Source organism: Chenopodium quinoa, unplaced genomic scaffold, assembly GCF_001683475.1.
Source record: "Chenopodium quinoa cultivar QQ74 unplaced genomic scaffold, ASM168347v1, whole genome shotgun sequence".
Taxonomy (NCBI): Eukaryota; Viridiplantae; Streptophyta; class Magnoliopsida; order Caryophyllales; family Amaranthaceae; genus Chenopodium; species Chenopodium quinoa.
This window is the reverse complement of record NW_018743919.1, coordinates 303,218-447,396: the sequence shown is the minus strand read 5'-3', so window position 1 is coordinate 447,396 and position 144,179 is coordinate 303,218. Positions and strand designations below refer to the sequence as shown.

General features: G+C 37.2%; 12 protein-coding genes and 2 pseudogenes across 16 annotated transcripts; 9 read left to right on the top strand and 5 right to left on the bottom strand.

The window, feature by feature from the left end:
* Positions 1-3,440: 3,440 nt before the first annotated feature.
* On the top strand, positions 3,441-4,973 carry LOC110687226 (phosphopantothenoylcysteine decarboxylase subunit VHS3-like). 2 transcript variants are annotated; one of them, XM_021863844.1, is made up of 2 exons: positions 3,441-3,528; positions 4,470-4,973. In XM_021863844.1, exons 1-2 carry the CDS (start codon positions 3,524-3,526, stop codon positions 4,825-4,827), a joined length of 363 nt encoding a protein of 120 aa, XP_021719536.1. In that variant the 5' UTR covers positions 3,441-3,523; the 3' UTR covers positions 4,828-4,973. The 2 variants fall into 2 exon arrangements, with proteins under 2 accessions (XP_021719536.1, XP_021719537.1); XM_021863845.1 differs by lacking the exon at positions 3,441-3,528 and adding an exon at positions 4,066-4,354.
* A 5,035-nt stretch (positions 4,974-10,008) lies between these two features.
* LOC110687224 (nitric oxide synthase-interacting protein-like) lies at positions 10,009-14,366 on the top strand. Its single transcript, XM_021863841.1, has 2 exons — positions 10,009-10,880; positions 13,429-14,366. The coding sequence occupies exons 1-2, from the start codon at positions 10,642-10,644 to the stop codon at positions 14,102-14,104; spliced, it is 915 nt and encodes a 304-aa protein (XP_021719533.1). The 5' UTR covers positions 10,009-10,641; the 3' UTR covers positions 14,105-14,366.
* Positions 14,367-43,310: 28,944 nt separating this feature from the next.
* Positions 43,311-48,603, top strand: LOC110687219 (cell number regulator 13-like). The gene is made up of 5 exons (XM_021863835.1): positions 43,311-44,345; positions 44,537-44,600; positions 46,348-46,512; positions 47,439-47,504; positions 47,826-48,603. The coding sequence occupies exons 1-5, from the start codon at positions 44,086-44,088 to the stop codon at positions 48,018-48,020; spliced, it is 750 nt and encodes a 249-aa protein (XP_021719527.1). The 5' UTR covers positions 43,311-44,085; the 3' UTR covers positions 48,021-48,603.
* Positions 48,604-50,198: 1,595 nt separating this feature from the next.
* LOC110687120 (23 kDa jasmonate-induced protein-like) lies at positions 50,199-50,570 on the top strand. The gene has a single exon (XM_021863738.1). It carries the CDS (start codon positions 50,199-50,201, stop codon positions 50,568-50,570), a length of 372 nt encoding a protein of 123 aa, XP_021719430.1.
* A 20,207-nt stretch (positions 50,571-70,777) lies between these two features.
* LOC110687218 lies at positions 70,778-72,719 on the bottom strand. Its single transcript, XM_021863834.1, has one exon. It carries the CDS (start codon positions 72,459-72,461, stop codon positions 71,178-71,180), a length of 1,284 nt encoding a protein of 427 aa, XP_021719526.1. The 5' UTR covers positions 72,462-72,719; the 3' UTR covers positions 70,778-71,177.
* Positions 72,720-79,749: 7,030 nt separating this feature from the next.
* Positions 79,750-82,914, top strand: LOC110687217 (equilibrative nucleotide transporter 3-like). Its single transcript, XM_021863833.1, has 10 exons — positions 79,750-79,966; positions 80,273-80,330; positions 80,454-80,558; positions 80,769-80,924; positions 81,043-81,186; positions 81,295-81,400; positions 81,652-81,812; positions 81,908-82,068; positions 82,158-82,416; positions 82,528-82,914. The coding sequence occupies exons 2-10, from the start codon at positions 80,286-80,288 to the stop codon at positions 82,636-82,638; spliced, it is 1,248 nt and encodes a 415-aa protein (XP_021719525.1). The 5' UTR covers positions 79,750-79,966; positions 80,273-80,285; the 3' UTR covers positions 82,639-82,914.
* A 1,153-nt stretch (positions 82,915-84,067) lies between these two features.
* On the top strand, positions 84,068-87,507 carry LOC110687119 (annotated as a pseudogene).
* A 2,001-nt stretch (positions 87,508-89,508) lies between these two features.
* Positions 89,509-91,064, bottom strand: LOC110687118 (putative FBD-associated F-box protein At5g56410). The gene is made up of 2 exons (XM_021863737.1): positions 90,265-91,064; positions 89,509-90,173 (listed from the first exon to the last, which is right to left on the bottom strand). The coding sequence occupies exons 1-2, from the start codon at positions 91,062-91,064 to the stop codon at positions 90,053-90,055; spliced, it is 921 nt and encodes a 306-aa protein (XP_021719429.1). The 3' UTR covers positions 89,509-90,052.
* Positions 91,065-100,486: 9,422 nt separating this feature from the next.
* Positions 100,487-103,007, top strand: LOC110687070 (equilibrative nucleotide transporter 3-like). Of its 2 annotated transcripts, none has more exons than XM_021863698.1 (8): positions 100,487-100,870; positions 101,053-101,208; positions 101,312-101,455; positions 101,581-101,686; positions 101,985-102,145; positions 102,252-102,406; positions 102,493-102,751; positions 102,857-103,007. In XM_021863698.1, the coding sequence occupies exons 1-8, from the start codon at positions 100,730-100,732 to the stop codon at positions 102,965-102,967; spliced, it is 1,233 nt and encodes a 410-aa protein (XP_021719390.1). In that variant the 5' UTR covers positions 100,487-100,729; the 3' UTR covers positions 102,968-103,007. The 2 variants fall into 2 exon arrangements, with proteins under 2 accessions (XP_021719390.1, XP_021719389.1); XM_021863697.1 differs by having other exon boundaries at positions 102,246-102,406.
* An 839-nt stretch (positions 103,008-103,846) lies between these two features.
* Positions 103,847-107,797, bottom strand: LOC110687117. Its single transcript, XM_021863736.1, has 5 exons — positions 107,746-107,797; positions 104,937-106,144; positions 104,412-104,520; positions 103,985-104,325; positions 103,847-103,894 (listed from the first exon to the last, which is right to left on the bottom strand). The coding sequence occupies exons 1-5, from the start codon at positions 107,795-107,797 to the stop codon at positions 103,847-103,849; spliced, it is 1,758 nt and encodes a 585-aa protein (XP_021719428.1).
* Positions 107,798-111,728: 3,931 nt separating this feature from the next.
* Positions 111,729-114,431, top strand: LOC110687216 (annotated as a pseudogene).
* An 11-nt stretch (positions 114,432-114,442) lies between these two features.
* On the top strand, positions 114,443-117,678 carry LOC110687215 (UDP-glycosyltransferase 86A1-like). The gene is made up of 2 exons (XM_021863832.1): positions 114,443-115,473; positions 116,592-117,678. The coding sequence occupies exons 1-2, from the start codon at positions 114,924-114,926 to the stop codon at positions 117,506-117,508; spliced, it is 1,467 nt and encodes a 488-aa protein (XP_021719524.1). The 5' UTR covers positions 114,443-114,923; the 3' UTR covers positions 117,509-117,678.
* Positions 117,679-122,420: 4,742 nt separating this feature from the next.
* LOC110687213 lies at positions 122,421-132,592 on the bottom strand. Of its 3 annotated transcripts, XR_002504394.1 has the most exons (4): positions 125,485-125,943; positions 123,513-124,580; positions 122,908-123,098; positions 122,421-122,798 (listed from the first exon to the last, which is right to left on the bottom strand). XR_002504394.1 is itself a non-coding variant. In XM_021863830.1 (3 exons), exons 2-3 carry the CDS (start codon positions 125,890-125,892, stop codon positions 123,681-123,683), a joined length of 1,308 nt encoding a protein of 435 aa, XP_021719522.1. In that variant the 5' UTR covers positions 125,893-125,918; positions 132,565-132,592; the 3' UTR covers positions 123,222-123,680. The 3 variants fall into 3 exon arrangements, 2 of the variants coding, with proteins under 2 accessions (XP_021719522.1, XP_021719521.1); XM_021863830.1 differs by lacking the exons at positions 122,421-122,798; positions 122,908-123,098 and adding an exon at positions 132,565-132,592 and having other exon boundaries at positions 123,222-124,580; positions 125,485-125,918; XM_021863829.1 differs by lacking the exons at positions 122,421-122,798; positions 122,908-123,098 and having other exon boundaries at positions 123,222-124,580.
* On the bottom strand, positions 126,970-128,266 carry LOC110687214. The gene is made up of 3 exons (XM_021863831.1): positions 128,044-128,266; positions 127,777-127,949; positions 126,970-127,506 (listed from the first exon to the last, which is right to left on the bottom strand). The coding sequence occupies exons 1-3, from the start codon at positions 128,092-128,094 to the stop codon at positions 127,335-127,337; spliced, it is 396 nt and encodes a 131-aa protein (XP_021719523.1). The 5' UTR covers positions 128,095-128,266; the 3' UTR covers positions 126,970-127,334.
* Positions 132,593-144,179: the final 11,587 nt, after the last annotated feature.

The following is a 144,179-nucleotide window of genomic DNA, read 5'->3' as shown; positions in this document are numbered from 1 at the left end:
GTTGAAAATAATATGTATGTTGTTGGTTGAATAAAAATATATGGTGAGTTTGTGTATATATATATATATATATATAGGTAGTGTATGTAGGAAACAAAAAAATAGTGGAAATTACATAAGGAATTGGACGAAATAGATTATGCCAACGAAGTTACAGATTGGCAGTTGGAATAAGTAAAGTTAAAAGAGATGTTTTTTGGAGTTTGGTGTTATTTTGTTAAGGTTGCTTTCCTCGAAGTTGCACTTTAGTGTGTTTCTTATATAGAAAGTATTTTTATAGGCATTAATATTGCAGTTTCCTTTTGAGCCTGCGTATTTATGTTCTTTGGATGGGAACGTAGGAAATTGCAATGTAGCCTACTTCTTCGGCATTTCTTTTTCATCATTGCTTCTTAGGGATGGATGGGCATTTAAAGAAAGACTTGATCATCGATATGTGTTTAATTTTTAGAAAAGTTTGACCGTATTCGACAACTTAGGCGCTTTTCTGGAATTATAACACGTGATACCTTTCACAATATGATAATAACATGGTGTTTTGTTCTTCCTACGATATAAGTGATTGAAACATTTAAACGACCGTGAGCCTAATATTTCTTTGGTTTTATGTTGATGCTTTTATTAGGAATTGGTGGATAAACCAATGCAACCCCCATGTGCAACATATGTTTATTTGCTAGAATCTTATCCGGTCATTATCTTTCTATTATAGCCTTATGAAAAGTAATTTCAAATACAACTCTTTCTCCTAAAAACGGTTGGTTTTGGTCCTATGAGTGGTGCGTCTTGATAGAGATGACAAACAAGTTGGGTTAAAAAAGGGCAGGAACACAACTAGTATTTTTATTTATTTATTTATTTATTTATTTGAAACACAATTAGTATTTGATTTAACTTATTAAACAATATTTTTACATCAAATAAAATAAATGTGCCAATTTAGATTTGAACTCACAACTTTTCACTTTAAAAGCAAGCAATTATCAACTAATTTATGCAACTTTATTGTTTATTTATCAAATAACATTTGAAGAAATCTATGGATATACACACTTAGCTTGACACTACTAATTACTTTTCATTACATGCATTACGTTGTCAAAAAGAAGCTACATTGTCTCCAATTATATTCAACTATGTGTTTAATGTTTTGCTATTGTCAAAAACAAACAAACACACACACAAAAAAAAAAAAAAAAAAAAAAAAAGAAGAAGAAGAAAAAAAGTACATCAACTGTATAATATACTATGACAATCGACACATGATATCACCTAGTAGTTCAATAGATCTATATATACAGTATACTACGTATTAAAAGATGTTGAGTTAACACCTAAGAGCCTTAGACCTAATGCATTGAATTTAATTTTGTCTTTTAACATTTCTTTTATATTAGTAACTTTGTCTCTTAATACGGATTAATACAAAATACCATACATGAAGTACACTCTCTTTGTCCCACTAAAATGATTTCACAACCCTTATTTTGCCTATTCATTTGAAAACATGTGGAGTTTTATTTTATTTTATTTTATTTTCTTTTGTGCATGCATATGAAATGTTAAGAGATAAAAATATGCAAATAAAGAAACTTTACTTGTAAGTAGTAACTCAATAAGACGTCCATTGGTAATATTGGGCAATCTATACCTAGGAGTCTATTTACTTCATCTTATTTTAACTTTTTATTTTATTTCAAAAATATATACATTGCAAACAAAACAAGTTCATAATAATTAAGCTCAATAAAATAAGTATAAAAAATTGAGTCAATTATATCTTACCATCACAAAGTTCTACTAATGTTCTATAAATCTAGATAAAATAATACTAGTTCAAACAAAATAAAATAAGTAGATTTAGATATTTTAGTCAAAATAAGATAAACGTACGAAATACGAAGTAGAGCCTAACATTCCCGGCAAAAACATTGGTTCATCACTATAAGTGGACATGACCCAACGTAAGCCAGAGTAAAAGACTAAGGGCTTGTTTTACTCACCATATATTCAATTATTTTATTAAAATATATTTAGTTAAAATAAGACCATGAAAAATAAGTTGTGATAAGGGTTGACAAGAGGCGAAGGGCTACTCAAATCTAATTACAATTAAAGCTTTAATAAAATCTAATAAGTTCATATTGAAACTCAAATTAATATAACACATCCTAGCGGATACATTATTCTGGGCTTGCCCAAAAAAAAATTAATGGACATATTCTATTACACTTGTAGAAGCCATATGTTAATTGATCCAACTCCTTTCCTTGGGCTAGTCCGTTTAATAATTTCGCCAAATAAATTGGACAAATGGTATATAGAGCCCTGGCAAATTGGAATTCTTTTTTTTTTTTTTTTTTTTTTTTTTTTTTTTTTTTTTTTGAAATAAGGCAAATTGGCATTCTACATGTTCACAAGCTTAATAGTTTATGAAATCTTTTCAATCTATCCATTACTTTTTCCTTTTTCTTGTGTTTACATTCTCGCTTAAAAACAAAGACCATTAAAGTGGAAAAAGATGATTGAGATAGCTTAAGGGTGATGAGTGGACATTCTAATTTCAATACATAATCAATACTTCAATACTAGAATGATTGTAGAGAGTAAGCATGCACCTTAACTTAATCGGGCAAAATAGAATTAAATAAAATTGAACTGAAAACAACACGGCTTCATTTCATACCAATATACCATCAAACATTTTGTATCAACCTTTTGAGTTACAAACCACTTCTAGCTTAATCATATTTTTTAATACGTAATATATTTCTATTTTATATAGCAAAAACTTTATGTTATATATGGATGAAAACATTTTGAATAAGAAAGATTCACGATCATAAATATGCACAACTTTTGTTTATGAGCTGTAAGTTGTAACAACTAACAAGAAAGGAATGTATTATAATAATCTTGAAAATTTCGTTTATTAGTTGTAAGGAATACATCGGCAAAACTAAACAAGCAAACATAGTTTAAACTTCATCAGATAATATCCTAATACTTGATTCCATGGAAGGTTAAAATTCGATTAGCTTGCAATTAATCATTATTATATATTTTTAGTAAAGTTGTTTTTTTTTTTTTTTTTTCAAATATGTATTGAAGTAATGAAGACTACGTAACGAAATCTTGAGTTATAAGCTCATCTCTCATTAGTCATTTCCAAATAATAGATCGATTGGAGTTTAGTGCAAGGCATGAAAAGGACCCATAGTCCTATTATATGCATAATTCATTAACTTATGTATTTTACATTTATGGATATTTACATAAGGTGGTTTGTCCTTATTGATAGATAAAACAATTAATTAGACTTCTAATCAAACTTTAATTTGTACTTTTAGTATAATTAGTTCCACATGTAGAAGTTCCAACATCCTACCCATTCAAGAAAGTAGAGCAATAATATATGTTCACCCTCCATAATAAACTAATACTTCCTCTGTGGCTTCTATTCCTTGACAATTGTCCCATCTCCATACAACATTTCGTTAAGAGTTGGTTTATTTAAAAGGATATGAGGTTATTTATTATTTTTATTTTATTTTTTGTTTTTACGTAATTGCACATGAATTAAAAATTTACACTCTCTCCGTTTTTAAATACTTGTTCCATTTTATATTTTCAGTCCCTTTTAAATACTTGTTTCATTTCCTTATTTGGAAAGCTTTTACAATACTTAATTCATTTTTCTCAACTAGTGGACCCAACATAAATTATAATTCATTAATTTCATACTCTCTCTCCTCCAATTCTCTCAAATACTTTTGCTTTTTATAATTTTTTATTCTTCCACCTACCCCACTACCTTCATATTTTATTATTGTCTCCAAACTCCTAAAACTCCGCACATGGAGAAATGGAGCAAGTATTTAAAAATGGGGGGAGTATAATTAAGACAATGATGCGAACTTAATCGTATAGTTATTTTTGATATATAGGGCAATTTTAGTGAAACAGACGAAGTATTAATTAATCAAATGAGAGAAATATAGTGGAATAAGTACTAAAATAATTCCATGGGATACCCTTTGAATCCACCTGAAGAATCATATCATATGGTTTATATTTATTTACATTAAAAGGAAATGACAATAGCCACAACTTCTCCTAGTTGTCACTAGAATAAGCAATAGTAGAAATAATATATAAAAATATCTTACATCAAATCTTCAAAATCCCACCACGAACTTAGCCAGGCAATTTATTTACATAAACAAACTTCAACTTGCCAAAACCATACTTTTTCCACCTTAAAAAAGCCTTCTATAAATACAGAGAAATCATTGCTATTCCTTGTTTGGAGAAATTAAATTGTTAAAAAAAAAAATGAGGGTGAAGAGAAAATGTGAGTTATGTAGCAATATTGCTACAATATTTTGTGAGTCAGATCAAGCAAATTTATGCTATGAATGTGATTCCAAAGTTCACAGTGCTAATTTTCTTGTTTCTAAACATTGTAGGACTCTTCTTTGCCATATTTGTCAATCTCCTACACTATGGTCGGGGTCCGGCCCCAAGTTTGGACCTACTATCTCCGTTTGTCCAACATGTCTCGGTGCGAAAAATGATGCACGGCACCATAATAATAATGCTAGAGATATAAACATGGGTGACGGCCGTGTAGTGGCCGATGAGGATCTTGATGAGGACGATAATGATGATGATGAAGAGGAGGACGACAACGATGATGATGACGACGACGATGGGGATGACGGGTTTGAAGATGGTGATCATAGTGATAACGATGGTGATGAACATGAAGATGATGAAGAAAATCAAGTTGTTCCATGGTCATATTCAGTGTCACATCCGCGGTAAAATGAAAAATAAAAGTGTATAGAGTTGAGTTAGGTGAGAATTATATATGTAATGTGTTATTTTCTTGTCTACAATAATCTACTTACTTTCACTATTGGTCAATATAGTTGAATATCCCTCTTTTGTAATGTTCTTGTTTTAATTTCCCCTGTTTCTTTCTTTTTTTTTTTTTTTTTTTTTTTTTGAATGGTTCTTTATTTTGATGAACTTGATCAATTATCAGCTATTTTTTATTACAATCGATTAAATTAAAATTATTTGTTAACTATCAACTAAACCACATAAATTAATTAATTAAAATAAACTAATAATTGAAGATGGATTATTTTGTCTAAGACCCATCCCTCCAAGAAAAGGGACGTGTGGTGGGTCTTTCATTACAAAGAGAAGATTAAAACTTGAGGGCCTAATAATTATTCGGATTTATATGTAGTACTAATGGTCAGATACTTATGATCATTGATTTGGTAATGACGCTAGCTATATCATTCTATTCTGCTGTGTTGTTTGATTGTTCATCAAGCGTGTTAATTTATTACCAGTATTTTAAAGGTTTTCTCTTGATTGGAATAGCAAAAGGTCTTTTAAGACACATACAGTATTTAAAAGATGGAATTCTCCATAAAATTTAAATAACACGACAAAAATATTGAAAATCCAAAGGTGCTTTGAACTTAAATTAACTAGCTAATCTAGTGGTCCAAACCCAATATAATCATATCATTTTGTATATTACATTATATATACTTACAAGTATATGCTTAAGTATAGTCGTCATCTTAAAAGTGAATGATTGTCGGTAAGAAATTATAATATTACTACTTGATTTTGGAGTTCAATTCTTTAGTTAATCTTACGTAATGTATAATGAATTATGGTGAACTAAATCAATTTTTCTCCACTTGAGTTTATGTGTATGCTTTTTGTTAACAATTTCACGTTCTTTTTAATAAGCCAGGAATTTAGTTTCAACTACTTAAATTTGATTTACGTGGGATAAAAAAGTCCACATTCCAATATATGGCTAAGGAAAATTCAATGTACTTGCTTCATGTTGCTGATCAATCAGTGTACGAAAGCAGCAACTTTCACTTTGCCAGTCCCATAAATCACTTAATAAGGAACTAAGTTATTATTTAAACGACGCGTCATGCAAGAAATCGGATATTAGGCTCTATATTTTATTTGACACGTCCAGTGACATTTAGGTTATGTTTGGTTCGATAACATCACTATTAATATTTAGGTTACTCTTTTATCTTTATCCGCTAAATAATACTACTCCAATAATAGCCTAGATAAATAAAAATCTTATGATTTAAGGTCCAACTATATTATTTGAAATTTTCTAATAAACCCCAATTAATCCTTGACAGATAAAGCCTAATCCTTCTAGTTTATGTTATAAACGAAACTTACGGGAACAAAAATGATAAGAACAGTGTTATTGAGAATACCCGACCCAACCCAGCCCAACCCAACCCAGCCCAACCCAACTTGATGCACGTGTTAGGTTGGCTTGATAGGTAAGTCTCCCCTCTCCATAAAACATGAGTAGCCCTTGGGCCACACCCAAGTATACTACACACTTCTATATAAAGAGAGCAAGACTCTCATTTTCCATCAATGTGGGACTTTGTGATTTTTCACAAAATTCACACCTAAAACACACTTTGTTTCAACAGTTTACTTTACTTTGAAGCCATGTTAAAGTAATAAGTTTCGCAAAAAACGAGTAAAATGATGAATTAGCTCCGACAAGTTTTGATTCAAAATGATAATCTTTATTAAAATATCGAACGTTTCGGCGACATTAACACTAGATTTTATGTGTTTTTTGTTTGCGAAACGTATTAAGAGCAAGAAATCAAAGACAAATACAGTATAAAATTTAGAGTAAGATATACGATTATTAATGAAATGAAAGATTGGCATAAAAATAATTGGTTGTCCTATGAAATTATGAGCATGGGATTGTTATAAAAACTTGGGTTCCCAACATATTCACATGCCGACCATGTACTTTCAGTTTACCAAAGTAGTGCAACTTGATTTATGGGTGTTTTGCTAGCTTCTCAAGATGCTTTTATTAGGGTGATTTATATCTTTTTGTTGGAATAATTAATTTAGTTACTCCATAGTTTTAATTTTATTCAATTCATGTTAGTCCGTTTGTAAATTAAAGTTTGTCTTGGAACATTATTGTTTGTAGAGGAAGGTATTGCCGTATTGGATTGCTCATTGATTGTTTACGTCCATATTGTTTATTAATTGGTAGAACCGTAGAAGAGTATGGGTCGATGATTCTCCTTCTTGCACAAGTTGTTAATGTTAGATTCAGATGGAGAATATACATGTTAAAAGTAAGAAACTGTAAATTATATAGGGTTGTTATTAGATCTTTTCAATGTCTGAAACCCTAACTTATATGTATTGAACAATAAGATAAATGAATTGCAAACTTGACTTATGCTTTTATTGAATCCGAGATGGGATAGAAGTGTGAAGAATTGAATCTACTACTAGCTTATGATAGCTATGGAACGGATGAAAGTCACACAATCATATGTACGAACTAATGTAGAAAGGCAAAATGAGAACTTTAATCACAAACACATAAAACTCCAACCACACCTTACAAGTATGTACCTTTCGTTCTATAGGCATAAAACTTGGGGCTACATACATAAACACTCATCTACAACGAAAATCTTGAGTAAGACCTCCAAAATCATTAAAGCAAAAGGGCCCATATTTTGACATTAATGGAGATGGTATGTATTTCCAACCATGAGAGGGATATATGATACGACTAATATTGATGTAACATTATGCAATATTATCCATTGCATCTTGCATGTCATCAAATATCAAGGCATAGGACAATTTGGACGATTCAAATGACGTCAATTTCATGGTGGCTTCAAACTTGGAACACACTTAGTGTTTTGTTGTTGTTGTTTTTTTTTGGGGGGGGGGGGGGATTACTAGTAGCATGGTCCACAAGGTATGGTATACTTGATTTTTCATAAAGTGGATTGTTTTATGTCGTAGCTATATGGGCATGTTCGACATTAGTTTTTAGTGATTTGACTGGGTCAAATTATTATTTAATAGAAAATTTTGAGTGTTTGCCAATATAGTGGCGGGAGTAGTGTTTGGTGGTTGAAGTAGATTTTGTGAAAAATTAATATTATTAGTGGTTTTGAAGATTGAAGGTAGGTGTTGGATATATATATATTTATAGGCAACAACTAGTCAATAAATATTTTATCAAACACTCATACATAATTTATTATCTATTTTTATAGCTAACATATTGTTCACATCTATTCGTAATAGCTACAAGTATGTATTTATGTATCAATAAAATGACAATATAGAGATGATATTGTAGATTTGTAGCTATCAATTATGTGTTGGAAGCTTATTTCTAATGGAACCCATCAAGTGGCCTAAGCCCAAATGGCATTCAACCAACTTTTTGTCAAAACATTGGGCTAAATTGGGAAATTAAATCCTTCATTTTATGAAAGTTTGTTAAACGGGTTTATCCCACATGAATAAAACGGGTCTTGAATATTTCCCTGATTATAAAAACGGATAATTCTTCTGTTACATGATTATTTACACAAAATTTTATGCATGTGAAAACATAGTGCAAGAAAAATGGTGCAAGTAATTTTGGACACCTCAAATAGTAGAAAAGTAGTGTAAGTAAATTAGGACATCCCAAAATTGACATGTAAAGTAAATTGAAATAGATATAATTACACAAAATATAATCTGGTTTCCAAAATCTTCACTTTAAAATTATGTCAAACAATTGTGGGCTTGGTTATTATTTTTATACCAAAGCCAACACTTTTTTTTTTGGTCCGTCCTAAGTTAAGGATTATTTTCAAACACATCTATTACAAATATTTTAAAATATATTAAGTTGTAGGATAACATTAGATCAAATTTGCAACTCCTTTCATATACACACGAGTGTGGTATTTTTTTGCTCATTTAATATATTTTTTTAAAAGATAAGTTTTAAAGGCTAAGATGTTGGCAAGACCGCAAGAGTGTTTTTAAGATTGGAAACGAATTTCATTAAGCTATTTAACCGGGTCTTAAGGAATTGGAACCACCTGGTATCAGTTCCGGATACCCAGTTATTTTGGATCTATTTTTTATAGTGTTTAATACTTTTATGTATATATGCATTAAGCTATTTTATTTATGTATACTTTTATTTATGTTAGATATTAATAATAATTTTTAAAATATATTTAGTTTAATATATGTTGGGTAATTGATATCCATTTGATTTCGAATCTAAAAAAATTAATAATTAAAATTAAAACCAGTTGCTTAATTTATTACCCGAAATAAAAACACTGGATATGATTCTGATTTAAGACCCACCAATTCCTAAACGATTCCGATTTCAGTTCGTATTCCGATTGCTTGGAATTTTTTCTCACCCGCAGTATTATATTTTCAAAACACCTCTATTTTAGTGAAACGCTAAATGTCGCTCCTATTTTACATACTAACGCCCACATTGACTTAAACATACCATTTTGGCCATCTCCTTTTCACTCTCATCCATTGAAGCACCTTCATTTGAAACAAAATATGGATTCTCAAACACAGCCTAAGTGTACTATTGATAATCACAATACATTGCAAATCCTAAAATCGATCACACAATCGGTCCAATACATGTGATTGATATGTGCTAAAAAATAAATTGCTGATTTTTTCATATACTATGCAAAAATGTAATTCTACAGAAATCTTTAATTAACAAAAAGTAAAAAAATAATTTAATTAGGATTAAAATTACCTATTCTTCACAGAGATCTTTAATGGGGTAGCAGGAAACGGCGAGTTCGGAGTTAAACAAATCGGCGACAAGGAAGCATAGAGAAAGAAGGTGGTCGGAAAACACCTCAAAATGTCGTACCTCGCAGGTGGAAACGCCTGAATTTTTCGTTCCCAACTGAAGGTTACGAAATTTGTAAGCGTTTTGTTGGAAACGCCTAATGATTTCATAACCTGTAGATGGGAACGAAATATTCAGGCGTTTCCACCTACTGGTTACAATATATTTGGGCGTTCCTCTATTTTTTTTTTTTTAAAAAAAAAAAAAAAAAAACTAAACTCTTAAAGCCATTAATGGGAGTGGTGGGCGTGGCGGGTGGTGGTGTTTGTGGTGGTGGCTGGTGAAGAGATGGTGATGGCGGTGGGGTTAGCGGTTGGGGGGAGATATAATCATTGAATTACAATAATTGAAGGTTTTATTGGATATTAATGTCAAAGAAAATCTGTTAGATTTCTTGACTTTGGTGTCTACTTCCTCTAATTTCTCCTGTTTTTATCGATACCCAGTTTATGAATCATGGAGCATGTGGAGAATTTTTTATATAATTATGGTGATGATGAATGTTGTTTTGTCTGGTTAGTAGAATTTCTGAAAAAAAATTCCGCAAAAAACTGATATGGGTATTGAAAAAAATGTTACTCGTACAATTTGAGATTGAAAAGGGAAGAGCATAGTGGTCCATTCAAGACAAATTGTGGCCATTAGTATGTAAAATAAGGGCGACATTTAACACTCCCCTTTTTTTTTTTATGACGGTGAAAAACAGGACGAAGATTTCCCTCATTCTCATCACACACACTCTCTCTCATCTTTACAAGTTCTAGGGTTCCAAATCCGATTTCCCCAAATCCAATTCCCTCCTTCTTTCGATCTCTCTCCAATCAAACCTTGCAATTCTAAGCAATAATTAGGGTTTTCTCCGAAATCGAAGCTGAAAGATGCCTCAAAGACACTCGAAGAACAACAACGATCTCGCGTTTTTCACCTACGATGAGAAGCGTAAGCTAGGGTATGGTACCCAGAAAGAGAGATTAGGGAAAGACTCCATTAAACCTTTCGACGCTTGTTGTCTCTGCTTGAAGCTTGTTATTGAACCTTTGTGCTGCCCTAAAGGTCATGTATTTTGCAAAGAGTGTATCCTCGAATGCTTGCTTTCCCAGAAGAAGGATATTCAAAGGTAATTTCTGAATTTTCCTTTTTTTTTTTTTTTCTCGTTTTAATTGATTGTTATTTTGTAATTTCTGTGCTAATTTGTGGTTTTGTACAGTATAATGATGTAATTTTTAAGTTTGATATAGTTTAGTAGTGTATTGTTGATTTGAGTATCTGGATTGAGTGTTGCAAAGGTGGAGTTTATTGTGTTATACATTAGAATGTTTAACTTGATGAAATTAGGGCTTACTTTGTTGGCGGATAGTGGCGTGGCGTTTGTGGCTGAGGGTACTAATGCTGTACTTGTCCTCCATTGGTGATTATGGTATTTGTAACTCGGTGTAGTTAATCTGGATTGTAATTTTGGAAATTCTACATTCGACTATTGACTCTCACAGTACATTCTACTCCTAGATGGGATGGACTTGATTAAAGTTGTGTTGATATATTGATCATTCAGTTATGTGGGATGCAGTTAGTTTCTATAGACTGCATTTTTTGTTCCGTAAGTTTTGGATTTGAGACTGTGATATTCAGTTTTAGGGTCTAGGCAAGGCTGAAGTTTAAAATTTTCGATGTATTTCCTCTATTAGATATTAATTGCCTCATATTGATTATGTGGTGAAAGTATGTGATTTTTGACCAAATTTGCTCATCAATACATAAGAAAAAGCATAGTCATGTGAACTTTTGTTAGATTCATCTCCATGTGTATTTGCAAGATATCAATTTTCATTATTATTACTGATACATAGTCAAATATATCAATGATCATACCAGCTAATTGAAAATCCTGAAAGTTAATTATAGAATGAAGGAATTATGAGATGATGAGGTGTGTTATGAAAATTCTCTTTTTCTTCTTTGCCATTGCCGTATTCCCATAGAGATGGGGTCAACTATATGAACCTTCATGTTTATGGATGTGATATATTATTTTATTTTTACACCGGTGCCATATTTTAACTCATCCATCATGGAAGCTTTTGGCACCTATGTGAAGACCATTCTTGATTGAGGATGGTTTGTGATTGCCACATTAGTCTGCTCGCTCTAGTATCATCGCTGAGTGATTCTGCTATAAATGATAACTATTATAGCGGAATTACTCTGATTATGAAAAAAGGGTGATAGTTAGAAAAACTTGGATTAAGAAAAAAGGTGAAAGAGAAGATCACTCTGATCAAGGGGAAAGGGTAAAAGTTAGAAGGATTACTTTTCAATTGACAAAATACTCTTTAAGGGAGAGGATTTATCTATATAAATAATATATATATTTATATATTATTGAAAGTAAACTATGTGAACACTTTAAGTGGTATTTTTTTGATTAATTTATGCCCCTGGGTTGGGGTAACTTTGCATTTAAGATAGCGTAGTGATGGGTAGACTGATGTTTGAGATGCGCCAAATGCATCATTCTAAGTCGGTGTGATTAGAAGCAAGCCTTGATCATTTCAATCCTTAGTGCTCTCTACAGTCTAATGTCAAAAAAAAATAAAATGTTTGAAATTTCTCTTATCTGTGGGCATTTGTTTGGCTCCCAATATGTTACTATTCATTCCCACTGGGTAGTTAAACTGGTCATCACAATGTTGGTTGGCCCTTAAAGAGTTGAATTCTTGGTGGTTGTAAGAAAGTTTGTGATAGAGGCATTTAAAGCCCAACAATTATAATGTTGTTATTACAGTGAGAGGCGAAAGCTAGACTACTGCACTTAGAATGGTGTTTGATAAGAACTCCTATCAAAGACCTGCACTGCTGTGCTTAAAATATGACTCCTTTATTTAACTATAGACATTGAAAATTGTGGTTAGTACATTCAGCTGAAATAGGCAATTAAAATAGTGTTTAGGACATACACCACAGCTTCTATTAGCTTGTCTGTTATTTTTCATCTTGCTAGTTAGAATTTGTTCTATTGGATTCACAGATGCTTCCCTTACTTTATTGAATCAGAGCATGAGCCTCTTGTTTCTCTTGTAAAGAAGGTGGAAACAGGATGTGATTATGTCCTGAATGCTAGGGTATTTTTTCAAGGTAGCTATATTTCTTGTGAAAGATATGGAAATAATACTCATTTGGTCAAACATGTCATTGATTTTACAAGCTTGAGCTCCATTTTGACTTTTACATTTGATTTTACAGTATCCCCCTTGGATCCAGGTTGATCTTTTAAGCTCATCACTTTGTTTCTATTTTCAGTCAGCCATAATCATACGGACATGAACCTTGTTTCTTGCACTTCTTATATTTCCTTGACATGCTCTGATTATGTATCTCCTTGACATCAGTCACTTGATCATATATATCCCTGGCAGATAGACTATCAACTTTATCTCTTGTATGCGCAATTGCTAGGAGATGTTGTAGGTGGTTCTTTTATGCTTTTTGCTAAGGTTTAGCCCTCTTTTCTATGGATAATGAATTTCAGCTATTGAGTATTGACCTTATATTTTGAATGTTCTGAAGGAACTTCTAGTTTCATAAGAACGGTTCTTGAACACATCCGTCTTTTTTCTCTCTATCAACTACAATATTAAATATGTTGATTTCATCAACTAACATCGCAGAAAGTTAGCTGCACATGCTGCGCAGAAGAAGCAAGAGGTAGGAGAGCAAGAGGAGAAATTGATGCTTCAAAAGGCCCGGGAACTTGAGGCATTTGATCAGCAAAATCACGGGGCAGTGCCCCATCACAGTGATAAAAATTATTCTCGTGATAAGAATGGTTTCCATGGTGCAAATAGTGTAAAGGCTACTTCTTTTGAAGAGGAAGCCTTGAGAACCATGAAAGCTTTCTGGCTTCCTTCTGCTACTCCAGAAGCAGCTGCTAAAGTAGAGGCTCCTTCCACTAGCACAACTTGTCCAGAGGGAAACGAGAAGCTAAAGCTGAAATCCCTTTTCCCCGTATATTTCACAGAAGAAAAGGGTGAGGACTACAAATCAACAGCTTATGACAAAAAACATATTTGTCCAAGCTGCAAGGTTACAATGACCAATGCAATGTCACTTGTGGCTCTTAGCTCTTGCGGTCATGTATTCTGCAAGAAATGCGCAGATAAGTTTATGGTTGTTGACAAGGTTTGTCTAGTTTGCAATAAGCCATGTAAAGAGAAGAATCTAGTAAATTTGAAGAAGGGAGGTACGGGATTTTCTGGTCATGATGAGAATTTGGAAGCAAAAGATTTCAAACATTTGGGAAGCGGTTCAGGTTTAGGGCTAGTAAGGCCTGCCCAGAAGGTTTAAGTTCGGATTTTACATGTATGTAGTTGCAGGAAACAATGCCTTTCAACTGCAGTTTCTGAATGGCCGTATAGCGATGTTTTTTTTTCTGAGCTTTTGTAATTGTATTAAGATCTTATTGTTTTTCTTGTAATCTTTTAATGTTATGTGGCAAGTCATATACGGAGTATGTATTGTTTTCATATATACTTTGAAGGCAAGAAATTCTGGAAAGAATTTTTTTTTCTCCCACCGTAGTTTCCTTGCACAGGATGACAGGGAGCATTGTGTAATTGTGTTTTTAGTGTATTACGTACGAAGTTATGAAACTCTCGATAATTCGGGGGTATAGTCGTTAATCGTTATGCCAGGGGTGAAGCATTATAGAGACCCAACTCCCCCAGTGCCCCACATTATAAGATAAGAATCAAGTCTAGCTTTGCCCCTGCAGCCTTGCCCCCTTGTGTTGCACAATGAAACTTAGGCAACAGAAAACAAATTTAACCTTCAACATCAACACAAAGATAACGCTGAATAGATTAGCTTTTGAGTTATAGTCAAATTTGGGAAGCAGAATGCCTGTAATGATCAGATTGATCACTACCTTTGAATTTTAAATTTCTTCCTAGTTACCTCAAATAGAAGTATTAATTACAGCAAGTGCTAATTTCTGTTTCGTTTTCTTTTCTTTTCCCCAACGATTGTAAGCTGTGCTAACTTAAAACTAAGCCAAAATATGTGTTAGTTGCTAAGTTGTATTTCCGTTGCGTAGTATGTAATTTACATGAACTAACTCAAGCTATAAGAACAATTTATATGAGGATCATGGAGTGAAGGGTTTTTTTGATTTCACTCAAACAACTAATCATCAGTGGATCTCAAGCCGAATTAGTGCTAACTCACACATTGTATTGCTTCGGATGAAGTTTTTTATTAAGGCGATCGTTGATCGAATCTGCGATGTATCTAGTTCTAAGGTGATTTGCACTTGTGTTAGAATTCTAATTTTCATAGGAATTGTTTGTAAGTGACGTTTGACTATCTTTCATTAATGAAAACTTTTTTCTTCTTGTCAAAATTTTATCAATAAAACATAGATTTTTTTTTTTTTAATAGAAACATACGTAGACACGTAGTGGATAATTTTTTTATTTTTTTTGAAAGAAGTTCCCAACCCAGGACTTAGATACTTATATTAATATCAGAGTGAACCAGATTACATATAGAAGAGGGAAAGTGGTTATGCCATACTTTCCTACCAAGCACCCAAGGAGGAGCATGAGCAAGCTCATGAGCCACCTTATTGCCACCCCTTCTAATCCAAGACCAAGACAAAGAAGAAAAACTACCAACCACTATAGAAATATCTTCAAGAGTCAAGTGAAACGGGCTGTTGCCTTTTTCACTTCGATTGAGTGCATTAATCACCACCTCACCCCAAGACCCGCTGCACCTAAAAGCCCCGCATCCACATTTAATTTAATTCGATTACCAGTAGGAGGAGACCAGCATGCTTGACTCCTATCATTGCTTCTCGGATTTGCCTCCATCTTCGCCGAATCAAGCTCCCTCATAATCTTCTGCACATAATTCCATACATCCCTCGGTTCATCCCAATCCTCTTCGAACAATCCCTTATTTCTAGCACCCCAAATAGCCCAGCAAAGAACCATAACCCACCTTCGATTTTTATCATCTAAATCTTTGAAGACAAGCTGAACCCAGTCCAAGAAGCACCGCCATTTTCCATCCACCACCCACGCATAACCACTCACTTCCTAAATGCTTCTAGCCCTTGAACATTCAAGTACAGCATGAGTCACGCTCTCCTCTTCCTCCCCACAAAGGTTGCAAACTTTCTCCACGCCGTTCTCACGCACATTCAAGCCCTTGTTAGTTAGCAAAGCCTCATGGCACGACCTCCAAAAGAATACTTTGGTTCGAGGCAACACATTTACGCCCCACACCATATTCCATATCTTGCGCATTTCCTGATTACTTGAGCTATTAGCAGTACCAAAATTCTCCCCAAAAATCAGCTTATAAGCTGATCTAACAGAGTAGTTTCCATCCGTTTCAAGGTCCCAAAACACACAATCATCACGAAGCCGAGAGCTCAAGGGTATAGAGAGAATTCTATCACACTCAAAGGGAAGAAACAACTCTTTAATTCGGTCCACCTTCCAGCCACTACCATCATCCGCAATCAAATCACTCACCCTAAGATCATCACACCCTTACGGACACGATGAAATGACCCTATGAGTTTGGGTCCCAGGAATCCACTTATCCTTCCACACACTCACTCGTCTACCATTTCCAATTCGCTAGCACATTCCCTTCTCCGCAATCTACCGCGCTTCCCAAATCCCACGCCATGCATAGCTAGGATTTGATCCCAATCTAGCCTCAAGAAACGCACAATCTGGAAAATAACGAGCCTTTAAGACTCTAAAGACGAGAGAACCCGAGTTATTAATCAACCATCACGTTTGCTTCCCTAAGAGTGCCCAATTAAACATTTTCATATCACGAAAACCAAGCCCACCTTCCACCTTGGGGCGACAGATTTTTCTCCAAGCTAACTAATGGATTTTCTTCTCTCCTTGCTTTTGCCCCCACCAAAAGTGCGAAATAAGGGATCGAACCTCATCACAAAAAGAAGAAGGGAGTCTTAAAACGCTCATCACGTAGGTAGGAATAGATTGGGCCACTGCCTTTATCAAAGTTTCCCTACCCGCTTTAGAAAGACTCATGCCCTTCCACCCTTGTAATTTTTTCCATAATTTCTCCTTCACACTATAGAGAATTAAGCAGAATTGTGTTTGCAATTTTCTGTGTGTTTATTGCTGGTGATAGTACAAATATTTATACACAGAAGTATCCTGTAAATTAGGCAACTACTACCAAGGTTACAGCAACTACTACAAAAAATACAGCCTAAATATTTGCAGAATAAATTGGTCAATATTTAGTCCCTTTAATTAAGGAACTAATTATGGTTATTTCTACACTCCCCCTCAAGTTGGGCATTTGGTGCTCCAATGCCTAACTTGCGTAATGTCTCATCGAATGCTTCACTGTTGACAGCTTTTGTCAGGATATCAGCTAACTGATCTCTTGATCTCACAAATGGAAGTTTAATTATCTTATCTTCCAGTTTGTCTTTTATGAAGTGTCTGTCTATCTCAACATGCTTCGTTCTGTCGTGTTGAACTGGATTTTCTGAGATACTTATTGCTGCTTTGTTATCACAAAAGAGTTTGCATGCTGTTTTTTGTGGAAAACCAATTTCACTCATAAGTTTCCGGATCCATAAGATTTCAGTTATCCCTTTTGCAATACCTCTGAATTCTGCCTCTGCACTTGACAAAGCCACTACTTTCTGCTTCTTACTTCTCCAGGTGACCAAATTACCTCCTACTAGGGTGAAGTATCCAGAGGTGGATTTTCTACCATCACGATCTCCTGCCCAATCTGCGTCCGTGTACGCAATTAGATCTAGGTGATCATTCTTGTCAAAGTAAATCCCAGTACTACTTGTACCCTTTAGGTACCTCAAAATCCTCATTACTGCTGTCATGTGTTGTACTTGTGGAAGATGCATGAATCTGCTCACTACCCCTACTGCATAGGCTATGTCTGGTCTTGTGTGAGCTAAGTAAATAAGTTTCCCCACAATCTTTTGATACTCCTCCTTATTAGTCAATTTTGCACCTTCAAGAATTTGAAGGCCATGATTTGCCACAATCGGTGTTTCAGCTGGTTTGCAACCAAGCATTCCTGTTTCTGCCAGAAGGTCAAGAATATATTTCCTCTGGTGAATGAAGATCCCTTGCTTTGATCTCAAGACCTCTATGCCAAGAAAGTATTTGAGATTGCCCAAATCTTTCATCTCAAATTCCTGAAATAATTTTCCCTTTAAGTCTGCAATCTCCTCCTCATCATTTCCTGTAATAATCATGTCATCTACATAGATGATTAAACAGGTGATTTTCTCTTTTTCTTTCTTCAGGAATAAAGTATGATCGGAATTACTTTGCCTATATCCAAACTTCTTCATAGCTTTTGTGAATCTTCCGAACCACGCCTTAGGAGACTGTTTTAGTCCGTAGAGAGCCTTCCTCAATCTGCATCCTTCCCCATCTCTAAAATCATGAGAATATCCAGGAGGTACTTCCATATACACCTCCTCGTCAATGCTTCCATGAAGGAAGGCATTTTTTACATCAAACTGGTACAAAGGCCATTCCTTGTTTGCAGCTACAGAAACCAGAACTCGTATCGTGTCAATTTTGGCCACAGGAGAGAAAGTTTCTAAGTAGTCTATTCCATATGTCTGAGTGTATCCCTTAGCAACCAGCCGTGCTTTGTATCTCTCAATAGTTCCATCTGCTCTGTATTTGATGGAGAATACCCATCTACATCCCACCTTCTTCTTCCCCTTTGGTAAGATGCATTTCTCCCAAGTCTTGTTTTTCTGTAGGGCCTGATACTCTTCTTCCATAGCCTGCTTCCATTTTTCATTCTTGACAGCTTCCTCCACATTCTTTGGAATGTCTGCGGAGTATAAAGAGGCATTGAAAGCTATGGCTGTGCTGGATAGATTTTCAGTGCTGATTCTTTCGATTGGGTATCTCGACCGTTGGTCCTCATATTCAGGATCATATCTCCTTGGTGGAACTCCTCTCGTACTTCTAGGAGGTAACTCATACCTGTTTTGTTCACTTTCATTGGAGACAGGATTAATTTCAGGCATATTATAGGAAACAGGAGAGCTTTCAGATGGTACCTCTTCAGATGGATGCTCATTTGGCGGATTTGGTGGAGATCGAAGAGGAAGTGAGACTACTGCTTCTGGGGTAGCATCGGTGGTATTGCCTACTTGTGTTGTAGGATCTGGGTCCACCATTTCTGGATATGTCAGCCAGCTAAGGTCATCACTCAAATTCTCCCCCTGAGGACTTAGCGGGGTGTAATAGTAAGTTTGTTCAAAGAACTCACAGTCTAAGGTGGTGTAGACCCTTTTTTAAATTGGATCGTAACAACGGTACCCTTTTTGATGAACCCCATACCCAATAAAGACACATTTAACTGCCCTAGGTTCGAGCTTATTTCGAGCCCGTTTTGGTAAATGAACATAGACAACGCACCCAAAGACTCGTGGAGGTAAAGAATGGACTGATGGGATGGTGACATGAGAGGATAAGGTGTCGAGAGGTGTTTTGTAGTCAAGTGGTTTACTGGGAAGTCGGTTTGTGAGATAGGTGGATGTAGCAATGGCTTCTGGCCAAAAATAGACCGGGACATGGGATTCTAACATGATAGCTCTGGTTATTTCAAGAAGGGTTCGATTTTTCCGTTCAGCAATCCCATTTTGTTGGGGAGTGTCTGGACACGTGGTTTGGTGAATCAGACCATGGTCAATAATGAATTGTTCCATATCTAAGGTTATATATTCCCCCCCATTGTCCGATCGTAAAATTTGTGGGTGAGCATGAAACTGAGTGCATATCATATGATAAAATTTAACAAAGACATCAAACACTTCAGATTTATGTTTTAAGAAATAAACCCAACTCATACGAGTACAATCATCCACAAATAAAACAAAATAAGAATAGTTATGGAACGCAAATTCAGGCGCTGGGCCCCATACATCGGAATGAATCAAAGCAAAAGGTTCAGAGGCATGACTTAAACTAGGATGATAAGTATGTTTATGACTCTTAGCTAAAACACATGCTTCACAGGTCAATGCTACATCAATATTTTTAAATGAGGGAAATAAACGTTTAAGGTAACCAAGAGAGGGGTGACCTAGCCGACGATGCCACATCCAAAGTTGGTTTTCCGGTGATCCATGAGCAAGCAAAGCGTTACCCTGTTGAGCCACCTCATCCACATAGTACAAACCCCCTCGTTCAGTACCACGCCCAATGATCCGTCCTGTTAGAGCATCCTGCACAATACAACCAGAATCCATTATTAAGACTGTACAATTAAGCTCTTTAGTCATCTGACTCACAGATAAAAGCTTATGAGTGAGACTGGGAATTAAAAGACAATTATTTAAATGAATGTCCGAGGTAACATCAACAGTCCCAGCCTGGGAAACAGGAATATATTCCCCGTTTGCTGTTTGAATTTGGTTACGATGGGTGGTTTGAGTGGCTTTAATATCTAATGGGTCACACGTCATAGTGTCAGTAGCTCCACAATCAAAAATCCACGGGATAGGTCTATGACAAACGAGGCCAAAAGATTTTTGGTTTAAGCTAGGGGGCTGAGTATTTTCAACTTGGGCTCCTATTTTTTGTTTTATTGGGCTAAATTTATTTAGTGGGCTTGGGGTTTTAAGAGAGACGGTTAGAGGGTGAGAGGGGGTGGGTTTTTTGTGGGTTAGGTCTTCTACCGTCCTTGCCTCATCCTTCCCATTTTCAATCCCTCTTTCCATTTTCTGCTCTCTACCTTCCTGACCACCATAATTCTCGGTGGTACTTTCTGCTTCCTCCATGCTTGCGATCTTCTCTGCGCAACCTTCCTTGCCTGAGTTTTTTCCGCCACCATCATTGTCAGATCTACTGGGGTTTGGGCTCGATTTCACGGCAAGATGTGCCCTGCCGCCGGTCTGGTTCACGCCGACCTTGGTGGCGGCCTTCTTCTTTGTGTATTCCTCCCACCATTCCGGATACCCGATAATTTCGAAGCACCCCTTTTTGGTGTGTTTCGTTCCTCCACAATGGGTACACTTTAGGTGGGATTTGTCTTCTCGCCGGAATGAAGATTCCGACCGGCGATTAGCAACGAGCCCACTTCCAATTTCTGAAGGATTTTGTCCCGGTGATGAAACGCCGGTCATTATCCCGCGACGGGCAATTTCCCGTCTAATGAATGCGTATGCTACGTCAATTGATGGAAGAGGGTCCTGATTCAGTAAGTCCCTCTTCTCTTTGTCCAGTGAGTCGTTAACACCAGCCAAAAATTGGTATAATCTCTGCCTCTGTATAAATGAATTAAAGAGGGTAATATCTTCTGAGCACTTCATTGGGTTTGGCATTCTCCTATCAATTTCTTTCCAGAGGGTATTCAGTTTACTGAAATACACCTCTAGGTTTTCGCTTCCCTGCTTCAAAGATGCAGCCTTTGTGTTCAGATCAAAGGTCTGTAATTCGTCCCTCCCACTACTGAGTAGGGTTTCAATGCCCTTCCACAGATCTCGAGCATGTTTATAATCTAGGAATTGGTTCACTAGATCTCCATCGATGTTTTCGATGATCCAGGACAGAACCAATGAGTCCCTTTGTGCCCACTGTGCGTACTCCGGATCATCTGGTGGTACGGGGTTGGCAGTGATGTGATTGAGCCTTCCCCGGCCACTAATTGCAATTTGCATCAATTTACACCATTTGGTGTAATTCGTAAAATTCAATTTTTCAGCAACACGCACAGTTTGTGATGTCCCTGATTCAGTGTTTATTGGGTTTTTGTTTAATTTCTGGAACATTTGGAACATTTGTTCCATCTGTTCCATAGAAATCAGTTGGTTGTTGTTGTTGTTTTCCGGTGGTTCCCCCATTTCAAGGTAAGTCTCCGGTATATGATGAGGCTAATTTAGGTTTCGGTTTCCCGAAGATCCGAACCTTACGGCTCTGATACCATATAGAGAATTAAGCAGAATTGTGTTTGCAATTTTCTGTGTGTTTATTGCTGGTGATAGTACAAATATTTATACACAGAAGTATCCTGTAAATTAGGCAACTACTACCAAGGTTACAGCAACTACTACCAAAAATACAGCCTAAATATTTGCAGAATAAATTGGTCAATATTTAGTCCCTTTAATTAAGGAACTAATTATGGTTATTTCTACACACACCCCTAGTCAACACTCTCTTCGATCTCCCCACCGCCGTTGGAATCCCTAAATAACGATCATGGACATCCACCTCCCTAACACCCAAAGCCGTACTCACCTCAAAGCTCCTACTAGCAATCACCCCCTTACTAAAGGAGACCGTGGTCTTATCAAAATTCACTAATCGACCAGAAGCTCGTTCATAAATATGCAATAGATTTTTGATAGCATTAGCCTCTTCACCGAAGCCCTTGCAAAGATCACACAGTCATTGGAAAATAAAAGATGCGTAATAGAAGGAGTAGCACTACACACTCGGATGCCATGAATTACCTCATTTTCCATCGCTCTCCTTAACAGCCCCGAAAACGATTCTGCCACAAGAATGAATAGGTACGGGGAGATTGGATCCCCCCGCCTCAAGCCACGGGTAGGAGAAAATTCCATGTTTGGGTCCCATTGATAAGCACCGAGAAACTTACGGACCTAACACATTCCATCACCCTATCGCTCCAACCATCATGAAAATTCATACGCCTCAAAATTGCTTCAAGAAAATCCCACTTAACCCTATCATAAGCCTTCCCCATGTCTAACTTCACAGCCAAATTCCCCTTACGGGCTTGCGAAGACTTCATATGATGGAACATCTCAAAAGCAACCAACACATTGTCCATAATAAATCGACCGGGAGTAAAAGCACTTTGATTAATCGAAATCACCTCATCAAGAAACAATTTTAATCTATTAGCAAGGACTTTCGATACAAGCTTATTGACCACATTGCATAAACTAATGGAACGAAAATCTATCATTCTCTCCGCATTTTTTTTCTTGGGAATAAGAACAATGAAAGTTTTATTCATGCTAGCCGGAAACTGACCACCCCGCAAAATACTCAACACTAAATTACAAATAGCGGGACCCACAATATGCCAATAAGTTTGGAAAAAAGTGGGCACATACGATCGGGTCTCGGGGCTTTAATTGGACGCATTTGGCTTAGCGCGACTCAAACTTCCTCTCCTTTATACTCTGCCCCAAGAATAGCATTCATAGCAGGAGTAACCCGACTTTCCACCCCACAAAGAGCATCCTCTAGCCTATCCACACCACCAGACGTGAACAGCCCCGCGAAGTACTCCATTGTAACCTTGCCAACATTCTCACTCCCCACACATTTCTGCCCCGAATCATCAATAAGGTGTCTAATAGAATTCTTGCTCCTTCTCCCTGACGCACGACCATGGAAAAAAGACGTGTTCCGATCCCCCGCCTCAAGCCATAAAATTGTTAGGTTTTCAGTGAATTCAAACTAGAAAACACTTAAATTCGTGTGGAAACAAAACCTAAAATAAATTATTACAAAATAATTGTAAATATCAAATACAAACCAATGTATTTCAATCAAGTATTAATAACTAAGAAATTACAGAAAATTTCTAAGTAAACACTAATGTGAAAATAATCTAACTTGCCTTAACTCCAAGCCGTATAAACAATGCATGAACATGAGAATTCCGATGTCCCTTGAGACTACAACCTTGATACACTGTCAAAGGCGTATGAATACTTTCCTAAAGAGATTAATTTCCCCCACACGGGCTTGGGTTATTCCGGAAATTCTCTTTGAGATACAATTGACAGCCCTTTCGAACTTAGCACAAAGAATCGAAATAAAGATGAATAATTCACAAAGAAGGCTAAAAATCAAGAGTATTTCTCACAATAGTTTGCAAGAAAATTGAGAGAAATTATGGAGAATTCTTGGGGTAAGTTAGAGAGAATAATATTCTGTATATTTTCTGTTCGGAAAACAAGTCTTATAATCATAGACTCAATCGACGCAAAAACCGCTAAAACGGAAAGAAGCGCGGGCGCGAGCGAGGAGGTGCAGGGCGGGCGTGCCACCCTCTGGCGCGGGCGCTCCACCAAGGGGCGCGGGCGCGCCACCCCTGATCTTCCCAAACTTTTGATTTTCCAGAAACTTGGCGCGATTTTGTCGCGACTTAGACGCGTGCCGCTCCTAATAGTGGCGCGAGCGCGCCACCAGGAGGAGCGGGCGCTCCTCCAAAGTTTTGCCAGATTTCCAGAAACTCAACGCGGTTTTGGCGCGGTTAAATCGCGGTTCGCGCCTCGCTAGCGCGAGCGCGAGAAATCAGTAGAGCGGGCACTCCACTTCAACACTCTAAATTATCAACAAAAATTCGAGACCGTTGGCGCCAAAAAACCTCTTCCTGCCTAACCAGACCCTCAATCTCTCGAACAAGGCGACGCCTTCTGTCGAGCTGGGCAGCAGAGAGACCCCCACGGTTAAGCTTCTTAAGTTTTTCGCGCTTCTTCCGAAGCTCCTTGAAGAGCTTCCCAATATTTTGCTCCCCCCATGATTTGAGACTCTCCCCACAAGCTTGAATTTTTTGCACAACATTTTCCCCTAAGCACCAAGCATCAAGAATAACATCTTCACATTCTTCATGCCCCACCCATAACTGCTCAAAACGAAATAATTTCTCCTTGCGCTCCAGCGCACTCGAATTACCCTCCAACACTAATTTAATGGGACTATGATTCGACCACTCTCGGTCTATATGAATGAGCTTAGCATTAGGATAGCTTGTCATCCAATCATCAATGGCAAGGGCTCGGTCCAGCCTACATTGCACATTCTCAATCCCCCCCTCCCATTATCATATGTAAAGTCATATCCCTCAAAAGGAATATCACGAAAACCACATAAATCAACAGCTTCTCGGAAGTTTGTCATCTGCCACATAGCTCTATCCACCCCTCCATTTTTATCAGCATCACTCAATATTTTATTAAAATCCCCCAAACACACCCATGCACCTTGAGATTGAGTCGATAACTCAACAAACAAACTCCAAGAATGATGTCTATTTTGCACCTCCGGCCAACCATAAAATCCCGTAACACGCCAAGAATTAGAGCTTGGCCCCTCTTCAACCCAAAAATCCATGTGGTGGATAGAGAGAGCTTCCAATCCTTACGCCAAATAAAAGCCAAGCCACCTAACCGCCCCACACTATCAACCGCCAATCCATTAAAATCACCCAAACTCCCTTGAATACGACTAAACTCCATACTACTCAACTTCGTCTTTGATAAAAATATCATAGACGGGGCCTTTCTCCGTATGAGATCATGGGGTAACTTTTATGTATATTGGGATGACTTTTATATTATTCTGGTTAATTTTAATCATTTAAGGATACTTTATTAGATGTACAATATTTATAGTAAGATTTGTAATTATATACTACCTCCATTTTTATTTAGTTGACACCATTCTATTTTCACGATTAATATATCTAATTCTTGACATTGTAAAATTATAAAAAGTGGATATTAATGAAACATACATTGAGACAATTCAAATAAGATCCCACTTGACTATGTTTTATCGTAGTTATAAATCACAAAAGCTAATCAAAGTGTAGTTTGTAAATAGTGTAAAAGTCAAACGGTGTCAACTAAAAAAAACGAAGGAAGTATATTTTTTTTATGAATAATGAGCATTACAAACATCTCATAAAATTTCCATATAAATTGTCAATTATTCAAAGTATTTTTGAAGAAGATTGTATGATAATTATGCTAGCGTCTTGATTAGGGGATTTTGCTCCCACCAATCGGAATGCGCCACGTGGACCAATCAGGTCCTGCCAAGTGTCCCCCAGTTGGAACAGCCAGGGCTTCCCACGTGGCACGCGCTTATTCGTCCACCTTGGACCTGTTATGTCAAGACATGTGGCATACTCCATGCCTAATGGAGAAACCGGCCACCCAGACCCAACTTCCGAGGGAAGCCCAATCGGCCCTAGGTTTACCTAAACCTAGGATGGGCACGTTTCCCAAGGTTATAAATACCTCCCTTAATCCTCATTAAGGGGGATTACAAAAAAAGAGAACAGAAACATTACGGAAAAAACACATTAATTACACACCGTAATAACCGGCTGATCTCGCTAACAAAGCAGATTACCTACATTAAACACTCTCACCTAGAGAGACCAAATCACTTTAATTTCCGCATTAATTACTCCTTAATCAGGTACTAACTTGACCGTTGGAGGCGGAGCTCACAGGAGTCTCCGTTATTTTGCAGGTACAGGCGTCCGGTTCCAGTCTCGGAATTGTAACTCTCCCGCAGGACATCAGAAAACCCCGAAACATTTGGCGCCGTCTGTGGGGAGAGTACTTCTGAGATGGCATCCAAGTCTGTACCGACTCCTGAAGAGAGGCGTCCCCTAGACGACCCTCAAGTTCAGTCGGACCATGATACCGAAAGTGAATTCGAAGCTGAAGCTCATACAGCTTCAGACGGGACCCTAAGGGCCCGACGTACCCGTCATACCGAAAGGAGGGAACGGGAGCATCTTCAAATAGGAAGCGAGCCAGCAGGCGCACCGCCTGTTCGACAACAGCCGACTGATGGGTCTGCTCCCATCACAAGGAACGAACTCATGACCTTCATGAGGGACTTCAAGGGAGAGATTCAAGAGTTGATCAACAAGAAGCCGCCTGCTCCAGTCAAGGAGCAGTCGGCCAAGAAACCCTCCACTTCACTGAAGAGGAAGCCAGTTCAAGGGCGAGAGACGACTCCTCATCCTAAATCTAGGAAGCGGGAGCCACCTGCCCTTGATTTCACAAAATTCCGTTATCCTACAGGAAATAGGAAACCTGTTCGTCATATTCAGGCGGACGGGTCGAAGCAAACATTCACAGATGCTCGGCTACTGCTAGAGCAGAAGAAGAGTGACCGATTGTCAGAGTCGGCCTCTACTTCAAACTTTCAAGACAGTTTGTGAAAAGCCTCGATGAGGCATACTCAGTCGTACCATGAGAGTCAGTCAGGCGGCACCTCCCGTCAGTCCGACTTTCATAGTGACCAGGCGGTACCAAACTTACCATTTGTGCCGCAACAACAGTATTTTTTGCAGCCACCTCCGTTTGGTGGACCTGCAGCAAAAAACGTCCAACCTATGGACTGGCAGCTACGGTTGCTTAGACTTGGTGAACAGCCGTCGGCCTTCTCCAAGGAAATTACTGAAGCCGCTCAGCCGGCCAAAGTGAAAAATGTACTAGTAGGCGCCTATGACGGCACTACTAACCCAAAAGACCATCTGATGGCATTCACCAACCTGATGTACCTTCAAGGGTTGGATGATCCCACTTGGTGCAAGTGTTTCCCAGCGACTCTCAAAGGAATCGCACAGCAATGGTTCGGCAACCTGCCGACTGGTTGTGTAAATAGCTTCAGGACGCTTGCTTACTTATTTGCCTCCAACTTCGCCATGAACATCCCTGCGAAGAAAACGACCCTTGATTTGGGAACAATTCAGCAGGGCGAGAAGGAGGGGCTTCGTTCTTACATCAGGTGATTTAACCTGATGAGAATACAGATTCAAGGGTTACCGGATGAGGTAGCTTATACTGACTTTTTCAGAGGTCTCAAAGACAGGTCTACCTTCAAATTTGATTTGGTTCGAAAAAGGGTGGCGACTCTTCAAGAGGCCTTGATTGAAGCAGAAGCCTATATACAGGCGACTGATCTTTGTACGATAAAACAGTCGGATGGGAAAAGGTTCGACAAAAGAGAAGGACGACAGAAACAGTCGTCTAACAAAGATGAGAAAAGAAAAGAGGTCTGGGCGGCTGATTCCTCTAAACAGCCGGCCCAGAAAAAGAAAAAAGAATTCAAACCATACTCCCCAAAGTATGCGTTTAACAAGGATAACCAGTTTATCCTAAAAGAAATCAAGGGACGGATCTCAATTGAGAAGCCGGTCCCCATGAAGGGTTCTGAAACAACCGGAACCAAGATAAATTCTGTGCTTATCATGATGATGTTGGTCATCACACCAATGACTGCATCAGTCTCATGCGGTACCTAGACCGCCTGGCTGAGCAAGGTTATCTTGACACTTATGTCAAGAAATCTACGAGGAACACTTCCTCAAAAAAGCAGTCGGCCAAAAAGAATCAGCAGGCCGACAACTCTGATATAGATGATGCAGTCGTCTACACCATTGCAGGCGGCTTCTCAGGAGGCGGCCCCACTATTAGGGGCAACAAAGACAATATCAGGCGGTTAGATATAAATTTCGTTCACCAAGAACGGTCGTCCAAATATTCATTTCCTGAGATTGTCATCACTGAAGAAGATCTAGGAGGGGTAAGGGGGCCGCATGACGACCCTCTCGTTATTGAATGTAAAGTGGCCAACCAGAGAGTTGGCCGAATCCTCATAGATACCGGAAGCTCCTCAGATCTCATCAGTAGCAAATGTCTGTCGAAACTAAAATATCAGACTGATTGCATACATCCGGCCTCCCACCCTTTAGTAGGGTTTGGAGGAGGAGTCGTCCACCCACTGGGACGAGTAGATTTACCCATCCGCCTGGGCGAAAAAGGGGAAGGACGACACATGGTAGTCCGGTTCCTGGTAGTAGAGGAACTCTCGGCCTACAACATGATTCTGGGTCGACCTACCCTGAATAATTCCAAGGCTGTTATAATCCCATCTCTTATGTTGCTCAAGTTTGAGAGGGATAATGGAACAGTCGGCTCCCTAAGGGGAGATCAGAGGATGGCCCGAGAGTGCTATCTCTCGGATGTCAAGCCCACCGTTATGGCTACTGGGTCAAGCGGTGAAAAAACAGACCTTGACAAGGAGAGTGCGCCTGTTCAAGAAGCAGGCGGCAAAAAGAGAAAGGCATCCCAGACAGGGGCCGCAAGAAAAGCAAGAAAATAGCAATCATTGGCAGAGGAGCGGCCGGATGAGTTCCGCCCTCAGCCGGCTGGTGAGCATGCGGACCTGATCTTAGACGACTCACGTCCTGACCGAACAGTCAAAGTTGGGACGACTGCTCTGAGAAACCTTGGTGACAACTTTCACAAACTATTGAAAGAATACAAGGACATCTTTGCATTCGAAGTCCATGAAATGCCAGGCATTAGTCCTGATCTGGCGGTACATAAACTGGTCGTGGATCCGAAAAAGAAGCCGGTACGGCAAAAGAAGCGGAACCATGGCGAAGAAAGAAGTCAGGCGGCAGCCGCCGAAGTTAAAAAATTACTTGATGCAGGGTTCATTCGGCAATGTTACTTCCCAGACTGGGTTGCAAATGTGGTGCTTGTTAAAAAGCCGAATGGCACCTGGCGAATGTGTGTAGACTACACAGACTTAAACAAGGCGTGCCCCAAAGACAGTTACCCTCTGCCTAAAATTGATAACCTGGTCGACTCAACAGCCGGCCATGCCTTGATGAGTTTTATGGACGCCTATTCTGGTTTCCATCAAATTCCTTTATGGAAGAAAGATCAGGAGAAGACGGCCTTCGTCACTGATCAGGGGTTATACTGTTACACGGTCATGCCGTTTGGTCTTAAGAATGCCCCGGCTACCTTCCAGCGAATGATAAACACTGTGTTCTTTGATCAGATTGGGAGAAACGTCGAGGCATACATTGATGATATGATTGTCAAGACTAAACTTCAGAAAGATCATCTGTCGGACCTCCGAGAAACTTTCGCCACACTCAGGCGGCACCATGTCATGCTCAATCCCAACAAATGTGTCTTTGGAGTTGAGTCTGGGAAATTTCTCGGATTCCTTATCAATCAGAGAGGAATAGAGGCGAACCCTGAGAAGGTGCAGGCGGTCATTGACATGCAGTCGCCTCGTACCATCCGAGAGGTTCAGAAGTTAACAGGTTGTCTGGCGGCCTTGGGGAGATTTCTAAGCCGATCAGGCGACAAGTGCCTATACTTTTTCCAGGCAATTAAGAAAAAGGCAAGGTTTGAATGGGGGTCGGATGCTGAGGCCGCCTTCCAGAAATTAAAAGTTCACTTGCATTCCTTGCCGAGGCTGGTCAGCCCTTTGCCCAAAGAGGTTCTCTACATGTACCTGGCCGTCTCTGGTCATGCGTTAAGCGCCGTTCTCCTTGCTGAAAGGGACGGCTGTCAGCTCCCGGTCTACTTTGTCAGTCACGTACTGAAAAATGCCGAGTTAAGGTATCCCCTAGTCGAGAAATTTGGTCTTGCACTCTTCATGGCTGTTAAAAAATTGAAGCCCTACTTTTTGGCACATGCAGTCGTCGTGTATACAGACCAACCTATCAAGCGGCCACTTACCATCATGGAGTCTTCAGGCCGCATGATCAAATGGGCCATAGAAATACAGAGCCTCGAAGTTACATTTGAGCCTAGAAAAGCAGTGAAGGGGCAAGCCTTTGCTGATTTTATTGTAGAGATGACTCGTCCTCCTGACTCTCAAGTTCCAGACCAAGTATGGAAGGTATATGTGGACGGAAGCTCTACTTCAAATGGTTGTGGAGCAGGCGTCATATGTCAGTCGCCAGAGGGCGACAGGTACGAGTATGCTCTACGCTTCAGTTTTCAGGCTTCAAACAATGAGGCAGAATATGAAGCTTTACTAGCCGGGATCCGCATGTGCAAGGCGGCAGGGGAAAGAAAAATAGACGCCTGTTCCGATTCACAATTGATAGTGAGTCAGTACAATGGCGAATACGAAGCAACCCATCCGGCCATGATCAAGTATTTACAGGCGGTCCGACAAGCAGTCGGCTCCCTTGAGGATTTCCATCTGATCCAAGTGCCGAGATCAGAAAACAACCAGGCGGATGCACTGTCAAAATTAGCATCATCCGCCTCCTCTGATACTCCTCGAACTGTTTTTTGGGAAGTAATGGAGAAGAGAAGCATCGAGGAAAACCCTATTGGAATCCTAGACAGAAGCTCAACCTGGATGGACTCAATCAGGGCATATCTGACAAACGGTACACTGCCGGATGATACTCAACAGGCGGCAGCACTGAAAAAACAAGCCACCTGTTTTGAAATGATAAAGGGAGAACTTCACAAAAAGGGGTACCTTCAACCCTTCTTAAAGTGTGTTAATCCAGAAAAGGGACGAGAGATACTAGACGATCTTCACTCTGGTTACTATGCTTCTCATATAGGTGGTAGGATGCTTGCTCAAAGGGTAAGGCGGCAGGGCTACTTTTGGCCTACTTTGGAAGCAGATGCAATGGAGATGGTGAAAAAATGTGACAAGTGCCAAAGGTTTGGCAAACTAATTCACCGTCCGGCTACTGACCTCACTACCATTCACAACCCACTACCGTTTGCTAAGTGGGGGATGGACATTCTGGGTCCATATACGCCTGCTACAGGCGGAAGGAGGTACATACTTGTTGCCGTCGACTACTTCACTAAATGGGTAGAGGCGGAGGCTGTAAAGGGAATCAAGACGAAAGATGTAATTTCATTCATTTGGAAAAATGTCATCACTCGGTTCGGGTTCCCATGTCTATGGTTTTTGATAATGGTCCCCAATTTGAGACGCCTGTTCTCAAAAGCTGGTTGGGTGATCAAGGAATTGCAAACTACTTTGCATCTGTCGGCCGTCCACAAGCAAACGGCCAGGTAGAAGCCTTTAATAAAATCATCTCAGACGGTCTCAAGAAAAAGATTGAACGAGCAGGCGGCCTATGGGCGGATGAACTACCACATGTTCTCTGGGCCATTAGGACGACTTAAAAAGGGGCAACTGGAGAAACTCCATTCCTCCTAACTTACGGTGCGGAAGCTGTTCTTCCAATAGAACACTACGAGCCGACTCTTCGAGTAATGCTATATGACGAAGAGGCAAACTGGGAAGCCATGCGCCTAGCATTAGACTCACTTCCTGAAAAGAGGGGCAATGCTGTCTTGCGCCATGAGATCTATCGCCTGAGAATGACTAGATCATACAACAAAAAAGTACACAGGCGTCCACTCAAAGTAGGGGACTTTGTACTTAGAAAAATGGAAGCAGTTGGTAGGGCTAATGAGTGTGGCAAACTAACTCCCAACTGGGAAGGACCCTACCGAATCTATGAGGAAGTCAGGGACGGTACCTACCGTCTGGAAACACCAGACGGACAACCGTTGCCTCGAACTTGGAATGTAGATAATCTTAAGAAATATTTCTTTTGAATGATGTAAAGTAAAGAGCTACTTAATAAAAGTTTGCACTTACTATTCAATTTTGTACTACGAGGGGCATGCCGTCTGTACCTTTACAGTCGGCTACTCTCCATTGAGTTTTTCACTCTATCTTCAGAGGGGCATGCCGTCTGTACCTTTACAGTCGGCTACTCTCCATTGAGTATTTCACTCACAATAGGGGCATGTCGTCTGGGCATATAGTCGGCTACTCTCCATAAGAAGATGGCCGACTGGTTCCAAACACATAGCCACCCCCTAATACTTAGCTAAAAAGATTAGGGCCTGGCCGACCCTGTGCCTAACAGGCGGCTACCCTCCTTTTACTTAGCACCTACGTTCACCAAGAACTTACCAAGGCCACAGGCCGAATGATCAGACCAGGCGCCAAGCCAACTGATCAAATCTACAAAACTAATACGACCTGTCCCAACATCATAGCAGGCGTCCGACGGCATCCCTCCGGATGAAATTCGTCGCAGAGAGCAGCTCCCTTTTGGGTGGAACATTGTTCTATAAACTAATTACACGGCACCTATACGGCTGTCCCCAAGGGCAACCACGTAGCCGTTTTTGAGACAAGGATAACTCTAACCAAACCAGTGGTAGCAGTTGACATCTGAGTCAGATGACCGCCTGTATTACTTGGGATAAATGCAGGGGGTACCTATTGAGTTAATAGCCAACAAACATTGGCGAATCAAGGGGTCTAGCCGGCCTACGCCGCCTGGTACCTCTACTTCTCAAGCAAAAGTGACGGCGACTGAGTAACTCCAACGTTAACTCATAGTCACTCCCTCAAATTTGGTATGGAACCTAAAAGGTTTGAGTAGACCACCTGTTTTTTGGCTAACAGGGGCACTCAAACCCCTATTCCTACTAGGTAACCTATTGATTTAATAGCCCACAAACATTGGCAAAACAAGGGGATCAGCCGGCATCCGCCGCCTGGTACCTCTACTACTCAATCTAGATTGTGACGAAGACTAAGTAACTCCTATGTTAACTTAATAGTCACTCAACTTAGTTAAGGCCTAAAAGGTATTAGTCGTCCGCCTGTTTTTAACAAACAGGGGCTCTCAACCACTACTCTTGCTAGGTTAACAAATTATGAGTTAAAAGCCAACAAACATTGGCAATAAAGGGAAACAACCGGTACCCGCCGCTTGTTATCTCTACTACTCAGTTCCTTGGCGACTAGGTAATACTCTATTTACTTGGTCAGACCACTTTCCTACTTGGTTAAATTTACAAATGACAGGACCGCCTGCCTAAAAAGGATCCAGACAAAATAGTTCGAATACTGATTGGATAAATGGCCGACTGATCGTCTATCCTGGAAACAGACAACCAGTCGTCCAGGGGCATAGGCGGCGTACTAACTCTCCGTACCTGTCTGCAACGTTCGGCCATGTAAAACAGTCGGTCTAGTGAACAATTGGATATTAGATATGGAATACTTAGACAAATTTGAAGCAAAACAAAAATTCATTAAAAATAAGCCGGTCATTAAAGACCAGCAAAATATTCAAAGCCCCGGCCCCCTGGCCGGGTAAATACAAAGCAAACGGCACGCAGGCCGTGGAAAGAATACAAAAAGCTTAAGAAGGGGGCAGTTCAGTATTAGCAGCTGCCGCCTGGTCAGCACTCTTCTTGCTGGACTCGGCTTCAGCTGCATCCTTTTTTGATGTCTTACCCCAAGCGGCACAAGCGCCACTACCGGCTCCTCCTCCTCCAACGCTTCCCCCAACGCCTCTTCTTCAGCAGCCGCCAGGATCTCTTGATTATATGTATCCGAACACTGGCGGTACGTTCTTTCCCAAGAGGCAAAGTCGGCACTGGGGAAGAGGCGGCCCCAGGTCATGCGCTGGATTTGAGCGGAGTCTTCCATCATCTCCCGGACCAGCTCTTTCTTCTCTTGCTCGGCCTTTTCCGAGAGCTCTTGGGTAAAAGTCTTCTCCTGGGTCACCAGGCGTTCCTTTACGCTGGCCAAGGATTTCTCCATGGCTTCGTAAGAGTACATTTTCAGGCGAAGAGGTTTCAGCTCAGCCTTGAGATTTGTGATGGTCGCCTCCAGCTCGTCATTCTTCTTCTGGGCCGCCTCTAACTGAGCCCGAACAGCGGCGGTAGCCTGCGCCTGATAATAAAGAATATCAATGGTCAGTACTTCATTTTGGGCAATTTGAAACATTGCCTTATCACAGTCAGAGGCGGCCATAGCTTTTGCAGCCTTTACCTCTTTGTTCTTCCGATCAAGCGGCTTGCGAAGGCCGTTAACTCGGAGCAGGGCCTAAGTACAAAAAAAAAACAGGCGTCAGTTTCCAAACAAAAAGGAAAACAGGCGTCCAGAAATTCAAATACTCAAAAATATGCTAAGTATACCTCAGCAAGGACCCCTGCAATCCCGTCAAGGTCAAGGGTGCCGACACCCCTGACCGCCTCCCTTTCAGCTGGAGGAACTGCCCTGATCATAGACTTCGCCATCTCTACCAAGTCAGGCTCCTGGGGGCCGGCTGCATCAAGCATAAACAAACGGATTAGACTTAGTAACAAAGGGAGCAAGTCTAAAATTTACAAGTACAACTTCATACCTCTAGGCGGCCCAGTTGGAGTTTTAGAAGAAGTGGCCGGCTGTTTCTCAGCCGCCACCTGTTTCCTGGCAGAACCAGGAGAGCTCCCAACAGTCGTCTTCCGGGCCTTGGGGTCCGGCTGTTGGGAAGATGAAGCTCTTGGAGCACCCGTCTAAAAAAGAAGAAAAAAGTCAGTATATGCATAAACACTCCAAAAAGAGGGTGAAAGGTTCGGAGCTCACCAAGGGTTCCCCCTTCTTGGGGGAGTCGGTTGAAGCTTGTTGCATAATAGAGGCCCGCAACATGGCCGCCGCAGTCTTGGAGGCGGTGATTTTGCTCATGGCGTCAGTTGCAAAAACAAACAACAAAGTTAATAAAAGATAAACAACAAATGTATGGAACAACAGATTATTCGACAGGCCGACTACCTCTTGAGCACCGACTGCTGAGGCCGCAGGCGGCCAAAAAGTACTCGTCATAGAGCCACTTGAAGCTCGGGACGCAGTGCAGGGGTACTTGCTCTCGTACCCCTGAAGTAGAGTCGACCCTCGACTCTACTTTAAAGAGTCCTTTATCAAGGATCTCTTTCTTAGCCTTGGGGGGAACAGGCAGCATGCTACGGCCGCCTGCAAGAAGGGCGGATTCCTGTTCCACCTATTGAAGCGCTTGTTCAGCTCAGTGTCTGAACTCTCAATGATGAGGAAGGTGCTCCGCCAGTCCTTCCACTTGTTTGCTTTACCTCTTGTCATGAGGTAGCCCCTGTGGCTTGTCAATTGATACCAGCCGGTACCGCCTGCCTTAGGGGTCCGGCTGAGATAGTTCATATGGGCGAAAGCCTCGAAGCTCGGCTCCACCCCGTGCAGTTCGCACCCGGCCACATAGCCGAGTACGTTGACCCAGGAGTTTGGGGCTAACTTCCATAACCCCAACTCATACCCATCCAAAATCCGCTGAACAGCCGGATGTAATGGGAAGCGAAGCCCTGCCTTGATGGCCGCCTCGTAGCAGCCAAAGCAGGCGCTTTCATAATTGGAACCAGCCGGCCAGACGACTGTGTCTTCTGGATCCGGCACAAACACTAGAAAGTCGGGGCCCATGGTGTGGTTTGCAATAAAGCTCTCCACTTTCTCTTGCATGGCTGTGATTTGGCCCCGAGGTACCGTGCAGTAGTAGGGGGTATTTAGCTCTCGGTAAGAGGCGGATGGTTCCGCCCAATTGTCCCCCTTCTCAACTGCGTGAGAAAGTCTCGCCTCTTGCAGGCGGCTGTTTTTCTCTTCTGTACCCAAAGAAGCATGACCAGAAGAGCTTGACTCGGAATCGTCCTCCGACGAGTCTGAAGAGGACGACTCCTCCCCTCTCCCGGAGGGGCCCGCCTCCTCTCTTTGAAAAGGAGAAGATTTGTTAACTGTTAAATGGGAAGGGGTCACTATGACTCCCCCCACAGAATTGCCGGCATCCAGGCCGCCTTGTTTCACTTCCACATCTGGCGCCTGGTCAGATGTTTCACTAAGCGGCACCCTGTGGGAGGAGCCGTCTAAATTTGAGATCCTAGCTGTCTTTTTCGTTCTGGCCATCCTGCTCTGCATAGACACAGATACAGTCGGACTTTGTATAAAGGGCAAAGATGGGTCCGAAAAAGGGCATGCGGCACTCCTAGTCCTAGATTCAGCCGTCCCCGGTGACCGGCTGATCACTAACCTAGGTCGTGTCGTGTGCTTCCGTGGTGCCATTTCAGAAAATAAAAAGAAAATTAAGAGTAAGAGAACTGAGTTACCTGAACGAGTGACGGTTGATGAAGTTCTGGAAATCCGGTGCAGTCGGCTTGTCAGAACAGGCGGTAGGCAGAAAAGGTCCAAAATGTCAGAGCAAGTTCAGGGGTCCGAATGTTCTCAAAAAGTTCTCAAAGTGTGAAAATGACTTAAGACAACTCTCCCTTATATAGGCGAAGTGAGAAGGCAAAGGGTCACTTTCAGAATTCAAAATTTGGGCGGGAAAATCTCTCGTCCTTTCGCCAACTGACACCTGTAGCAGGCCGTCGCCTGTTACAGTGCGACACCTGTCACAGGTAACACGTGACCAATCACGTCCCTTATATCATTTAAGGCTACTTTATTAGATGTACAATATTTATAGTAAGATTTGTAATTATATACTACCTCCAATTTTATTTAGTTGACACCATTCTATTTTCACGATTAATATATCTAATTCTTGACATTGTAAAATTATAAAAAGTGGATATTAATGAAACATACATTGAGACAATTCAAATAAGATCCCACTTGACTATGTTTTATCGTAGTTATAAATCACAAAAGCTAATCAAAGTGTAGTTTGTAAATAGTGTAAAAGTCAAACGGTGTCAACTAAAAAAAACGAAGGAAGTATATTTTTTTTATGAATAATGAGCATTACAAACATCTCATAAAATTTCCATATAAATTGTCAATTATTCAAAGTATTTTTGAAGAAGATTGTATGATAATTATGCTAGCGTCTTGATTAGGGGATTTTGCTCCCACCAATCGGAATGCGCCACGTGGACCAATCAGGTCCTGCCAAGTGTCCCCCAGTTGGAACAGCCAGGGCTTCCCACGTGGCACGCGCTTATTCGTCCACCTTGGACCTGTTATGTCAAGACATGTGGCATACTCCATGCCTAATGGAGAAACCGGCCACCCAGGCCCAACTTCCGAGGGAAGCCCAATCGGCCCTAGGTTTACCTAAACCTAGGATGGGCACGTTTCCCAAGGTTATAAATACCTCCCTTAATCCTCATTAAGGGGGATTACAAAAAAAGAGAACAAAAACATTACGGAAAAAACACATTAATTACACACCGTAATAACCGGCTGATCTCGCTAACAAAGCAGATTACCTACATTAAACACTCTCACCTAGAGAGACCAAATCACTTTAATTTCCGCATTAATTACTCGTTAATCAGGTACTAACTTGACCGTTGGAGGCGGAGCTCACAGGAGTCTCCGTTATTTTGCAGGTACAGGCGTCCGGTTCCAGTCTCGGAATTGTAACTCTCCCGCAGGACATCAGAAAACCCCGAAACACGTCTGATTCATTTACTTAATTAAAGTTGTCCCTATAAATTATAAAAGGAAGACAAAAAAAATTCTTGTATAGATCCTTTTACATGAATTGGTCTTTATCAAAAAAGGACGGTGGAATGGAGTATAATTGACCTAAAGAGAATCTCCTTTGGACACTAAATTAATCTTTAAATAGCATTTAAGCCACAAATCGATTATATTATTGTATGATTATTATTGTATAATAATTATGTTAGGTAACCAAGTTGTCATCTAGGTTAGGGCAGCCTTAAGGGTGAACAAAAAAATAGTTCACAATGAGTGAACAAGTGAATGGGTGGCTTAATGGTGATCTCTATAATTGTTCATAGTGAATGGTTGTGGGATCGATTGCTGCTGCAAGCATTGGACGAATTTATGGATTGTGGGCCCCACCCATTTTTATTTTTTTTTCAGGAAAAAAAAATAGAAAGCAGCGGCTGGGAGCGCGCCACTTGGCCCGTGCTCCCAGCCGCTGCTTGACACGTGTCACTGTTTTAAATAAATCCGTTGTAATTTTGCAACGGATATATTTTAAAAAACACAAATCAAAAAAAAAAAAAAAATTACCAACGGCTCTATTTTTTTCCCCTCTATAAATAGACACCCATATTGCTATACTTTCTTCAACTTTGAAAATCCATTTCTTTCTACTATATTTTTCTCTTCAAAAATCCCCTCTATAATTACCAATATTATTATTAATATTATTATTATTATTATTATTATCATCGTTATTATTATCATTTTTATTATTATTATCGTTATTATTATTATTTCCTTTATTATTATTATCGTTATTATTATTATTTTTATTATTATTGTCGTTATTATTATTATTATTAAATTTTTATTTTTTCCAAATATAAATTATAATTATGGATGCTAATACCAACCGCAAAACAAATAGAAAGAAGAAAAAAAATTTGGGTCAAAATATGATCCTTCAAGCTCGTTTTGCCATTATTAAAAAGCCGTCTTTGGCGTGGGATACCGACATACTCCACAATATCATGCTCGCCTGCATCATAATACATAATATGATCGTTGAAGATGAACGAGAGACGTATCAAAATAACGTTAATACCAATGAGTTTATGAATGCTGGAGGCAACGCTAATGAGGACACTACCGAATACCGTATTGATCGTATTGTGGATATCGGCTTATACTTGTCTCGTAGAACAGAGATTGAGGATCAACAGACTCATTTGCAGCTAAAAAACGACTTGGTCGAACATATATGGAATAAATTTGGTAACAACGAAAACTTAGGCAACTAGGTTTACAACAAATGGTTATCCCTAAGGACATCTTACAAAACGATGTGTAGTTGTTTTTTTTTTAAAATAAAATGTACTAGATTATAGTTGTAGAACTGTAATCACGATTTGTACCTCTTTTGTTTTTTTTGTTAATTAAAATTAGTTGCGTTGTTGTTTAAAAAATATTAATCACAAGAATTAGTTTTTTAAAAAGCTGATAAAAAAATGCGATAATTTCTTAATTAGTAATCACGATTAAAATATTAAATACGTCAATTAATTACATTGACATCGGGTTAATAAATTATAATTATGAAACAAAAAAGATTATATTTACAAAAATAAAATAAGGTGGGGTAGGGAGTATTGATGATGAACCATTGTTTAGTGTTCATTGTTAAGAGTGAATATTGTAAAAGGTTTGTTGGGTTGATGTGGATGAGAGAGAAATGGTGATAGTGACCCATGAACCATTTATTTGGGTTCACCAATAAAGATGCTCTTAGGGGTGGGACTTTTCAAACCGAACCGTGAAACCGTCCGTTACCGAACCGAACCATCACGGACCGAACCGTTTATAACCCGCTAATTTTAAACCGAAAACCGAACTGAACCGTATAATGTCAAACCGAAACCGAACCGAACCAATTAATGTTAACCCGTTACGAACCGTAAACCAATAACAAACCAAACCGTTTATAAACCGAAACCGTTTGAACCGATTAATGTTAACCCGCTAACTGTTTAAACCGAATCGTTTATAAACCGAAACCGTTTAAACCGTAGGAAAAAACCGTTTAAATCGAACCATTTACAACCCGCTAACCGTTTAAACCGAACTGTTATAACCCATTAAACCGTTTAAACCGAACTATTTTCAAACCGCAACCCGTTTAAACCGATCCGATTACACACTATTTAAACCGAACCGTTTACAACCCGTTCCATTCAAATTGAAATATTTACAGCCTTTAACAATTTGTTAGAATTCCACGAAATATATTTGATGTTTAATGCAATTTAACAGTACAATTTTTTTTACATATAATTATTGATTTAAATTTGTAATTTTTTTTGCTATTATAAAATTAAAATTATATTCTTGTATAACTAAATTAGGAGTTATAAATTAAATAAAAAAATGAAAAAAATTGGCCACCCACCCAATCCAACCACCCTCCACCCACCCACCACCGTAACCCACCATAACACCACCCCCGCCGTCACCCCAGATCCACCCTAACACTACCCCCCTCCCACCACCGTTACCGTAACCCACCCCCACCCCACCAACGTCAACCCAGACCCACCCTAACACCACCCCCGCACCCACCATAATTACCGTAACCCACCCCACCCCACCACCCACCGTAAATAAAAAAACCCAGACCCGAACCTTACCCCACCCCATCCACCACCGTCACCGTAAATAATAAAAACCCAGACCCATACCCCACCCCACCTACCACCATCACCGTAACGTACCCCACCCCACCCCCTTAACAAACCCCACCCCACCCCACCCACCACCGTCACTGAAGAAAAAAAAAAAATCAGACCCAACCCCAACCACACCCACCACCGTCACCGTAACACACCCCACCCCACCCCATACAAAAAAATCGAAAAAAAACCCAAACCCACCGTAACCCCACCCCACCCACCCCCACGAAACCTAACATCCTCGAAACCCCCCAACTCACTCTAATTGCTCACCCACCATGAAACTCCCTCCTTCCCTCGAAAAATCCTCCCTCCCCACCCACCCGAACCCAGTCTAACCGCCGCCGCACCCACCCTAACTCGGCCCCCTCCGTTGCCCACAACTTGAAAAAAAATTAAAAAGAAAAACAGAAAATAAAAAAAGGAAGAACGAAAACACCTTATATATTAATCCTGAATTTGGCCTCGAATTTGGTTTTAAAAGGCCAAATTCGATCATGAAACAACTAGATCTAGAGTTTCGTGGTCGAATTTGACCATAAAAACCGTCGTGCGTGGTGCCGGTGGACGGAGACGGAGAAACGAGATGGAAGAAAGGAGAACATAGACGGAAGAAGGGAGAAGAAGGAAGAAAAAGAAAGGAAGAGGAGATGAGAGAGAAAACGAGAGAGCAATGAGCATATTAGCAGCCATGGCTTCAAAAAATTGATAATATTTCAGAAGAGGATTAAGAAAACGAGAGAGAAATCAAAAAGAGTACTAAAGAGACGATGGTAAGAGTGATCTGATTGGTGGAAAAGAAAACACACGGATCGTGAATTGGAATGTGTGCGATGATAGGCCGTTAGATGACATGCAAATCAATGGCTGATATTTAATATAAGACGGTGACACGGATCATGGGATAATGGATTTGGATAGTATATTTTTTTTTTATTCATAGCTACGTACTGATAAAAACACTACTGTACTCTTAACTTTATGTAACTTATAAATTGTAAGAAACACAAATGTTTGGAAATTGGAATTGATTCAATATGACATATTTAATGTATATTATTTATATGTATATCAGTATATGTAATAAATAATAATGTATGGTACGATTGGTATCATACTATCATTGGTATGTATAGATAATCGATAAATGTATCTGATTATTAAAACTTAAAACAGTTGATGATCGATCTAATTGAATACTTCTACTTCCCCACCCGTTTTCTTTAACTTGCAAGTTGCAACATATATATGTTGCAGCCTTGTAGGCACGTAATCTTAAAAGGTGATTAGAGAGGGTAAGACAACAAAGTAATTCAGCAATATAACTTTAACACCAAAATTATTGAATAGTTACAAACAATTGTCAATTATTACTTTATTAGACTAATGGGAAATTAAATAATCGTGATTTTAATTAAACATCCAAATATAGTTCCGTAACATTAAATTATTAGTTTATTACAATATCAATTATCGATTTATCGTATTCAAAGTACCAATTCATCAAATCATGGTTATGACGCGATCTTTAAAACAATTAAAACAAGAAGCTGATAGCCTGATAATATTTGATAATGAAACAATAATACATTAATACCTTATAAATTTGTAATAGACTAATATTTAATAAACAACAACAAGACTATAACCAAATTTGAAACATAACACATTAACATGATATAGAATGAATGAGAATTTCTGATTCTATATAATCTGATATCTGAATCAATTTATCGTATTCAAAGTAGCAACTCATCAAAATATGGTCATGACACGATATCTAAAACAATCCAACAAGAAGCTGATAACCTAATAATATATATTTAATAATGAAACAATAATACATTAATACATTATAAATTTGTAATAGACTAATATGATAATATCGAATAAACAACAACAAGAGTATAACCAAACTTGAAACATAACATATTAACATGATATAGAATAATTGAATAAATGAAGATTTGTGTAATTGTATATAATCCGATGTCTGAAAATAAAGTGACGAAGTCCCAACTTTATATAAAACGAAAATAGCTAACCGGTCAAAAATCTCTTAAAACCCAATTTCTACTCGATCCATTATTTTTTTCACCAACCTATGCCGACCCGCTAATGAAATGGAAATACTAGTCCCAACTTGATATAAAACAAAACGCGCTAACTGGTCAAAACCACTTTTTAGAACTCGATTTCAACCCGATCCAATTTAACCGATTACCAAACTAACCCGAACGATTTTAGCACCAAACCGAGTATAAACTGAACCGATATGAATCGAACTAGCATTAACCCGGGTAAACCCGCCCCTGAACCGACCCATTTCAAAATAATCCGTTCATGATCCGAACCGATATGAACCCGGACCGACGTTGACCCAGTAAAACCGCCCCTGAACCGATCCGTTTCAAACCGGTCAGATCATGACCCGAACCGTTTATAAACCGAACGGGCATTGACCCGGGTAAACCAGCCCCTGAACCGACCTGTTTCAAACCGACCCGATTATTAACCGAACCGTTTAAAAACCGAACCGGCATTGACCCGAGTAAATTTGCCCTGAAGCGACCCGTTTCTAACCGATCTGATTATGACCCGAACTGTTTATAAACCGAACCGTTTATGACCCGAACCGAATTTAAATCGTACAAAAATAAACCGAAACCGAACCGACCTGTGACTAATCAAAACCGAACTGAACCGACCCGCCGTCTAAATGAAACCGTTTTAACCCGAACCGTTTCAAACCGAAACCGTTTCAAATTGAGATCACACCGAACTGCCAGACTGAAATCCCACCCTTAGCTCTTATGTTTATCTTCAAATTCCCACCCAAAAAAGTAGACCAAGTAATATTATGCGTATCATCACATCTTGCCGAAGCCAAAGCAAGCAAAGCAGCAGCCACCAAACTAATTGACCCCACATAAAATCCCCCCATAATTACTCAAACTAACCACCCTGAAATTATTTCCTAACCGAAAAAATTTAAAGGAAAAAAAAAAACAAGCCCCCAAATAAATTGTTTAATGACAGCTCAAAAACAACTAGCAATTGTTGCAATTTGGTTATCCACTTCAATTATCCACAAAATTCATTGAATTTATATACTGTATATTATTCATCATCCTTTCTCTGGGTGCCTCAAAAAGTTTTCAACTTGCGTTGAATTTGTTCAAAGTTGCAAGATTTTTTGTCTGTAAGCTTTAAATGGGGTGATTTTGGTTGCTAAACTAGTTGGGTTTTTGTTGGGCATAAACCTTTTTTTTCTGGGTATCTGATAAAGTTTGCAACTTTGCATTCAAATTTTGTACCAAGGGGTGCAAAATTTGTGTGTAATTGAAGAAAGTTCTGGTGAAATTGGTTGTTGAAACAGTTGGGTTTTTATTGGGCATAATCCTCTTTAAGTTTGCATTCAAATTTGCAAATTTGTGTAATTTTTGAAGAAATCTCTGGTGATTTAGTTGCTGATATAGTAATATTTTTTTGGGCATAACCTAAAATTTTCTGGGTGCCTGGAAAAGTTGTAATTTTGCATTTGAATTTAGAATTAAAGGGTGCAAAATTTGCGTTCATTTGAAGAAATTTCTGGTAATTTTGGTTCTGAAATAGTTGAGTATTTGTTGGGCATAATCCAAATATTTCTGGGTACCTGAAAAAGTCCGAAACTTGCATTCAAACTTTGCCCAAAGGTGCAAAATTGTTTGTTTTTTGCTGAAATAGTTGCGTGCCTATTCTGGGTCCATCAATGGCAGATTTGGGGAAAGAAGAGAAGTTGGGAGGTGGGTGTGAGAAGGAGGAAGAAGAGAGGTTAATTGAAGGGGTTGCAGTGTTGGATTTTGATATGTTGTGTTCAACGGTTGCTATGCAAAGCCAAGGGAAATGGAGGTTATTTGAAAATGAAGAAGAAGGTGAAGATGTTGGAGGAGGTGGTGGGGTTTTGAGGATGTGGGAAGGTGAAGTTCTTGATTGTTTCGACGATCATCGAATTGCCATTGAAACTCTCTGGTAATTCAGTGTTTTCTGGTGTTTGATTAGTTGAATGGTTCAATTTCTTATGTACAGATTTTAAGAAATAAAAAAAATATATTGAAATTAGCTTTAGTCAAAATTTGGATTAATTATGGGTTTAAGAGGGTTTATGTCTGTTAAATACTTATGTTTACTTAGTTGATAATTTCTGTTTTTTGTTTGTGTAGTTGTCCATGCTACAGATTTGGGAAGAACATGAGGCGTGCTGGTCTAGGCCCTTGTTTCCTTCAGGTGATTGTTTTCATAATTATGTGATGTTTGCTTCTTATTCTAAGCTTTTGATTACTGTAAACTTAAGTCTGATTATGATAGTCATGCTTTAGAATGAAGTATGCCTTTCTGGATCGTTGAAGTATGCCTTTCGGGATTGTTGAATGCTCCAAAAACAGGGGGTAGTGTTGGATGACAAACATGGCATCTTTTTAGTGAGAGTGTGAGACTAGTCATAGATTTTTCTGGATTGTTTATATGGAATATATGAAGTGACACCTGTGCTATTTGCAAAGGAATGCAAGTTAAGGGATTCTTCTTGCTTCGAATCAATGATGTCGTTTTGGCGAAACATTAAAAGCTATGCCACATTTGTTAGGGCATTCTTCAGTTAGATTAGGTTCTGCTGCTGTGCTTTTTTGCAATTAGTTATATTTATCTCATCTATTTATATAATTATAATTAAAGGGTTCTTTGGATGATGTTCTTTTTTTCATTAGGGGTAGGGTGCGTATATCATGTCCTTCTGTTTCCTACATTTTAGCTGAATTGTCATCAAATGGGACTTATGTTATCTAGGATTAAGGTTTTTCAACCATTGAAGAGTATCAGATGAGATTGAAAGAGAGCCTTGTTAATTATGGAACTGTGACGCCTGATGTAGTTAAGGCTGTTACTGATCAAAGTATTTTATGAACTTAAAAAGGGAATTCCTTGATTTGGAGCGATCTCTAACTTCCTAGTAGGTCTTACCTTATTTGCTAGAATGTGGAACTGTTTGTCAAAGTTAGATCTAGGTTAATTTAGAATCTGAATAAGGCCTGATGACTCATTATAGACTTCCATAGAGGAAGGTCATAAATTATCTTCCACAAAATTGTCCCGTACATTTGGTCTGACGAAGAGGTTTGAACACTGAAGTCTAGCCTAACAAGGCACAACATGAAGAATATATCTCTAGTAAAATGTAAACCTCATGAGCCATGATGGTCTGCACAGCAAAACTACGTATATCACCTTTTATTCCTAGAGGCTATAAGCCAGTAGGGTTGGAATAGATGCGTTTTAGGAGTCAGACTATGCTCTCGATAACTAAAATGAGTTGCCAAGAAGAAATTCTTAAGACCTGGAGAAAAAACAACTTTGTTTATGTCTAATTATGTACTTTTGAACTGGTGGTCTTTAAACCCAATGCTTATCAAGAGTAGATAAAATCCCTGATCTTTTGAAATGTAATCTTAGTGTTCTGTTAATGGCAACTATGAATAGGCTTTCTGTATTGTGCTTCTATTTAATGCATCATTACAAAGTATTTTGACCGGACACCGAACATTCTGCATAATTGGAATTTGGTTGTCTAGAATGTCTACCCCTTTCATAACAGCCATTTTATTAGTTAACTATTAGGATCAAATCCAGATGAGGTTGGGTTTTTCCCTTTGATGCTTTTTGCTGGTCTCTAGGTAGATTGCTGAGTGTGTTTATAGAACATAGCAATTTGCTAAGAACTTGGATGAATAAGGCGTTACTCTATATACACTTCATTGTTTGTAGAAATCTTTAATCCAAATTTGAGGTTGTTTTAACCTAATCATAATGTGATCAGGGGATTGTTGTATGATAAATTCTGAGTTTAAAAGTGGTTACCATGCCTTTGTAAAGAATGCTTTTATCTTCCAATAAGGCAATAAATCTTATAAACTTCGCTGTTCCTTTTTTTGTGCATTGTAAGTTTGTTCTGAAGTAGGAAATTGTTGTGGTACTGCAGGGAGGTCTCTGTTTCATTCTAGCCATGTCAGTAGTTCTCAGCTGTTTTGCCTTCATAGTAACCAGGAGACGCTGTTTCCTTTATTTGACTATCGCATTTACCATGTCCGTGGGAACATACTTGGGCTTCTTCCGCACGCAGATAAGAAAGAAGTTTAATATTAGGGTGAGTATCTCTTTATTTGTTTTGTTTGCAATAATGGTTTTTACCTTGGCCTTACCATGCTTCCCTTAGGGAAGGTTCTTTCCATCAATCCCTTAAATGTCTTTTATCATGTTATTTACTTGGTGAAGCTTGTTCCACTGTCCCAATTTTTCCCAATTTTTGAATTTTTTTTGAATTTTTTTTTGCCTTATAAGTTTCTTTATTCATTGTTCTTGTTGTCAGTTTCTGATGATGTTCTTGATGCATAAGTGGAATTTTTTAAAACCAATTATTTTCATTAGCTTTTATTGTGTGCTATGTTCGCTTGAAACATATGCTTGGATCTTGTCTCATTGTCAGTTTGCCATTACTGGAGTAAAAGGATTCACAAGCTAAATCGACTATATATCCCTTTTACCTTTGTCTAATCTTCCCAGTTCATGGGAGGCATGGAGATTTATCTTATTCAGTTTGGCTCTGAGTTTTTGACCACCCGACATCAATCACAAATTGTTTGACATGAAACAATAGTGGAAACTTGAGTGCTTACTAAGTTATAACCTTCAGCTAAAACCTAGTTGTAGCAAGTAAATATCCAGGTGAGAGGTTTGCGGAACATTACATACAGAAACAAATCTTTTGCCTGCCTCACATAGCCTGTAACATCCATAACGTATATGGATTCTATTTACAATTAGGGGGGATTGCTTCTCTGAATCGACGTCTTGTCCTTTTGTGGTTTTGTCATAAATGTGATGCAGCTACAAATCTTCTCATAGCTAAATTTGATTTCTGATTTTGGTTTTGGGTGTGAATATTAAACTTACGTCATAAATGAATGTATCAAATATCCCTTGATCAATTCTCATTCTTAATTTTATATCTGTGCCTGTATTATTTTTGTCAGCAGAGCTATACTGATTCTTTAAAATTGCTTTTAACTGTAGGGTAGCGACAATTCAGTGGATGATTGTGTTTACCATCTGATTTGCCCTTGCTGCACCTTATGTCAGGTATGCCTCTGCATGTTTTGGTTGTCAAATTCTATGTTTACAACTTTACACTAGAATAGAGAAGTAAAAGAAAATGCAATTGATTCAAAAAAGTTGTGTAAAGCCTTAGTGCTATCATTACTCATTTCTCTGGACCCCAACTAGTATTTTTAATTTGGCTCAACTAGTCTATACATCTTACTGACTTGAAATTATAATATCGTGTAAGAAACAATATGTCGAAACTTGGAAGATACTCTTTTGGACCCCTGAAAAAATAAAAAAAAATCTGGATCCCCATTCCCAATTGGGTTTGACAGCTTTTCATGAATTCTAATGCAGGAATCTAGGACATTGGAGATGAACAATGTTCAAGGAGGCACTTGGCATGGGCGGGGCGACACAATATGTATAGGAACTGTCGGTGAAGGTAGAAAAGCATTTGTTGAGCTACGTCCCCCACCAATAGTTTCAGCAGAGTTTCACGAAACCAATGCATCACCAAGGGGGGAAGAAGATTTGCACAATCAATGTTGAGCTGAAAATTCTGGCACAAACCATTTGTAATGCCTTACTTACAAGAAGGCTTGATCTGTGGATTCTCATCTGCTATTTGGAGAAAAATCCCTGAAATTTAACTTGGGATTTGGGAGATGTGTTTTGGATTGCAGCGTGCACAAGAACAAGATCATAGTGGAGCTACCTTGTCCTTGTCCGAGGAGAGTGAATCTGCAGATTGAAGAAACGTAAACGTGATCCAGAAGTCTTGGATCAGGTAGAAAAGGATGGCTTACGGTAGTTTGTTCCTAGCCTCAATTGAAAAATGCTGCTTCATCAGGTTAGCATTTAACCAAAAAAAAAACAAAAAAAATTCTCAGGTTGTGTGCTTTGGTTGCATTTGTTAAGTTAGCCGCAGTATTGAGGATTACCATACTAACCGGAGATGGGAGTGTATCACGTGCTTTATGGGTGTTTATTGTGCAGCCCCAAAGTCCATGAGGCTTGTAAACTTACTTGACCATGCGTTATTTTATTTGTATGGTTGCAAACCTTGTACGTACTGTTCTTGTTGCACCAGAAGGTCCAGAACAGTACTACTCGTTGCGTTATTTTGTGGTCATCCAGAGCTTATTCTCATGTTGACATTCTGTTTATTGATCGGTGGTAATAAATGGCAACATTGAAATTACACATCGAACAAAAAAAAAAAAAAAAAAGAAATTACACATCCAAATTGGTACACGGCTTATTACTTGATCTGAGATCATCGTAAATCCATTGAATCACGAATATAGACAAGACCTAATACTGTATTTTTATCATGTTAAGAACTTCATGGAATGGACTAATTGGAGGGTAATACGAGTATAAAACATGACCTAATACAGAAACAGCACTCTTTTTATCTTTTTTTTTTTCAGAAAATTCTCAAACAACACTTCAAACAGAAATGAATAGTCCTTTAGAAAAAAAGGGGAAGGGAAAAGACGTTTAATGCATTGGTAAAAGATGGTCATTAATTAATTGATTAATTTGGAATCGAAAATATATGAAGCATCAATTGGTGATACCATTGGAAAAAGATACAGAGTATTTGGATTAATGAATAGGACTATAAGAGTATTCCAATCTATACTAATATATTAAAAGACGTTACTAAAAACGTCTCTGTGCCACGTAAACCACGCTACGTCACCTATTCCATCTCTCATTATGTCACATCATCACTACTCAATCAACCTGAATCATTATGCATGAAAATAAATGTATATAATTGATAATCACACGATCTAATTAAAATAAAAAAGATATTATTAATATGAAATACATATAATCACAAGGAATAATTAAAGTAGCAATTCGGTGCAACGCCTGAGCTACACACTAGTTATAGAGCATTATTAGGGGAGCAATGAATTATTTTCATTTTTGATATTCATTCATGTTTAAGACCTTTCAATTTTCAACGATTATACTTTCATAGTTTCATCTCAACAGTCTATATAAATTACGGGGTTTACTTTGTTTTTGGAGTTGAATATCCTTCATCATAAGCGATTCGGTAATTAATATGTCTTTTTCCTTATACTTGTCAATTCATATTAGGATTCAGGTTTGTTGTGGTACGACGTACAGTTTATATTAGGATTAATGTTTAAATGTGCTACGAGTCTATGACGTACAAGTCGTGCCTTGTATGGATTCTTTTTAGTACGAGTATGTTGTTAATAGGTTGTTCTCACAGTCACAAGTTCCGCTCAAGCATGGTTTCTCCTGAATTTTGTAACGGAAATTCATTTATTATTACTAATCTTTTATGTATGCAGAATGTGTGTAATTGTTCACTGTCCACATACTATTTCTTGTGTTCAAATGGATGGATTTTTACTCAAGAAAATTTATAGACGAAGATCTTGTTAGACTTTTGTACGTATACAGATGTTACAAATGTTATTCTAATTCTTACTCTTCCATCCTCAAAAATAATTGTCCCATTGCAACTTTCTTCTAAATTGTACTGTATAGCTTGTAATCAAGGATGTGTGTAATTTTTATTGGTGTTTTAAACTTTGTAAACTTACTAGATGCATGTTTACATATATAATTCTCAATGTGACTGCGTATGATGCTTAAACAATTCGAATAGAAGTACATAATACTGCATACATATAATTTAAATCCTAAATTTTGAATAATTTTGCTAGGATTCGCAGAATGGCAAACGTATTTGGAGTTCCCATCACAAAGGAAACATTGAAAGGGATGAAGGAATACCAAGACAAGAAAACTCTGACCCAAAAGGACCGAGCTAAGGCAGCAATGTGTATGAAGAACACTGATGGTAAGGATGTGAGTGCTCACAACTTCGCCACTAATCTGGTTGATCGTTGTGGTAGTAGCGCTGCCACCAAATGTATGATTCACAATGCAACTGGATGTCCTATAACATTGGAAAGGTACAAAAATAAGGTTGGACACCTCGGCGAATCACCTTTCCCTACTATACTTCTAAACGGGCAACGGGACGTGTTCGTACACATCGGAGATAGGTATCAAGCAAGTTCTGTTGGTGCCCTTGTGTATTGATAGAGTATAAAACGTATTCCTGGGCCTCAACCATCAACTTAAGCTTTTGGTTGAAATGGTCCTCTAACATGGTATCGGAGCCAACGCGACACAAAGGTCATGGGTTCGAATCTCCTCTACATCGCACTTTCAAGTGGAATATCAAGCGCTGGGTATGAGGAGGGCCCATGCTGCATCCACACTTCTAGCCCAATGGACTCTCGTGTGAGGGGGCGTAATAGAGTATAAAACGTATTCCTGGGCCTCAACCATCAGCTTAAGCTTTTGGTTGAAATGGACCTCTAACATATATTCTGGCATGATCAATAATGAGGAGCTACGTTACTGGGTCATATCTTGGTCTAACAACGCAGCAAAAAGCTACAACAAGGTATTCATAAACTTCAAATATCATGAAATTATTATTTGTTCCTTTTTAATTGTAATATATTTGCCTGTTTGAAGCTTCATGTGTTGCCCTATTTTTTGCTAGCTAAAAATAAGTTTAGCTCGCTAAAATTAATTAATTGATTACACATGTCACGCTCTATTCATTTCACCTTATTTAGTTGAATAAACTTACGGATCTTGCTAAAAACAAGTGCCCGGAACGTTAAATAACTAATTAATTCATTGCAATCACCTAGTAAAGTCTTCAGATTACCTAGTAAAGTCTTCTGTTTTGATTTGCAGGTCTACTCATTAATTCATTGTAAAGATGAGTATGGGAATAAAGGTGAATGGGCAGTTTTCGACTTACTCGACTCCAATGGTCGAAGTATAATGAGGGAGGGATAGGTGTTTCAACTGGGGGTGAGAAAATCTCTGCAATGGAAGCAACATTGACTTTATCAGAAGCGTTAGATTTACAAGCAAAATTTATTTGATAATGTAGCAATAGGAGACTAATGAACTATTTTGTGACTTTACATTATCCGCCCTAGACATGATCTAAGAGTAACTTAAATTTCCAAATTCCTATGTCTCACAAAGACTTGCTTTTAAGTTAGGCTTTTTGTGCCTTACTTTGGTTTAATTTGGTATGGTCGTGTGGAATAATGAGCAGTACTCCGTAGTAGATTGTTGCTCCAATGACTTTTTGTCATAAACGTCGAGGGTTGCTTTTTCTGTTAGGCCTATCATGTACTTGATACATTTGACACTTTTACCTTCTTCGTATTAACGATCGAGCCTAACAATTACCACGAACCGTCATAAATCAATAACAGGTTAGGTTTTAATAAGAAATTATATGTCAATTAGACTATTAGAACGAATCAGGTTTATATTGACAACCGAGTACCTTCATTTTTTTTTGTTCTTTATAATATATTCATTATTCACCCACCTTGTTCTTTTGCTTTCATTCATTAGCTTCCTTTTTCATTCGTGTATAATATGTAACAAAATCTTTTAATTCAGTCTCAACAAAATGACTTGTTATAATATTGTGGATTATCAACTAGCTAATACATGACTTTAATTTGGATAGGTTGATTGAACTAGTTTAATTGAATAAAGTTTCAAGGGGTAGTACTCAAAATTTAAAATCAAAGCCCTTTCACATCATTTGTCCTTAGCCTTCCCCAAGAAAAGAAAATAATACAGTAATTTTAATTGCATAATGATAAGAAACTTGTGTAAGTAGCCAAGTCTATCGCAATGGAACCGAAAATAATACAATGCAACGGGTGATCCTATAAGGTTGTTTGAGTACCATATATGGAATGGAGACATCGGCGAAACGCCTTTGCCCATTATTATTTAGAATGGACGATGGGGTGTCTTTGTGCATTCCAAAGAATCGGGTCGAGTTATTAGTAGTGCTCTTACTGCCGCTGTTGCGTATGCAGGCAACGACGACACTGGCTTATATCTTGGTCTAATAATAAAGCATCAGATTATAGGTCCATTAGGGCCGCCAACAACAAGGTAATCATAATTTTTGAAGTTTTAATGTTTAACTAATAACGTTGGATACTTGAAATTCTGTCATTAACTAAGGACCCAATGTTTGAATTTTATTTATAAAGATGAATATTTTTGCATAATGATGACTTTAATTTACTAACATTCATGATTTAAAGATATGAATAAACATAGTTAAGTGATATTTTGTTAGATTTCATTTCAATGTGTACTGAATGAATTTAATTTTTAGTATTTTTACAACAATATAATTGAAGATATCTTCGATTATATTTTGCATTGACAATTTTTATATAGAAATGTGTCACTAATTTAGAACGGAAGAATTATTATTTAAAATTGAATTATCTAAACTTCTACTCCATATCTTTGCTAAAATAAATTGAATAACGTATAAATACTTGGTAAACTATAACTTTTATATACACTAGTTTATAGTAATAGTAGAGATAATCAATGGGCGGGTTGGACCGAGGTCAAAAAAATGAGCCCATTCCTCGGGCCGAAATATATGTGTCCAACCCGTCCAAAATAACCGAGTCGTGCGGGCTTATTGGGCCGGGCCAAAAATAACTAAAATTGCATAAAATTGATTTTGCAAGCCCGTCCAATTTTATAAAATCGGGTCGGGCCAAAAAAAACTGTCCAAAACCCACCCAAAATCGGGTCGGGTCGAACTTGATCAGGTCTAAGAAGTAGTAGTACTGTTCATTGAACAATATTAAAGTAGACCTTGTTCTTTTGAGCTTCTGAGCTCAAAAGAACAGGGCCTAACTATTTGTTTTTTTTAAGTAAGTTTAAACATCATATGATTTCAATGTACTCCTTAAATAGACTAGACAAGCTGATAAGTTTTATAACGTTAGTATACCTACTTTTAATCACTAAGATTTGAATTTTAGTCTATTAAAAAGAATTACTTTACAAATAAAGCAAATTACTTTTATTGGATGACTTTTATACATTATGCTAATATTGGGGCATGTTATGACTTTAATTCATTTTAGGGTAACATCAGATTATTTTAAGACAAATTTACAACGGATGTATAATAATTATTGTTTCGGGTGAAATCAATGGGACCTTGTCGAAGGTCCGATGAAGCGGAGAAGACTGTATTCGGTCCAAGTGATGTTGGGCCGAAGGTTTCCTGCACAGTAAACACACGTAAACTAGCCTCGGGGGTGTTGCCGAGGAAGGCCCCTCCGATGGTAAAATCAGTACAGTGTGTAGAAAGAGAACACTATGCAAGAGAATTAATTGCTTGAGGCTTTTTTTTGAATGAATGTACAAATGTAATATTGATGGCTTTTATACCTTTGCATATATGGAGAAGATGGGCCTTAGCCCAATTGACTTGCCTTGAGGACTGATCTTTGACTTTAGCACGGTTGGAGAGTTGAACCTTGACCTTGGGCTTTTAATTGGATCATTTAATGACTAGGCCCAATTGAACTAAATTGGACCCAAACAACTTGCCCCCCAGACCCGATTTGGAAGGATGACGGGTCGGGTTTGATTTAATTAGAAAAGGAGGGAAGTGAATGATTTAATTAATCCAAAAAATTTGAATTTAAACCGTAATTAAACGGTAATTAATGAGATAACAACAGTTAAGGCGAATAATTGTGGAAGTTGGACGGATAATGGGCGGTTTAATCGCAGGGTCGTGTGTTTAACGGTTACTTAGTGGGGTATTTAAGAGAAATTGAAACGCGGACTCCCCGTATTCCCATTTCTGGAGATATAATTAGAGGCGCGTCATCTCTCCTCACTTATTCACCAACACAAACCCAGAATTCTCGAGAGAACCCAAGAACCCGCATCAAAACTTCGCAAATTCCCCGAGCATTAGGCTTAGAAACTGAGACTCGTCACTACCAATTCGTAAATCGGCAACTTTCGCTTCAGATTAAGGTAAATTCCTTTGATTTTAGTTTATTTTTCTTCGAATTTGAACTCCTTCCCCTTTTTTCAACTTTTTCCTTCGAAATTCATCAATGGTGAGAGGAATTAGAGGTAGAGCCCGTGCTCCAAGAAGAGCAAGGCCAATTCCCGATCCCAGGAACAGGATTGGGACCTGGAATGGACAAAGAGCAGAGTCTGACCCTGTTGAAGGGATTAGGGCGACTCCCATTTCTTCGGCTCCTCCTCAGAGAACGGAGGGGCCGAGCGCTTCTGGGCGGGACGATGAAGTTCCCGCTGTCCTTTGGGATATCCTTCCCGGGTTTTCGGAGTGGGAGGATGCCGAAGTAGCTTCGGCAATGATAAAGAACCGCCCCTACTCATGGTGGGTGGAGAATGCCGAACAGTATCGGTTTGCCGAACAAATTGAGTTGCATTACGGCATCCTTGAAGCTGATGGGTATTGGTGCCGAATGCCCGTGGCATCCGATAGAATCCATCGCCCACCCCCGGGGTATGTGGGGGTATACACAAGACAACTTCAGTATGGGCTGAGGTTCCCTTTGGATGTATTCATCCGAGACTTGCTGATCCATTACAATATTTCCCTATGTCAGCTAACTCCCATTAGCATCCGAAGGGTGATGACATACTTATGGGTCTGCAAGTTCTTCAGGTATGTGTCGAACCTGCACTGCTTCAAAAAGCTTCATCGGCTAGTGCCAAATATTCAAAGTGGGCACGGAAGTCACGGTTCTGGGTGGTACCGGATCGAGTCTCGGCCCCCGTACCTAACCATGTGGCCGAACGACTCTTCAGACAAGGACTGGAGAGGTCAATGGATTTGGGTTAGGGCACCCACGGACCCGAGCCACCCTTGCGTCTTCAGCGCTCCCCGGTATCTTGTTGAGCCTGATCCCGACATGGGAAGTTTAGGTCCCCCTGAAGATAACGGGCCAGATCCGAACCTTAATCAACAGAACATCTTCGGCAAGCTGCCGAACCGGGGGGGGCAGCGGCCGAATGCAGCATATCCCGGAGACTTGGCTCCCCGATACGCATTATGTTTTCCAAGAGAACATGCTAGCAGCTGTCGGCCTCAACCGAAAGTTTAAGGATGGTAAGCTTCTTCGGCTGGGGCCGAGGCCTTTTAATTATCTCTTTTCCTCTTTCACTTCGCTCTTTTATGCTGTGCCAACCTAACTGAACTGACCTTTTCCCTCTTCTTTTTTAGAGCGGGACGAGACCAATGTTGGCATTAACTACGCTCGTCTTGGCGTCAACCGAGAACAAGTTGTAACTGATCGGGCCCCCTCTATCACTGAACCGAGGCATAGGGAAGTTCATCTAGACTCTTCCCATTTCCAAATTGAGGTTGTTGCTCTGTATCAGAGGCAGAAGCCTTGGTGGAAGAAGAGAGATCCCTGGTTTCAGCTGCTAGACGAAGAAGCTGAAGCTGTGTACGGCCGAAGAGGTTGCACGGGTTATCGAAGCTTGTGAAGGAGGAGAAGGGTCCTTCAGGGCTGCTGAAGAAGAAGCTGCAGCTAGGGCGGCTGAAGAAGACGAGGCTTTGCTGAAGACCTCGGTGAGCTTTTAGACTTAGTTTTGTCTGCTGTTTTTTTTTTTTTTTTTTTTGTACTCACATTCTTCCTCCCCCGTCTTTTACAGTCCGAAGAGAGTAATAGACATAGAGAAGGGAAAGCCCTTGTTCGTCCCGAAGACCAGATACAAGAAGAGTCTTCAGACTCAGACATGGACGAGCAGTCGCTTCGGAAAAGGCGACGAAGAATGGCCATCATCGGCCCGCATGACTTTCAGCGGAGGTCGATGACCATCGGCGTCGAAATAAGGGAACCCGAGGAAGGCAATGGATCGCCGAGGGTTCCCCGGCCACCACCTCAATCACCTCCAAAGACCCCTCCGCCACCTCCCGAGATGGAGGTGGATCAGAAAACTCCCGAACCTAAGGGAGGGGTCCAAGAGGAAGTTCAAGAGAGTGCTGCTGAGCACAGGAATGAGGATGCCGTGATGCCCAGTGCTGAGGGTTTCACGGCGGACATTGCAAGAGAGGTTGAGGCCTTCGTCCTCACACCTGAAGAAGAAGAAGTCATAATAATTGACTCTTCTGAGAAGAAGGGGGATGCCGAGCCATCGAAGATTCAAGAAGCTCCCTCGTCATCCTTCCCTTCCTTCCAGACGCTGCAGTCTGGGGAAATGGGTTTCTCGGCCCCCCGACTTCCAATCCCAGATCACATCTGGGACCTCATATGGGGTCAGAACCGAGAAGGTGCTGCAGCCTACTTCGGCGATTTTGCTGGCATGTCCGAAGTAGACAGGGAAAAAATCTGGTCGCTGAAGGCTACTGCTGGGATGGGCGAATCCAGCAGATTAGTTCCAGACCCAGCCAGGTCTAACCAACTGCTGATGATGCAGGTGATTCTCCCTGCCTTTATCTCCTTTTCAATTCAGCTTCAGTTATCATTATTATTATTATATTTTATGTTTGACTTGTGCTCCTGTTTCAGTTCGTGCACAATCAGACTCTCACTGTAGAGCTGATAGATACCCTACAAGATAGGGTGGACGCTGCCGAGCACGACAAAAAGGTAGCTGAGGAGGAGTTAAAGCTTGCTAAGCTGAAGCAAGCAGCAGCTGAAGAGAAGCAGCAGATGGGTGAAGAATATGAGAAAAAAGCTGCTGAAGCCCTTAAGACCTTCTGCGACGCTATGGAGAAGGAAGTTTTTCCCCCACTGATGGAAGGGGAAAAATTCCTTCAAGAGCACATGGGAGTGGACATCTCCAAGTTCAAGGCTACCATTGAGAGCCGAATCCAGGAAGGAGCTGCTGCACAAGCTGAAGTGCAGCAAAAGCTGGAAGCTCTTGAAGGCAGTAGAATGGCTGCTGAAGAGATGCTCCAAGCCCGGAATGTCCAACTCTCAGAGGCTGCTGCTGCTGCTGAAGCTCAGAGAGCTAAGCTCCAAGAAGCTGAGGATCAGCTGATGGTCAAAAAGGAAGAAGTGGCCCAGGCTCAGACAAAGGCTTCCCAAGTTCAGCAGGAGCTGAATGAGCTAAAAGGTTCCTCCTCCAAGCTCGCCGATGAGCTGAAGAAATCCAAGGAAGACTTGGAGGAGACAAAGAAGAAGTTGGCTGATGCTGAGGCTCTACTCAAAGTCCGTGTCTATACCCAGGAAGAGTATGAAATGGGTTTCAGAAACGGGTTCAGAGTGTGCCGAAGAGTTTGCCTACATGCTGAGCCGAAGTTGGACTGGTCCAAATGTGCTGAATGGGTCCAGGATCCCGAAGACCCTCATATGAAATATGCAACTCCAATTGAAGCTGAAATCCTTAAGGCTGAGGAAGCCGAAGAAGAAGATGAGAGAATGGAGTTGGAGGCTGAACAGAGGGAAAGGAAGGCTCGGCAGAGTGCAAAGCCTGCTTCTTCTGCTGCTGGGGCTGAGACCACCATGGGGCCCCACAACGCTATTCAGTCTGATCCTCGGGCTGAAGCATAGGAACTCAGGCAGTCGTCTTTAGAATCTTGCGGTTCATCATGCGCTCAACTTTAGACTTGCCGCTTTCTGAATTTTTGCCTTGTTTGTTTTTTGCTTCAGCTTGCCTTGTCGTACAAACAGTTTATTTTTTGCTTCTGTACGTATTTCGGCAGCTGTTATTTTCCGCTTGTGGGCGGCTGCCGATATAGTTATTTAACTTATTTGAACTTGTAGCTCAATTTCTGAGCATGAATTATTAATTTGACGTCCCTTTCTTCAACTGCTTTGTCTTTGAATGCTTTACTGTTTCTTTAATTCTGCTGAACGTAAACTTGCACTGGTAGTGCCTCTTGCCCCCCCAGAAATTGAAGTATGACTTCAGCTGAATAAACAATTTCTTTATTTCTTAAAAATGGGTATCCGAAACACAGGGCCAACTAAAGGCAATGCTTCGGATAATGGCTTTCTGGGATACAAGGCTCAGTTAAGGCAATATCCCAGACTTGTCCGTGGACTCATGCCTTTGGAGAACAAATCTTACTGAAGCTTGACTTTAGCTGAAAGACCAGAGTTCTTTAAAAAGACGAGTTTGTCAGCAATCTGAAACCCAGTTACCTGAAGGCGAAGGTTGCAGACGAGGCTGAATAAACAATTTCCAACAGTTGTTGTTATCCTTGATTTTCTGTCTATCTTTAAAAAATGGATATCCGAAACACAGGGCCAACTGAAGGCAATGTTTCGGATAATGGCTTTCTGGAATACAAGGCTCAGTTAAGGCAATATTCCAGAATTGTCCATGGACTCATGCCTTTGGAGAACAAGTCTTACTAAAGTTTGACTTCAGATGAAAGACCAGTGCTCTTTAAAAAGACGAGTTTTGTCAGCAATCTGAAACCCAGTAACCCGAAGGCGAAGGTTTCAGACGAGGCTGAATAAAAAACCCTTGAAGAGTAGATAGAACCAAGAAAACTTTGAAAGAATAAAAAGTTGCAAATATTTATATAAATGGTGGCTCCAAGGCCTTTCATTAATTCAAAATGTACTTACAAAGATTGTTCTGCCCCGAAGGGTTTACACATGATATTTTTTCAGTACATCAGCGTTCCAGTGATTTTTCAACTCAGTTCCGTCCAACTGCCAAAGTCGGTATGTCCCTGGCTGAAGCTCACCACAGATTTCATAGGGCCCTTCCCATGCAGCTGAGAGTTTCCCATGGATTCGACCTTTTTGAACTGCAGCAGCATTCCGAAGGACAAGGTCTCCAATTTTAAGAGGCCTTGCATGGACCCGTCGGTTGTAAAATTTGCTGATTCTCTGCTTATAAGCAGTCATTCTGTCTCGGGCTGAGTCTCTTACTTCGTCGAGGAAATCGAGAGATTCCTTCATCAGTCGCTCATTCTCAGCCGAGAAGTGGTGCACTCGTAGGCTCTCAGAGCCAATTTCCACTGGAAGAACGGCTTCGGCACCATACACCAGTTCAAAAGGTGAATAGCCCGTTGCCTCTTTTTCAGTTGTCCGAAGGGACCAAAGGGTTCCAGGGAGCTCCTTTAGCCACTTGGACTTTTGATCTTCCACCCTCTTTTTGAGGGCATTTAGGATCTGTTTATTTGCAGCTTCGGCTTGTCTGTTACTTTGCGGGTGGCATACCGCTGAACATGCCAGTTTGATGCCGAACTGATCTGTATACCGCTTCAGTGGTAAGTTATAAAATTGCCTCCCATGATCGAAGACAAATACTCTCGGGATACCGAAACGAGTAATGATATTCTGCCAGATAAATTTTCTGACAGTTTGCTCTGTAATGTTCGAGGCTGCTTCGGCCTCGATCCACTTACTGAAATAGTCAACACCAACTATCAGCCATTTTTTCTGGTACACAGCCTCTGGAAATGGTCCTAGTATATCCAGTCCCCATTGGGCAAACGGGAGTAGATTAAGGATCGGCTGAAGATCCCTTGCTGGCTGGTGGATAACTGGTGCGTATTTTTGACATTTTTCGCATTTCTAGACCAGCTCCTTAGCATCTGCGATCATGGTGGGCCAGTAATATCCAGCCCTCAATGCCTTGTGGGCTAAGGTCCTTCCCCCGATGTGGTTCCCACAGATGCCGAGGTGAATCTCCCGTAGGATATAATCTGCATCTATTGGTCCCACGCATTTCAGCAATGGGGCTGAGAAGGACTTTTTCAGGAGTTCCCCTCTGAAGACAATGAACCTTGAGCTGGTTCTCTTCATCTTGGAGGCCAAAGCTCTATCTTCGGGAGTCTCTCCCCGAAGTTTGAAAGCTAGGATGGGGTCCATCCAACTAGGCTCTGGGCCAGCGCAGCACACTTCAGGTGCTTCTTCGACACTTCTTTCTCGACGCACTTCCACATATACATATCTGTTTAGCTCAGTAAGAGTTGAACTGGCAAGTTTGGAGAGTGCATCGGCTTGAGTATTCTGACCCCTTGGGATCAGCTGAACCTCAAAAGTTTTCAGCTTTGCAATGACTGATTTGATCTTGGCAAGATAAGCTATCATGGAGGGCTCTTTTGCCTCGTAGTTGCCGCTGATCTGATATGCAACTAGCTGAGAGTCTGTTTTCAGGCAGACATGATCGGCTTCCAGGGAGATGCACAATTCTAGGCCAGCGATTGCTGCCTCATATTCGGCTTCGTTGTTCGAGGCCTTAAAAGAAAATTTTAGTGCATATTCGAAGGATTTGCCTTCGGGAGAAGTTATCACTACTCCTGCCCCCGAACCATTTTCGGTGGAAGATCCATCCGTAAACACGGTCCAGACTTTCTTTTCATTATCTAGCGCTTCTTGGTATGAGCATTCGCCAAGAAGTCCGCTAGAGCTTGAGCCTTAATGGCAGCCCTCGGACGGTAGCTGATGCTGAATTCGGTGAGCTCAAAAGCCCACTTGGCTAGCCTACCAGATTTTTCAACTTTGCCGAGAACTTTTTCCAACGGCTGATCAGTTAAGACCACTATCTGATGGCAATCAAAATAGGGCCTCAGCTTCCGAGCAGCTACTACTACCGCAAAAGCGACTTTCTCGAGTAGAGGGTAGCGAGTCTCGGCATCCGTCAGTGTATGACTGACAAAGTAGATCGGTTGCTGACTTTTGCTTTCTTCCTTCAGCAGTACTGCACTGATGGTGGCCGGGCTAACGACCACATACAGGTACAAAGTTTCTCCTTCTGCTGGGCTAGCCAGCGTTGGGAGTTGAGCCAGATGCTCCCGAAGCTGTTTAAAGGCTTCTTTTTGCTCTTTCTCCCAAACGAGCTCTTTTGTTTTCGGGAGTTTTAGGGCTTTGAAGAAAGGTAACCCCTTATCCGAAGCTCTGGAAATGAACCTCGACAGGGCTGCCATTCTTCCGGTGAGCCGCTGAACATCCCGCTTTGTTTTCGGCTCAGGAAGGTCGAGCGCTGCTTTGACTTTGGAGGGATTGGCATCAATCCCCCTCTTGCTGACTATGAACCCAAGGAATTTCCCTGACTTCACGCCGAAGACACACTTCTTCGGATTCAACTTCATTTGATGCTTTCTTAAGGTGGCGAAAGTTTCAGCCAGGTCTTTAACATGGTCCTCAGATTTTTTGCTTTTGACGATCGAATCGTCGACATAGACTTCCATGTTTCGGCCCTTTTGGTCGGCGAAAACTTGATCCACCAGCCTTTGATAGGTTGCCCCCGCATTTTTCAATCCGAAGGGCATCATTTTGTAATTGTACACCCCAGCGTTCGTGACGAATGCCGTCTTTGCTCGATCGTCGGGGTGCATGAAGATCTGATGATACCCCGAGAATGCGTCCATGAAACTAAGCAAGGCATGGCCACTTGTCGAATCGACTAGCTGATTGATCCTCGGCAAGGGATAGAAATCCTTCGGACAAGCCTTATTTAGGTCCGTGAAGTCAACGCACATCCTCCAGGTACCATTGGCCTTCTGAACCATCACCACATTTGCCAGCCATTCTGGATATTGGCAAGGCTCGATGAAGCCTGCCTCCAGCAACTTTTTGACCTCGGCTGCGATGTCTCGGTTCTTATTAGCGGAGTAATTCCGCTTCTTTTGCTTAATTGGTCGACACGTTGGGTCAACATTAAGCTTATGGGAGATGAGGTCTGGACTTATCCCGGGCATATCAGCTGCCGAGAAAGCAAACACATCTCTGTTGTCCCGAAGGAGCTGAATAAGTTCACAACGGGTGTTCGGATTAAGGTCCATCCCGATTGTTACACATTTCTCAACGTCTCCTTCGGTCAACTGAACTATTTCAGTCTGTTGGTCCATATCCATTGCTGATGGACTGGACTCTTCAGAATTTGGCCTGCTGCCTATGTCAGCAGGTGTCCCAGTCTTTTTGTTCTTCGGCTGGCTCTCTGAATCTTTCGGTTCAGCTGAAGAGCTAGCCTTTTCCCTTTCGGGCCCTTTTTCTCTGGGCACAGATCCTTGGGCCGAAGCAGTTGGGCCTTTCGGCTTTTTTGTGCTTGGCTCTCTTTCTTTTTCTTTCTCCTCCTCATCCTTGTCGTCATCTGGGCGACTACTGGATGGCTTGAGGTAGTTGCACCTTCGGGCGTCCTTTTGGTTGCCCTGTATCCTTTCGGGGAAGCCAGCGTCTGAGACGTAAATCATCAGCTGATGATAAGTTGAGACGACCCCTTGGATCTCATGAATTATGGGTCTCCCCAAAATCACGTTGTACACTGAAGGAGCGTCAATGACCAAAAATTCAATCATGACATTCCTGGTTGCCTCATCGCAGTCGATGGTGACAGGAAGGGTCACCTTCCCATCTGGATAAGTTGAAGCCCCGTTGAACCCGGATACCGGGTAGGGTACCGGCGTAAGGTGCTTGGGCTTCAGCTTGATTTGATTGTAGGCCTTTCGGAACAGAATGTTTGCTCCGCTGCCACCGTCAACAAGGACCTTACTGATGTCGTGGTTGGCCACCGTGGCGATGATCACCAACGGATCCTCGTGAGGGAACGTTACCCCCCGACAGTCGGCGGCTGTGAACGTCATGTTCGGCACCGGCGACTGGGGAGGCTGAATGTCAGCGTTGTTCACCTGGTGGGTCAGAGCCCTAAGGTGTCGCTTGTTTTCCCTCCGAGAGCATATTCCTCCCGAGATAACATTGATCGGAGAGAATTTTCCCTCTGGCTTTTTACTGTTCTTCCGGGGGAAGTCGAGGTCTTGCCGAGAGTCCTTTGCTGACTTCTCGGACTCCTTTTTCTCGCGGTGATCCGCGATGTATTTTTTCAAGTATCCCTTCCGGACCATGTCCTCTATCTGGTCCTTCAGTTGGATACACTCCTCAGTGTTATGTCCCGGAGATTCATGTAACTCGCACCATTGATTTCTATTTTTTCGCTGATACCACTCTGGGAGTGGTCTCGGCTTTCGGTAACTCTGCTCCTCCTTCGTCACGCTGTAAATTTTGGCGCGTGGAAGAGAGAGCGGAGTGTAGGACTCGTATCTGCCTGTATATGAGGCAGATTTTTCCTTCTCTGGGTCGCTGGCCGAAGATTGCTCCGAGGCCTTTGCCTTTCCCTTTGCCCTATGGCCTTGGCCTTCAGACAAGGGTGTTTGTTTTTGCTTCCCTCCCCCAGATTGAGGTTGGGTTTTTGTCTTGTTCCACTCTTCGGCTCGGATGGACTTATCCGAGGCATTCAGAGCTTCCTCCAAGGTCTGCGGGGTATGCATGACCATGAAGTCTAGGAACTTCCCGGGCTAAAGGCCATTCTGCATTGCAAAAACGGCTAGCCCCTGGTCCAGCTGAGAGACGCTGGATGACTCGTTGCTGAAACGGGTCAAATAGTCTCGGAGGCTTTCGGTCTCCCCCTGTTGCAGACCCATGAGTTCTGCAGTAGTCTTCTCTCGGCGGTTTTCCGTGGAAAACTTGCTCCTAAATTTGGAGGACAGATCATCCCACCCTGTTATAGAGCCTTGCTTTACTCCCTTGGAGATCCATGCTTGCGCGACCCCCTTGAGAGTGGTTGGGAAATATTTGCACCAAGTCGCTTCGGATCTGGGGCAAAGATGCATATGAGCCTCATACGAGGCAATGTGGTCTTTCGGATCCGAAGTCCCATCATATGTGATGTGCGACGGTATTTTAACCGTGGGCACGTGCTCTTCTAGTATCCATTGCTCGAATGGCGAACTGGCGGGTAGCATAATGGCTTTGCCCTTGTTCCTGGCCGAAGGGACCGCGCTCCGCCCTCTTAGAGAGGTAGGCGTGGTTTTTGTCCCTGGCTGGGAAGTCTGGGCCTCGGCCGCAGGGAACGAGAGGCGGCTGTGCACGCTCGGTTCCTTGCCGCCGAGTCGGTCGAGGACGCTTCGGCGAACAGTCTCAGGTTGTTCTCGGTGAGCAGATTCTGGCCGAGAAGCTGAGCTGCTGCTCTTATGCGTTTCTGGTCGGGAGGTTGAGGATCCTTTGAAAAATTGAGGGTTCTTTTTCCTCTCTTTTTCAGTTTTCCAGGTATCCTCTTCCCACTCTTCCAGTTCCCGGAAGGAAGGAATCTTCCCACCATCATGGTCTAGCTTCCTCCGCTGATGTCGGGTATGCGGAGGAGTTCGATCACGAGGCGGAGGCATATTTTGTGCCCTCATTGCCTCCATGAGCACTGCCAGCGCTCTTGCCACCTCCTCCGAGTTGGGCCCCGTCAAGGGGGCCCTCGGCTGAGTACGGGAATGAGAGCGCACAGTCGATGGTTGGCTTTGGGGCACTGAATGTGTCCTATGATCGGACTCACCCCTGCTAGACCGAGAGTGACTCGGCCTATGATGAGAGTTATGAATTACGGGAGAAAGGGAATCCTCCCTGTATGATCCTCCTCCCGAGCTGGCACCCTTGGAAGAGTTCCGGTCCGGCGAGGGTGATGGTGTAGGGGTTTTAGGCTTTTCGCCTGCTCCTTGACGGAGGTCTTTGCTCTTGCGGTTCTTAGCCATTGCTACTAAGATAATTGCAAGATGATTTTGGTTAGAAACTTGACTTAAAGATTTTTGAAAGTCTTCCCCACGGACGGCGCCAAATTGTTTCGGGTGAAACCAATGAGACCTTGTCGAAGGTCCGATGAAGCGGAGAAGACTGTATTCGGTCCAAGTGATGTTGGGCCGAAGGTTTCCTGCACAGTAAACACACGTAAACTAGCCTCGGGGGTGTTGCCGAGGAAGGCCCCTCCGATGGTAAAATCAGTACAGTGTGTAGAAAGAGAACACTATGCAAGAGAATTAATTGCTTGAGGCTTTTTTTTGAATGAATGTACAAATGTAATATTGATGGCTTTTATACCTTTGCATATATGGAGAAGATGGGCCTTAGCCCAATTGACTTGCCTTAAGGACTGATCTTTGACTTTAGCACGGTTGGAGAGTTGAACCTTGACCTTGGGCTTTTAATTGAATCATTTAATGACTAGGCCCAATTGAACTAAATTGGACCCAAACAATTATTATAGACCCGAATTTTTTAACAAGTTTGTATAGTTCTTGGTAAAATCTAAAATCAAAAATATGAATTGTAGGTGAATGCAGAAATCTGTGACACAGCCCACTATAATTCTACTTACAGTTGGAATCGGTTAACCTCTTATCTAAACAAAGGCAGTTCGATGAGCCAAAAGACTGAAGATAAAGGGATGATGTTTGTTTCTATTGGCCAAGAGACTGTTTCTACAATGGAGGCTATATTGACGTTACCAGGAGCTTGTTGAGTTGTTGATGTAGCCATTTAAATGTCCTCTCTTTTATAACTCGCTTTGTCTGATATTGTTAGCCGGTGTTGGATAGTCATGTGACAATTAAATAGTAGTCTAGTCCAAGTAGAGGTGTCCACCGTGCGAGTCGTGCGAGCTGGGTTAGGGTTAGGTGGGTCGCGGGTTGGGGTTTCATGACACACGGCACGACACACGTAGGGTAGGGTGGGCCGGGTTGTGGGTTGGGTCGGAGAAGTTGGACACACCAGGGTTAGGTTCGTGGGTTAGACGAGTCGTGGGTGGGTCGAGCTGGGTTTGTGGGTTAGACGGATCGTGGGTGGGTCGAGTTGGGTTTGTGGGTTAGACGGGTCATGGGTGGGTCGAGCTAGGTTCGTGGGTTAGACGGGTCAAGGTGGGTTAGTGAGTTAGGGTGGGTCGAAGGGTGGGTTAGTGGGTTAGGGTCGGGTGGGTTTGTGGGTTAGGTGGGTTAGGGTCGGGTGGGTTAGTGGGTTAGGGTCGGGTGGGTTTGTGGGTTAGGTGGGTTAGGGTCGGGTGGGTTGTGTGGTGTTTTAATTTTTACAAAATTAACAATTTGATGGCTTGCTCTTAATTAAGATGCCTACGTATCCTTATATTATAAAATAAGGAATCAAAGCCAGCGTAGTTCTTATATTGTACTTCTTTTGAAATTTGGGGGGGGGGGGCTTGGACCTATCTTTAGAAAACTAAAATTTAATTTTGCAATTAAATTGTAATTTTCGAAAAATAAGTTGCCTACGTATCCCGAAAGAATCAAAGCCCACGTAGTTCTTAGCGTACCTGATTTAGACTTTTCTAGCCACCCATGTTTGTTGCATCATCATCCCCGGAAGCTGCATCATCCGTTGACGACTCCAATATCATCACAGGATCATCTTCATCGTCTTCGTCTTCCTTTAAACCTTGAGTTCTTCTTTCAGCTTGATCCCAATCTTTCTTACAAACACAAATTTGAATGCTTTCCGGAGTTAAGCGAGATCTTTTTTCATCTAACACTCTTCTACCTGCACTAAAAGCAGACTCGGAAGCAACAGATGAAGCGGGAACTGCAAGTATATCTTTTGCAATTCTCGCCAATATAGGAAAACTTTTTTTATGTTCTTGCCACCATTTTATAATTTGAAAGTTGTTGTTGGTCTCATGTTGATATGACAAATAATCATTAATAGCAAGTGTTGAAGAAGATGATGATGAGAATGATGTAGATGCTTTGTGTTTTTTTTTCATAACTTTATCAAGAAAACCAAATCTAGAATCGGAAGTGCTAGTAGTAGTTGGTGTTGCCAAATCAAAACCATAAATAGATGCATAATGATCATAAAGGTCTCCCAAAACAGATTTGCATTTGTTAATATATTCACTAACATCATAATCGATACTTAAACTTGTATAATAAAATTCTAAAAGATTTTCCAAACCTTCAGCTTTGACACCGGGGTCAAGAATAGCAGCAATTCCATAAATGATTGGAAATTCACTAAAATAAGTATGCCACTTACGTTTCATGCTATCAAGAACGGGACGAAGTCCATCAATCTTCATATGCTCTTCGATGGTGTGAACAACTTTAACACACTCAATTATGACTAAATGAACGTTAGGCTCATAAATATAAGAGAAAATATGAGTTGCACTATCAAAAGCATTTAAAACATCACGAACAAAAGAAGCATTAGTCCAATGACTTTCGGTTATTAACTCAGTAGGATCAACACGAGTCTCATTGTAAAGTTGGGTCAAAATATCACGATACTTTATAGCATCACTCAACAACTTGAAAGTAGAATTCCAACGGGTAGGGGTATCAATAGACCATTGTCTTTTCTTAAGACCTCTCTCTTTACACATAGCTATGTACTTTCTTCTAACTGACTGAGTAATCCTAATCCATTTTATAACTGTTCTAATTGGGTTTAGCAATGGTTGCAACTCAGCGAGACCCTCTTGAACAGACAAATTCAAAATATGATCACAACATCTAACATGCAAGAGACTACCACCCAACAACAAATTCAACTCGGAGTCATTTTTCAAATAGTCAATACACTTTGTGTTTGCAGTTGCATTATCAAGAGACAAAGAAAAAACTTTATTATTCAAGTGAAATTCTTTTAAACAATCCAAAATACGAACTTTGATGTTAAAACCGGTATGCCTTTCTTCCATAGCTTGAAAACATAGTATACGTTTTTGAATAAACCAATCATCATCCACCCAATGAGCAGTAATGCAAAGAAAAGGTTCGCCAAAACTAGAAGTCCATGTATCACTTGTAAAACTAACACGACCATCAAAAGTACGAAATAATTCAATCAAACCACTCCTATACTTATAATAAGAAGTTTGTGTATAACGTCTTAGGGTATTTCGGGGGACACGAGTAAATGCAGGTTGTAATGCAACTTTATTAAAATGCTCAACGTTTGCATTTTCACCGTAACTAAAAGGGTATTCATTAGCAATAACTAAAGTACTCATTTCATCAATCATTCTATCTTTATTATAAATGAAAGGTGTACCTCCGCCGGGTTGGTTCATGTATCCACCCAATTGTGTTTGGACGCCACCCCCCGAAGGACGGGGGCCATTTTCGAACAAGTCGTGTTTATTTTGCAAATGCCGACTCAAGGTTCCGGTTCCATCTCCCGTTTTCCAATTATATGACTTGACATTTGCACCTAGCGCCTTGCAAACTAGGCATGTACACGTGAACCTCTTTGGTTGACCAGGTTGCCATCCCGGGGGTGTGACCTCAACTCGTTCAAAATGTTTCCACACCCAAGAAAAATGTGCTCGACCTCTACTTTCACCGCCACCACCTTTCATAAATCAAATTATTAAAATTAATTTTTAAATGCTATTCATGAAAATAAGCTTTTAAATTTTAAATATTTTAATTATACTTATTTAAACGCATTTTTCATGGTAATTAACTAATTGTAAATCATAGAAAATTGGAAACTAAACTAACTTTATAATCATTAATAATAGTTTTTTTAAATATTCATAACAATAAAAATTTAATTAGAAATTACCTTGAGATGAAGGTTGAGATGTTGGTTGCGATGGAGGTGGCATAGTTGAACTTGATGATTGGTGGGACTCGTGGGAGAAATGTTGTGGTGGAGACGTTTGAATATTTTGCCTATCTCCTAAACCATAATCTCCATATTCATTGACAAATTGGTTTAAATTTTCCGTATTAATTTCATACGAAAAATTTGCACCACCACTCCTTTGGCTACCACTTCGACCACCACTTTGACTCCTTCCCATTCCTCCTCTTGAGCTCATTTTTTTTTTGTATGATTACTAATTATAATATGGAGAAGAACTTTTTTTTTTTAGAATCTTAAGAATACTAATAATAATATTAAGGAGATTTTTTTTAACAAAAATATAACTCTATATAACACTTGAGAATTTGAGAACAATAAGAATTTTTAAGTAAGAGAGAAAGAAAGCTTGAATTTGTGTGGAAATTTGAGTGAAATGGAATTGGTATTTATAGGAAAAATAGAATGGATGATCATACACTTAAAAAACTAGCCGTTAGATACAAAAAACTAGCCGTTAGATACAAAAAACTAGCCGTTTTTTTTTTAAAATGGATGTTAGGCCGTGCGGGCCGTGCGGGTCGTGCGAATTGTGCGGGCTGTGCGGGCCGTGCGGGTTGTGCGGGCCGTGCGGGTTGTGCCGGCCGTGCGGGTTGGGTGGGTCATGCGTGCGGGTTGGGTGGGTCATGCGTGCGGGTTAGGTGGGTTGGCTCGTGCGGGTTGGGTGGGTCATTCGTGCGGGTGGGCCGTGCGGGCTGGGTTGTGCCAGGTGGGTCGGGTTAGGTGGGTTCACGGGCTAGGTGTGTCGAATTAAATGAGTCAAAACGGGTTGTGCGATTTGGGTCGAATCAAACGGGTTAAACTGAGCTGGGTTGAAATGGGTTGTGTCGAAAATTTTGGACCCACGACACAACCCGGATTAAATCCGAGCTGTGCCGGGCTGTGCCGGATTGAAACCGGGTCGGACCCACGTGACCCACCAGCCGTGCGAGTTAGGGTGGGCTGGGTCCAACCCGGCCCACTGGCCACCTCTAAGTCCAAGTACAAACTAATGTTCATTACATGTCTTTGGTTAAATTTAAAAAGTTTGCAATTTGTTCTCGTCAATGTATAGGCTATGCCACTAATTTTATTTTATTTTATTTTATTTTTGTTGATGAGGAATTTTCCTTTTTCATTTTTTTAGAGCTAGAGTAACAAAGGCGGATGATAGAATCAATCTTAGGATTCTCTAGAATTGAAAACGAAACTCTAATCACTTAACCTATCCCTCACTCTATATATAGGCTAAATAAATAATCATGTAGATTTTTGGCAGACTTGTTCCAATTACTTGTACTTTGTATTATTTTTAATGATAGTATTTATAAAATAGAGATCTATGTTACTCAGAGTCATCATTTCATCTCACGTACCCGTGTCGGACCCTTGGCACTCGGACATGGATATGACACCTGGACACTTTACTTTTAGATCAAAATCATGGATTTTTTTTTACAAAATAGCTGAGTCGGACGCTTGGACACGTACCCGTGTCAGACATAGATATCTGAGTCTAAGTAACATAGATAGAGATATAATATATTCCCTCCATTTTAAAATACTTGCTCCACTTTTCATCTTCGGTCGTTTTTAAATACTTGCTCAATTTCCTTATTTGGAAAGCTTTCATAATATTTAATTCATTTTTCTTAACTAATGGACCCAAGATAAATCATATTTTATAAATTTCATATTCTCTCTTTTCCAATTCTCTCAACTATTTTTGCTTTTTACAATTTTTTATTTTTCCACCTACCCCACTACCTCCATATTTTATTACTTTCTTCAATTTCTCCTAAAACTCCGCGCATGAAAAAATGGAGCAAATATTTAAAAATAGAGGAAGTATATACTTGTACAATTTAAAACACCTATACTTCTTCAATGATCCTTACGAAGTACTTGAAATACAAAAGATTTGTAAAAACAACCCCACTAAACAAAGTAACAAACAAACATTTCATTATCGAAATAGGCCCTTTGGAAGTTAAGCCCCCTCACAAAATGGCAATGCACCAATGCCATGTAAAATGAATAAATGATGCTAAATTGTATCATTTGTATGGGCAACTTCAATAATACCAACAACACTTTTTAGCTTTCCACTTTATTTCCCCAAAATTAACAATGAAATGATCCCAAAATTCTTTACAATTAGTAAACCTTCACCAAATTTCTTTTCTATTTACAAAATATATATAATAATAATGATATTTCTCCTTTCTTTTTAATCTTCACATTGAAGAACCATAATTTCACCAAAAACAACATGCTTAGCCAAAAATCAACAAAAATAAGCAAAAACAAGATTGCTGCACACTTTTACTAGACACCGTTTCATACTACGGAGTATGATGAAGCTTTTTTTATGAACTACTATAGCAAATTATAATTGACAACTCTCTTTGAAATAATCTATACGTTCGTCTGGATTTAATTGTAGCATTACTAATTATTTTGAAACCGATGAAGTATTTCAACTTTGATAAGTTCGGCCCTTTGATCCATCATCATCTCCATGTATAGGCATATTCGTACCCGGATAAGTAGCAACCATACCACCATTATTCACCCCATAATAGACAGGCTGATTCATCCCACTCAAACCTTGACTTTGGATCATATTCCCCTGCATTTGCATCTCATACATTTGACCCGGATTCTGACCATGACCCGGACCCGGATACCCAACTGGAACCTGAACCGGACCCGGCCCATATTGAGCCATATACTGCCCTTGGATTGGAACCGAAACCGGAACCACATTCCTATGAGGAATCATACCCGGCCCAGACCCGGGTGCCTGAACATAATAAACCGGTACAGGCTGCTGCTGCTGCTGAACCGCATGAGCCGGATAAGGTGAACTCGGGTTAACATTCTGACTCCAAACCGGACCGCTCACATGAACCGATTCACCTCCATCATCAACCGAATGCAAATTCGTTTTCTCCGGTTTAGTCTTGACTGGCGGAAGATTAGGCATAGACGGTGCAGAAGACGCCGAACCGAAAGCCGGTGAACCAGGGGCTGAACCGGGGTTCGGGTCAGCTAACCCGGACCGGTTCCTGAATCTTGCAGGAGGTTGAGGTGGTTCATCCGAGCTTTCTAACCCGAATAAATAATCTGGAACTTCCGAAATAATCGACGACGCTTCTGATCTTCCTCTTTCCAATCCGCCGCCAGTAGAACCGCCGTTCAAAGCGTCGAGAAACCAATTCTCCCTCTTCCTAGAACCATCTAGAAGCGACACAATACTCGAAGTTCTAGAAACTCCTCCTTCATTCGTATCCGGAAACAGAAAAAGCCGCAACCGCGGGATCTTATTCGTAGAGGAGGAAGATAATCTGTCGAATTCCTCCATCATATTTTCGACGTCTTCGTCCGTCGAAACTGTAATCAAAGCGTCGAGTTCTTCGTTGGGAAGCTGGTATTTGACGGTGAAGTCGACGGCGGCGGTTGCGTTAACGGCGGAGATGGAGGAAGAGGATGAGTTGTTGGTGGTGGTGTTGTTTTGAGGGGATGAAAGAAGCTTCGAGAGCTTGGAAAGTAGGAGAGAGAAAGTTGAGGTGCGATTAATGGCGACGATACGAGTATCACCACCGACGTAACGGAGCTGATTGTCGTGAGGACGAGGGAGGATTTTGCCGCCGAAGCTAACCATGAGTCGAACCACCGATTTGTCGTCGGAAAGAAGGTGTTTATGGTGGACTGAACGCGGTGTTGAACTCACTGAGTCAGCCCCCGAGTCCATCTCCATTGTTGAAGCTTGAAGATGAAGAAGAAGAAGAACTCGGGATTTGATCAGGAAATACAATCTGATTTTATCTCTCTAAAAAACTGGAACTAAGTGAGGAGAGAGAGAATGTTTGTCAAATAACGGGGGAAGGAGGGAGGGAGATGACTGGGTTACACGTTCGGTGATGGATGAGTTTGTCACAGACGCATCATCAGAAGATTCTTGTGTTTTTTTAGCGGTTTTGCCTAATTTTGGAGCTGATTTCATTTTAAACCAAATTAAATAAAGTTAAATTTGAAAATAAAATTGAAAAAATGGGTATATATCATCAACGTTGGGCCAGGTTGGGCCCATTTAGTAGGTGTACACTTGATTTTCGTTAAAAAGTAAAGCATTATTGCTGTAACTAGGTGGTTAACTGTCATCAAAATTTAAAAGTTTTTCAAAGCCACAAAAAGAATAAGTGATTATTAGCCACTCCCTAATTGTTATCAATCCTTCGTCTTAAGGGTTTATTAAGGTTAATGTTCTCATCACCTTTTATCTTACTCATGAATAATTAAGGTAAATTATGCTATTAAAAGTGAAAATTAAAATCTATGGAGTATGAAAAAAAATTATGGGACAATGATGTTCTCTGTTTTTTTTTTTTTTTTTTTTAAGAAAACTTCGAAATGTTAAAGAGATTTCACCTTTTTAAGCTTTATGGATTGTAGAAATGGGTGAGATTAAATTCTTATCGTTTTTGAAATATTTTTGTTTTCAAAATCTACAAATCTTTATATATATACATCCGAATGTATATAAAAAATATTTACAAAATGTAAAACATTTTTTAATTAATAAGTTATGAAGTTCATATACTATTATATATTTATATAAATATATAAACTTTTATGATTATATGTATGGATAACAAGCTACCACATAAGATGAGACACAAGGAGAATATAAAGAATACGTAATGCTAATAATAATCGTAACAATAATAATAGGAATATTGATAACAAGACGTAATCCATTACTCAAATAATTGCATAATCTTAGATAATCATAGTGCAATATTCAACAACCTACTGTAAATGGTAGTTAATTGATCCAATTTGAGAAGTAGCTGAGCTGTTTGACGTGATCACAAGTGTATTAACAAAACATCAGATGATTAAAAATTACAATTTGTAAGAAGCATCTGGAATTAAATAATTATGGACGGCATTTTCTTCCATTTTAATAAAAGCTGATTTCAGAAGGGAATCACCGAATAAGCATCGTATGGAGTTATCTTGTACTGTAACTTGCAGCAAACGATGAGCTGCAATTGCTAAATCACAAATTACTTAGATTCTCCTTATACACGAGTGGTATAGAAATGAACAAAGATTCGTATAGCATAGGGCACTTTAGAAGTTTAGATATAGATGTGTGATTTCCTTGCATTTTCGGATTTTCAATTCACTTATTTTAGAAAAAAACTGTTCAAATAAGATAAGACAAGGAAAATTAAGTTCTAAGTGAAAATAAGCGACTAAATCACACCTTTACATCAAGAACTCATGCTGGATTGACGTTTTTTTGGTTCTAGTTCGATAAGATTCTTTCCTACTTTGTATAACAATATTGAGCTCATTATACTCTCATATAGCGGCTAAACATGATTAAAAAATCAATCATTCGCAAAATTGAAGCTCCTTATTTGAGACTTCAGGTATGACTAATATTAACAGTATATATGATAGGTGCCATAAATTATGATAATGAGAAGGAATTTATATGTAAAATTGCTAGGAAAATCAAGGTTTATTCTCAGGTTAATGTTAGCTCATCCAAATTGACCATTTTTCTTTCGATTAGAAATTTTCATTCGCATATAATATCACCTCCAAAGTAGTAATAAATATTAATGAAAAAAATGGGGGGGGGGGGGAATAAACACGTGCTTGAGGATGAAATTGCATTACTATGTGAATTATAATGTTAATTTATTTCTAATGTACACTTAAAATTCATTTTCATTACCATAATTTATTATCGGTTGCTAAACGGGTCATCAGTGTACAAGATCAAGAAGTTATAATGTTTCAGTTGAAATTGGAAAGTGGTTTATGGGGTAAAGCAATATGAGATAGAAGGCTATTTGACGGGCGGCGATGCATGGGACCTAGTGTTTCATTGCCTTGTTCCCCTTCCCAAATGTGGACCCATATAATCCATATAGAACTTCCAATTTGGTCCATTCATTCATTATAGTTTACTTATTGGGCCCAAAATCTTAACTTTAACTATGTATTACGGTTACGGAGTACTATTAAGATATTTACATTATTATACTTGTATTAATGAATATTGCCAATAGCACACTCACTTTAAATTTTACTTTCTAGGGCTCTCGGTCTTGGTGGCTTATTTCTTTTATCTTTTGTGAATTATTTCTTTGGTCGAGCCTTCTTCCGACCTTTTCTTGTGTTAACTTTCTCGTGTTAACAAACCATTTGAAATATGATCATAGAAAAAAAAAATTAATCGATTTCGATTAAGTTTTCATTTTCCATCTTATTAATTTGGAAATTCCGCTCAAATACAAGTTAATGATTCATTCCTAACATCAAATTAGAGGTGATCATTGGACAGGTTGAACCGGGCCGAGGCCAAAAATCAGCCCACTTATCGAACCGGGTCGACTTGGAAATATGTGTCCAAACCTGTCCAAAATAGTCGAGATGTGCGGGTTTTTCAGACCATTTTCGGATTGGCCAAAAATACAATTTAAATTGCATAAAAATGCATTTTCAAGCCCGTCCAAAAGAAATTAAAAAATTGGGCCGAGCTGACTTTGATCAGCTCTACATCAAATGAAAAAAATCAAGAATTTCGTCTATTTGTTAGTTCAAGATCCTTCTAAGTTCTAACTAACAAACATCTTAGAATTACTCGTTGTAGTTTGACTATATACACTTAAACTAAATACTTTTGATTCATCAAAACTTGTTTAGCTTCTACAATGAGGAAAAGATGGCAAATTGGCAATGCCCTTATTTCACAATCTTCATTCATGAATTCTCTTATCCTCCTATGTATTACTGCAATTTATTTAGTCCTGGTTTTAGTGTTCTTAGTGTTTTGTTAGCTTGCTTTTGTTCTTCTTTATTTCTGCTTTCCTCTTCTTGTGAGGAGCTCGGCTAGTCGGTTTCACCAAAAAAAAAAAACAAAAATTGATTTCATAACAAAATTGAAGATTAGATCAATGATCAATAAATATTCTCATTATTTCATATAGGTAAATATCAAATATTAGGACCCTTTTACTAAGGGACCCTATGCGATAGACCACCTTGTATATGCTCGAAATCACCAATGCCCTTCAAAAATCCTGTTAAGGGCCCTGATGTAAAATTATGCCGGATTCAAATAATGTATTCTTAAGCCCATAGTCGAAGGCTATTCAAATAATGGGGTTTCTATATTGTTGGACCACAAGCTTAGTGGACTAGAAAGGTGGACTGTTTGCAGATTGGTATACTCTGGATGTAATTGGGAACTTGAACTGGGTTTTTAGGTTAAAGACTATAGGTTGCAATTTTGCAATCTTCAATGCTGTTTATTTTTTAGGTCTAAATGCAATGTAATACTCCCTCTGTTTCATATTAAATACAATAATAGGGTGTTCATAAAATTTAAGAAATTTTATAAGGTATGGCCCAAAAGAGGATTTTTATAATATAAAGTATTGTTGGTAGGAGAAAAAATAATAATAATAATAATAAAGTAGCATAATTGGGGTTGGTAAGAAAAGAGAAATAACAAAATATTTGTGAAAGTGGGGTTAGTGGGAGAGAGAAATTATAAAATAATGGTGGGTCCTTGTCAAAAATAGTAGTGTTGCAATTATTATGAAACGGCCGAAAACGAAAAGTGTTGCATTTAATATGAAACGGAGGGAGTATTTGAATATATTATGATCGTATTTTATGTATGTCATGCTCACTTCACGGGGAAAAAAAAATTTAATTCACAAAATATAAATTAATTTTAGTAAAAATAAGTTAAGTTTAACAAAATTAAATCAAGTTCAATAAAAATGAATTTTAATAATTAAAAATGAGTTTTAATTAGTAAGTTTAAGCATAATAAAAAGGAAAATGATATACATACCTCTTTAAACTACATATAATGAGCTAAATATGAAAAAAAAAATAAAAATATAACATAATTACACTGATTTATGTGTGTTTGTCATACATTCCTAAAATAATATCAAATTAGAACATATATTAAATGCTTATTCTTAGCCTTAAGGGTTACATATATCATTACCCTAATAAAAATAATTTAATTTAGTGCATATAATGTAAGTTCATTAAATATCAGTTGAACAAAAATGAGCTTAACACAACTTTTTTTTTTCATTTGGAAAATAGTTACTTACGTCCTAAGTAAAATTTACATCATTTGATGACTTATTAGCAAAAATTATAAATAAATGGTTTTTGATAAATTTTTTTTTCGAGATGCTTGCCTAAATAAGTTGACTTTGAAGTAATGAATACTCATAAACTAGGTTGGCCTCAAGTGTAATTATGTAGAGGTCTAGCTAGCATTCACACCAAATGGTATCTTCTTGCTTTTTGTTATAGGGAACAAAAAAACAACAAATGGTATAATATGGAGTTTTTTTGTTGTTATTTTGGGGTATATCCGTATATGGACTGTGGAGACAATGAAGTCACCTAAGCAATGGTATGAACAACGTAATTAGAAATACTACCTTTATTTTTGAGAGTTCGACTCACTTATTATTTATGGGGTCAAAATTATTCACATTTTTATAATTTATACAATCAAAATAAATTAACAAGTTTGATCTTATTAGATTCCTCTTATGATAAATTTTTCAAATATCAAACTTTTTAAAGATTTTTACGTATACATAGCCGAAGTTATTAATGGTCAAAAATATTCATTGGAGACCATGCAAATGCAAAGTGAGTCGAACTTTCAGGAGCGGAGGGAGTATTACATTTTTTAAAATATTTTTTTTTATATCATCCTTAAAGTCTTAAGATTTAAAATAACATCACTTTTTGGTAGGTCCCATTAAAAATGATGTCATTGTATTAGCTAAGACTCTTTTAATACTCACTCATATTTAGCACTTTAGTCTTAATCTCACTTAATACTTCTCATACCATATATTATTATTATTATTTTTTTGGTGCGAAATACCATAGATTATTATATTTTATTTATTTTTAATTTTTTACTATTAGTAAATAGTAATTATAAAAAAATAAAGTATGACTCATACTCAAGGCTTAAGTTGAGTCTTAAATTTTTAAGACCCAACTTGAGACTTAACTAAGATTTCTCAAGAAAAATGAGATCAAACAAAGAGTCTTGTCTTAAGACCCAAGATGATGATGTCATGTAAAGTCTTAACACTGAGGGGTAATCTTACTCTAATCTTGCTCTAAGTTACACTCACTAAATTACTCAATGTCCATACCAATTACCAAAAGTACTTCATTCGTATGTCTTTTTCACAATAAGAATCAGAGGGTAAGTTTGATCGCCTCACTGTAAAAATTACTTATTATAACAAACAAGCACATTTTTGTATCATAATATATCAAATCGCCTTACCTAAGATAGATAGATGTTGTACTTTGCTTGTTAGTATCTTGATTGTTGTCATTTTCCGTCACTCCACACCACCCCCACCCCACCGACTTCATTGTTATTATTAGCAGTACTATTATTTCACAATCAAGAGTACTGAAAAATCTTTTAAAGAACATGGTATTATTATTATCATTTCACAATGAAAAATAATGTAAATTACTCGTATAAAAGTCCAAGTGGCTTAGGCGTTTATACTACGTATTCCAATTCCCCTTCTAATGATTCTTATTTAATCAGCTAATTATTATGGTCAAATCTATCAATTGGTCATACGTTCACATGCATTTTAGTTTCAATCTCTTACTTATCAACTTGCTGTTACTCCATAACCAATTAGTCCATTGCTCAATGCGGCTATGCCAATATTATAATAGTAAGGTTGGCGCATTTAATGATTACCTTGATATTTACAATCTTATTTTTGTTCTCACCAATTTTATACTTGTATATTGTATGTTCTTACGTATTACTTGCGTTTCTTATTAGTTACCTGAATACAATAAAATAATTTTTATATTTATAAATAATAGAGTACCTCTTTATTGTAACTAATAAGACATAAAAACAATACCGAGTATAAATAATTTTTCTTTTGGAGTAGTAACATAATTTAGACTTGTACTCAATTATCCCCATTAATTTCATATTAGATCTAAATACCTAATCGAATTTACTTAATTAAAATAATTTTTAAAGATACTTTGTATGAGATATAATCAATATCTTTACGACTAATTATATATTAAGATAAGATTTATTAAATAATATCTTTACTATGTTTGGTATTTACTTATGGGAAATTGTTAGGTGTTATGATGATGTTTCTTATTACAGAGTAACTTGGATTAGTTAGGTCATTGATTATATCTTCTAATACATTATACAGACTACTTCATAAACTTTGACAATCTATTCAATTATAAGAATATAAGGTGCGGAGTATTTTTTTTTACCATAGATTTATTATTCCCTGAATATCATATATATATATATCATACAAATATTCTTTTCAATGTTGACGCACGCTTTTTCTGTGTGAATGTCTACACCGTGTGACCAATGTTACTTATTAAGGGATTACTCAGTTGCTCAGGGGTTACTCGGTCAAATGTTACTTATTCAGAGATTAGTTGGTCAGGAATTATTCAATCATTCAGAGAATACTCAGTCGCTTAGGGGTTACTCGGTCAGGGGTTCGGTTACTCTTGAATAAGTAACTCAAGCCAAGCCACACGACGTGGCCAGCCACTTATAAAATTTTGTGGTTAATTTTATATCATATCTCCAACATCAATTTCGACCTAAACCAAACAAATTAATACACTTATATATTCAATATTCAACCAAACCCAAAATCAATCCAAATGAGTCTTACACTCTTACTTCAATGACCCAACCCAAAATTATCCCATCAAAACCATTCCATTTTCACCTCGAAGAAGCCCTATGTATGATTTTATTTTTTTTATTTATTATTTTTTTTCTTTTTTTTTTTCGGCTTGGTAAAATCATTTTTCAGCAAACACAACTTTGATTTCATTTTCAATGATCTTTCATCAATGATATTTCAAGCTGTAATTGATTTGTTACTCATAAAAAACAGCTAATACTATTTCTATAAAAGTCCACCTTAATATTTAGAGGATACATTGATTCATTACAATTTACAAACACCTATAATTGATTAATTGTCATGACTCATGAGAATATGAACTCAATTATTCTACGTATCTTCTATTGAATTTACCATTTTTATGAGATTCCTTTCAATATTTAGAATCTCTCTCTTTCTCTCTCTTTTAATCATTTTATTCTTACACACTTCCGCCCAATCCAGTGCCAAGAGCAGAGTAATCTTCTCTTTCTCTTTCATCCATTAATTTGACTTATTTTTGTCATTTCTTTTCTGCAACTTTTTAATTATAAACCAAATCTAAAAAAAAAAATCGTCTTTATTATTTGATGGGGTTTACTTTTTTGATTTGGGGTTTACTATAACAAGTATCTTTGACATTATTCCCTCATTTCTGGGATCAGATTTAAGCTACTTAATATTATAATAATCATAGTATAATATATTTGTTGATATATAATTCATGTTCAAATTAATCATATATACTGGTTTAATTCATACTGTCTTTTTAATTTTGTGACAGGTGAATTAAAGAAATGGGTGTTGCTACTGAAGAAATTAGCACTCCTGAAAGGTTGCAGGTAAAATGTTCAAAATAATGGCTTGATAAATTGTTAATGTCAATTTGATTTTATTTCATATTTTCAGTAAAATTCAAAGATACCCTTTTGCTGGAATTGATTGTTTTTGTGTTGGATAATCAGGGAAAAAGGAATGCTGTGATAGTTTGCTGGTTACTTGGATTAGGGACACTCTTATCATGGAACAGTATGCTGACAATTGGAGATTACTATTACAATGTTTTTCCAGTATGAAATACTCTCCTTTTTATTGTTTTGATTCTATTTAAAGCATGATAATATAATTGATAATTTTGTTGTATTTAAGTTTACATGTAAGTATGGAGCTAATTGAAGATTTAGTTTCTTTGTACATTAATGCAATGTTGGTTACATTATGTGAAGGTGAAGGTTTTTTTATTTGTTGTTGATTTTGGTTTCTCTCATTTTCTTATGAAGAATTATCATCCTTCAAGGGTACTCACACTTGTGTATCAACCATTTGCTGTGGGAACTATGGCAATACTCGCGTATAATGAATCGCGACTTGATACTAGAAAGAGGAACATAGCTGGATTTGTTCTGTTCTTCATTAGTACTCTGGGTTGTCTATTGGTATGTCACACTAAATGTGTAATTATCAATATAAAGTTTGCAGGAGTATCATAAATTTACATGTTCATAGGTCTCTCATTTCGAATTTTAGTAATATTGTGTTGTTTGATCATGGCAGTTAGATGTAGGAACATCTGGAAGAGGAGGAGTTGGGCCTTATGTAGGTTTATGCTTACTTGCTGGCGCGTTTGGAGTTGCAGATGCACATGTTCAAGGTGGAATGTGCGGGGACTTGGCTTTTATGCCGCCTCAATTTATTCAAGTATGTGTTGTGGTTATCCATCAATTATTTGCACTTTCACATCAGATTTTATCTGTTCTTTTGTTATTGTATGACTAGTCTTACTGATACTGTCATTCTGATATGCAGTCATTCTTTGTTGGTTTGGCTGCTTCTGGTGTTATAACCTCTGGTTTAAGGCTAGTGACGAAAGCAGCATTTGATAAATCTAATGATGGCCTACGCAAGGGTGCTTGTGAGTGAATTACTCCCTCTATTATAATCGTTTGAGTTTATGCAGAGTTATTTTAGACTATTGGACTTGTTGGTATTGCATTAGAAATTAACATGTCATATATTAATTAAATTGAAGTGTTGAAAGTGGTCAATAATATCTAAAAGAGCCATCGAAGTGTTATTGTTCATGATTGTTTTTTTATTCTCATTTATACAATGTACCATTATCTTGACTTAGTAAATGATGTATCTTACCCGTGCCTTTTGCAGTATTGTTTTTGTCTATCACTGTTGGAGTTGAGTTTTTGTGCATTTTTTTGTACGCGTTTTACTTCCCAAAGTTGCCTGTTGTCAAGTACTTTCGTGTAAAGGCAGCTTCAGAAGGGTCTAAAACAGTTACATCTGACCTTGCAGCTGGTGGTATTAACCAGGCAAGCTACACTCCTTTGTTTTACTGCATTACTAAGTTCTGTTATACATTCATGCAGCATTTCATGATGACTACTTCTTGATTGATTCTTTGCAGATTGAGGATAGTGCGAAAGTTGAAGATCGTTTTACACTCAAACAATTGATATATCAAAATTGGGATTATTTTTTGGGTTTATACCTAATATATGTGCTGACATTGTCAATATTCCCTGGTTTTCTATATGAAAATACAGGAACTCACAGATTAGGGGAATGGTATGTCTCTGAATCTTATATTTAATCTATTTATTAGAAACCATGGAAACCATATATATGCTGATTAAATTGGATTTTTGGTTATGCAGGTATGCTGTTGTGTTGATTGCTATGTACAATGTTTTGGATCTAATAGGAAGATACACTCCCCTTATAAAGTTCATAAAATTGGAGTCTCGGAAAGGCCTATTGATTGCAATCCTGGCTCGTTTCCTCTTTGTTCCCGCATTTTACTTCACAGCTAAGTATGGTGATGAAGGGTGGATGATAATGCTCACATCTCTGTTGGGTTTCACCAATGGCCATCTCACAGTGTGTGTGATGACAGTCGCGCCCAAGGGTTACAAGGTTGGTTAATAGTTTGAAACGTTGATCAATCAAATTGTTTTGTGTTGGTTGATATCTCTTGTGAATTTTTCTAAAGCAAATTCTAATTAGTTTTGGTTTTAATTATTGCAGGGTCCAGAACAAAACGCGATGGGGAATTTGCTTGTTTTATTCCTGTTAGCAGGTATATTTTCTGGTGTTTGCCTTGATTGGCTGTGGATCATAGGCAACGGAAAGTTCTAGTAGAGATAAAATACAAGACATGGTGAGCCACACTTAATAAATAGCTTTGCTAGCTTCTTTAATCTTTAAGGGATATACAAACAATATTCCACATTATTTCTTATCGCCTTGAAACTCTAGGTCGTGAACTGTGGTGAGCTGATAGATTGAACAATACAATTCACTAGAAGCAGGGAAGTTGTGCATAGTTTGATTTATTATATTGATACTTGGAAAGAAATGTCTCTGTTATCAATTGTATACATGTGTTTCTTTTTCGGTTATCCTTGTTGAGAATTTCTTCTTGTGGTTCGAGATTGTATACAGTTATTCACCAGTCTAGTATTCAACCTGCTATCTAATCAGAACGGACTAAGCTGCTAACCGATATATTTAAATTTCCATGGAAACAACAAACAATAGTTGACGAATATGGCAATTATCTGCAAACAATAATAATAAAAAAACAAAGTTTTCAGATAGCTAACATGCTAACAAGAGCCTAAACACGTTTTTCTTTGAAATACTGCCTATAATTGCGAACAAGAAACAGGGAAGAAATAATAATAATCAATTGCATATTCCTTCAAAATAATAATAATAATAATAATAATAATCAATTGCATATCATTAATATTCAAAAGACAAGTCAAAGTGAAGAAATGAGATTTGGATGAAAAGAAGATTGGTTTCATACTTTCATGAAATCTTATTCATCAAAAGCACCTGAATTTATAGAGGAGCTCAACTACATGTATCGCGCTTTCCTCTTCCACCGTTTCCACCCGCTTACTGCATCATAGCATCAAAATCTTTACTTAATCTTTTAATGTAGGACGTAATACTTACACACGGTTATTTATGAGCTTGATCCGGTTACTCTTAGTGATAAACAATTTTTTGTTTATCACATGACATTTTTTTTAAATAAATCAGCAATTTTATCCAATCATCATCAATTGTAGAGCCCACCTTTATGAAAAAGTTATTAATTTATTTACAAAAATATTATGTGATAAAATAGTTTTTGTCTATCACTGAGAGAAACTTGTATTTTTTTGTTACGAAACATGTGGATATGCTAGTTCACCCTACGCTAGGTCCCGTTACATTTATATCACTAGTTTACTACTTTTTGTAACTCTATATGCACAATTTTGTCAATAGATACTCCTTAACTAAATTACCAATCACCGAAATTTGGTTAACACCAAGGGCTCTGCATGCATTGCAATATGGCATTCATGCAATTAAGTTGACATATGTACAAAGATGCATGTTTAGTGTGTGGGCGCTAGTAATTAATGAGGAGAACTTCTTACAAGTTAACTCTTTAATTTATAAAAATAAGTCATTTACATTCATGTATACAAATGATACAATGATTTAATATTGTAAGACAAAATTCTCATTTGATTTTGTGAATTAATCATGGGTTTTGAGGTTGAAAATGGTGCTCCTGAGAAATTTCAGGTAATTAAGGTGGTTGAATTAAAGTTTCAATGATTTTATTTCTAATTTTCAGTAAATTCAAAGAAACTATTATGATGGGCATGATTTTTTAATTTTTATTTTCTTGTTGATTAATCAGGGAAAGAGGAATGCTGTGATAGTATGCTGGTTTCTTGGATTGGGGTCACTCCTTGCATGGAACAGTATGGCCACCATTAATGATTACTATTACAAAGTTTTTCCTGTATGAATCTCTCCCCTTTTTGTCCCTTTATGTATTTTTTTGGGCTTAGGCCAGGGCAACCTAACAAAGTAAATTCTAGACAAGTTAAGTTTTGTATATGGGTGTATTTTATTTACTTAATTTTCACTTATGTTTATTTATATTATTATTAGACCTGACTTATTAAAACTTATTATCATAGTTGTATTTCAACTTAGGTAACCCTTATCAAAACTAACTGGAGTATAAAATCCCCTCCTAGACTTTAGAAACTACTTTTTCAGGCCAGGGTTGAATTTATATTCAAATAATGGGTTACTTTTTTTTTTTTGAAATAACTACCCACCTATTGTAAGCAGTTAAGAATGGGTTACTTGACTCCATTTAACTATTTGAAAAAAACTTGTTACAAACAATTATAAGATACAAGTAAAAAAAAAAAAAGGGTTTATTTGAGTTACTTTATACGGGAAAGACAATATGCAATCCGGAGTAATCTATAAAGTACATATAATTATATGTGTCAATATATATACACTTGCAACATACATAACGAGAGTGTAAATAAATGTTTTACTCTGCATTTTTTAATGATTTAGAGCAGTTATATTATTTAAATGTCGATGTTGTTTATTATTTTATTATATTACTATGTTAGTTAATGTCAATTTTCCTAAAATTGATATGAGTTATTCTTGATTCTTTTGATTAGCGTCATTCTAAGGAAGTTTATTTTTCTTTTTTTAATGCTGGGTTTCCTTGTTTTAATATGAAGAATTATCATCCTTCAAGGGTACTTACACTAGTATATCAACCATGTGCTCTTGGAACAATAGCGATTCTTGCGTACAACGAATCACTGATTGATACTAGAAAAAGAATCATAGCCGGATACAGTATTTACTTCATTAGTACTCTGGGTTGTCTATTGGTATGTCAACTTTCATTATACTTAATTTGAAGTTTTTGCAAGAGAATCGTAGTTTCATACGTCTCATCAATTGGAATTTCAGTGAAATATAACCCTTTAATTTGCTTGTTTGTTCATGACAGTTAGATGTAGGAGCATCTGGAAGAGGAGGAGTTGGGCCTTATGTAGTTTTATGCTTACTCGTTGGCGCGTTTGGAGTGGCCGATGCCCATGTCCAAGGTGGAATGTGTGGAGACTTAGCTTTTATGCCGCCTCAACTTATACAAGTATGTGTTGTACTATTCCTTTTACTTTCACAAAAAATTGTGTTCTTCTATTTTGAGACTAAGGCTTTATTGTTGTTTTCGAATAACTAGCATAAATGCATAATTATTAATCCTGTGATTCTGATCTGTAGTCATTCTTCGCGGGTTTGGCTGCTTCGGGTGCTCTAACCTCTGGATTGAGGCTAGTGACGAAAGCAGCATTTGATAAGTCTCATAATGGTCTACGCAAGGGTGCTTGTGAGTTTACATACATTATAGTTGTTTAAGATTGTGCACAGCACGAGTATTTTAGTATTGTTGATAGCCACTGAAAATTTAAAATTGACATAAGTAATTTAGTGTTGTTGTTAACCAATGAAAATTTAAAATTGATCAAGATTATGCACGTGTGTATATATTTAGACTTTTGACTTGGTAACTGATGGTTTATACTGTTGACTTTTGCAGTACTATTTTTGGCAATTGCTATAGGAATTGAATTTATGTGCATTTTTTTGTATGCATTTTACTTCCCTAAGTTGCCAATTGTCAAGTACTTTCGTGCAAAGGCAGCCTCAGAAGGATCTAAAACGGTTAAAGCTGACCTTGCTGCTGCTGGCATCAACCAGGCAAGTGACACAAGTTCATCTTAGTAGCATTAGTGTATTTCTTGAGTACCATCTTTATATTTAAGCAGCAGTTATGACGATTGTTTCTTGAATTGTACAGGTTCAGGATGATGTGAAAGTAGAAGATCGTTTGACACTAAAACAATTACTATGTCAAAATTGGGATTATTGTCTGGGTTTATACCTTGTCTATGTGCTGACGTTGTCGATTTTCCCTGGTTTTTTGTATGAAGATACAGGAACTCACAGATTAGGTGCATGGTATATATCTCATTATTAATGTAATAGTCTAGTCTATTAGTCAACAGTGAATAGATATACATACAACTAATCCATTTCAAAAGTTCTTTACATTCACTATTTACACACATATTAAGGTATTAGGAGAATACATTGATGTGGCCGGGTGATTGTGGATTTGTGGTGAATAAAGTAACATAGTGTAAAAAGGTGGACGTGTGTTATAAAAATCAAAGAAAATATTTAGGAGAGTTTGAGTGAAAAAAGTGTAGATATTGTGGAATTAGAGGGATAATAATGTAGTGTTTTAGGTCTGTCAAAGAATAAAGCTAAAGTGTAAAGAACTTTCAGGAATGGATATATAGATAAAAAAAAGTGTAAAGAATGAAGTATCAGGAAAGAAGCTAATATTATACGCTAATAAAATTGGTAATCTTTGTACTGTTTTTTTGCAGGTATTCCATTGTGTTGGTTGCCATGTACAATGTTTTCGACCTGGTTGGAAGATACGCTCCCTTGATAAATTGCTTAAACTTGGAGTCTCGAAAGGGCCTAATGATGGTGATACTAGCTCGTTTCCTCTTTGTCCCGGCATTTTATTTCACTGCAAAGTATGCAGATGAAGGATGGATGCTCATGCTAACATCCTTATTGGGATTAACAAATGGCCATCTCACAGTTTGTGTGATGACTGCTGCACCTAAAGGTTACAAGGTTTGTCTTACAAAATTGAAGTATTAAGTATACTGATCATTACATTGTACATTGTTGTTTCGTAATGTTTTGATGTGTTTTTTTTTTTTCTTTTTCTTTTCCATAAATTGATGTATAGGGACCAGAACAAAACGCATTGGGTAATTTGCTAGCGTTTTTCATTCTGGGTGGCCTATTTTTCGGTGTTTGCCTTGATTGGTTGTGGCTCATAGGCCATGGAAGCTTTTGATGGATCAAGTAAGAGAAATCAAAATGCAATGAATTGAAATGCAATAATTTTGAAAATATATTGTCCGTTTATATAAAGCTTATTATCTATATAGTTATATAAACATAATGGATATAACATTTGCTTCACATTGTTTCTTTCCTTTTCCTTTTTACTTTAATTTGGGTGCATATTGTTGATTCTTAGCAGATTTCTGGTAAATTATCATTCATAACTTGATAAAAGTAACATATATATACTCCCTACATACATGCAATTCAACTAGGTGTACAAGTACAACTAAGAGTGTTTGTTCCAACACACTCCGTATACTCGTAGTAAATAACTTGTGAAATATCTTAGTAAAAGGGAAAGATTATTACTTGTAATTAGAATACCAGCTCGAGTAATTTCCTAGCGATTAGATTGATTAGGAATAATAGCCATGTCAGGCTTATAATTAGATTGGTTAGTAAAAGTTTCCATTATTGTTTGGTTAGTAAAGGATTTATCTAACACAATTTTTTGTATGCGGCCTGCTTACAAAAAATAACGGACCCCCATTTCTTACCCCGTTTTTCGTTATTTTAAAGCCAAAAATAACGGACCCTCATTTAAAGCCATTTTTTTTGTTTTCCCACTTCTCACCCCTCATTGTATTCCCCTTCTCATGAGGTTGATTGATACAACATGCAAACAAATTCATGCAAGAAATTTACACAAAGAGAAAGTAATTTGAAAACCCCCAAATCGAATTTTGGGGTTTTTACGTGGGATTTTCGGCAAAATTCTCAAGCAATTCCGCAACAAAAGCATATAAACGGGGTTGTTGGGTTTCTGGGTTGATTTGGTGTAGTTGGGGTTGTTCGTCGTCATCTTCGGCGCCATTGGAGTAGCTTCGAAGGAGATCTATTAAAGAAGAAGATGAAGAAAAGGGGTTATTTATAATATGGGTTAACTGTTGAGGGGTTATTATAGTATTAGTTACTTGAAATTAGGGGAAATTTATAATATGGGTTACTTGAAATTAGGGGTTACCTTTGTTTAAAAAAAAAATAGTAAAATAAAAAAAATTAGGGGTTACTTATAATATGGGTTACTTGTTTTTGTCTTCTACTCTGAGTATTAGGGGTTACTTATAATATGGGTTACTTGAAATTAGGGGTAACTACTTGAAATTAAGGGTTACTTGAAATTAGGGGTTACTTATAATATGGATTACTTGAAATTAGGGGTTACTTGAAATTGCGCATGAGTGTTAGACTCCGTTATGCGCGTTAGGCTCCGTTATATTTGTGTGGCTTGCTACACCAAAAAGTTGTTGGATAATTTATTGTGATTTTTACCCAAAAAAAATATTGTCGATTGAAATCTTATTAGAATTATCTTGATATAAACTTTTATAGTACTGTATTTATTTTTATATACTCATTTCTAATGTAAATAATTGAAGGTACTTAGTATTAAATATTAAAATAGTGTGGTGAAATGTATGACCCAATACCTTTTCCCTCAAAAAAAAAAAAAAAAAAAAAAAATGTATGACCCAATACCTAACGTATAGAACCCCCTTAGTCTTAATCACTTGGTTATTAATTATTATGGAGTCCTTTGTACAGAGTATGTTTCAGTGATAATAAAAGTGTATGGGAAAGATACATAATCATGCACGGCCACGGGTAAATTACTTGTATATGTTGGACCTTCCGTGACCCCTTGAAGGTCCTTAAAAATACGGAGTAGTTCACAAAGCGTTGGTCGTCCAAACCTGTGACACTCCCACAAATGTGTATAATTGTCTTCAATATCTAGTTATCTACTCAACATGCAAAAGGTCGTTCTTTGCAGAACCATAAGATCAAACTGTAGATAACAACTTCATAAAGAGATAAGAAAGATATAGGAGCTTAAACAAGGCAAAACGGCACTCCTTCACATCACAAGATTAAAGCCATATGTCAAAAGCCATAGAAACATTCAAATCATTAGTCACCAGTAAACTCGAAAAATAAGCATACTATAACATGCAGAACTATAAGAAATCCACTATTTGTCCATAAGTTCAAAATAAGCATCCTGCATCATATGCAAGAACTAATTGAAGCTGCTGTTGACAAAAAAAGACGAACCAATTCAACGACGATGGAGGGCTGCTGCAAAGATTATTCTATCATCAAATCAAGCGAACATTCCTTGGAGGCTAACCTTCCTATCTTAAGCAGCTTCTTTAACTCTGTATACTCCTTTTTGGATCTCAATTTACAGCATAATATCAGCTTTGTCAGAACTTTCCCATACCTCAGAAAATACTTTGTTATATTCAGCTCTTCATAAACCTGGCCATGAAATGAATCTATGGTAATAGTCTTGAGGTGAGAGGAAAGACAAGAAGGCGGTGTTTGCAAATTCCAGAAGCATTTGTCCTCGTACCTATAATTTATTTTTTTAATTGGGAGACCCTGAACAAGTTGACAGAATGGAAGAAAATTAGGAAAACAAATTCAATTGTAACATACAACGGATGATTTTGTAGAAGAGAAAGATCTACCAACCCCAGGAAACACAAGATTCTCAAGCACGGGAGAGCTGTGCAGAAATGCTGGCAGGAAGTGTTCCCAGTTATCACATAGGCCACTCAAATCTAAATTAAAGCAGGACAGGTGATTGAAGCTCGGAAGCTTATATTCACCATATTCCAGAGCCTACATACAACCATCAAAGAAAACGCGTTAAGATTCTTAAGAATTCACATTGATAAAAAAAAAAATTAATAGAAAAATCAAAGTCCCAAAGTTAAAGAGCTACCTCCAAATCTCCGGAGAGGTGTAGATGTTTGGCACTAGAGACTCCGTGTAATAGTTCTGTCATAGAATCACGGAAATTCTGAGGAGGGTTCATAATGATCATGTGTTTGCTTCAATACTGTTCTGATACGAGCATCCACAAGAGAATTGAAATTTATGCAGTAATGACATGCCAAGATATCCTCATAATTGAAATAAAGCAGATTAGGAAGATCCAGCAAAACATCAGTCCTAGGCCAGCCAAAACCAGTGGTTGTAAAATTCAAGGTCATATTTATCAGAGTAGGAGAAGAAATGGTAATAACTTTGACATCATATCCCCATCTGCTTTCAATGACCAAATCCTCCAGCATTGGACAGCCAGATATCAGGCTGTTCAAAGGGAATTTCTCTGGGAATTTGCCAGACTTAAGTTGCAAGAACTTCAGATTTGGCAAAAAGTAGGATTCAGGTAATTTCATTTCGAATTTTCCATGTAACTTCAGCACCACCAATGTTGCACACACGAAAAGTTGTTGTGTAACACTTGAATTAAACTGATATGTGAAGACATCAAGCTCTGAAACACCTTTAAGTAATGCAAACTCTATCCATCTTTTAATATGATTAGAATCATATCTCTTAGCACAGTTAAGGCGAAATTTGTTCATGTGTGTGGACTTACAAAGCATCAAAACTCGATCCACAAAATACTTGAATTTGCTATACCCCTTTGAATATCTTTTACACAGGCTATTTAATTTCGACTCTGACAGATCATGATAGCTAGCCACTGAACCTCTAGAAGAAAACACGAGTGTCTCATCGAAATCAAAGTTGGTTATCAGAGTAAATAGATACTGCCATCTGTGTGATAAAACACTAGTTCCGACTGCATACTTTGTTGGAAGAAAACAAAGTATGTGCCCAAGAATTTCATCTGGTAAACCGCTAATTCTGTCAGCCCCTTCAGCTAATTTGGCTTGCTTTGAACTTTCAAAGCATCGGGAGCATGAAGACATGGTCTGCATATACTTTTCCAAAGAAAAACAACATCAATATTACTAAATTACAGGTGAAGAGACGAATGACTCGAACAGATACTAGCAAAGTAGCAATATACTCAACCTAGCTACTTTCATAGTCTTCAACAATTGATTTGTAACATTTTATCACTATATGATCCTACAGATTGTTTTTTAAGCTCAAAAAGAAGGCTTTATTTGTGGCAAAATAGCAAATGGTATTACAACAACTATGTTAAAACACAGAAAGATATCTCAATTATGATATAAATTATGTAAGATAATCAATGGAAAACTATTTCTACAACTGCGTTCACCCATGGAAAATTATTGCAATATTTTTACCAACAACAAATAGAGCCTTAATCTCAAGCAAAACTCGAGCAAGAGGCTTTATTTTTTCTTATCCACTCGAACAAGCATGCTTGGATTAGAGGTAGTAAATTTAATGGATTATAGACAAGTGAAGAATGTGGTGGTCAAAAGAAAGACGGAGTAACTATTACCCTTCAAATGAGCACCTCCTCAAATGAAATAAGGGACCGTTTGGTTTGCACGGGGTAAATGAAATGGAATGAACAAAGGGAATGAAATGGAATGGAATGAAAATCCCTTAATAGTATGTTGTTTGGTTATAAAAAAACTAATGGAATAACTAGATTCACCACCACCACTGTTGATCTCTTTCATAAAATTTTCCCCACTCTCGGCCTCCGGCAACCCCCTGCCAGCACCCCAGCCCCCTCCCCTGCGCCGGCGACACCAACCCCGGCCTCCTTACCGCTTCCTCTCCCTTCTCCGACTCCTACCCACCACGTGAAAAATCCTAACTCCGACAAAGGTAGGAATGAAGTTTCGGTGATGGTGGTTTGGGGAGGGGTGGGTGACGACGACGATGACGAAGGTAGGAATGGCCGACGGCGAGATGACTGGGCTGGCGCCGCCGGGGGGTTTGGGGAGAGGAGTTGTTTCCGGTGATGTGTCGTTGGTGGTTTGAGGGGAGGGGAATGAGGTTTCGGTGATGGTGGTTTAGGGGAGGGGAGGGCGACGATATGATGACGGTGACGAAGTGACGTCGATGATGACGGTGACGTCGATGATGGTGGTTCCGGTGATGTGGGTAGGTAGGAGGGTGGTAGTATGGTGGTGTGGTGGTGGCCAAAGAATGGAATGAAAATATCTTGAGGGGTGGGGAATAAACTTGGAGAGATTTGGGGAAATGAAGAGGGTAAAGGGAATTGGAAAAGTGGCCTAACAAACAACAACAAAAGTAATATGTGGTTTATACACACGGGTGTACAGTGCTCATCATACACCCGGATAAATAAAAAAAAGGCGGAAAGAACATCCCGTGTTTCATAAAGAACATACATGTATTTGACAAAGAACATGGTTGTATTTGACAAAAACATGCATTACCAAAGAACATAAAGATATAATAAAAAGAACGAGATAAAAGCTTGATAAAATTTTCTGAAAAATTACACATTATTAACGGGAAAAATTTAGAAGTGATAAATAATCGAGTAGGGCCGGGCCATATCATAATTTCTCGTGCTCAAACCCGTAGAAAAGTAGCGGGTTTTCGGGCTTTTTTCGAACCCGGATCGAGTTTTAACTAAAAATGCATTTTTAGGTTTGCCCAAACCCACCCTATTTCGGGCCGGATCGGGTCGGGATGTGAGTCATGCCAATGTTGATCACCTCTTAAAAAATCCTTACCAAAGATATCATTTCCCCAAAAAATAGTTTTCTATCTCTCCAAAAAAAAATTCAACTTCCCATAATAATTTAGTTTTTTTTACTCTAACATTATTTTCAATTAAAAATAATTTAAGATTTCAATATCAAATTTCAAAATACCAAATGTTAAAAAGAACATAATTTATATTGTAAAGTACATATAGTTAATACATAAATAACACACTAATCAAACTCAAAGAATGTACGATAATAAAAGTAATTTAAATATGACATGATAATAAAAAATAGAATTTGGGCGTCACCACGACCTTAAAGAACATACACGCCAAATTCAAAGAACATACTTTGTATTATTAAACCCAAAAAAAAATATGTTTATCAACATATGTTAAATAACATAAGTTATAATGTAAAGATTATATAATTTTACTCAAAGAACACACTGATCACACTCAAATAACATATTAAAGGTATGTTGTTTGTCAAACATAGGTATGTTCTTTATCAAACACTATATGTTCTTTCCGCCTTTTTTTGTTTACCCGGGTGCACCATGAGCATGGTGGACCCGGGTGTATTATCTAATTTTCACAACAAAAGGAATGATTCCCGTCGATTCCCCCCAACTAAATTGTCCCTAATGTAATGCACGTCTTATTTTCAACTACTATACAACCTTATTAAACGCCCCCATTCTAAGCGTAGGTCACTATAAAAAAATTCCTTGATAAAATGGGTAACCAATTGTATTTTCTCTTGACATTAGACGTGTAGACGTATCCGGAGTATCATCCATTCAATAATCAATTATTGTATTGGTTTAGCGCCTAGCTCGACTCAACCAATAAACTATTAGGGTTCAAGTTTAATCAAGGTTTTTACTTTACCATTAAAAAAATATAATACTAATAAATTAATAATGATAAGTTGATAACAAAAAAAAAAAAAAAAAAAAAAAAAAAAAAAGAAACTGTAAAATACTTCGTACTATACTACTCAACGAAATTATACACTCAAAACTTCAAAAGAGAATTTCACAATTTTTTTATTTTTATTTTTTGATGACAGAAATGATGAAATGCACATCGTAATACGCAAAATATTATAATTAAACAAGAAATAGAAGAAAGCAAAACATATATTTATGGACAATTAAGTAAAAATTTATAGAATAAGGATAGAAACATTACTGAATTCTCCATCGCACAAAATATCTCTTCTGAAAGATGAACATAAAGCATATGCAATAAAGCAAATGAAAACACACTCAACTCTCTCTAGTCTCTAGTCTCTAGTCTCTACCTTTTGATATACTCCGGGTTTTTTTTATATATTTTTTTTTATTTTTTTAAAAAGGCAAATAAAGGTAATTTTTTTTAACTTCTGACTAAAAATTTCTTCCTCCGTTTTTTATAAAAAGTTCAAGAAAACTTTTATGAATAGTGCATGGACATTTATATACCTAAAAATGTTCTTTTACATATTTGCCCCTATTTAGTTTCAAAAGCGTAATTATCTCTTAAATCCCCAAAATTGATTTAAAAAGTCATGTTTATTTCAATATTTAAATCCATCTTTTACTCTCTCTATTACTTTTTAATTTAATTTTCCTATTTAGACCTTATAGTATTAGACATTTATACTTCTACATTGAACTCAATATCTTTTTACCTAGCCTTTTAATCATTAAATCAAAGCAGTTCAACCAAGTTTAGAACATTACACAACTATACAACATCCAACACATTTATCATCTATATATACAAATAATTTCAATTACTCCCTCTGTCCCTTAATTTTTACCCCAATTTTCTTTTTAGTTCGTCCCTTTAATTTTGTCCCATTCTATTTTAGGACATATGAGTCCACATTTCTACTCTCACAATCACCCCATTAACTCGACCACTTTTCTCTCTCATTACTTTTTTCCAACCAAAACTTAATAAAGTAACATTACACTATGGGGCAAAATATAAGGGACATAGGGAGTATATTTTATCATTTCTCTCTCCTTCATGGTCCTCACTTATATAATAAAAATATTTACTATCCCTCACATTCTTTCTCTTTCATGGTCTCCATCTAACTTTTACTATAATAAATTATTCACCCACTCACAATATTATATTACTCTCCTAAAACTCCGCGCATCAAGTAATGCAAATAAAAAAAACAGAGGGAGTATCATACAAACAGTCATAGGGCATTAAGAATATCGGTAATAATTCTTCTCAAAAGGCTAGCTATACTGCGCACATCGCGCGCATTGGAATCCCTATAGTAACAAAATAAGTACATTAGCTGCAAAGCTGAATAATTAGATTTTAAAGATATTCTATTTATATAATGTTGCTATTTGTGAGTAGATACTACTAGAGGCTAGAGCTGTCAAAAGTTGACCCGACCCGAATCCGATTATTAACCGACCCGTCTAAATACCTATTCCTAAACCGACCCGAATTTAACCCGACCTATTACTAACCCGACTTATTACTAATCCGACCCGAACTTCAACACTACTAGAAAAAGGTCCATTTTCGACGGAAGTGTTCCGACAGACACCAAAATCCGTTGGAAAAAACGAAATTTCCGATGAATTTATATTCCGTCGGAACTTTCCGACGGATATGGGTTTCCGTCGAAATTTTCCTACGGAATTTAATTCCCTCGGAAAATATTTAATTTTCGAGGGAAAATCCGTTGGAAAATAAATACCTTCTGACGGAATTTAAATCCGTAGGAGATTTCCGACGGAAATAATTTCCGTCGAAATGTTTCCAACGGATTTTGAACCATTTTCGACGGAATTTTGTATTAAAAAAAAACAACTTCAACAAAAAGCTAACCCTAAAACGAGCTACCCTTTTTAGTCATCCACCACTTTTCTTCTTTTCTCCATCCTTTAAATTTTTTTCATCTGTGCTCTTTCTCTCTCCTCCTGGTAGCCTCTTCTTCCCCCCTGTCACTAACCCGACTTGTTATTGACCCGACTCAAATTCAACTCGATTTGTTATTGACCTAACTTGAAATCAACTCGACTTGTTATTTTATACATCTTTGTTATTGTAGATCAGATACTGAATAAAGATATATGCTATATATATATTCTAAGCTACTCGTTATGTCGAAACTTTGTAAGCCTAAAATTACTCTATGTTAATTTTGATCAAAGTATTTTGTCTTGGATGCAGGGAGACCAAGTCGATCCAGCAAAAGAAAAAAGTATCATCCCCAAATTTAGGCGTTAATTATAGTATATATTTGTTGTACATATATATACCAAGTCTCATATCTTAACCTTAGTGTACATGTACATATATGCATCTCTTTAATTTAGTATAAACACTCCACATACGCATCAAAATCAATTAAGAAGAAACATTTATTTGTTTTAGATTCAAGTACCTTTTTTTTTGGTAAATAGTAAATTTTATTACCAAAAGGAGCTGCAAAGCAGCACCCAAACGCCTAAAGCCCTTAAGGGCACACAACCACCAGCCAAGGACCAAGATCTAAATGCCACCTTTTAGGAAGGGTTCCAAAGAACCTTGTATCAAACACGGCTCTTCTGAACTCAAAGGAAAGGAGCTACCCTCTTTTTTTTTTTTTTTTTTTAATTTTGTTAACTAATTAAGTCATAAAGTATTAAAGTATTACATTTTTCTCCAAATAACTAGCAATTTAGGATTACGTCATATCTTTTTTTTTCCCTAATTCTATGGGTTATTTTCCTATTTAAGCTTATTCAAATATTTTCAATAAAATTCTCTATTATCAAATGTATTACAATTTATATGTCTCAAAAAAACCTATAAAAATTTATAGATACCACTACTTTTTGGATGCATGTCCATTCTTTATTTAAATTTAGTAATTACGATTTATGAGTACTACTACTTTTTAGGTGCAGGTTCATTCTATATTTCAATTAAACAATTATGGTTTACGAATACTACTATTTTGTAGGTGCATGCGCATTAATGTAGTCAACTACGGTTTAAAAATACTATTTGACCTTAGGCTTGTTTGTTTTAACTTATATTTTATAAAAAAAATAATTTCAAATAAAAAAAAGTTAAAAAAATAATAATTTTGAATAATGATTGAATTGAATGTGATAATGATTGAATGCAAGCATGAGTATATGACAATGACCAGATGATAATCTGACCCAAATAATTTACCTGTACCCGATCATGACTTGACTTGTTTGGACTCGAGAAAGTAGTGACCCGAACTAGAGCTATTAAAAGGCTTTTATTGGTCTTTTATTTTTCTAATTTTATTATTCATTTGCCTATTTAATCTTATTTAAATGTTTTGAATAATGCCATTTAAATGTTTTTAAAAAAATGCAATTAAAAAAAATGTGAACTCGGGTATGAACTTATAAAAAATAAACAAGTTTAGATAATTTCAAATAAAATAAGATGTTGTATTTAAACTTATCTAAACTAAACCTATTTTATCCGAATTTATATGAACTTATTGTATCTTATCTAAACATGTCATCTCGAATGTGGACTTATCTGAAATTGTTATCCCTAAAATGAGTGGAATCAATGTGAATAGATTAGAGTATGGTTTGAACTTATCTTCTAAGAATCTAAACTAAATCTATCTTATCTAAACTTATTAGAACTTATTACCTCGAATTTAAACTTATCTGAAATTATTTCTCTTACAATAAATGAAGTAATTGATAATGAGTAAACGTGAATGTCATTACATGAATTGTTAACAAAATGATCCAAAAAATGTACCCGAACCTGATATGACCCGATCGGAGTACTATGATAGTGACATTTCCAATAATATCTGTTCCAAAAAAAAAACATTTCCTATTAAATCAATATGTGACTAATCAAATTTTAAAGTCTAAAAATAATCTGAATTTTTTGTATACGGCCTGCTGTACCGTGCGGCAGGGGTTACTCGAGTTACTCGGGTTGCTGGGGTTACACGAGTTTCTTGGTCAGGGGTTACTCGAGTTTCCAGGGTTACTCGAGTTACCCGGTCAAGGGTTACTCGAGTAGCCGGGGTTACTCAAGCTACTCAATCAGGGGTTACTTGAGTAAATCCTGACCAAATAACTCCTCAATAACCCCTGACCGAGTAACCCCTCGAGTAATCTATGATCAAACCCCTTAAGTAACCCCTGACCAAATAACCCCTCAAGTAACCCCTGACTGAGTAACCCCTCAAGTAACCCCTGACTTACCGAGTAACCCCTGACCGAATTACTCGAGTAACCCCTGACCGAATTACTCGAGTAACCCCTGACCGAACTCCTTAAATAACTCCTAACCGAGTAACCCTTGACCAAATAATTCGAATAACCCATGACCAAGTAACCCCTAACCGAGTAACTCGAGTAACCCCAGATCGAGTAACCCTTCAAGTAACCCTTGACCGAGTGAACCCCTCGAGTAATCCCTATCCGAATCCCTCAAGTAACTCCTGACCGAGTAACTCGAGTCCTCCTTACTGAAAAGCTCGAGTAACCCCTAACAAAATAACTCGGATAACATCGAATAGAAAGTATTTTCCTTCTAAAAAGAAAATAAGCCACATTTTCCTCCATAATCCTTACATCCTTTACCTCTCCTCTCATCCATTGCTCCTTTTTTATATAATTTTTCTTGTAAGCAAACAAATAAAAAAAAAAAATTACAATTGTATTTTGTTCTCGAAAATTATATTCCATTGAGGATAACTTTCCCAAAAATTTATTTCAAAAACAAAAGTAGCCTAAAGTGGAAAAAAAATATTATCAAGTTTCCAACTAGGAATGACTTTAGTCGAATGAAGAGTGGAAGGATGGTTAGTCCCTTCATCTCTCCCGAATATGACCTGGATTCGACTCCTCATCCCCCTCCTGTGATAGGAGGGGGATCCCCCGCGCGCGCGTGTATATATATATATATATATATATATATATATATATATATATATATATATATATATATATATATATATATATATATATATCCAAAATACGAAATGAAGACAGTTATAGATGTGTAAAGAAAAACACACACACATATATATACATGGGGGAGTTTTTTCCCGAGTTTTTAGAGCGCCACATAGGATTTAAATTTTTTAAAAATTAATAGATTTCCACTTAGGATTAGTATTTTTAAAACTCTACAATAGGATTTTGCCACGTAAGATTAGTGTTTTTTTAAAAGCGCTGAGTAGGATTTTAATTAAAAAAATCCCTAGGTAGGATTAACAATTTTAAAACACTACAATAGGATTATGCCACGTAAGATTAATTGTATAGCGTCATATAGGAAAATGTTATATTTTAGCTAATAAAAAAAAATTGCAATTTATGTTAGATCAAAATTTTATATTAATTATAAAAATAAAATATCGCGTTTTTTGTGTGGCTTGCCATATCGTGTGGCCGGCTGAGACACACTACCCAAATACTGACCGAATAACCCCTGATCGTCCGAGTAACTCCTGATTGATTGAGTAACCCTTGACCAACCAAGTAACTCCTAACCAAGTAATCCAGCTACACACTGTGACCAGCCACATATGAAACTTTGTGAAATAAAATATTATCCTTTTGTATTACGAATTTTATCTAAATATGGGAAACAAAGTTAATAATTCATTTTATAATAAAAAATTCAAGGAGTAAGCAAGCGAATATCACAAAATTCATTAGATAAATATATATTAGTAAAATATTTTATGTGAAAAAATACAAATAAATTGTGCATTGTACGGGCTTCATCTAGTATAAATGAGCAAGGAGTATCTGATACGAAATGCTCATACTTGTTATATGTATATAGTTTTGTAATTCTATCTTATTCGAAACCTAAAATAAATTAAAATCTTCCATTCAAAAAGGAAAAAAAAATTAATTAAAATCTTGTATATATCATTTTTAGATTGAATATTTATTTTCTAACTTTATGTTTATTTTTAATAAAATCCGTTATGAAAAGATAACACGATTGCCTTGAATTTCTCTTGTTTCCTTTGATTATCACATAAATTCACCAAGCTAGAGCTCGGAGCACAGTAAGTTTTTCTCTCTTTCATCTGATTTTTATTTGTATTTTTTTTGGTAGTATTGTAAATCCTTTGTTCGAAGCTAATAGTCATGTTGATTGTGTAATTTATACTACCGATATAACAACCAAATCCCGACGAATCAAAGGTTTTTTTCTTTCTTTTTTTTTTTTTTTTTTTTCAGGTGTTTGCTTCAATTCAGCGATTTTTATCCTGCCTTATCTTTGCATTGTATTCTACATATTAAATTGTTTGACATGCATAGAATGCATGAACCTGTCCCTTTTATCCAGGAGTGACTTACAAATTTTGCTACATGTAGAGATTTGCATTCACTAACACAGAAATTTCACCATTAATATCCTTAATTCTAAATAAAATAGTATCGTAAGTATTAGATTTCTTAAAAATATAAATTGAAAGGAATCTAAGAGCATCGCATCTCATATGAATATGTATTCTTTACTTATGAATAATAATTAGGAAGCTCATGTTAATCATTGGGATAAACAAAAAATTGTTTATCACGTGGTATTTTGGTAAATAATTAAAAGCTTTATCAAGTCATATAATTGTGGAAGCCACTTTTATGGAAAAAGTTATTGATTTATTTAAAAAATTTCATGTGATAAACAATAATTTTGTATGTCATAGATGAACTTGTATATGGAAATAATTTTTAAAAAAAATAAAATAAATTGCCGTCTTAATTTTGTGATAGGTGAATAATTAGGTGGTGAATTAGCCATGAGTACTACTGCTGATGAAAATGATGGTACTCCTACCCGATTGGAGGTAAGACATTGCTCAAATTACATGCAAGGCTCTTTAAACAGCAGCGGATCTGAATAAAAAAACAATAAATACTTTAATTTAAGGGGCCGGACCCTTATGAGCCTCAACAAAGATAATGTAACGATATGATCGTAATATATTGTTTGTGTTGTGGTGATCAGGGAAAAAGGAGCGCTGTGTTAGTATGTTGGTTACTTGGAATGGGGTCTCTCCTTTCATGGAACACCATGCTCACCGTTGGAGATTACTATTATAAAGTTTTCCCGGTACGAAATTGCTCCCTTTTAGTTCATTCACAATTGAAATTTCCTAGCTTTCCATATTTTGGCCAATAATTTCTTATATATACTTATTTTTCCACTGTTTTATTTAATCAATGTATTAGAACTTAACTGCATTCAGAAGATTATAATTTAGCTAATTTGGTTCGCGGCCTTTTCATGTGAAGAACTACCATCCTTCAAGGGTACTTACACTAGTATATCAACCATTTGCTGTTGGAACAATGGCAATATTTGCGTATAATGAACAGCGGGTCAATACTAGAACGAGAAACATAGCTGGATACATTCTATTTTTCATTAGTACTTTGGGATGTTTATTGGTAAGTTACCTTTAACGAGTGATTTCAGATTCTGAAAAGTTTCGAACTCAAAGTTTGAAGTTGGAATTTTTGTGAATATAGCCCTTTTGTATGATCATGACAGTTAGATCTAGGAACATCTGGAAAAGGCGGAGTTGGACCTTATATCGGTTTATGCATACTAGTTGGTGCTTTCGGCGTTGCAGATGCTTTTGTCCAAGGTGGTATGTGTGGAGACTTGGCTTTTATGGTGCCTGAACTTTTACAAGTATGCGAAATGTGTAGCGCGGTTATTGCTTATTTTCCCCAAACTTCGCCTCTAATATTGATCTTTTAATGTTATACATGTATACTACATATAATACTAATTTTGTGATGCATGACTATGTACAGTCTTTCTTTGCTGGTTTGGCTGCATCCGGTGCTCTGACCTCTGTTCTGAGGTTAGTGACAAAGGCAGCATTCGACAAATCTCATGATGGACTACGCAAGGGTGCTTGTAAGTATATAATAATTCTTGATGTTTAGGATTACTTGTTTAGTACTCTTATCTTGACTTAAACTTCGTCCATTTTTTATCTGCAAAATACTTTTATGAATTATAGGCACACTTATCGCGTCTTGATTGTTTTTTTTCTTTCTTATTGAATTGACACTTATTTGATCTTCTTGAACTTTAGCTTAATTACCTTATATATACTTAGTTTAATTAGTTATATGAACTTATTTGCTCCTATTTGAATTTATATATTTTATCTGAAACTTAGCTTTGATAACTAAAACATCTATTTTTGCAGTACTATTTTTGGCAATCTCCACAGGAATAGAATTTTTATGCATTTTCTTGTATGCATACTACTTCCCTAAGTTGCCAATTGTCAAGTATTTCCGGTCCAAGGCAGCTTCGGAAGGATCTAAAACTGTTACATCTGACCTTGCTGCTGCTGGTATCAATCAAGTAATTAAGATACATACATTTCGATCACTTTCATTTTTCAGTTTCAGTTGTGTTTTATTGAAGCTACTTTTTTATGAGATTGCCTCTTAATACATTGCAGGTTGAGGATGGTGCGAAAGTAGTGGATCGTTTTACACTGAAACAATTGCTACGTCAAAATTGGGATTACTTTTTGGGTTTATACCTTATCTATGTGCTGACACTGTCAATTTTCCCTGGTTTTTTGTATGAAGATACAGGAAATCACACATTAGGCGCATGGTATAGCTTATAGTATATGGTCTATTATCAAAAGTTAACTTGGAGCATAAAAGCTGATAAAATTTGTAATCTTCTTTATTTTGTAGGTATTCCATTGTGTTGATTGCCATGTACAATGTTTTGGACCTAGTTGGAAGATACACACCCTTGATAAAGTGCTTAAACTTGGAGTCTCGAAAGGGCCTAATGATAGCGATTCTAGCTCGTTTCCTCTTTGTCCCTGCATTTTACTTCACTGCAAAATATGCAAATGAAGGATGGATGATCATGCTCACATCTTTATTGGGATTTACCAATGGCCATCTCACGGTTTGTGTGATGACTGCGGCGCCTAAAGGTTACAAGGTTTGTACTTTGACAAACTCATAATTGGGTAATTTTTGATAGCATAGTATATAGTATGGTTAAATGTATCTACAATTTAAAATTCTGGTGTATGTTGATATGTAGGGACCGGAACAAAACGCATTGGGAAATTTGTTGGTCCTATTTCTTCTAGGTGGTATATTTTCCGGTGTTTGCCTCGATTGGTTGTGGCTCATAGGCAACGGAAGCTTTTAATGGAGAACAGAACAAATAGCGGAAAACATATATAGAAAGCTAGAGAAGTAAAAATGCGTGACAAAATACAAATTTGTTTAAAGCTTATCTGATTTTGTAGAAGTGTAGTTTAATCAAGTATTAGAAATACTCTTTCTATTCACATCTTATTTATAGGATTTTAACATGTTTTATACATGCCCACAAATTTATTTAGCAGAAAAAATTGAAGGACTGGAATTATGATTAGTGGTTTACAAAAAATCAAAAACATTGCCTTAATACAAAATACTTCTAATCAAGACAATCGTTGTCACGTAATCTGAACATCTCATGGATTTAGAGGGGCATGTCGAAGATCCATCTGCTTAATGACTACTCACCAGTATTAGTTAGTATTTATAAGTTATTTTATTGTTAGGAGGAGCTTCTACTAGCCTGCCTTGTTTCCATGTCAAGTACATATTTTGAGTGAACTGGTTACTAAACTAACTGATTGTCTGCAAGAATTGAGCCATTCATAATATCATCAATCTACTGATATCTTATTGTATTTTGTATTTGTGTAAATTTTCATCTGAATTAAAGGGCCAAACTATATCAGCATCTGTGATATGTTCATTTGTTTACAGCACGAATAAAGGTACCGGCCTAGTGTAGTGTACTAGTCATTCGTTCAAAAAAACTGTGAACTTGGAAATTTACCGGGCTAAAAAAAGGTATAGTAGTATATTGTGTATTGCGGACTTGCAGTATATCGTTCAAAAATTGTGAAATATGAAGCAGGATCATCTACAGACTCACCATTCTCCAAAAAAAAACTTCATGTGAGCAGATCGAACTAGATTTCCTGAAGGAGCTGTCTGGCGTAAATTCACAGGAACCTCTCAAAGAAGGGCTTCATCGAAAACTTCCAATGAATTCCTCTGCAGTCTCACAGGCCATCCCCTAATAAAAACAAATAATCTCACAATCAAGCTAAGACAACAAAATAGCTTTTAGAGCTTATTGAGAATTGATCATTAGTAGCTAAGTTACCACTGCCATTGCTTTAATCTTCAGAGTTTTGTCACTACTGAGAAGGACAAGGTGTCCATCATTGTTATTGTTCCTCCTGAAACTGTTAGCGCAGCCAAGTACATGATCTTCTACAGTGGGTAAGAGAATTTCTGGTGGAGGTTCAAGAGCTGAGAAGGCGGAAGAGCCTGCTTGAGGACGGGTGGGTGTAGCAAGCAACCCTTCCTCCGCGGGATCATAAACATGGATCCACCATGGTATTTCAGCCATACAATCTTTTATCCATTCTAAAGCTAATGACACCTCTGTACTTTCTTTCAGGAAACTAACTTCTTGATTCAGATAAGCAAGATTCTTTATGACTGGCAAAAAGACAAGCAACATTTAAGTATGTAAAAAGTTTTTAACTGATTGATTAAGAGCAGTGAGATTTCGTTGGTTCATTTACCTGTTATGGGGATGATAAGTTGAGTTCCCTCGAGGCCTTCAAGAAGCTGCAATGCTCTTCTTGATTTATTGGCAAGTAGAGTAGTAGTGTCCACTACAAGGATAATAGTCTAGGATAATAGGAATAAATCATAACAAGTGAGATCTGATGAAGTTATATATGCTTCAAATTTAATTATATTAGATTCCTTATTTTTAATAATTAATATTGTTATTTACTTAGTCAAACTCGTAAGTTAGTAGTGGTAGTAGTGGGCTAGAATTATGGGCACTATCAACAACAATAATCCCACGAAATTAGGATTTGCATGCTAATTATTTGCTTATTTATTTATTTTGGCAGTTACTTTTGTAGCCTATATAAGGCATGACTTGTTATTAGATTATTAGAATGAGAATGCAGTAGATTTATTTCAACATTTTCCTTTGTGTTTTTGCATTGCATTCTAATTCCAACAGATCAACAAGTCTATGTTCAACCAAAATACATAGTAAAAAGCATCTAAATAGTATAACAGTTGCTAACCTTGCTATTAGCAGCATCAATTGATTTCCGCGGAAGAGCATTTGCCAACCTTTCGAATAGGGATTGAAAAGGCTTCCTTTCCCGCTTTGTTTCTTTCTGTGGAAATGATTTTGCTTTTTTCAGAGAAGCTCTCCTTGCCTTCTGCAGATTCTTAAGAAATTTGGGTGAATCAGCAGCGAATTTCTCTTTATGTGATGAGGAAGATGTGCTGTTCTCACGGTTTATATCAGAGCATAATAGTCCTGCTCTGAACCAACTGCATGATGCAGACGTCGGACCTGATGTTATCAGTTGACTCTCAGATGGCCTCCTCATCAATATGTGCGGTAAACTCAAAGATGGCCCCCTCATCCGTCTTTGGGGTAAACTCGAAGATGGCCTATTTGTCGGGCTGGCAGGTGGAGTCTGATATGGAGTCCTCAAATGGAAGTTGGGTGGATTCTGAAATGATTCCAGCCTCCTCATCGAACTGAGGGGTGGACTCTGAATTGGCCTATTTATCCGGTTGAGGGGTGGACTTTGCTTACCATTTTCCAGGGACTTGTTTTCGCTATTTGAGGAGACTTCAGTCTCTGACAATGATGAACATATAGGACTTTCTATCCCCATATTTCTAGACCAGAAATCCCAAAGTTTAATCCCATTTCGATCCTCATCAGATGAGTTATGCAGAATAGTATCGTCCCTAGGCTCAATATCATTGTCTGGGTACTGATGTTTCCGCGACTGCTCCCACTCTGTGAAGACTCCATTTGTATTGGACGACAATGGAGAACATACAGGAGACGTATGTACAGACCAGAAATCCCATGGTCTGATCCTATTGTGGTCCTCAGTTGATAAATTATCGCCGTAAACCTTATCGACTGTAGGGTCTATTTCAATAGTAGGATTAGCCCCATTCTGCTGAATATTTCCATCTCCTGCTGTAGTGCTATCCAACTCTGAAGTCATATTGCAGTTTATGTCTTGTGTCATAGGAGGTGCTGATGGAACAAGGAACGGATTCGAAATATCACAGAATTTACTCAAGGGGATCCATTGCAGCTTGTAATTCTTTTCAGATCTTCCAATCTTCAAAGTATCAAACTCATTTATCCTTGTTCGAATATATGGCTCTAACCTTCGTCCGGACACCCATGTCCCATTTGCTAAACAAACAACACAACCCGCATAAACAACAACATGAACAACATAACTAACACAAACTACAACACAACCCACATAAACAATAAAATAAACAACACAACCCACATAAACAACATGAACAACTGAAATAACATAAACTACAACACAACCCACATAATATTACTTCGTATCAAATAACATAATCTGACCGAAGTCAAGTTTAAAGCAATAAAATCAATCGACCCCACTTAACTCTTGTAAAAGCTTGTTACATACCACTGAAATATGATAATTAAATAATTAATCACCATAAGGAAACAATATGTGAGTTTGATCTACAAATTCAGTTTACATAAACTTATATGGGTCAATAGATGCAAACAACATATTAAGATACATGTACAATATATGTACAAAAATAATATAATTTAAAAAAACGTACCATTTTGGATTTGTAGTGGATAAATTATGAGTTATGGAATACATTTGTAATGTTTGATTCCAACGTAAAAATTTAGGGCATCAATAAAAGTAAATTTAAATATTTAATTTTATTTAATTAATTAGTAAAAGTATTTATGTTAGATTAAATTTAATTTTCATCCATTTGATCCACTTGAAAAAGTTGTTAAATTTGTCACTTGACATAATATTTTAACTAAGGCAATATATTTATTACGCACGTCAAATAACCCTTATAAAAATTATAGGGGCCGGACCCCTATGAGCTCCAATGAAGATCCTTCCCGAGACCTAAGTCTCCAACATGGGTATGAAAAAAGTTATACACAATAGCAGTAAAGTTACCACTTACCAGAATACAAATCAGTGACGGTAATTTTTTTCTAGCAATGGTTATCCATTAATGGGTATCAGTTTGATTAAGGAAGCTGAACAGAGGTTTTTGAATATGGTTTTTTGAGGAAATGGTGATTGGTGAGGTTTGAAAATTCATTAAAAAAAATAAATGAAAAAAAAAAGAAAAAGAAGTGTTATGACATCAAATTTTAGTGAAATACAATTTTAACGAGGGTTAAGACATTAATATTAGTACTCGTAATATGAGTTAAGTATTCAAAAATTTTAACTAGGATAAAGGCATCAAATTTTAGTAGCACTCTCGTCCTATCACCATCGCTGGTAGTTATTGAAATGGAATTACAATTTTTTTTTATTGTTGTTGTTAAACTAAAATAATTTGTATTGAATTAAAGTTTATTTTACTAATTAAAGCTTATTTTATATTGGATTAGTATTTTGTGGAACATATGGATCAAGACCCTCTCCAATTCTATAGGCAAATTATTATTTACATCAATGATTAGAATTGCATGAATGGTAATATTAGGGGAGGGGGGGGGAGGAGGGGGAGTGTTACTAGGTAAAGAGAAATGAAGTCAAAATCTAATCAAGTCATTGTCATCAAAATCAACACTATTCAAGTTGGTTTATTCCAAAAAAAAAAAAAAAAAAAAAATAATGTTGGTTTATTTCGGACTTTAATTAACTCTGAGGTGTCGTTGGTTGCTATGGGAATTTACTTCCCATAGGAATTTGTATTTTATGGGAATTAAATTACTACATCAAATTTATGGGAATTGCATAAAGTTGTTTGGTTGGAAGGAAGGAAGTTGTAAATCATGAGAATTTTGACTTATCTAGAGAGGGTTGTGTAATTAACTTCCCATCTTTTGTGGGAAGACACAATTCTCATGAATTTGCAATTCCCTCATTTACACTTTTTTTTGTCGACCAAACAACTCTTCCATTTTCAAATTCTCATGATTTTTCAGTTTCCCCATTTTCTTTGTGTAACCAAACAACCCCTGAGTTTTATTTTGTGGAACCGTTAGATTAAGGTAAATTCAGACTCAACAGGTAGGTACTATTGCTCCTTAAAGATATTACAAGTACATGATAATTTAGGGGTGACTAGTATGAATTATTCATTTTAATATTCTTTTGGCCACTGAAAATATGAGATTTAAATTAGCTCTAAATGAATTGACTAACTTATCTTTGCACTACAAATATACTCTAAAATAAATATGAGTTCATCTTAATTGAAAAAGGTTTCAAGTGACTTGTTTTTCCCTTGTATATTGGAGTAAAAATTTCAAACAATAATTCGTCTACATATTAGATGATGCATATATAAAAAATAATGTAATCCTTAACATATTTACCTAAGTACATAGTAATTTCCAATCCAAAGAAGAATTATATGCTTCCTATCCTCCACGCAATTTAGCCAGCCAAAACGTCTTAATGATATGGTGGTGTGATTGAGATTTGAGAGTGAGGCTCTTTGTCAATTTTTTCTAGAGAACTAACTTATTATACCCAATACTTTAAAATTTATACTTAGTAAATTACGATTATCAAAAATTGCTTTCCATTTATTTTAATTGTATAAATTATGGTATTTCCTAAATAGAAAATATATTACACAAACAAAAATCCTTTGTAATCAATTCAAAGTTTGAATTTTTAAAATATGTGGTCTTAAGTTATTGGAATAAAAGGATCTTCTCTATTATGTGTAATATGATCTCGATTAGTATTCTCTTCATTATACTTGAATTATATGTTGTCATACTTTTGTGGTTTTTTTAAAAAAAATTATAGTACTAATAAACATCATCATATGTAATCTGGTTTATTCATTTCAATCTAAATTTTACAGTATTAACTTTATTATGAAACTATTTTAAAGACAAATAATTAGTTAATAATAGTGATTTTAACATATCCAATCACAGCATGCAACCAGAAAAAATACTGTAGCAAGAAGCCCATTTTGGTAGCCTAACTAAGCTTATTAGTCTCTAGATTTAAAAATTAAAATTAAAATTAAAAAAAAAAAAAAAAAAAAGAAGCAAGAAGGCATTAAGCTCAAAGAAAAATTACGAGTATGTAATAATGCCAATCTCCAACTGGTTAATTACTTAATTAACCATATTCTTCAACTCAATCAAACCCGACATATCTACAAAAGATTAAACTCAAAAAAAAATTATGGAGTACTCCGTCGTTCAAAGAAAAGCAACCAATCAAGTCTTGATCATCTACGTTATTTATAAATAATTAATAGCATAGAGAAGTAATACTACTTGTACAAGCATGATATGAATGTATGATATGTACTCCATTCTTGCTATTTCATCAATCAATGATGATAAAAATTTCATTTACTGGATAGCAAAACACAATTTAAGGAAAAATACTCACCAAAATCCATTAGCACGGGTACATTATATTGTTATAATAGTATACACCAAAACTTGAGAAATCGAGACAGCTCGGAGACTTCGACTGGCCTGTAGTGTGATGGTTAATAAATTTTTTGTGCCAATGAACTCGCGAAGAACAAGATGTTGAGATTTTGATTGATTCAATGGTAGTAGATGTGTAGTTGTGTTTTAAGTAATTTACGTGAAGTTTCAACTCTCAACGGGAATTACATCATAGGGTTTTTTATATTTACCAAAATTTATATATTTTGTAAGTTATAAAACGTTCCCTTGAGTTTTGACCCTTTCCATGTTTACATCATCTTTTTAATAGAATTAATAATTAGATGATTTGATGTAATGGAATATAGTAAATAAAGAAATTAACATATATATATACTCATCTGTATTAATCCAACTAGTAATTATACAAATAATATATAATATGAACTATATGAGCAAGATTGCATTAATGCTCATTTATAAATAATAAAATTCATGGATGGCAAATTGCTAGAATTACCCTTTTCACTTATGATTGTGTATTTATTATTAGGATTTGATATTATCCCTTGATTTTGAGATTTATAGATATTGAAATAAATTAAAATTAAAGCACGAAGGTGGTTTTTTTTTTTTTTTTTTTTTTTTTTTTTTTTACATAAGCACGAGACTTATTGCTTCTGAGATAAAAGGTTGTTCGTTCTCATGTCGTAGTTTATAAACATTATAATCGGCTAAACAAATCACGTTTGAACATATTTTGAGCAGACTCGTGATTGAGCTCACCTAAGTTAAATAAAAATGAACAATACAACACTAAACTCATATACAATGATGATTTGAAAAATAAAATAAAAGTATATGAGGGATATGATTCATATGAACATGAACTTGAATGTAATACCTATACTTTTCTTACAATGAACATGTACAAGGCATATTTATTATGGTATTTTATTACTATAGTAGAAATCTGACATCATATCATCAAGATTCAAAGTGCTTAACAAAACTACTAATTATGCTCATATTGCACAATATAGCGATCTTTGAATGTTGATCAAGTAGCTTCATCGGGGTTGACCAAGCAAGCTTGCCCAAATGCTCAAGGCCCATACATTTAAAGCCATTCGAAATTTTGAACCCAAACACCATTTTATGCTATTGGCCATTAGAATATTATGGGCCGAGTCAGATTGTATCCATTGGGCTAGACTCCGTACCTCCTGGCTTTACCGCTGTACTCCGTATTATGTAACCCGGCGTATTTTTGATCTGTTGACCGAGAACCCTTAAATGTTTTCACTTGCACTATTTAAAGTTTTACGCTTGTCATCACAAACTGTATCAATAATATTTTTTAATACTACTGTATAAAAAATTGATATATTGAGGGTATATATTGAGACGAATCCAACAAATTCATTAAGACTATAATTTCCTTATGTGTCGTGTAATTTACAAAAGTAGGTCAGAAGCAAATAAATCATTTGTTGCAAATAATATTATAAAATTTTTATTTTTGACAAAATATTGCAAATAATATGAAACAAGGGTAGTAATTTGGTAGCCATGGACAAATGTACTTATTGGGAAGGAGTTGTTGGAGATTGATAGTGGAACCAAGATTACTAGCCTAGTATAGTTAACTTCATTCGGGTTATTTGGTCCAATATGGTGAGTTCTGAATCTTTTGATGATATGATTTCATTTTCGGCTGGGTTTAGACGTGTGGTTTAAGTTGTGTTGAAGGTAAGAGAAGCCTAAGGTATCCTTACTCACAAAGTGATCAAAATAGCTCAAAAATCCCCCACTGTAAAGTCCTCAAAATAAGGCTCTAAAGAACAAGGACAAGCTAGGTAGTCCTACTAGCAAACGTAGCTGCACAAAGTGCTCATGAAACTCCAAAGCTGGAGACAAAGGAAAGATTATATCCGACAATATAATCATGTAGTGCTCTCCCCACTAATGACTAAAGAGAACTACTAGTCAACTACGGTGTACTCTACCATTAGTAGTTGACTAGTACTCCTTACTCCTTAGTGATCACGGGAGGCTCCACTATGGTCACCACAATCGAGCTCCATGTTTTTTTAATTTATATGTTTGATTCATTTGTCCTCATTAAAGTTTATATCTTTTTATAATATAAGCTGTTAAGATTGATAAAAATCACTCCTATTCATTTTATTTATTTATTTATTTTTATTATGTTTGTCTTATTTGTCTCTTGCACAAATTTCAAAATATATATTTAATATTTTAATCATTTATCTAAGTAAGCATATATCCATTAAATATCACAATGAAGATTTAAAATCTTAAAGCTAAAGAGATAATAGCTTTAAAAAAAAAAAAAAGCCTTACTCGCAATATTTAATTTTGAAATCCATTCATATTATTTTTTCCCTATAAAATCCTGAAATTTTTTATATATATACCAAGTGTAAGATGATCAAGGTTAATTTTTGCTCATTCGATTATTAAGTGAACAATAACCATGCTCACTTAAATGTCAAAAATAAGCAACATATATATATATACAGTTATACACCGTGCGAGTGTATATAATTAATATAACAACCTTTGGCAAGACCCACCCCAATAATCATTCATCTTCAATAATTTCCCAACAAATACCCCTTCCATTCACTTACAAACTCAATTCTTTTTGGTGTTTTTACTAAAACAAATGGAAAACTTTTACTCAAACTCGACCAAAAAGCCTCATGCAATACTAAGTAGCACATCCCCTACAAGGCCATCTAATCCCCACCGTACATCTAGCAATCAAGCTAGCATCAAAAGGCCTATCAATAACTTTCATAAACACTGAAAACATACACCATCAAATCACCCTCTCCAACCCTACCACGGTTGGTGATGGTCACGACATATTCACCGAGGCCCGAACCACGTCAGGCCTCGACGTAGACTACATGACAGTATCCGACGGGTTACCGTTAGAGTTTGACCGGTCATTGAACCATGATCAGTGGGTTGGGGCTACAATCCATTGCTTCCCAGCTCACTTGGAGGTGGCTGTGGGGAAGATCGTGAGTTCGAGGCCGTCTACTTGTTGCTTGATCGTTGATAGTTACTCTGTTTGGGGGTCAAAGTTGGCTAAAAAGTTTGGGTTGTTACATGTATCGTTTTGGACTGAGTCTGCTATGGTGCTTGATTTATACTTTCATCTTCACTTGCTCAAGAAAAATGGCCATGTTGGTCCTGGTATTTAACTCTCCTCTTATCTTTTTATTTAATCTTGATATACATGACTATTACTCTTGTTTGATATTCAGATTATTCGCATCATATTTTTTTACATTATACATAAACTTTACTTTAACCCTCTTTTTAGTACTCCGTAATATAATTAAATATACTGAGTATAGTCAAAACAGATCTAAACATATAGGTTGTACATTATTTAGTACATACGAAGTACCTTAAAAATGATGCAAGTAATGCAAGATAGAATTGCTCAAAATAGTCCGGCTTATTTCTCGTATTTAAATAATAGTTAATATCAATCAATTTTTTATTTTTTTTTTTTTTTTTTTTTTTGCAAGGTTGTTTTTTTTATGCCTACCTTCTCCATAGTCCCAAATCCAAAAACTCCGTACAGGTTAAACAAATCTACACACATCTCAATTCTCAAGTCCCAACCTCCCATCCTTCAATAATAGTGATCTGATCTCATAACCAGGATGATGAAATAGTTACCAAATAAATTATTCTTCCACATTAAACTAAAAAATAAACAACTCAAAGTTAATCCTAGCTTTTGCAAATTAGATTTAATTTGGACTTCAGATATCCTCCTTATAGTAATTATACCCCTAGTTTAACCAACTCTAAATCTAAATGCTTCATTGTTCTATAAAATGACTTATGCTCAAGAACAAACTAAAATAATAGTCTTGTATATGTCGGACTAAGATTATTATTCCATCACATCAATCTTTTTTCTCTCTCACAATTGGTATACACCTTTTTTATTTTATTAGGAACAAGTTCGCGCAACGATCCAATCGACTACATACCAGGGATAAGATCAATTAATCGATCAGATTTGACATCATATCTTCAAGAAGAAGACTTGACAACAATTCCACATCAATGCATCTTACCATCACTAGAAGATACTAAACGGGCTGATTTTATACTTGGTAACACGGTCCAAGATCTCGAAGCCCATTGCATAAAAGCCATCGAGGCCCATACCTCATTTTATGCAATCGGCCCACTATTTGCACCTGGGTTCACAAAAGGCCCAGTGTCCACTAGTTTATGGGCCGAGTCAGACTGCATCCGGTGGTTAGACACAAAACCTAATGGCTCGGTTTTATATGTTTCATTTGGTAGCTAATAGCTATGCACATCTTACCAAGGAGGAGCTAGAGGAGATAGCTCATGGAATTAGGCTAAGTGGGGTTAACTTCCTTTGGGTTATCCGACCCGATATGGTGAGTTCGGATGATACGGATCCACTTCCTATCGGGTTTAATGACATGGTTTGTGATCGAGGGATGATCGTGACATGGAATTGTCAGATAGCGGTCTTATCTCATCGTGCAATAGGAGGATTCTTAACACACTGTGGATGGAACTCGACACTAGAGAGTATATGGTGTGAAGTTCCATTATTGTGTTTTCCATTATTGACCGATCAATTTACCAACCGTAAATTAATCGTGGATGAATGGAAAATCGGTTGCAACCTTTGTGATGATGAGATGCCCGTAAAAAGGGAGGAGGTGGTACGAAAAATAAAGGGTTTAATAGATGGATCTATGAGGTATGAGCTCAATGTTAAGATCAAGGAGACCAAACGTGTACTAAAAAATGCAATAACGACAACTGGGACTTCCGAGAAAGGTGTTGAGAAATTCATTGAGAAATTAATAACTACAGCTAACTAAGAACAAATTTGGTTAGAATAATTATTGTACTACGGTTAAAATTTTTTGTTTTTAGTTGATAAGTTATTGCAAGAAAACAAGATTACAACCAAGATCAAGGTATGTAGACTTGTGGTTTGATTTCATGGCATGTGGAGTGTGCTTGTTTGTCATTTAGGGTCTTCCAAATTTGGAATCTTGTAACTCGATTTTTAAACTATTTGAACTTATATGGTCTATATAGCAAGAATAATGCTCGGTTATTACAGATTCCTCTGTATCACTTTTCAATTTATTATAGTTAAATTCAAGTCATTTCATTTTATTTTAGCTCGTTACAGTTCAGTTTAGTAAATTTCATTTCTAAAACATAGCCTAAAATCTAGTTAATCTTATTGTATTATTTTTGTTGTTCTTTGAATCCAAAATGACTAACTATAACAGAGTATGTATAGATAGATTTCCTATAAAGTTTTATGTTAAAAATAAGATATTAAAATAAAGCAAAGATAAGTTAAAAAAAACAACTATTAAACTCATTGTTGATTTAAAATGACTTAAACAAATGACGACTTTTCTAAGCTTGTAGCTAGCTACCAAACAGATTGAACATCCTTAGAAGTTTGCACATATCCCCCAGTCGTTCATCCTCTTACTACTCTCCAAAAGAAAAATAAATCACCTTTAAAAGTTTGCGATAATCTTTACGGTTTAAGAATATGGAGAGCTCAAACTCGAACTCGAGCTACAAAAAAAAGCCTCATGCAATACTTGTACCACTTCCACTACAAGGCCATGTCATCCCATTCGCTCAGCTAGCCATCAAGCTAGCTTCCAAAGGTTTCTCCATCACTTTCATCAACACCAACCACATCCACCACCAAATCACCTTATCCAACGCCACCGCTTTACAAGAAAGCGGTGGCAATATCTTTGTCGGGGCCAGGAACACTTCTGGCCTCGACATAGAATATGTAACGGTTTCGGACGGGTTACCTTTAGAGTTCGATAGGTCATTGAATCATGACGAGTGGGTTGGGGCAAATACTTATACCTTCCGAGCTCATTTGGAAGTGGCTATGGCTAAGATCGTGAGATCTCGATCGTCGGTTCGTTGTTGCTTGGTTGCTGATAGTTACTTTGTTTGGGCGTCGAAGTTGGCTAGCAAGTTTGGAATGATTCATGTTTCGTTTTGGACTGAGCCTGCTATGGTGCTTGATATATATTTTCACCGTCACTTGCTTCAGCAAAATGGCCATATTGGACCTGGTAACTGTTTTATTTTCTATTTTTTTTTTAAATATAAAGTATATCAATTACTCTGACCTTTAGATTTAGCTGTTACATCACTAATTATACAAAGCTTGTAGTGTAATTTCACATGTACTTGTCACATCTTTAGTTTACAGTTAATAAATCTCACTGAACAAGCTATTTAGCCTGAATATGGAATAGAGCGAGTAATTGGTTTATAATTATCCCGCTCAAGTATTATTTATTTTAGTAAATGAATAAAATTAATGATTTAATTAGTACAAAAGCTATCAACTTGGTTTAAGTTCTTTTTTTCAATGAATAGTTTGATATTGATGGGTATATCACACTAATCCAGCCAATACTTGAAACTAAATGATCCAAAACCGAAATTGACTTATATCATACTATACAGTTTCAAAATCCAAAACAAGATGATCTAAATTCCAATATAGCTTAAATAATTGATCTGTTTTCATAATAAGTTAATTAGCAATATCTTAATGGACCCTTTCCTTGCCTAGACTAAATGTCTCCTCAGCTGTATGAATCATAGTTCCACCAAAATGACGTGATTTGTCACCTCTAATGATGGTTTAACAAATTAAATGTCCAATACGGCTGCTATATAATTGTATCTCCCAAAAAAACAAAAAAAAAAAACAAAAAAAAATACAGCCTTATTGTTTGTGTTGAACTTAGCCTTCGTTATCACAACCCACTTTTTTATTTTCTCCTTATGTGTGACCTATCACAAATTCACAACCCACTTGAAAACAAAAAATTCATCACTTGGATTTTTATCATTATTATAAGAAAAACAAGTCTAATAAAAAAAACAAAAATGCATTATTATAATGAGCTAATATTGCCAATAAAGTGCTCGCTCATTTGATAAGTTTATCACCTCATATCCTAGAGATCTTGAGCGTAGAATTCTCTTACCTAAATTTTTTTTTTTTAATTCCGTACCAATATTTTAGTAATTACAACATATGATCAAAATTTTATAAGTTTAATCACATGAATAGTGAATGGGTAGGTACTAGATAGAAAAAGAAGTTAAAAAAAAAAAAAAGGAGAGAGAGAAAAAAAGAACGAGCAACTAACAATTGCTTTATTTTTTTTATTAGGATCAAGTTTGCGGAAGGATATGATAGACTACATACCAGGAATAAGTTCACTCAAACGGTCAGATTTGACATCATATCTTCAAGAAGAAGACTTGACAACAATGCATCCTCAATACAATTTATCATCATTAGACGACACAAAACGAGCCCAATTTATACTTGGTAATACAATCCAAGAGTTAGAGGCCCATACCATTTCAGCTATTCAGGCCCATGTTCCATTCTATGCAATTGGGCCTATATTTTCACCTGGATTCACTAAAAGCCCAGTGGCCACTAGTTTATGGGCCGAGTCAGATTGCACCCTTTGGTTAGACTCTAAACCTCTTGGCTCAGTTTTATATGTTTCATTTGGTAGCTATGCACATCTTAGCAAGGAGGATATTGAGGAGATAGCTAATGGAATCAAGCTTAGTGGGGTGAACTTCCTTTGGGTGATTAGACCGGATATGGTGAGTTCTAATGATGTGGACCCGCTTCCGGTTGGGTTTAGGGATGAGGTTCGTGGTCGTGGGATGATCGTGACATGGACTTGTCAGAAAGCGGTGTTATCTCATCGTGCAATAGGAGGGTTTATAACACATTGTGGTTGGAACTCGGCATTAGAGAGTGTATGGTGTGAAGTTCCATTACTATGTTTTCCATTGTTGACGGATCAATTTACTAATCGTAAACTAATGGTGGATGATTGGAAAATCGGGTGTAATCTTTGTGAAGAGAAGTGTGTGACAAAAGAAGAGGTGTTGCTAAAGGTAAAGGATTTAATAGGTGGATCTTTAGGGAATGAGCTCCGTTGTAGGATCAAGGAGATCAAGCAAGAATTACAAAATGCAATGATGATAGATGGATCTTCGGAGAAAAACATTGATAGCTTCATTAAGGAATTGAATATAGATATTGAGAACAAACTTGGTTAAATTTATGTATGAGTTTGAGGATCAAGTCAATCTAAAGCTTAAACGGATGGAAATTGGAAACTTATAATTGAGGCCCAGGAATAATATGTTATATACTCTATCAGAGCGTAATTGTAATTTGTCTTTGAATTTTATTTTTATTTCATTTTTATTTTTTGTTTATTTCTATTTATATGGAATTTATGGTATGTCTTTATCAATATGGCTAAAAAAATGTCTATGTATACGAATTGAAATGAATTTAATTTTGATTTTGATTCAACAAATAAAGATCACCAACTCATCATGTTTTTATGTTTATGGTTATAAAGCGTAAAAAAATGGCAATTTTATGTAAACTCATAAATCCACGCAAACTTCAAGTCGTTCTTAGTTCTTACAATATGTTGCTTGAGTAGATTAATAGGTAGGTAATTAATAAAATAATGAAGAATTAGTCTTAAGACAATATAATCTTTCTATTAGTAATAATTTGCATTATGTTGCCGTATACGTAGTGCATGAAACCTTGAATATTTTTTGCTTTGATCATCATATACTACTTAACTATTCAATGCGTTTCACCCAAGGAACCTCTATATTACTTGGTATATGGCGTATAAAAATTTCTTTATCCATTGATATAATCCTTATTTTTGGGCATCTTATTGATGCTTTTAAGACGACGTCTTTTTAGTCCTCTCTTCTTTTAATTATCCTTCATTGTTTTATGTAGATACTTGTTAAAACACCTTTGGCTTTGCCCGAATTCACAACATTGATGAACGTCTTTAGTTCATTACGGGGGAGTGTTTTATTCCTTTGGGACGAATAGGCGGTGTTTATCTAATTAACATCATATCAATGTATTCATCAAAAAATTTCTCTTATAAATAATTCTCTCTTTTGTATATACTTCATATTTTTTAAGTTGTGTACATTCTCTGTTCTTTTGTATATACTATTGGAATAAAGGGAGGTAAGGAGAAAGGTCATTTGGCATCAAGAAAGAAGAATAAATCGGCCATCACCGACCGCCCAATCGTGCGGACTCGGCCCGGTCGAGCGTGAGTGAAAACTTGGAAACAGGTTCTCGCTCGCCCGATCGGGCGAGCCTTGCCCGGTCGCGCGGGCGCGTGAAGTTGCCAGGTTTTTATGTTTGCTTTGGATGCCCGCCCGATCGGACAAGTGTGGTTCCGTTGGATACCAACGGACTAATTCTCTTGGATTCTTTCCTCTTGTTCTCTTGTTGATTCCTTGTAACCCCCACATTTAAGGAGATGATTAAGGTGATTTAATCTTCATCTTTATGTTGATTTATTCACTCTCATTGATGATTTAGATTCTTCAATGTTCTTCCATCCATCTTTATAAATTGAACATTCATTTTTCTGATTTATATACTTGAAAAAAGATATAAAACACAAGCTAAACACCTTTGTTCTTTGGGCATAAGTTTTCATAGACTCCACCTCTTACTCTAAAGTGCCTTAGTGTAAGAGTGGTGTGTAACCTTAGGGGACGATCCGGCGATTACAATTGTGCACCCCGGTTGCGCCGGAATTCGTTTTCAAAGGCAATGATTCATCACGCCACACCGAATTTCCTCTTTGCTTTTGTTCTTGTTTATTTCATCAAGTCAGTGAATTTGCTTTTCCATTGTCATAAGATCAACTTTTCGATCTTATTGTTTACCTCTTATTGTAGTCTTGAAATACCTCTTCATTTTACAACATATACTACGTACCTCGAGTTTAGGGAAAGTTGTATCCATTGTGTATAATTTGTAAATATGTTGACATCCATAACAAGATTCATTAATTATCATCGAATAATTGCACAAAATCCATCATCCGTTGGATTATTGCTAGTTAGGAAACAACACAATTTGCCTATACCCGTAGCATGGGAGAAGCCTAAGGTAGGGTGGACTAAACTGAACTTTGATGGATCTTCTAAGGGCAAGTATGGAAAAGCAAGCATCGGAGGGGTTTTCCGAGACCATAATGCTAAGTTCGTACTTGGCTATGCAGAATCCATTAAAAGTTCCGATAGCACCATTGCAGAATTGGCAGCCCTCCTTAAAGGCGTTGAGCTTATACTAGAGAATGGGTGGACCGACGTGTGGCTTGAGGGAGATGCCGAGACATTGGTAGACATAATTGTTAAGAGACGCACTATGAAGTCGTTGGAAGCTCAAAGATATGTTAGTCATATAAACACAACCATACCTAAGATAAATAACTGCACTATGACACATATTTATAGACAGGGTAATCGAGCTGCTGATAAGTTCGCTAAGATTGGTTATCAATTGGAGAAGCCTCGTATTTGGAGAGATGCTCCACCGGATGAGGTTTTGCCCATTATGCACGATGATGCTCAAGGAAAAATTGTTCTTCGAAGAAGATAAAGATTGAACTAGGTGTCGTCGTGTCGATAACATGTACATAATTGATTAATTAAGCAACAGATGCATTAATGTAAATTTTGCAATGCATAAGTAGAAGAAAAAAACCCTTAAAATTTTCTCTCTTCTCTCTCTTCAAACCTAGCCACCATAGTTAAACTTAGGGGCTGCCATCGTTTTTTATCGATGGTAAGCCCCAAATTCTTCTTTAATTTAATGTTCTTAGCCAATAAAGATCATCAACAGTATTATAATCAGTCTTTCCATGTAGAGTTTAGTCAATTCTCTAATGGTGGGATGTTTAGTATTGTTTGTTTGTATGTTTTTCGTGTGTGTAGGGATACAAATTTGAATGATTCGTCTTGTAAATTTGTGGAATTGTGGATCTATTGGTATAGGGGTGCAAAATAAAAGATTCTTCTTGCAAATTTGTAGATTTTGATAACCAATCAAGTTTTTTCACTTTTGCGACTGTACATCAATGGAGCTTCGTCAAGAACGATGCAAAGACATCTTATCAGAAGCGATGCCATTAGTTTAGGGATGTTTAATTCTTGTATTGAGAATTTAGATCTGTTAAGGGATGATTGTAAGTACCGAATGACTACTATTATTTAGTGAAATCACCCCTCCCTATTCCATTCAAATATAAAAAAAATTTGCAATGCATCGTTATTTTATATTCCCTACCTTAAATGACAATATTCTAGCTGTACATGGTTCATTTCTGTAGATAACTTAGCTTTAAAAATTTAAATAGCGTGGTGTACATGAAAACTTACATTATGCTTCAGAAAATTCAGATCAAAGTTTGCAATAGAGTAGAAAGGCCAAGAATACATACATTTTGTACATGCATGGTAAATTATACTACGTATATTTTATAGAGAGAGCAACTTTATTAATATAAATCATTACCTTATACTATATATCAAGATAACTTTTGATTATTTTAATGCAATTTTACAACTCAATCAATTAATTAATACATTAATTTCAAAAAATAAAAAAAAAATGGTGTCGGATGTATGAACCAAGAAATTATTATGTTTACACCATCCATGATTCTCTCCTTCCATTTCATTTTGTCCAATGTTATATGCTCCTGCAAATTTGATTTCTTCATGTCTTTCTTTACTCCTTCCATCCAAGTTATTACTAACCTTTCTCTATCTCTTCTAAGCCAAATAAAATATAAAATAATTATGATAAAGATTACAAAATTACAGTTAATTGGACCTCCTTATAGTCTATAAGTCTTTATTACTGTAGTAGACTAGTAGTTGTGACGATTACAAATAAGGAATGAATGCATACTTCAATACTTCAATTATCACCGATTAATGCATCCAATATTCCAATGAACATGTTTATTGGAACTAGGTAAACATTTCAGTTTTGTGCTTTAGGAAAGTTGTAACACTACCATCAGTTGGAATTTGGAAAGTAAAGAAGCTTGGGTGGATGAATGAAGCAGAAGAGACACTAAGGAGTACCAAGGTGATAAACAATGGCTTCCTCTAATTATGAGGGCATTAGTTTATTTAGTTCATTTACAAACGAAATGTATCTAACATCACGTATATACCCAAATAAAAACTCTTTCGTTTTTCTTAGCTTTCGTATATTCTATGTACTACCTCCGGTTCGTATTATATGCAACTTTGGAAATTTTTATATCTCACGAATCAGAGGCAGTATATACCAAGTTGTGATCCATTTTGTGTATTATTTGTAAATATGTTGACCTTCATAACAAGAATGTTTAGTTGTCATAGGATAAATGCATAATATCCATCAGCTGTTGGACTATTGCTAGTCATGAACCAACATAAGTTGTCTATTCCCGTTGCATGGGAGAAGCCTAAGGTAAGGTGGACGAAGTTGAACTTTGATGGATCTTGTAAGGGCAAGTGTGGTAAAGCAAGCATCGGAGGAGTTTTCCGAGACCATAATGCTAAGTTCTTACTTGACTATGCAGAATCCATTGAAAGTTTAGATAAGTAGATAACACCATTGCAGAATTGGCAGCCCTCCTTAAAGGCCTTGAGCTTATAGTAGAGAATGGGTGGACCAATGTGTGGCTTGAGGGAGACGCTGAGACATTGGTAAACATTATTGTTCAGAGACGCACTATAAAAGAACTGCACGGTGACGCATATTTATAGAGAGGGTAATCGAGCAGCTGATAAGTTCGCTAAGATTGGTCATCAATTGGAGAAGCCTCGTATTTGAAGACATGCTCCACTGGATGAGGTTTTGCCCATTATCAAGGATGATGCTGAGGGAAAAATAGTTCTTCGGCAAAGATGATTGATTTAACAAAGTGTTGATAAAATGTACATAAAGCAAATGCAATGATGCATGTATGTAAATTATGTTGCAATGCTATCATTTTATCTACCTTGAATGACACTTTTCTAGCTATACATTGTTCATTTCATTAGATAACTTAGCTTTGAAAACGTTAATAGCGTAAGGTATTGGAAAACATACATTATACTTGAGTCAACTCAGAAATTCAGATCAAAGTTTGCAATAGAGTAAAAGGGCCATTACGATGGGTCAGCTTTGCTGCACTATATATTTCTTCAGTACAGACTCTACAGAGGAAAATATTTCAGATCAGATGCAGTAAAATAAATAATATCAGCTCTCTGATAAAAACTCAAGAGTCAGATGTGGCTTTGTGATTGAGATATGCAGTTTTCCTCAAATTGGCAAAAGAGCAAAAGGGGGGCCTTTAGGCATGAATCGTTAGGCATGAAAATAAATGGTTTGTTCTACCCTGGCTCGGAACCTAAGCCAAAGAAGTCAGCAGTCCTCAGCACAACCAGATAAAAAAGGGCTTCCTGTGGAGTCTTAGAATCTCCGACGCTTTTATTTTACCATGCGTCCATGCTAGGAAAAGAAAACAAATTTGTAATCGGATGATTTGTATCCATTGAACATTATACATCAATGAAGATAGAAAATCAGATCAAAATTTGCGAGATAGTACTTTGTTTACCTGCAGGCTGCAGTATAGATTCAGCGCTATAATTTCTTCACAATGACAGAGCAAAAAAGGGGATCTCTTGATGTCAGGCATGAGAAAATATCAGGCATCTTTCTTGTCTGACCTGGGACCTGAGCGAAAGAATTCAGCCCAACCAGATGATACAGGACTTCCTATACTCACAGGAGTCAGAATCTTCAATACTGTATGTTAAGAGCCATTTAAATAAATTTAGGAAACGGAAATAATTTGGGTAATGCAACACAAATATGTCGGGGAAAAAAAAATAAGGATCCATAAAGAATATTGTAAAAAAAAGTTAAGGATAAACCACGTTAAGACTATACTGTCATTGTATCAATATTAATAGAACAAACTTTCAGAATACAGCATCCACATAGATTAGCCTTCTACTGCAGGGGAGGCAGTGTCACCAGTTAGGGTGGGAAAGTAAGGCATAATATTGCCCCGTCAAAGCAAGCTAAACACGCTTTGAGCATTGCAGATAACAATTACAACATAAAACAGGACACTGCTCCCTGTCCTCATGAAAGCAACACAAGTTCTAGAAAGCATAAGCCTCAATCCAACATTTCACCGAGAGAAACAGAACTTACTAATAAGTACAAGTGAATATCTCGAGACTATGCAAGTAGAAAATTCCATCCACGGCGTGGCTTTTCATATTTTTTAAAATAATAGCTTTCCACAAATGAGCCAACCTTCGCCAAAAAGAGCAGTCGTGCAAAATAATAGTTCAACAGGCAACTACAAGCCACGCCCCACTACACAGGCTCATCTGCCTGGGGCTTTCGATACTGACGACCCTGTTTCCTAAACACGATGCCTTTGTCGGACTCTGCACTTGTTTCAGGTTCATCAATGTCCATGTCACCAGCTTCAGTCTCCTGGTCCTCAGCTGCCATATCGAGAAAGGTTGATTGCAATGGGGTACACTTTGCATCACTTCCTTTCTCTAGACTTTCATCATTATGAGCACCTTTCGAAGTATCAGACTTTTTCTTAGGAACAAAGGTCACTGATTTGGGGAGATCAGTAGGAACATCCGAGTCAGATCCTGACACAGAATTCTTTGCCTTCATCATCTCAACAAACTCCAAGTAAGCACCTGTATTTGACTTATTGCCCATTTCCTCAGTGGAATCAAGAGTATAGCATGTGTATTTGGAAGGATTTTGAACATGATCTGGAACTCGAGAAACATTCTGATTCAACTCCGCCCCATTAACTTGGACCGTAGTTTCAGCCTTATTACTTGGAATTTCACTAGCTCTCTCATCATTGCTTATACAAAGAGGGTCAAACCTGACACGTTTCGACGGCTTTGAAATTGATTCACGCTCCTTTCTTTTTAATATAGGCTTCAGTTTGTCAAGACCTCCAGTTGACACAGAAGAATCTCTTTCAGCAGTTGAAGGAGACTGCTCCGGTTTACGTTCTGCCTGTGCAGCAGCTTCTGCATCATCTTCTTTCAGTCTAATCCTTGCAGCCTGGCGATTAGCACGAGGATCCTTCCCCTTGTTCCCAAGAATCCCAACAGCACCAGGGAGGTCATCCAAAGCGCTAAAATGTGAATCATGACCACCAGTAACATCCCTCATATACAACCGATCACCAGCATTCTCCCTTCCTAAGGCAACTTTGTCAAAAGTATCTTCTTCATCCTGCAAGATCAAAAACCCACAAGTGATTAGACTAGCATATAAATGCAAAATATGATATTTTTGAAATTGTCCAGCAGTGATCTTGTAAGAGCCACAATTCAACAATCTCTTCTGAAAAGCAGCTAAAAATAGAAACAACAATATAAAAACCCCCAAGAAGATTAACTACTTTCAACAGAATTAAGCTAATTTCCTACCACCACTGAGCTAAAAAATAAAGCAACAGCTAGAGGCAAATGAAACAGCCTGCTATTATAGTTTAATACTGCCTCAAACTCCAATTAAAGTAGGGGCTAAATGATCGGTGCAAATTCCCACTGCATAACCAGAAACAATCCGAAGACTTTCAGCATTTCACAAACACTACCGCACCCCCCAAACACTCAGCATAAAAGCACATACTTCCAAAGTTCCAATTAGCATATTCTTCAATGCCAGCACCCCCCTCCCAAAAGTCCCAAACCTTCATCTCCTTCGCCTTCGTTAGCGTTAAGTGTTAATCCATGTCCTCCGAGCTCCATCTAAACCCAACAAACTTTATATGATTCTCAATTGATACACTAACTGTATTTTCCAAACAACTCAATCATATCTTCCAATAAATCATAAAACATAGCCAAATAAGAACTGAACTTTTTCAAATTACCAAGCAAACAACAGTCTCCCCAATTCAATAGAAACACATATAAACCCTAGATTCAACATTTCAAATTAAATACCAAAAAACAAAATTAAAAATCCAACTGTGCAGAACCAACATTGTAATTTAAAATCAAACGATCATTCATTAAAAACAATCAAAACCACACTCTCCCCAATTCAATTCAATCAAATATAAACCCTAAAAAATCATCAATACAACTTTTTTACCAAAAAAAAACCTAAAATTGAAAATTAAAATTACCTCATTATCAAGAGTAGAATCCAAGCCAATAGAAGCTTTAACATCCAAATCATTCAAATCAACCTTATCACCACCATCTTCACCTTCTTCATCATCACCATCACCATCACCATCAAGATCTCGAAGATCATCGTCCTGAAGCTCCTTGCGATAATTCTGGAGATTTTTGCGGGAATTTTTACGGGCATGAGACAGAAAATCATCGAAGGAAGAAGAACAAGGGTTGGAATCTCTAGAAGTGTCGATTTCACGACGCCATTCTTTCTTCTCAACCTGAGAATCAGTGAGAGACCAAAGTGGGTTTGAAAGAGATTTAGGAGAAGGTTCTAGACTTGCGAAAAGGGAGCCAAATGTTTTCTTCACTCTCTCTGAAAATGCTTTGTCTTCCATTGATTCTGAAGACGCCATTTTTATCGAGAAAGAGATGGTCTTTTCTGGGTTTTTAACGGATTTGTTAAACATCGCCCACAAATTACTACATAAAGCCCGCATTTTATAATTTTTTGACAAATTTGGAGTATTATATACCATACTACATATATTAATTTTTTTTAAGAAATTAGTCATATTAGTGTAATCGAATGATCTCAAGATTTTGTATTGAAGTAATTAGTTACGGTCTTTGACTATGAGTTTTGAGTTAATAGATTAAAATGAGCAATTGAATGGGTTGCTTTTGTTATCATCCATGAACAAGCTTTAATGTGAATAGTAGCTATGTAATTTTAACGAGTATCATTCAACTTCAAGGCTACTAAATGTAGTTTTGTATACTCTCTTTGGAAGAAAATACAAGTAAAGACAACAACTTTGAGTCTTTGACATGATTTGAAGATTTTCAAACTGAAGCAACAAACAATTTTGCTATTGCAACGATAAAGTTATTCTATCGATGAAAAATATAAAACAAGTAGAATTGTTGTGTTATGAAAAATAAACAAGAACTTACCTGAAAGAAATTCTTAGATACTACAAAGCTAATCCGAGATGCCAAAAACATAATTGAATGCAGCGTCGATGAAAATCAACTCGAAATTAAGTAAGATTAACTTGAAATCAAGTAAGATCGACTCGAAATCGAATTTCATCAATGCTGCACTCAATGATGTTTTCACAAATCGGTTGTTAGATTCTCCGATTTTGGTACTTGAATTGAGTGCTTCATGTTGATGAGCAATATATTTGTGATGAGTAAGTGCCTAAGCTAATTTAGTCATTTGGTACTTGAATTGAGTGCTTCATGTTGATAAGCAATATATGAAGCGCATAAAGTAGTTTTAAGTCTTTTTATGTAGTACGAGTACTAATTGCTTTATTTTCATTTGTCAAGTACAAGCACTTCCACTTTAATTTGTACTGCTAATTGCTAATGCATGTTACACCCAAGTAGTCAAGTACTACGTTGAGGAGTTGTTAACGGTTGGTACTGCAAACTTGCAACATTGTACTACAGTACTACACATCCATAAGCAACCACTCTAACCGACCTCCTACCTCCAGCTCTTATTGTAAAGTTCCGCAATAAAATATGAAGTAGATTATTTTCTTCAATAGTTTTTGGAACATGGGCTAAATGGCATCTATCGAACCATAAGTTAAATTAGACGACCAACTAAAGTTAAACTGGGTACATGCATATTGAGAGAAGAGGAGCTTAACTTCTATGGTAAATTTACTTTTTTCAAAATTTTAAAAACAATCCGCTTAACTTAATACGGAGTAAACAGTTATAATCATTTTATTCCGACGCTTCCAATAGGCAACACGTAAAAGTTTCGAGCTGGGTGGCCATTTCCAGAATGTATAGTACCAAATTAACATCATCTTCATATCCAACAAATCCAACAAACTCAAACACCCTTAGACTTGGAAATGCGTTGTTGCCCTTGTATTCTATCATCGCCTCCTCCTCTGCATACTCTTGATAAAGATACCTCCCAGCCCAGCTCATGAGCGGCAAGGGTTCTAATCCCTACAGCACCTAGCCTCCTTATCCACTTCATGAAACCGAAACAAAATAACCTGCAGTCCCAATTTTCAAACATGCAATGAGTTAATACTTTCTCCGGTTTTATTAGATGCATCACTTTTAAATTCATGGACTCTTAGGCAATTTTTGGAGATAAAATAGATATAGGGAAAGAAAAAAGTGAACCCCATGTGATATGAGAGATATCAAGAGAATTTATTAACCAAAAAGAAAAGTGATTCATTTAAATTGAAACATCCAAATATAAAAAGTGGTGCATGTAAAAAAATGGAGAAAGTAATAAGAGTAGATGATTTAGTTACCTCCATCTTGAATTCGCGCAGAAGTGACATGCCTCTAATAATCTTGCAATACTAGGAAAGTCGATCATCGTATTATCATAAGTACATTTCAACTCCAGGCATTCTAAGTTGCTGAAACATGGAAGACCTTGAGCAGGAATATTAACATAAATTCTTGGCAAAAAACCATCATCCTTGAAAAGAAATCAAACAAGGGTAACATAAGAGCTCAAATTCAAATTAGATTCAATTAAAATTACACAATCCGTGGCTCCACCATGCACTAACCTCTCTTTCGATTTCAACATCCATGTCAAGGGAAACTCTGGAGAGCTGCATAGCAAAGGGTGCAAATTTCCGACATATCGGAACAGAGGGGGAATACAGCAATTCCCAATTAAAATCACCTCAACAAGTGCTGGGACACTCTTGAAATCGACATTTGCATAACCCGTATGTTTGAAATAGCTAAGATTCAAAGCATCTATTTCAGGGCAATCGTCTATTGTTAAATGTATCAACTTGAAAGATGCGACCTTGAGGCTATGAATACCACGCGATTCCCTCACAAAGAGATGTTCTAAACAGGGGCACTCCATAAAAAGAAAATCTAGAAACTCTCCAGTAACTTGAATATGAAACAAATGCAAATGCCTGAGAGATTTGAGGGCAATTGATGGTTTTGTGATATCGAATCCTAGAGAGTACACGCCCATGCCACGATAAGATGGTATATCCAACTAAAGGTGCTTAACTCGTTTTGACAATGCAAACTTAACCTATTTATCGATATGATGTGCAATACTTGCAGAACACGCAAATTGAACTCTCAACTTATTAATAGAGTCACCAATATTATTCCCAATCAAAATACTTAGTTTCTTCGGTTGGCGTTGGATTACACCTACACCACCAATTACAGTTTGGGAGTAATATTAAAGGATCAAAGTCGAGATCAACAGTGTTGGTCCACAAGTACCTCCATCCTTTTGAAACAATACTGGTTCTGACTAATTCTTTCATCTCTAGTTGAGACACCAGTGTCAAGCATAATGTCTTCTGGCAGCTCGCTGATTCGGTCCATGCTCTCTCCTTCACAATGCTCCGAAAATTCCAAGTATTTTTAGAGAAGAAACACCAAGGACAATATTTCCAGCTAACAAATCAGGTAAAGAAACAAGGAAAGAAATTGAAAATACTAAACATCAAACGGTTGCAATTACTCAAGTCTTAAAAAATTTAAGCTTTTATTACTCCAACCATTCCAAAATACTCTATACTCGCAACAGTTTGACTTTAAACTTTTATTATAATTTTAATTTATAGAGTAAAAATAAAAAAAATTAAGTAATTGTGAATTAACCCAAACCTAATTCAGAAGGAGGGAGTAGTGTATACATTAATACATGTACTGTGGTCGATGCAGCTTAATAGAGTTGCAATTTATAATTAATGAAATATGCAAATTTTACCTGAAAAATGTGCAAATTAACAGCAAAATAGAAAGAAAAAAAAAAAACCAAAACTAACGATTAATCATCTAAATTGGGGCAATTTAAACATAAAGCAAAAATTATTCTAAACACAATTGTATATATGTAGTGTAAAATGCAGCTTAAAAGTATTGCAATTCATAATTAATCAAGTAAAATAAAAAACTGCCATGTTTTGAGCATATACAAATTTTACCATCTGTTTTGATGAATAGATGGGCATATCATCGGCAGTGGAAGCTATGTCCCTAGAATCTAGCCTAACCATGCTTGAAAACATCTGCAATTGAATCATATGAATTAGGTTTGGGTTAATTCATGATTTACCCTTATTAAGAGTGTCCAACCAAAAATAATAATAACAATTAAAATTAAAATTAAAATTAAACCTCTTTCCGGGTTCTTTAATTGGTTTAATTGCATAGCTTGTCAATATTGTTGAATAAATCATCTAAGTACTAAGAAAATAATCTTAACCCCTTAATTACAACTTCCCATAAGTAAGACTAAAAAATATCCTAAAGGCGTTAATCACTAAATCATATCTTAACATATTCAATGCTCCCACGATTTAATATGTTTCCACATCAGAAGTTGGGGAGAACGAAGTGTTCTTTATATGGGATGGATACCTCAACTTAGTAGAGGTTTTTTGGGTAGGATTTATGTCCTTCACTAAAGCAAATTTACTAATAGGCTGTTTGATTGGAGGACTTGGCCACAATAGTCGAGGCTAATTGTGATTTTTAAGTCGGGCCAATAAGCAAAAGGCTCAAAATTAAGACTTTTAGCCAAAACAAGACGGTTTTGAACCTAACCAAGTCTTACAACTTTGCTTATTCTTAACTCTCTTTAAGTCTACTTTACTTATTCTAGCATTGTTTAGATCTCATAAGTAATCCCCTTTGTTGCAACTAAAAAAATGGAGGTACTTCGTATTGAACACCTAATTGGTTGATTCTCCAAAGTCAACATCCATAACACATCACCTCTACAAATTAAACATCTCTAGATGATACTAATGATATTTTCCTAAATAGAGTAGTCACTTTTGTGCACAAGTTAGGATTAAAGTCGAGTCTATCCATTTCTTACTACTCCGTGTATCGAATTTAGATCGTGTAAGTTCATTGCGTCCAAAACTCGGAGTTTTCTTTCGGTCCAATTAACCCTTTCCTATTTAGAAATAACACCCCATCCATCCAAAGGCGGTTTGCAGTTGGCAGTTTGGCACCCTTTAAAAACGGGATTTGTTAAACATCGCCCACAAATTACTACATAAAGCCCGCATTTTATAATTTTTTAACAAATTTGCCCTTTTTATAATTTTAACCGAAAACAAATTTTTCGCACTAAAAAAATGTGGATCACCGAAGAGACGTCGTCGGCGGCGATATGCACCGGAGAGTCGCCATCGTTGCCGGAAAACGAGGTTCGTAACGTATCGTCAGGACGAAATGGTGGCTGGCGCCTAGCTGAGAAGGCCATGCCGTGGTTGTGGCGCCTAGCCAGGACGCCGCCACCGTGGCATAGGCGCCTAGTGGGGAAGCCTTACCCATGGGAGTAACGCGTGGCCAGGACGCCGGAGCCACGGCCGGGGCGCCTGGCTAGGACGCCGCCACCATGGCGGCGGCGTCCTAGCCAGGCGCCCCCACCGTGGCTCCGGCGTCCTGGCCACGCGCCACTAGGGGCTGCTTTAAAATTTTTTTTTTTTTTTAATTTAATTTCTCTTTTTTTTTTCTTTTTTTTTTGTTTTGAATTTTTTGTTTGTTTGTTTTTGTTTTTTTTTTTTGATTTGTTTTTTATAATTATGTTTTTTTTATGGATTTTTGTTTGCGTTTGTTTAATTTTGTTTTAATTTTTTTTTGAATTAAATTTTTTTTAATAAAGTTTTTTTAATGCATCTTTTAAACCAAAACAAAAAACTCACAAAACTTAAAAAATATAAAATTATAAAAACTTAAAAAAAGAAGAACATCAAAATTTTAAAAAAAAATTTATAAAAAAAAAAGGGAACATTAAATTTTTTTTAAGTAAAAAAACAAATTCAAAAAAAAAAAAAAAACAAAAACAATAAACAAGAACATAAAATTAAAAATAAAAAAAAAAAAAAAAAAGAGGAACATAAAATTTTTTTAAAAAAAAGCAACAAAATTTAAAACAAAATAAAAAAAATCAGAAACATAAAATTTAAAATTAAAAAAAAGAAAAACAAATTTAAAAAAAAACAAAAAAAAAAAAAATTATTTTCGAAAATAAAATTTCAAATTTAAAACCAAAAAAAAATTAAAAAAAAAAATATATAACAAGACGCCTAGGCCAGACGCCGTGACGGTGGCGGCGGCGCCTAGCCCAGACGCCACTACCACGGCGGCGGCGCATTGGCCAGACGCTGGTGCCGTGGTGGTGGCGTCTGGGCTAGGCGCCGCCGCCACCGTCACGGCGTCTGGCCTAGGCGCCTCCGCCGTGGTGGTGGCGTCTGGCCTTGGCGCCGCCACCGCCTCCGAACTTTTTTTTTTTATTTTTTAAAAACAAAATTAATAAAAAATACCTTCTCGCCGGAAAACCGCTGTCCACCCGCCGCCGGTGCCGCCACTTCCTTGCCGGGCCGCCTCGACATCGCTCGGAAAGTTTTTTAGAGAGAGAAAGTGGAAGTAGAGAATAGAGAGAAGAAATTGTGTTTTTTACTTTGAGGGCAAAAGTGTCATTTCACTCTAATTTTGTGGGCTTTATGTGGAGATTTGCGGGCGATGTTTAGCAATCCACCTTTTAAGGGGCGGTGGGCTGGTGGCTGGGTTAGGTTTTAAGGTTTTTTTAAAAATTTTATTTTATTTTATTTTTCTTTTTTATCCTTAGTGACATGTATACGTTGTGGCCCGCAAATAGTATTGCACCAATATTTTTAAAAAAATTTCTTTTCTTCGCCATTTGGTTCGAGTAGAGTGTTGAGCACCAACTTTTTTTTAAAATTTTTCTTTTTATCTTCTTCATCATCACCATCGCCTTCAAGATCTCGAAGATCATCATCCTGTAGCTCCTTACGGTAATTTTGGAGCTTTTTTCGGGAATTTTTATGGGCATGAGAGAGAAAATCATCGAAGGAAGAAGAACAAGGGTTGGAATCTCTAGAAGTGTCGATTTCATTAACGCCATTCTTTCTTCTCGTGAGAGACCAAAGTGGGTTTGAAAGAGATTTAGGAGAAGGTTCTAGACTTGCGAAAAAAGAGCCAAATGTTTTCTTCACTCTCTGAAAATGCTTTGTCTTCCAGTGATTTTGAAGACGCCATTATTGTTATCGAAAAAGAGATGGTCTTTCCTGGGTTTTTAAAGGGTGCCAACTGCGAACCGCCTCTGGATAGATGGGGTGTGTTATTTCTAATTAGGAAAGGATTAATTGGACCTAAAGAAAATTCCGAGTTGAAAACACCTTTTGATTTATATGGACACAATAAACTTACACGACTCAAATTCGAGATACTAAGCAATGGATAGACTCGACTTTAATCTGACTCGTGCACAACAATTGACAACTCTATTTAGGATAATAGAGTTAGGATTATCTAAAGATGTTTAACCTGTAGAGGTGATGTGTTTGTTATGGATGTGGACTTTAATTAGCCAATTAGGTGTTTGATACGAAATACATTTGTTTCTTTTTAGTTGCAACAGAAGGGCATTATTTGTGAAACTTAAACAGTGTTAAGAGTAATTTAAAGCCAATCACTCTCCAGAACAATGTGTTGCGCACCAAAATCCTTAGCAACCTTTAGTTCCCCAAAGCTACAGCCTTAGCTTCAGCCACCAACGGATCCTATTTATAATGGCTCGGCTTCATCGCACGACCCACCATTTCCTCCTTGTGGTTCCTGATCAGTGCACCAAGACCAGACTCCAAATCGCCCACCACTGCAGGATCAACATTTACCTTAAAACATCCCTCATAGAGAAGCACCTATCGAGACGAAAAGGCTAAGAAGGCCAGCAACTCCCTTCTTCATATGGAGTTACTTCCTTCCTCGTGCACTTCCCTGCAAACTTTCAGATCATATCAAACAATATAATCAGGTATCGGGTTTCATTCTCCATAATCCACTCATTATGAGCACTCCATATCGCCCAAATCACAATAACATTAACCGCATCAGTCTCATTGAGCTCAAGGAAGCATGTGTCGCACCAATCAAGCAAATTGTTCAACTTAAAAGAAGCAACATGTTGATACTCACTGCACTTCCACACATCCTTAGCCAACTTATTACATTCCTTTAAAGCATGTAAGATTTTTATTTTCTGACTAAAGTGAACAAGACTTACGAGGAAGGAGACTTTATTGTAGAACTCCAAGCCTAAAGGCAAACTACTAAAGTTGAATTTGAAAATTACTAGTGTTTGGATTTGAAAATCTTACATGTTCATAGTTATATTTGTATTTGACAATAGTGTGGAGGGCGCCCCCATTACTCACTGTGAGAAACGTTTTTTTTTCTCAAAGTGACAGTTTCGTAAATAAAATGTACCACTTTAGTCACGGTGGTACATTTTATTTACGAAATGGATGATAAAATTGTACCACTTTAGTCACGGTGGTATATTTTTATTACGAAACTGCCACTATGAGAAACAAAAACGTTTTTCACAGTGAGTAACAGAGATTTACTGAATAGTGTGTACATTGATTGGTATGTAACAAATCTATCAATTGCTATGATCAGGATTTACTCTGCTTTGCTTACCATTGTGCAAAAGATTGGTGTATTGCTTGCTGGACTGCTAATAACGAGAGAAGTTATGTAGAAAGTCAAGGGAAGAAGAATATGAAATTTGCATTAGAAACCTAGAATTAAGAAATATAGTATAAGCTTTCGAGAGGCTTGTTTTTTTTTCTAACCAATGTTCAACTATAAATTAAATGGATGTGACCTTTTTAATGTGCATAGAACTAATGCATGAACTATTAAGTTCAATTGGTTGAAATGCAATGGTTATATGTTTGCAGAGAATGCAATGGAAGGCCGGTTTCAGAAAGTCAGATGTGTTCACATTAGATGGTTTAGACTTTAAAGGGAGTTAGAATGGGTTTTCAGAGTTGGGTTGGTCGCTTCGAAGGTGTTTGAGTGGTTTCGAGGGAGCTAATTGAGTTTTGGAGGGGTGGATTTGTGAGTAAGATGGTCCATTAGTGTATGGTTAAAGAGGTATTTTAAGGTGAATCGCTAAACATCGCCCGCAAATTACCATATAAAGCCCACAAATATGATTTGGTGTGACCATTATGCCCATTTTCTAAAATTGAAATAATCTCGGTTTAAAAAATGTGGAGCCGTACTGGCTCGCCGGGGGAGACCGGAGGGCAAGCCGGAGATGCGGGGGACGCCGGAGGTACGTCGTCGTCGACGGAAAACGAGGTAAGTCACCGTTAAAATTCACGGTTTACCGTCGGAGTGGCTCCGGCGCCTAGGATGGACGCCCAAACCGTAGCCTGGACGTCCAAGCCAGACGCCAGAACCACCAGAGTGGCGTCCAGCCCAGACCACCAGACTGGCGTCCTGGCCAGGCGCCACTCTACTGGCTGAGGCGGCCCTGCCAGGCGCCAGTCCAGTGGCTGTGGCAGCCCTGGCAGACGCCACCCTTATAAATTTTTTTTTTTTCTTTTTTGATTTTGTTGTTGTTTTTTATTTATTTTTTTTAAAAAAAAAAATCGAAAATGATTTTTTTAAAAAATTCGAAATGGTTTTTTTTTAAATTAATTTTGAAAAATCGAAATAGGTTTTTTTAAAATTAAGTTTGAAAATTCGAAATGGTATATTTTTAAATTTAGTTTGAAAATTCGAATTGGGTTTTTATAAAAATTAAGTTTGATTATATATAATTATGCTTTTTTTTGTGTTAATTCTGTGTAAATATAGAAATTAAATGTATTATCCGTTAAATGTATTTATTGTAATATATAATTGATGCAGGAATATGGTGGAGACGGAAATGATTATAGTGGGATATTTGGACATTGATTGTATTGCTTACTGCATTCTATATGTTGCATGGGTAAGTTGCGCGGATCCACGAACGGTTATATCAAAATTTAAAAACAGCAATGATAATATGTTTAAGTTGGAAGCTAAAAGAACAATCTAAAATGTTACAAACTTACAACATAATGTCCAATTTAATAAATTAAAACGATGATATTTAAAGTGCTCTATAAATAAAATGACAAAACCATCAGTAATCCCTCCTCGACGACGACTCCCACTGCGCAAGGGTCTGTTCCAGACTATCAACAACAGCTCTCCCTGTTGCACTCATGCTGTCCTTCTCAAGAGAGAGTTTCTGTACGTCCTGCATTATCTTTCCCATCCACTGCATACAACAAAAAACAAAAGATGAAATACAATAACAACATATAAAACTTAATTAAAAGACAACGATAAATATAATATAAGACATACCGCTTCCATGGCAGTAGGCGGTGGCACATAATCATCATCGCTGTGGTCGAGATCTGCGATCAACCTCGGGTGCGAATACCGGTTGAACCATTCCATGTAGTAATGGTCACACATGGGAGGAACCCCAGAGGGCGGCCGCTGCAACTCCGCAGTCCATAAGCGGGCCACCATCGGAAACTGGTCCCACGTCCCGGTCATGATATCCGGCCATTGCACGACGTAGTCCCTCGACGATGCAGGTCGGACCGCCTTCATCGGGCATGCCGGGGGAGGAGGGACAACTTGGACAAATCCAAGCTGGCGAAGACAACGCTGGGGCATGTACGCCTCGACGATCTCACGATACTGAATGAGTCCCGTGTACAGGGTCCTGGGTACCCTAACACTAGGGTTCGGGCCGAAAGGCATCAAGTTCACCTGCACATAGTTTTAAAATTTAATAACATGAATATAATATGTGCAAATAATAAAATGTAGAAACAATTTATAAACGTTACCTCTAAGGGGGACAGCCTGTCCAGCAATAACCGTATCGATCGGAGGCGGTCAACGGACTTCTTCTCCGAGCGCGGACTCCACGCACAAGCACGCGGCATCCCCTCATCAATAGGAACTGGGTCACGATGTGGTCGCAATGCAGGAAAGTACTCGTATATCCAGGTCTGCAATAGAGTCAGACACCCAGTGATACCTGCCGCGTCAGCCGGACTCGCAAATCCTAGTTGGCGATACAAATACGCCAACGTAGCCGATCCCCAGGAAAACTGGCCTACACTGTCGGGGTCACACGCCTCTACTATGTCGCGTGGCCTGAGCTTGTTTCCGCCGCTCTTATCCGGAAACAAGGTACATCCGAGGAGTAGAAAAACATAAGCACTCAGCTGTGCGTCGTGCGTCCTACGTGCACTGGGGTACAAACACTGCTGCAACACGGATGCGATCTTCACACCTCCGTGTTCCCAAACACCTAGCGCCTCGGTGTACAGTGCAGCCCTGTCCACCGCCAACAACTCCGCCAGCAAATCTTCCTGATCCGCATCAGCCACAGCACAAAGTCGTTTACCCTCAACACGAATCCCCAGAATGGCCTCGACGTCATGTAACATGATCGTCATCTCACCGAACGGAAGGTGGAAAGAGTTTGTATCCGGCTGCCATCGCTCAATGAAAGCCGTGATCAGCGTACTGTCAATCTTATCGTGCATGGTGGCAGGAACGTGATTCACCCCAGTGCCCTCCAGTCGCTCGAACATCTCGCTCTCCGCCGGCCAAGCCTCAGCCCATGTACGCAAAAAGCTACAAGTCTTTTCCCGGGTATGACATTTCAACAACCCCGTAACTGAAGACCTCTCCTGGTCCTCCCAAATACGGGCAGCTATGTGTCCTAGAAAGCTAGGAATCACACTCCCGTCAACAGGCCCACCGGGCACCTCACTCCTAACAACCCAAGAATCATTACCGGCCCTCGACCGTTTCCTGCTTGCCCCAGATACAGTGGACGCAGATGATGTGCCAGATCTACTAACAAACCTACCACCCCTACCCTTACGCACCTCCACCATATGTGTCTCGTACATGTCATCAACCCTCTGACTGAATGGACCGTAATCATCATACGGTACATTGCCATCGTCCACATCCTCATCCTCATCTGCGCCCTCCTCCTGGTCACCCTCCTCAGCATCATCATCGTCATCGTCATCCTCATCCCGACGGTGGATCCGTTCTCTACGAGCTGAGGCCGAAATACCACGGGATCTGACATGTCTATGCCCTGACCTCTCCACTGAATAGCTTCTACTAAGAAGCTCTACATTCTTCCCCGCACCATGACGACCCAGTGAATTCTACACAAAATTTTAAAATATATAAACATACAAAAATTTATACGAAAAATAGCTACCACTACCCAAATCAAATAAACTAAAAACATACTAATAAATTAACATAATAAAGAAATTAACAAAACAATTAAATAAAAATAATAGAATAAAAAATACACTTAGAAAGGAAATAAAACCAACACAGAAGAATATATATAAACATAAATAATTCATTCCCAATTAAAATAAATTAACTAACCAAAAACAATATCAATAATAAAATTTAAAATAAATTAACTAACCAAAAACAATATCAAAGTCACAAAAAAAATTTAAAAACAAATCAAAATAGAGAATAAAAATAAAAATGTACAAAAAAAACAAACAAATAATTGTAAACAAAATATAAACATAGAAAAAATACAACAAAATTGAAAAAATTTATAAAAATAAACAACAAAATATAAAAACAATTCAAAAATATATTACACAAAAAAAAAAACAATATTTTAAAACAAATATAAAAAAAAGGGGGGGGGGGGCGCCTTGGCTGGACGCCCAGCCAGCGGTGGTGGCGCCAGCTGCAGACGCCGCCACCAGTGGGCTGGCGCCTGGGCTGGACGCCACAGCCACGGCTGCGGCGCCTTGAATAAACGCCACAACCATGGCTATGGCGTCCAGCCCAGGCGCCAGCCTACTGGTGGCGGCGTCTGCAGCTGGCGCCACCACCGCTGGCTGGGCGTCCAGCCAGGGCGCCCCACCTCCGTCACGGCGGTTATTCCTTTTTTTTTTTTTTTTTTTTACAAATTGTACCTTGCCTCCTTGGGACCTCCTTCCCTCCGCCGCCGCCGCCAATTCCTTTCCTTGCCTTTGCCGCCTCGACATTGCCGTTGTTTGAATTTTTTTTTTTTAGAGAGGTTGAAAGAAGATGAGCGATGAGAGTGTGAGTGATGAGAGTGTGAGTGTTTTTTTTTAGGTCAAGGGCAATATTGTCAAACCAAGTGAATTTTGTGGGCTTTATGTAGTAATTTGTGGGCGATGTTTAACAAATCCCATTTTAAGAGGTAGCATACCAATATACCATGTGAGTGACCAACACATGAATAAGGAAGTCAATGCTAGAATCCAACTTATACTAGCTCACAAAAAAATTAGAAACACACATCTTCTTACAAAAAATTAATTTAAAGGTGTTTTCTAACCACTCAGTTTCTTAGAAACCCTGAAATATTAGAGTCTAATGACATGTTCAAGTTTGGTTTTTTTTTTCGACCCCATTACAACGACATTGTGTTGGGTTATGGTCTAGAAATTAGAAGCTTGATAAGCTGGAAGTAATTTGGGTAGCCAATAGCGAAATGATACCACAAAATTGTGAACCTTTGAGCAAACTTCAAATCTATTAAAAAGTTTATATGTTTTTAATGTTTATATGATTAATACGCACGTTAATTCTAATATATTTGTACAATGTATATACTGATTTTAGTTTGTGTAATGCATCGGTATTATATTTGAAATAAATTTAGTTAGTAGTAATGAAAATTAAATAAAAAAAATAATATTAGATACGGATTAAATATTAATGTATTAAAAAATTACGTAATTTTTTTTTCTAAATTAACAAATTACGTGTAACTTAAATTACTCAAAATTTACAGATTATTATTCTCATACTAAATAATTCAAAAGGGTTTAACTCTACTTCACATAAAACATAGGAGATGAACCTAAGAGCAATTGACCCATCAGTCAAGACTCGTGACTTTAAAGTAAACGAATTGATCGCGAGGAAAAGACATAGGCATATGCACCAACATTATCAATAATCCAACAACATTATCAATAATAACACCAACATTATCAATAATCCAACAACATTATCAATAATACAATAACACCAACATTATCAATAATAACACCAACATTATTAATAATCCACCAACACTATCAATAATCCAACAACACTATCAATAATCCACCAACATTATCAATAATAACAACAACATTATCGATAATCCACCAACATTATCAATAACACAATTACACCAACATTATCAATAATACAGTAACACCAACATTATCCAACAACACAAATCATAACAAATTTCAAAACTACAAATAGTTAATTGAATTGAAATTACCAGTAAGATTAGATAATGGAAGAAAATTCTTACCCAGATCTAACCGGAGAATCTGGGGATTGTGGAAAATCCTATAACAAGCAATTAAGGTGGAGAGGTAAACAAACTGGTCGGGAGGCAAAGAAAGAGGCATATACATGACATCACCCCCCCCCCCAAATTCTCTTCACGTGAAGGTGAACCAGCGCGTCGAAGCCGGCTTTGGAGCTGATGATCGGAGGATCGATCATCACTCCGTCAATGAGAAACGTATCAAGCGCCTACGCCATTTGAGATTCCAGATGAGTTCTAGAGTATTCAAGTTCACTAGGCATATAAGTGTTCTTGCCCATCAGAGAGGTGTAATCCTTCGCTGCCTGGCGGTTGGCCGTTTTCAGGCGAGAAGTATCCTTGAGGAGAGAAGTGTAACGTTCAAGAGCTTCACATCGAGTAGCCACCGCCATTGATGAGGGAAAAGAAGAGCAAAAGAAGGAAGATGGGCAAAGAAACTAGAAAAAACTAGAAGAAAAAAGTAAGGAAGATGAGCGAAGATACTAGAAGAAAAAAATGGAGAGGAATTTGAGGAAAGAGCATTTTCTCATTTCGATTAGCTTGTTGAAGGGGAAATCTTAGAGGAGAGAGAGAAAAGAGGTCGGTGCTGGTGTTATTGTGTGTTGGGTGAATGGGCTTGTTTGGTTATTTTGTTTGTTTGAAGCGTGGGCCGCAAGAAGTCATTACCCTTTTTTTTGGGTTTTGACCTTTCAATGATAACTCATACTTTCACCGTTTTTTATTTAAACATTACTCGTACAATGTTTGCATTTTTTTATGCTATTCACGTACTCGTTAGACCACATCTTGTGATATATATAGGAGAAAAATATACAGCGTAGTTATATGAGTTTCAAATTAAGCTTCTAAGGTTTAAGCTTGTTATGGTGATCACAGTTATTCCCCTAATTAACGTGTTGAGAAACATATTTGGTGTTGCTTGTTGAGTCAGGTGATACGCCCGTAAATGGTGGTGGAACTTGTACTGAAAACCTAAAAGAGGAAAAAGTTGGCCAAAAGATTTGTGGAGATGTTGGTCAACCTTTTGTGTTGACTCTTGTGACGGTGAGAATTCTACTACAAAATTGGGCTTAAGTAACACCCATTGGTATCACTTTAAAAAAATCATGATTATTTTATTTTTACGTAACACTTTTGTAACATTGTAGTATTAGGTAACATTTTTTATAACACTTTGATATTATGTAACACTTTATTGTAACACTTTGATATTAAGTAGAACACTTTTGATGCACAAACATTATAATAGAACAAAGGGAAAAATGTCTGCAAAGTTTACATCTCATGTTTACACTAGATTTTAGGATAGGCATAGCTCCTTGATCCTTTCAAATATTTGTTCTACCTAATACACATGAAAGGATGTATTAGTGTGCTACATAACATCTTAATCCTCTGATTATTTTGCATCAGATTCATTTTGGTCTGATTGAAGAATATAGGATTCACAAAGAAATTCTAAGCTTAAATCCTATTTGCCACAGAAAGCTTTAGTGAGGCTTATGCATATCCTCTTAGTTAATCTAGTTTTGAGTATACATGAAAATTAAGATAACAGTAAACATACATGATACGTATACAACCGTGTTATGACTTTTCCTAATATCCATTGCAATTGTTGTTTAAGGTTGGATTATCTCTGCAGTATGCAAGTTTGTATTCCTTGTTCCTCAATGGTGAATGAAAATGAGGTAATGGTTAATATATTCTCTTTTAAAAAGAACTAACTCTTGTTATTACCTTATTTCATTTTTTATTCTAGTTGTTTGATATATGATGCTTTCACACACACACACACATATATGTGTGTGTGTGTGTGTGATGTTTAGGGAGATAAAGAATATATACAATTTGTTTTTTCTTTTTTTTTCCCAAGATTGAAAATATTGGAGTTGTCTGCTAAGCTTGTTGTTATTGCTACTGTTGTCTCTTACTGTTACTGTCGTTTTGCTGCTGCTGCCACTTACTGCTACTGTTGTTTTGTTGCTGCTACTGCTGTTTACTACTGCCACTTCTGTTTTGCTGTTGTTACTGCTTTTTTCTGCTGTTATTGCTGTTTTTTTACTGCTACTACTGCTTTTTTACTTCTACTACAGTCTGTTGCTGAGTTTTGCTACTGTTGTTTGTTGCCACTGTTGTCTGCTACTGCTATTTTTTGTTACTACTTGATGCTACATACTGCTTGCTACTACATACTGTTGTCTACCGGTTGCTTTTGTTGCTGCTACTGCCATTCTGCTAGCTTGCTACTGTTATCTATTGTGTTACTGCTATCGCACTGACTGTTCTCACTTTTTCCAAGTTAGAAATCAAAGTTGATTTTCTTTTTTATTTGGATTATTATCTTGTTTGGCCAAACATTAAAATTGGTGTTTGTGGATTATTATTTTTTTTTTTGAAAGAATTATAATTATTTCAATCCAAATTATTATATATCATATATGTTAATTTCTCATTCATACTTGTTGTACATATTAATATTATTTTTATGTTAAAAATAATAATCAAATTATTAATAACAACAACGATGACGACAACGACGACGACGACGACAACAACAACAACAACAACAACGACGACAACAACAACAATAACAACAACGACGACAACAATAACAACGACGACGACAACAATAACGACAACAACAACAACGACAACAACAACAACAACAACAACAACAACAACAACAACAACAACAACAACAATGACGACAACAACAACAATAACAACAACGACGACAACAATAACAACGACGACGACGACAACAATAACGACAACAACAACAACGACAACAACAACAACAACAACAACAACAACGGCAATAACAATAACAATAACAATAATAATAATAATAATGATAATAATAATAATAATAATAATAATAATAATAATGATGATGATGATGATGATGATAAATGTTACATTAATTTGCAAAAAGTGTTACATAATGTCGAATAAAGTGCTACTATATATGTCAAAAGATGATTGAAAAATGTTACCTAATAATTAACAAAGTGTTCCATTAGTTCAAAAAGGTATACATAATGTCGGACAAAGTGATACTATATGATTTAAAAATGTTACTAAAGATAAGTGTTACATAAGAAATAAAAAGTAACACTTTTAAATTGATACTAATAATATAAAAAGTGTTACATAAGAGGGTTTATAGTATCGCTATTGAAAGTGTTACCATACATTACCCAAAGTGTTACATTAGACCTTAGGGAACATGGGCGGAAGTATCACCCAATAAAGTGTTACCTATTGTCTATAATAACACTTTGACCACTTTATGTAAAACATTTTGGGTGTTACCTGAGGTTAGTTTTGTACTAGTGGAATAATAAAAAAAAAACGCCATCCTCTTGAAAAATATGCCAGTGATATAAGACTTTTTTTCTTGAAAATTTTTTACTCTATTATGTCTTCACTCTTTCATTAATGAACCTTTCCTTTTTTTTTCAATAACTCGTACTTTCTCCGTTCTTTATTTAAACATTACTCGTACTATGTTTGTATTTGTTTTTTATGCTGCTAGTCATAAAATTAAATTTTAATTAATAAAAACTAATTATATATTTTCCATGTCGTCACGTCACACATATATATTTACACATTTTGTCGCTTTCATATAAAAAAGGTGCATTAGAAATAAATGAGGGGTAAAGGTTAGTTTATTAAAAGATAATTCAAAGGTTAATTCACAAGTCTTAGCTAAAGCAAGAAAAGAGGACACAAAGAGACTAGTTATTTATTAGTTGCGATCTCTTTTCTAAAACCGCTAATGGTAATAGCGGTTAGTTGTAGTTTAAAAACCGCTATCACCAATAGCAATTTAAGAAAAGAGACCACACCTAACTAATAGCTATTCTCTTTGCGTCCTTGGTTAATTCACAAGTCTTAGCCTAAAGGTAGAAAAGAGAACGCTGACAATTATACTAACAAATTCAAAGAGACCGCCTTTCAATAAAAACAGGTCTCTTTGACTTTATTTAAAAAAAATTGCAAAGCCGCTAATGTCGTTAGCGGTTTTAAACTGAATCGAAAACCAATCCTAAATGGAAGGTATTTTGGGAATTTGTTTTTGAAACGAAGCATAATAGGAATTTATTTTTATTTCAACAATATTAAGGAAAATCGTTCTAAATTTTCTAGTGAAAATATTTTAAACATGTCAATTATTTAGGAATGGAGGGAGTATTGAATTGAAATTAACTGGATTGTTGTACTTTTTTTTTTCTTTTTTTTTTTGAAGAAAGCTCCCGAAGAGAAACTAATTTTAATTCATAGGAAGTTCATTGTTCACCAATGATATAATATTACTCGGAAAATTCGACACCCAAACCCGACATCCTGCCTTCCATGGCAAACAATGAGCAAGCTCACGAGGCACTTTATTTCCCTCCCTACGAACAAAATTCCAATGCACACAATCAAGAAAACTACTAACATAATAAATATCATCTA

What these genes read in the sequence shown, in the direction of transcription:
- LOC110687219 (XM_021863835.1), top strand. Translation starts at nt 44,086, where the DNA reads ATGGCAGATTTGGGGAAAGAAGAGAAGTTGGGAGGTGGGTGTGAGAAG. An exon ending in ATTGCCATTGAAACTCTCTG is followed by an intron (nt 44,346 to 44,536) that starts GTAATTCAGTGT and finishes TTGTTTGTGTAG; the next exon opens with TTGTCCATGCTACAGATTTG. An exon ending in CTTGCTGCACCTTATGTCAG is followed by an intron (nt 47,505 to 47,825) that starts GTATGCCTCTGC and finishes ATTCTAATGCAG; the next exon opens with GAATCTAGGACATTGGAGAT.
- LOC110687214 (XM_021863831.1), bottom strand. Translation starts at nt 128,094, where the DNA reads ATGCAGCTCTCCAGAGTTTCCCTTGACATGGATGTTGAAATCGAAAGA. An exon ending in ATGTTGAAATCGAAAGAGAG is followed by an intron (nt 127,950 to 128,043) that starts GTTAGTGCATGG and finishes TTTCTTTTCAAG; the next exon opens with GATGATGGTTTTTTGCCAAG. An exon ending in TGCGCGAATTCAAGATGGAG is followed by an intron (nt 127,507 to 127,776) that starts GTAACTAAATCA and finishes TTGGGACTGCAG; the next exon opens with GTTATTTTGTTTCGGTTTCA.
- LOC110687118 (XM_021863737.1), bottom strand. Translation starts at nt 91,064, where the DNA reads ATGTCTTCATGCTCCCGATGCTTTGAAAGTTCAAAGCAAGCCAAATTA. An exon ending in TTGCTGGATCTTCCTAATCT is followed by an intron (nt 90,174 to 90,264) that starts GCTTTATTTCAA and finishes ACAGTATTGAAG; the next exon opens with CAAACACATGATCATTATGA.
- LOC110687224 (XM_021863841.1), top strand. Translation starts at nt 10,642, where the DNA reads ATGCCTCAAAGACACTCGAAGAACAACAACGATCTCGCGTTTTTCACC. An exon ending in CAGAAGAAGGATATTCAAAG is followed by an intron (nt 10,881 to 13,428) that starts GTAATTTCTGAA and finishes CTAACATCGCAG; the next exon opens with AAAGTTAGCTGCACATGCTG.
- LOC110687117 (XM_021863736.1), bottom strand. Translation starts at nt 107,797, where the DNA reads ATGAGGGAATTGCAAATTCATGAGAATTGTGTCTTCCCACAAAAGATG. An exon ending in TTGATGCTGCTAATAGCAAG is followed by an intron (nt 104,521 to 104,936) that starts GTTAGCAACTGT and finishes CTATTATCCTAG; the next exon opens with ACTATTATCCTTGTAGTGGA. An exon ending in AGATTAAAGCAATGGCAGTG is followed by an intron (nt 103,895 to 103,984) that starts GTAACTTAGCTA and finishes TGTTTTTATTAG; the next exon opens with GGGATGGCCTGTGAGACTGC.
- LOC110687217 (XM_021863833.1), top strand. Translation starts at nt 80,286, where the DNA reads ATGGGTGTTGCTACTGAAGAAATTAGCACTCCTGAAAGGTTGCAG. An exon ending in ACTATTACAATGTTTTTCCA is followed by an intron (nt 80,559 to 80,768) that starts GTATGAAATACT and finishes TTTCTTATGAAG; the next exon opens with AATTATCATCCTTCAAGGGT. An exon ending in TGGCCTACGCAAGGGTGCTT is followed by an intron (nt 81,401 to 81,651) that starts GTGAGTGAATTA and finishes TGCCTTTTGCAG; the next exon opens with TATTGTTTTTGTCTATCACT.
- LOC110687218 (XM_021863834.1), bottom strand. Translation starts at nt 72,461, where the DNA reads ATGGAGATGGACTCGGGGGCTGACTCAGTGAGTTCAACACCGCGTTCA.
- LOC110687215 (XM_021863832.1), top strand. Translation starts at nt 114,924, where the DNA reads ATGGAGAGCTCAAACTCGAACTCGAGCTACAAAAAAAAGCCTCATGCA. An exon ending in AAATGGCCATATTGGACCTG is followed by an intron (nt 115,474 to 116,591) that starts GTAACTGTTTTA and finishes TTTTTTTATTAG; the next exon opens with GATCAAGTTTGCGGAAGGAT.
- LOC110687070 (XM_021863697.1), top strand. Translation starts at nt 100,730, where the DNA reads ATGATCGTAATATATTGTTTGTGTTGTGGTGATCAGGGAAAAAGGAGC. An exon ending in GTACTTTGGGATGTTTATTG is followed by an intron (nt 101,209 to 101,311) that starts GTAAGTTACCTT and finishes TGATCATGACAG; the next exon opens with TTAGATCTAGGAACATCTGG. An exon ending in AATCACACATTAGGCGCATG is followed by an intron (nt 102,407 to 102,492) that starts GTATAGCTTATA and finishes TTTATTTTGTAG; the next exon opens with GTATTCCATTGTGTTGATTG.
- LOC110687120 (XM_021863738.1), top strand. Translation starts at nt 50,199, where the DNA reads ATGGCAAACGTATTTGGAGTTCCCATCACAAAGGAAACATTGAAAGGG.
- LOC110687213 (XM_021863830.1), bottom strand. Translation starts at nt 125,892, where the DNA reads ATGGCGTCTTCAGAATCAATGGAAGACAAAGCATTTTCAGAGAGAGTG. An exon ending in ATTCTACTCTTGATAATGAG is followed by an intron (nt 124,581 to 125,484) that starts GTAATTTTAATT and finishes TTGATCTTGCAG; the next exon opens with GATGAAGAAGATACTTTTGA.